Source organism: Melanerpes formicivorus, unplaced genomic scaffold, assembly GCF_026170545.1.
Source record: "Melanerpes formicivorus ecotype bairdi unplaced genomic scaffold, bMelFor1.0.p_v2 SCAF_21, whole genome shotgun sequence".
Lineage (NCBI taxonomy): Eukaryota > Metazoa > Chordata > Aves > Piciformes > Picidae > Melanerpes > Melanerpes formicivorus.
The window spans coordinates 2342322-2464217 of NW_027142373.1; the positions used below are offsets into that span (position 1 = coordinate 2342322).

The 121896-nt window shown below is 49.6% G+C and overlaps 3 protein-coding genes and 1 long non-coding RNA gene across 8 annotated transcripts; 3 read left to right on the plus strand and 1 right to left on the minus strand.

Annotated features, from left to right (window-relative positions):
• The first annotated feature begins 6334 nt into the window (after positions 1-6334).
• LOC137447787 (uncharacterized) lies at positions 6335-16296 on the plus strand. Its single transcript, XR_010988925.1, has 3 exons — positions 6335-6403; positions 12316-12569; positions 16160-16296. It is a non-coding gene; the product is annotated as an uncharacterized lncRNA (long non-coding RNA).
• Positions 16297-35494: 19198 nt separating this feature from the next.
• Positions 35495-58127, plus strand: TOM1L1 (target of myb1 like 1 membrane trafficking protein). Of its 3 annotated transcripts, none has more exons than XM_068151007.1 (15): positions 35495-35705; positions 35888-35972; positions 38464-38542; positions 43557-43706; positions 44263-44382; positions 45783-45890; positions 46527-46643; positions 49598-49731; positions 51268-51328; positions 52664-52781; positions 53570-53666; positions 54116-54176; positions 54992-55079; positions 55475-55547; positions 56967-58127. In XM_068151007.1, the coding sequence occupies exons 2-15, from the start codon at positions 35935-35937 to the stop codon at positions 57028-57030; spliced, it is 1308 nt and encodes a 435-aa protein (XP_068007108.1). In that variant the 5' UTR covers positions 35495-35705; positions 35888-35934; the 3' UTR covers positions 57031-58127. The 3 variants fall into 3 exon arrangements, with proteins under 3 accessions (XP_068007108.1, XP_068007109.1, XP_068007107.1); XM_068151006.1 differs by having other exon boundaries at positions 35558-35709; XM_068151008.1 differs by lacking the exon at positions 35888-35972 and having other exon boundaries at positions 35495-35709.
• An 800-nt stretch (positions 58128-58927) lies between these two features.
• COX11 (cytochrome c oxidase copper chaperone COX11) lies at positions 58928-61343 on the minus strand. Its single transcript, XM_068151009.1, has 4 exons — positions 61026-61343; positions 60790-60945; positions 59868-59993; positions 58928-59299 (listed from the first exon to the last, which is right to left on the minus strand). Exons 1-4 carry the CDS (start codon positions 61341-61343, stop codon positions 59117-59119), a joined length of 783 nt encoding a protein of 260 aa, XP_068007110.1. The 3' UTR covers positions 58928-59116.
• A 5093-nt stretch (positions 61344-66436) lies between these two features.
• On the plus strand, positions 66437-121581 carry STXBP4 (syntaxin binding protein 4). Of its 3 annotated transcripts, none has more exons than XM_068151011.1 (22): positions 66437-66676; positions 70710-70783; positions 71429-71524; positions 72097-72166; positions 72825-72899; positions 74925-75004; positions 76013-76145; positions 76708-76840; positions 78924-79030; positions 79386-79569; positions 80808-80886; positions 83965-84047; positions 84570-84666; positions 86313-86428; positions 87298-87393; positions 87664-87729; positions 93537-93713; positions 95308-95424; positions 96154-96203; positions 98004-98141; positions 110078-110135; positions 119952-121581. In XM_068151011.1, the coding sequence occupies exons 1-22, from the start codon at positions 66609-66611 to the stop codon at positions 120015-120017; spliced, it is 2163 nt and encodes a 720-aa protein (XP_068007112.1). In that variant the 5' UTR covers positions 66437-66608; the 3' UTR covers positions 120018-121581. The 3 variants fall into 3 exon arrangements, with proteins under 3 accessions (XP_068007112.1, XP_068007111.1, XP_068007113.1); XM_068151010.1 differs by having other exon boundaries at positions 98004-98137; XM_068151012.1 differs by lacking the exon at positions 119952-121581 and adding an exon at positions 115620-115738.
• Positions 121582-121896: the final 315 nt, after the last annotated feature.

Below are 121896 nucleotides of genomic sequence, written 5' to 3' on the forward strand. Positions count from 1 at the left end.
TTCCCTTTGATACCCTCCCTGCAAGGCTCACGTTGCTGCCACAGCAGCCTTGGACTCCAGGCTTTAAAAACCCCTTCCAGCCTTTAGCAATCCTCCAGGTCTTTAATGTTCTCAAGGTGTTCATGCTCTGCCCCTTGGCTTGATGCAGGCAATGTGGCACTGAAGTGTCAGCCTCATGGGGTGCACTTTATTTACTGGTTTCAAATGGAAATGAATCCTCTTCCTTGCAAAGTTGAGGGCCAGACCTCAAGCCCTGTGAAACCTGGAGGCACTGAAACTTGAATGAGGTACAGAGTCCTTTGTTTTCAGGAGCCAAGTGAATAGAAATAGAGGCTGAAATCAGAGGGCACAGCCCCATCCTGAAAACCCTACAACTTTTGGCGTGTCCAGGGCATTTGGGCTCAATCTCCAGAGGTCCTTTCCAGCCTCCACCATTCTATGATTCTGTGTCATGCCTGAGCCTCACAAATTGGCTGCTTCCCAGCCCTGTGTTGTTAATGGACCAAGAGAACAATTTCAGCCCAGGATCTGTAAGCCTCTGCCTGGCAGCAGGGGCAGAAGCAGTGCCCAAGCCTGCCCTCGCTTTGCAGACCTTTTAGTAGCACTGATGGCTTTTTTTTCCCCCACCCCCTGGGAAAGAGGCAGATGTTGGATGGCCAGCAGATGGATTTGTGTTCCAGCTGATCAAAACCCTGATTACTGAGCTCACTGTACATGGTTCCCTTATCTGTTGAGAACAATACCTAATTAGTGCCCAATTTGCTCGTGGTAATTGCACCAACAAGATAATTTGGTGTCCCTTCTCTCATACTCTGGGCTCTGATCTTCTCTTCCCCTATTTTTTCCCCTGTCTGATTTTCCTCCTCCAGGCTCAGTTCTGGGTAAACCTTTTCATTATGTTGGGCTTGATTCTCCTCCCCTCTGTTCCCAGGAGCCTGGGATGAGACCCATTTATCCTAACATTTGCACTTAAAAATGAGATGTCTGCATTTGAAAGAGCCAGGATAGAGCAGACTCTTCTATTTTTATAGCCAGTAGAGAGAAATAGAAATGTAAATGTGTGCTGGGTCCCACTGTGTCCAGGGGTGTGCTTCAGACTCCAATGTAGACATTTAGGGAGGTTCAATTGCCAGGCATGGAATTTGGCCAGGGTGAGGAACTGATGGCCATACTCACATTCAGTGTGCCGTGGAGCAGTAAAGAGAACAGCTGACAATGGCTTCCCCTTCTCACTCAACTGCTCCTTGGCTAGGAGCCCAACTTCCCCAAGCAGATGTTGCAGGGCACACTGGAAAGCAAACATCAGCCTGCTCTGAGGCAGGGGCTTGGGCTGCAGGGTGTGCTCCAGCAGCATGGACCAGATAAGGGGTAGATGAAACTGGAGCTGATAGCATCTCAAACACATGGAGAAGAGAAGACTCCAGGGGGCCCTCAGAGCTGCCTTCCAGTACCTGAAGGGATCCTGCAGGAGGGCTGCAGAGAGACTTTTCCTGAGGGTGTCTGGAGACAGGACCAGGAGGAATGGTTTGAAGCTGAGGAGAGCAGGGTTAGACTGGAGCTGAGGAAGAAGTTCTTCAGTAGGAGGGTGGTGAGACTCTGGCACAGGTTGTCCAGGGAGGCTGTGACTGCCTCCTGCCTGGGGCTGCTCAAGACCAGGCTGGATGAGGAGCAGCTGAGTCTAGTTGAGAGGTGTCCCTGCCTGAGGTGAGGAGGTTGGAGGAGATGATCCCTCAGCTCCCTTCCACCCTGAGCCATTCTGTGAAATGCAAGGCTAAAGTTTCTTCAGAGAATGCTTCCTCTTTGTTGTTGTGGATGTCCAAGAGTATTTTGGCATCTCCCATAGGAAACTTCTGTCCATGTTACAGCAGATCCAGTGCCAGTATGGCCCCAGTGAAGCCATCAGAGGAGGATCTGCTTCTCAACCTGGAGACTCTGTACATCTTAGCCTTGCAGGTTGTTGCACTTTCCAGAGGGGGCCTCTTGAAATCAGCTTGAGGTTGCTCTGCATTCCTTGTGGCAGGCTTGGGTATGAACCTTACTTTTTCATTTTCCCTGTCAAGAAAAGCGAGGAAAACAAGGGTGATGGAAAAGCATCCAAGAAAGGCTCCTGGCAGAAAAATCTCAGTGGGGACACTGGAAACCCAAATCCAGCTCTGGCAGCTGTTGCTGGTTGGCATGACCAGATAAGGGATGAGTAATTCCTCCAAGACCAGGAGATAGCATCTGATCATTCTGTGTCTAGGAAGCCTCAGAAATGCTCCTGCCATTCAAATTTTCACAAAGGAAATGTAATTTGTGGTTATTCGTGCACTGCATAGCCAGATGGAGGCACAGCAGGTAGATAAATACTGACATTCTCTTCTCTGAATGCCTTCAAAGGAAAGGTCAGAGGTAAGACAGTGAGCAAAGTGAATGTAGATTAGGCAGAACATCTGCTGAAGGGGGATAGCAGGCAAAACAGTCAAAGCTTTTCAAATAGTTCTGCATTAAAACAAAATGTTGATGGCTATCTGCTTAATTACAGATTCTTTGCCATCCCTGACATCCCTCTGCCAATAGAATGGGATCAGAAAGACAAGAAAAGGCACAATTAACCCCGGGAGATAACTCAAGCCTCTTTCCATAGCTTAACGCCACAACTTTCTTGACAGTGAGGATGGGGAGACACTGGAACAGGCTGCTCAGGGAGCTTGTGGATGCTCTTAAGCCTTTCACATGCTTGAAGGGTTCCTTGTTCAAAGCCTTTCCATCAGCCACCGTCCCCTTTAAAGGTCTTGGGTTTGCTGGAGGTGATGTCCAGCCTCAGGAGCTCAGAGATGCTGTCCCAGGCAGGGCCCTGCCTCCAAAGGGCTGTGGCCAAAGGACTCCAATGCAGGGAGTGGAGAAATGCTAAAATGTGGCTTTAAAACTGGATGCTGCTCTCAGCTTTTATTGGTTCTTTAATCAAAACCTCTCCCAGATAAGGATGTCTTCCAAAACAATCTGTTTCTAGACTATGCCCAGGGAGGGACGCAGCATAGCCATGGCACTTGGGGCCATGGTTTGGTGGCCATGGTGGCGTTGGGTTGATGGTTGGACTGCATGATCTCAGAGGCCTTTTCCAACCCAAACTCTTCTGTGAGTGTGACAACTTAGATTTGGAACCTTGTCAGTACCTTGATGTTTTCAAACCAGTCTTTAGCTGAATAGAAAATTGTTGCCTTCTGATATCACTGTGACACCGCAGCAGCTTGAAAGGGGTTCAGGCTTGCAAGTGGAAAGCAGATTCCTGTCTGAAGACATCAAACCTCGGCACAGCCCTGCTGGCACTGTCAACTGGTGGGAGATTCCAGGTCCTCCCTGGGTGCTGGGGCACCTTGCAGCATTTCCTCTCAGGCAAGCCCATCAGGATGCCTCATGGAAATGGCAAGGCTATAAATAATTCATTCTTGTAACTGGGTCTAAACAGTACAGAAATGTTGTCAGAATTAATTTTCAGCCACTGCCTTTTTTTTTCTTCTTTCTTTCTTTCTTCCCCTTTCTAATTAGTGGAGTACAGATGAGATGCTGCTGCATAATTGATAAAACCTCTGCTTTTAATGGAGGGTCTGTGATCAGGCTTACGTGGTTCCAGCAAACTAATTCAGTGTCGTTGCCTTCTGTGCCACAGCTCAAGGGCTGGAGGGGATGGAGCAGTGGAGTCGTGTTAGTGCTCATTGCTCTTCATCTGAAGACATCAAAGCCCTCTGCAAAGCTGCAGAGCTGATCCTGCTTCCATAGAGGGGGAGCTGGGGGGCTCAGGAAGATTAGAACTCCCCGGGTTTAATCAGGAGATCAGAATGAGTGAGCGGTGTTAACACCCCCAGCCTGAGAGACTTGCAGAGGGCTCTGAGTCCTGCCTTGTGCCACAGAAATTCACAGCTGCCTCCTTTGCTGGCCTGTGGCATGTCCAGGCAGGTGATGTTTGCACAGACACTGATGCTAGTGCCCAGCCCCTCAGAGCTGGCAGACTGACCAACAGCTTCACCTGAGCTGGAGAAGCAATATTGGCTACAGCAGGTGAGCACTGATCCACATCTGCCAAACAGAAAAGCACCTGGGGAACTAGAAAACATCAGAACTGCTCTTTCCCAGGGAAGGATTTCACAATCCACACCAGTTTGGGGTTTTTCTTGGTGTGCCTTGGAACATAAAGATAATCATTCCTTAGTTCGTTCACCACGCTGAAGAGTCAGCGATTGCCCTCCTCAGCTCGAGTGAGCTGTTTGTTCCTTAATGCAGTGGCAATTGTCTCCCAAGCAAATTAAGTCCAGCACTACAGGAAATAAAATATTAATTAGGGAGGTTATTAGACAAATAGATCAAATGATATTGAGGCAGTTTGTTTCCCATGTTCCCACGAGGTACTTGAAACATCATCTTGCCTGGCTTTGGCTGGCACTGGGGACAGCCTTTTGCTGCTCTAGGATAGAATGATTCTGATCCAGTGCTTGGACAAAGCCACACTGAAAGGGAAGAGCATGGCATGGGGAATTGATCCTGAGCAATCTTTGCTCCTGCTGAGTGCAAGTACTGAGGTGGAGCAGGATGGAGCATCAGGGAGAGAAAGGCTGTAGAGACATGGAGATGTGAAGAGAGGGTATAAAGCTGCATTTCAGTCTTGCAGTGTATGCTGGGCTGTGGGTTATGGACCAAAGCTTTTGGTGGTATTAGAATCACAGAGTGTATTGGGCTAGAAGGGACTCTCAAAGGTCATCTTGTCCAACTACCCTGCAGTGAGGAAGTTGTTTACAATGAGGGTAGAGAAATACACCTCCAACACCTCTGAGCAGGCTACAAAGAGCCACATCATGTTTGACCCTGAACGCCTCCACCACATCTCTGGGCAACCTGTGCCAGTATTTCACTAACATTGTTGTAAACAACTTCCTCCTGACGTCCAAATGTCCACTGGCTGTAGGTTGAGTGCATTTAAATCTTTTTGAACCCTGTTTGTGATCTAATCAATTTTGATGTCTTCTGAAGTGGTTGGTGTCATCCAAGCCTGCCAGTGCTGGTTGTAGGAGACTCATTTCCTGAGCTGTTGTGTTGTGTCCTTCTCACCCTGCAGCCTTCCCTGTAAATTGGGCAGAGTCTGGAGAAGAGGAGGCTCTCAGCAGCTCCCTGAGTGGAGATTGCAGTGAGGTGGGGGCTGGTCTCTTCTCCCTAGGATCAGGTGAAAGTGAGGAAATGGCCTGAAATTGTGCCAGGGGAGGGTTAGGTTGAAGATGAGGACAAATTTCTTTGCTGCAAGAGTGATCAGGGATTGGCACAGGCTGCCCAGGGAGGGGGTGGAGTCCCCATCCCTGGAGGTGTTCAGGAAACCTATGGCCATGGTTCAGTGGGTTGGTGGTTGGGCTGGGTGATCTCAGAGGGATTTACCAACCCAACCAGTGCTATGATTCCATAAGGAATAGCTTCCTTTTTGACATATTTAAGGACTTATTTAAAGATGACCAATAAGGAACTTGTAAATCACTCAGGGTAGCACAGAGACAAACCCAGAAAAGCCATCAAACCAACAAGCTGAAGTAAGCCCAGACCTGGCTGTGCTCTCTAATTAGCATTCTATATTCTGTGTTCTCTAATTAGCATTCTGTGTTCATTATTCAATGAAGTAAATAAAAGATGCCTTACTCAGCAAGCCCCCACTGACACAGGGTAATAGAATTAATAGTAGAGAGCTAGTGCTGGGCTCACTGGAGGCTTCTTGCCTCCCCAGGATTTGAGTCTCTTACATCTGAGTCATCCCTTTCATCCCCCCTAATGAGCTGCCTGGCTGCCAGCACAGAGTGGGTTAGAAGCTGTTGTGGCAGGTATCTGCTCAGCATTAACTGTGGATATCCAGAGCCATGCTAGGCAGGATGGGGAACTTCCCTGTTTCAGGAGCTCTTCTGAGGCTGATAACAAAAGAGGCTAATTGAGGCTGAAGTCTGCTGGCTGCTGCTCCACCCAGCCCTGTGTCACAGGGTCCCTTGGTGGGACACAGGAGGCTCCAGCTCTCGCATCTCTGCAGGTATTGCATCAGTGAGGGGCCAGGCACAAGGTCACCTGGAGGGAAGAAAGAGGTCTGGAAACCAGCAAGCAAAGAGTGGGAGGTATAGAGCTCCATGGGGGATGTGGCTTTGCCTTTTCTGCAGTGTGGTCAGCAATCAGGAGCAGGCAGCCTGAGCAGCAGCACTGCTGTCCCTAACCAAAGGGACTGCTAGCTCCTTTCAGCTGCTCCTGTCTGGCAGCAGGGACTGCAGCCTGAGGGAACAGAAAAAGGAAGAGGAAGAGCACCCCTCTGACAACGGAGCTGATGCTGCCTGGCCATCGTCCCCAGACTTTGAAAGGCCAACATCCAAACATTGGCTCCCTAAATGTCATCATTGCAGCATCTCAGGTCAGGCCTCTCTTCCCTCCTTGCCTCAGACCTGATGTTTCCTCTCTTTAATGTGCCATAATTGCATCTTCAATGTGGATCAGTTAGCTCAGAGCAGGGAAACAAATTGCCACCCTTGTCTCCAACTATTCTTTGCAGTTTCTGTTACTCTGCTTTTGTTTTCCTGGTTTCTTGACCAGTGTCACAACCCTGGTTCACATCCCTGCTCCTTTGATGTTCTTTGCCTGAGTGTCTACTTCCTAGTAAACCATCTCTACTCTGGAGGCTTTCCAGACCCATCTGGATGTGTTCCTGGGTGACTGCTCTGGCAGGGGGGTTGGACTGGATGATCTCTAGCGGTCCCTTCCAGCCCCTAACACTCTGCAATCCTGTGAACCGTCAGGCAAGGACTTGTCCTTCCCTTTGCTACCATCCCCTACTTCTCCTTGGTGGGCAGCTCATTACTTTCTGCCCATTAAAAGAGGTTTATCAGGAGCAGAGCTCTCAGAGAAGAGCCCAGATTGGGAGCAGATTGTCTCTCTTTAATTTCTCAGGTTCCTCACTCAAGCACTTCCTTCAAATTACCATCCCCTGCCTGTGCCGCTGGTGTCTGCAGGAGGCAAGTTTATTGTGACAGTAATTCACAGGTCAAAGCTCACTTCATCTGCACTGATGTGACAGCTAATGGCTCCCATTACCCCAGAGAGCCATCACTTATGGAGGAACTTGTTACCCTTCCACTGCAACTATAAATAAACCTAATGAAATTAGCACCCTGCAGAAATGCATCCAGCTGGAGCTGGAGTTAGGCTGCAGCCACTGAAGCAGAGAAACTTACTCAGGGAATTTCAGCTGCATCTGGTGGTCTGACCACTGGAGAGAAGACGCAGAGGCATAGCATAGAACCCTAGAATGGTTTGGGTTAGAAGGGACTTCAGGGATTATCTGCTCCAGCCTTCCAGTTCTGGGCCTCTCAGTTTAGGAAGGATGTTGACTTGCTGGAGCGTGTCCAGAGAAGGGCAATGAAGTTGGTGAGGGGTTTGGAACACAAGCCCTATGAGGAAAGACTGAGGGAGCTGGGATTGCTCAGCCTGGAGAAGAGGAGACTCAGGGGTGACCTCATCGCTCTCTACAACTACCTGAAGGGAGGTTGTAGACAGGCGGATGATGGTCTCTTCTCCCAGGCAGCCAGTACCAGAACAAGAGGCCACAGTCTCAGGCTGTGCCAGGGGAGGTTCAGGTTGGATGTTAGGAAGAAGTTCTCTACAGAAATAGTGATTGCCCATTGGAATGGGCTGCCCAAGGAGGTAGTGGAGTCACCATCATTGGAGGTGTTCAGGAGGAGACTTGATGGGGTGCTTGGTGCCATGGGTTAGCTGTTTGGGTGGGTTGGATTGGTTGATGGGTTGGACGCAATGATCTTGAAGGTCTCTTCCAACCTGGTTTGGTTTACTCTAAATATTCTAAATCCTGCCACAGGCAACTCTCAGCTACACTTGGTGTCACAGTCACTGCTGTCAGGAGCTCCAGGGATGTGTTGAGACCAGTGACCCATTATGGGAATGGGCACTGCCAAAGACATTCCCCCAGGCCTCCCTGATGGATAGTGCACCACAAGGGAATGGCTGGAAGCAGCTTTTAAGGCCCATGAACTGCTTCATGGCTCTGGAATGAGGGCTGGCTGGGGATATCTCCAAATGTCTTCGGCATTCATCACCTTCTCCAGTCCAGGGCAGTTAGCAGCATTCAAATGACTGCTGCGTGTTGGAGGCGTGGAGGAACAACCACATTAGGGAAGGAAAAGAGAGAGAAGCCAGCCAAAGCCAGGCTTAATCTGACAGGTCTGTGTGTAATGAGCTCTTGCTCCTTGAGGGATGAAGGCAGGTGAAGGCCCTGGTGCTAAGGCAAGGCTGCAGTAATCACGAGCAAAAGGTGATTATTAATAATGCTCTGGAGCTGCCTGGGCTTTGCAGGGCTCAGCAGTGAGGGCTGGCAGCCCTTCTGAGGAGGCTGAGGGTTAAATGTTTGTCTTGGGGAAGTTTCCTGAGAGTGGCTGTCTAATGAACACTCTGTGCTGGAGGGGAAAACAAGTGCTGGAGCTTGCAGTACAGCGAGCTCGAATGGATTAGTTAAAAAGCAAACAGTCCCCAGAACAATAGATTGCCAGGGCAGGGCTGTGCCTGCCAAACAACAGCTCTCTGCCAACTTCCCAAATGAAGCACAGCCCAAAACAGGAGGGCAATAACTCACCCTGAAGGAAGAAAGCTATTACAAGGGGGATAAAGCAGCAGCAGCCTCTCACCTGTGACCCTAGATTACAGCTCTGCTTCCCAGTCCTTTGGCTCCTGCAGTCACTCACACCAGCCCTGCATGCTGCAAGATGCTGGTGGCTCAGAGCAGCCTCTTGCTCCTCTGTCTAAAAAATAGAATAGAATTAACCAGGTTGGAAGGGACCTTGGAGATCGAGTCCAACCTATCATCTAACCCTATCTAATCAACTAAACCTTGGCACCAAGCACCCCATCCAGTCTCTTCCTAAACACCTCCAGTGATGGTGACTCCACCACCTCCCTGGGCAGCCCATTCCGATGGCCAATCTCTCTTTCTAGGAAGAACTTCTTCCTAACATCCAGCCTAAACCTCCCCTGGCACAGCTTGAGATGGTGTTCTCTTGTTCTGGTACTGGTTGCCTGAGAGTGCAGATTTGGGGCAAGTGGCTGAGAAAGTGCTGACCTCAGGTCTTGTTTGGCTTCCCTGGAGCCACCAGGAGCAATGGGAACATCCTCCTTGCGCTTCCAGCTTCAGTGCCTTTGCCTCTTGGGGTGGCACAGCTTTGGCACCGTTTGAGGGACATAAGGAAGGCCTGAGCTGTTTTACACCCGGGGACATAAAGCTGTCTGAAGTGAGAGAGAACAGGTGCAAAGGGTGGCTTCTGCAGTCTGCCTTCCTGTCCTGAGTCTGCAAGCAGTGCTGGAGCCAGTGGCAGCAAATTAAGGTGAAGCGGGAGAGGCACTAGCCAAGAGCAGCTTGCTTCAGTCACCCTGCCAAAGGCAGATGTCTCCATTCACTGTGTGACAAAGGAGTGTCCCTGTCCTGCCAAACACCTCAAATCAGACTCATCAGCAAGATGAAATTCGACTTATTACATGCCTGAGTAGCCATTAGGAGAGAGGAGAAGGTGCTGGATGATTGCTGTTTGCAGTGTGTGCTTAGCAAGGGAAAGATGCTGGGCCTTCAATCATGGCAAATAGCTGCATCAGCTGCAGCTCCCCGGGCACCCAGGGCACATCCTCTGACAGCCACCCTCGGAACCAGGGCATCCTGCTCACCAGGCTGCTTTGGGCCATCTGGATTTGCTGAGAAATGGGTTTGTAAGGAGGCAAAACACTAGGGAGGAGAGGGCAGGGTTCAGTTCTCCATGGTGGATAAAACTCATCCACAGGCGTGCAGGAAAGGTCACAGAAGCTGAAGCACTGAGGGTCTGCTGCCCTGTGCTCCATGCAGCCAGGCTTCCTGGTCCTCAGCTGAGGTTTCACAGTCCTTGCTGGACCTACTGAAACAGGTCCTTGTGACAGATGTGTGGGAATAGAGGCTACCTTGGGAGCTGTAGCTAACAATAGCATAGTGGAGTTCAAATGAGCTTAGCCTGCAAGTCTTTCTCCTTCCACCCTTCTTCACTCAGAGCATCTTTCTGCCTCAGTCACAAAGCCACTGCTGGGAGTGCTTCCCTTGTGGCCCTGCTTGAGGAGAGAACTGAGAGGAGGCACCTTACCAGGCAGAGCTGGTCCTTCATTGGGGGGAGGGCACCTAAAATAATCCCTTGAAGACATGTTTCATGCCAAAATCTCATTTGATTCCCCCAGGCTAAGCAGTGTGTTCTGCAACCCAGAGCACAGTGTCAGCTTTCCTTGGGTTTTTTTTTTTTCCTTCCCCTTTTCCCCCCTGCCTCTTGCTGCTGCTTAGCAAGAAATGGTTGAGTTGGTGACTGACCTAAAATTAAGGCTGCCCATCACTCCCTGCAGTGCTCAGGTGCTCTCCCCTGCCTGTGGAAGTGCACCTCAGACGTTAGGTAACTGCTACAAATGAGATGTAAATGGCCCCGGAGAAGCAGCTGTCACCTCGTTTGCTCGGGGATTAATTTATTCCTGACTCATACCCACCACATCTCAGCATGTTCCTGCTGGGGATGCTGGCAGCTTGCTGCTGGCAGGGGGGGCAGCTCCTGGGCAGTAAGTCTTGGGTGATCCCAACCCTCCCCCCTCCTTGGCACAGCTTTCCTTGGCAATGCTCAGCACTCCCCCCGAAGCTCCTCCAGCCTTCTCTACCTGCTGCACACCAATTCCCCATGGGTTGGGAGATGCGTGGGCAGGTGTCTGCTGCCTGACTCCTGGAGCAGTTCTGTCCAGCCCCATGGGCTCTGCCAGGAATTTCTTGGCTTTCAGTGTCCTCTAGTGGTGCCTCATTTCCCAAACTTTCTGCCTGCTGCTGGTTCACTGAGCTCAGCCCAAGCCCCCCCGGCTGTGGGCTTCTCCCACCAGCTGGCCCCGGAGCCAGGCTGGAGCTGGCAGTTGCTGTGTTGGTCCCTGGGGCACGGGTGAGTTTCTCTGCTGGGAAACACTCTCTCCGTAGAGCTGCTTTCCTCCAGCTCTTCCCACTCACCAACCCCTGCTGTTGAGATCCCAGGCTGTGCACTCAGCAAATGGGAAGCTTGTGTGTGTGTGTGTCTCTACTTCTCCTCCAAAGCCTCTTGCTGTAGTGGTGTCCAAGCCATGGGTTGCTAGCTGAGGAGGGATGAGCACCCTCACATCCCATCTTCCTGCCCTTCAGTGGGATCAGGGTTTTGGAGCAGGAGCTTAGATGGGTGCCAGCAGTGGTGTTTAGCTGAGATGGCTCTGGGTTCATTTTGTGCCTCATGAAGGGGCTGCCAGAGCTGCTGCCATCGCCTGGCATCACAGCTGGGCACTCAGCTGAGAGCTGAGCGACTGGGAGGGCGCAGGAGGAGGCCTGGCACTTCAGATGTTGTCAGCATGTAGCCTGCAAAATGCTGCAGGCCATGAGTGGGGAAGGATGCTTGCAGACATAAAATATTCACCAGCCTTTGTCTTTAATAACCCTGATGGCTCCAAGGAGGGAGCAGTGTCTGTGGCAATGGGGCTGAGCTGGGCTTCATCTGCTGAGGATCTGCCTCAGCCCTCACCTGCTCCAGGAGCCCAGCTGAATTTTTGCACAGGCTCAGCCTTTCTGTACTGTTCCAGTTCCTGGATCAGTTTGCCTACAGATGGAGCAGGATGTAGCCAAATGAATCATTTGCAGAGAGCTGTTTATTCAACAAACCTAAGCCCAAACCCCACAGAGGCTTAGGTGCACACTTGAGCATTTCTCAGGGGACTGAGCCTGTTGGATTCCATGTCAATATTTGCTGGAGGCAATGTTAACACGTTTAGGGTTTTCTCCTTGCCTGGTCTCTCATCTATTTACATAATGCTACACCCTCCAATTAATCAGACAGCTGATTCTTTGACAATTCCCTTTCTGTCCCCCCCCCCCCGCCTGGCCCAGCTGTGACTGGGGTTGGTGGCTGTGACAGCTCAGCTGGTTCCTGGCTGGATAAACACCCAAACACCTCCAACAAAAGCAGCTTTCTGGGGGGGAGGGGAGAGGGGGGTTGGGATGGTTTGGCTTGGTTGCTCTTGTTGTAAAAGCTGCCAAGGAAAGGAAGATAAGTCCCTAATTTGCTTTTTTGTTGTACAGAGGATGAGGTGTCCTGTTCCTGGGCTTTAGCTGGCTTCCCCAGCACACAGGCTCTGCACTGGAGATGTTCTCTGCCCACACAGGGGCTGCATCCTACCTTAAGCCTTCACTACAGAGTTTATCCTCTAGCAATAATGAAAAGTGGGCACTGGTTGATATTCTCTGAATTTCCTTTTCTTGAGGACTGGCAAGAAGTGAGACAGAGCTGCTTAAGGATTCAGCCATCAAAGTGCCCACAGTAGGAAAGACCGAAGGAGTTTGGTACCATCTGACTTCCAGTACCTCAGACTGCAGCTTCGTGACTGCTGGGGAGTGATGCATGACAACACCTCCCAGAGGAGGTGTCCTGAACCACTGCCTGAAGTGGCTTGAGGGCCACAGTCAGTGTAGGACCTGGGCTGCCAGCATGGCATGCTCTGAGCTGCTTCCAAGTCAGGTAAGTGAAGTAGGTGGTGGTTAGCCATGGTTAATGCACCTGGGCTCCCTTCACAGCTGATGAAGGCAGGATCCTGCACCCCAGATCCTGGGCAGAGCAGGAGCTTAGTGTAGCTGCTCAGACCCAACCTCTGGGGGGTCCTATCCTTCTTTATAGACTCTGAAGGGGAGCCAAGGGAGCTCAACCCCTCCAGCCCTTGCAAATCCCCACCAGCTCTGCATCCCCTCAGTGCAAGACTTTTTGGGGTCTTTTTGCTGTGTCCTGCTGTAAGTGCAGTCCTGATTGCAATGGGAACAACTCCCTTGGCAGCTGCACCAAGTTCTTACCAGCCTTACCTCCCGGGGTGCAGTGGAGAAGCACAACCACAGCAGAGGAACAGCACAGAGCAGGGTAAGAGCCTGGCCATGCCCTGTGACCCTGCTGTTTGCTCCCTTCCATTGGTGCCTGGGTGTGAATATGAAAGGTTTTTATTATGCCCTTCAGCAAACATTGTTCCTGTCAATATTTATGGGAGTCTCAGCTATGGATTAGCAGCCTCCATTCTTTCTGGAATGCTGTTTTCCCTCCTCACTGAAGAGCCTTCAAAAAGATCTTTAACCTTTGCAAGCATTTTTCTCTACCCTTTTGCCTCCTGTAAGGAGGGGGGGAAGAGCATGTGAGATGTGATTACATCTCTGCCTGTGAAACTCAGCAGCTAAAGCAGCACATGGCTGGTGGGGGCAGATAGATCCTTGGTGTAAAGCTACAGCCTGGAGAAGGCCTCTCAGCAGAATTCTGCCATGGGAGTCCTCAACTGGCCTGCAGAAGCTGTGTCTCACCTAGAAGGTTAGGGTGGATGAAGCACTGGAACAGGCTGCCCAGGGAGGCTGTGGATGCCTCCTCCCTGGAGGTGTTCAAGGCCAGGCTGGATGAGGCCTTGAGTAACCTGGGCTGGTGGGAGGTGTCCCTGCCCATGGCAGGGGGCTGGAACTGGCTGAGCTTCTAGGTCCTTTCCAACCCATTCTATGTATCTATGAATGGCACTGTTGGGTGTCTGACCCACCCCATGGTAGGACAATCCTTAGCAGTGTAAACTCCACACACTAAGGAATCACAGAATGGGCTGGGCTGGAAGGGACCATAGAGATCACTCAGTTCTAACCCTCTGCCGTGGGCAGGGACACCTCCCAGCAGCCCAGGGTGCCCAAGGAAAGTGCTTGTCTGGATGTCTGTGGGAGCTCCTGTCCAGCCTGCCCGGGAGCTAGGGCGCTGCAGGAGCAATCACACTGATTTCCCTCCTGCTTTCACACTAAAGGTTTCTTTCTGCCAGCCGTGCCAGGAGTTGCTTCAGGGGCATCTGGAGAGCTCAGCTCATAAAGGGAATGGGTAATTTGATCTCAGAAAGACAAAACTAGCATAGTGCATGTTAAGTTAAGGGTAAACAAATCTCCTGCTTCAGGGCACAAGATGATCTCTGCTGGGCTCAGGAAGGCTGTTTTTCTCCAACTCAAGCACTGCATGCTTGGCTGGAGCCATTACTAAGAGCTTTATTTATTCCTTTGCTGCCCTCTCAAGCATCACTTTAAGAAGCTGCAGTTTAGGTTCTGCTGGAGGCAGGATGCCAGACATTGGGATAGCTTTGATTAGCATTACTACAGAGTCTGCACTTCGAGCTCCCTGCCCCAACAGACCTGTGGTGCCTGTGGATGCATCATGGAGCTCCTCAGAAGCAGGCTAGGCCCTCCAAATAGGGCACCCAGTAGTGGGGCCCATACCAGGGTGGAGCTGCTACTTCCTTTGCACCTCAAGTCAGTTTGGGGCCCCTCACTCCAAGAAGGACGTTGAGTGGCTGGACCAGGTCCAGAGAAGAGCAACAGAGATGGTGAAAGGTCTGGAGAGAAGCAGCTGAGGGTCCTGGGGGTGCTTAATGTGGAGAAGAGGAGGCTGAGGGGAGACCTCATTGCTCTCTACAACTCCCTGAAAGAAGGCTGGAGCCAGGTGAGGACAGGCTGCTTCTTCCAGGTGACAAGTGATAGGACAAGAGGAAATGTCCTCAAGTTGCACCAGAGGAGCTTTAGGTTGGAGATGAGGAAAAATGTCTTTGCTGCAGGAGTGGTCAGGGATTGGAACAGGTTGCCCAGGGAGGTTGTAGATGTCCCCTCCCTGGAGGCATTCAAGGCCAGGCTGGAGGAGCCCTTGAACAACCTGGGCTGGTGGGAGGTGTCCCTGCCCATGACAGGGGGTTGGAACTGGATGATCTTTGAGGTCCCTTCCAACCCATTTCTACAATTCTATGATTTATTGAGTCCTGTTTTTCCTTACCATGATTTAAAGAAGTTAAGACCCTCCAGGGAAGGAGTTGTAGAGTTCTTGCATTGAAGGAACCCTTTCTTCTCGTGTCCAAGCACCCCCAGTAATAGCTGCTCTTGGTTAGCACTTGCAGAGCTTCATTTCCTGTGGTCTGACTTCTCCTGGGGCTTGCACATCATCAGAAGCATTTCTTCTGTGCTCTGATTTTCCCTTCTTCAGTATCAGCAGCAAGAAAAGTTGGTGTCATTGGGGGGGGGGAGGGGGGGAAGGCATGAAATGGGCTCTGTGGGTAGCCAGATCCAGCATCTTTTGTTTGGGTATTGGCAAGGAGAATCAAATTGAGCTTTGATTTCCAAAAGTTGTTGTCTTGGCTGAGAATTTATCAAACCACAGAAATCTGAGTTGGTTCCTTTGCTCCCCCACTGCTCAGCCAGCTCCTTCCTGCTGCTGCAATCTCTACTCAAAGCTCTCTGTTACCTCCACCAGTACCTGCAGAACCTCCTGGCGCTGCTCACCAGAGCCCTGAGGGCCTTTTGGGGGAGCAGGATCCTCACCCCAGCTCCTCCCTGTGCCAGCAGCTGCCAAGCAAACTTCCCACAGGGAGTTCTGGCAAAATCGGGAGGAATTCTTTGTCAGTGGTGATGAAGTGAAGCAGAACAGGCTCAGAAAGCCTCTTTCCTCTGAGCTCCCTCTTCCTCTGCTGGTTTGGGGCAGAGCAAGCAGAGCTTGGGTGTTCTGGCTGGAGGCATGGAAATTTATTGCATCTGCTGTGCACTGGGAGGGCAATTTTCTGGGAGTCTGCTGCGTGCTGCAGACAGCTCCATCCTGGTTTGGCTCCAAACACACTGAGAGAAACCCACTGTGCTTTGACACTCTGCTTCCTCCTGCATCTCACCATCTAAAAATAATTTAACTTGAAAGGATGTGAATTCTGTTTGTGTATGGAGGAGAAACAACAACAAACAACCAAACCACAACAGAATGGTTTCAACTGCTGTGATATGGGGAAGGAGGGAAACAAAGATGCCAATAGCTCAGAGTGCCAGGCTGCCTCTGTTATCTGTGCATCCAAGAAATGTTCTAAGCAGTGAAATTTAGAGCCCCTTTTCCCCCTACCACTTACACCTAACCAAGTAAAGTCAAAGGCAACAAGGAATCAGTGCCCAACTCCAGCAGCTCCAGAGAACAGAAGAGACTGGCAATTGTCTCAGGGAGGAAATGGCTTTGGATTTCCACTCAGTGACAGAAGATGGTGGAAAGCTTCTGATTTCAAGCCTCTGATCTTCTTTCTTTTCTTTCAGCACTGCAGCAGCTCTTTGGGAAGCAATATCTGCTGGAGCTGGAGCTCACTGTGCTGGAGAAGAGAGCATCTCCCTACTGCCTCTGAACACCTGCGGTACAAATTGGGCTGGCCATGAGGAGCTGCAGAGTGGTATTTTAGCTGCTGTAGGTAAGTGAATTTCCCCTCACAGGTGTTAAGTGTCACTGGCTCATGCATAGAGTCAGGTTCTGCTGGGAGCCACAGAAGCCTGAGCATGGAGGACCTCCAGCACAGACTCAGCAGTGACCAGGGGAACTCAGGACCTATCCCTGTGCCGTCCTGAGCCTCTCAGGGCTCTTACATAGAACAAGGGAATTGTTTAGGTTGGGAAAGCCCTCTGAGAACATCCAGTCCAATCCTCAACCCAACCCCACCATGGCCCCAGGTGCCATGGCCACTAAGGGAGCCCTTAGAGTTGCATTGCAATGCCTGCAGGGGACCTACAGGAAGGCTGGGGAGGGACTGTTCAGAAGGGCTTGGGGTGAAAGGATGAGAAGCAATGGTTTGGAACTGGGGCAGGACAGGTTTAGGCTGGACATCAGGAGGGAGTTCTGCACAGGGAGGGTGGTGAGACACTGGAACAGGCTGCCCAGGGAGGCTGTGGATACCTTCTCCCTGGGGGTGTTCAAGCCCAAGCTAGATGAGGCCTTGAGCAGCCTGGGCTGGTGGGAGGTGTCCCTGCCCGTGGCAGGGGGTGGGAACTGGATGAGATTTTTAAGGTCCCTTCCAACCCAAGCCATTCTCTGAGCCTTTTAATAACCAGGCCAGCCAGAGCTGCCACAGAGAGGCCTCAGGCAGCTGGATTATTTTTCATGTCTGTCTATAAGAATTTAATCAAAAAAAGCCACTGGAACTTATTTCTTTGCTCTGAAGGACTCCAGGCAGGTGCTGTTAGCCCAGCTTTATCTCCAGAAGGTCCTTTCACAGCCTTATAAAGACTGATGAGAAGAGGGAATTTTCCTACTAAAATGAGACCAAATCACCATTTTTCACTCTGCAGAAGCTGTTCATACAAATGGGACCCTGCTACAATGCAAAGAAAAATAGCTTCATGTGGCTGCTTCAGTCACCAGCTCCAAATTGCCTCTGGAAGCTGAAGCCTGAGCCTGCTCTCCAGGTGCTTTCTCGGGCTGAGCTCAGTGTGCCAGACAGAGCAAAGTGATCTTCTCCCTGTGTGGCAGGACTCTGATGGCTGCTGATACAATGAGCAGTCAAGGGCCAGGCTTGCCAAAGCCAGGCACAGCCTTGTAGTTACAGACTGGAGCTCAGTGCAAGAGCTTCTGCCCTCCACCCTCCAGCAGCCCACAGGGTTGGACCTCTGAGAAGGTGACTCCTTGTCAGGGAGGCTCCCATGGGAACCTGCATCCCTAGGGTTTTAGGTAGGGCAGGAATTGCCTTTAATGTTGCTGTACAGAGCAGGGAAATAAAGCTTTTGGATCTGGGAATGTTCACCAGAAAGGCCAAAGCACAGAGTCAGAGCTGCCCCAAAGCCACTCTGCCTGGGGAACAGCCATGCCAAAGGAGTTTTCTGCTCAAAGAAATGAAAACTCCTCACCATGGCAACCCTGGCATCTGTGCTAGCTCTCAGGTAGGGAATTCTCCTTCAAAGCAAGCAGTGTGCTGTAAAATATTTTTCCATGTAGCCACGTGTCAGCTGTGTCCTACAAACTGGGTTGTAGAGACCTTTGAAGCCTGTGAGCATGGGGCTCGGTGCTCCTGGCCTCCATCTGGTGCTTGCAGACAGCAGAGCTGTGGACAGGGTGCTTTGGTCTGTCTCCCTCTTTAGCACCCCGTGTGCTTTGGGGACAGTTGCTCAGCAGTGTCTGCCACCAGCCAGGCAGGGAGCTGGCACCAGGCTGCTGCCCAGACACAGGCATGAAGCTGCCTGAAGCCAGGGAGTCTGCTCTCAGCAGCTCAGAAACTGCCAAGGGGGATCCAGAATGGCAACCAGGACATCCCAGATTAGCATCCAGGACACCCCTGTGACTTTCTTCTCTCTCTCTTAAAGCTCAGAGTTCCTTCATAGCATCACACACACAGAGAGGGTAATGCAGAAACCAATCTTCCTGACCTTTGTCCTCGCTCCTGAGCTATAAGCTTTCTGTGGATGCTGCATCAAGGATGATCTCCAGGTGCAGCTTATTTCCCTGCAGAGCTGCCTGCAGGTGTTTACAGCTGTGCACAGCTACCAGGAGCTTCAGCCCCAAACTCTGCTTTCCAGCTCTCATTATTTGGGTTGGGTTGGTGTTTTTCCCCCAGAGGTGAAGTGAGAATATTTCATATTTGAATGTCTCCTGTTCTTTTTGGTTGAAGATATAAACTGAGGAGAGAAGGGGGCATAAATCCCAGGCTGGTGCCTCATGGTATAAAACCTCCCTCCAGCGATCTTCCAGCCAGCTGCTGCCCAAAAATGCTCAGGGAAGTGTCTTTAAAAGAGGTGAGGAGAGCTGGCTGCTGGTTCTGCTGCTCAGTGTGTGGTGCCTGTTGGTGGGAAGCCATCCCAGACACTCTGGGCACCAGGGAAAGCAGGGCAGAACCGGGACTTTGCTGTCTGCTCTCTGGAGGTGGCTGCCCAGAGGTGGCTCAGTGATGTTGGCATCAATGTGCTACACAAAGTGTCCTGGCAGCAGGAGCAAGAGTGGAGATTCCTTAGCATTGGAGGAACCTGGCAGGGGCTGCTGGGCTCTCCCTCTCACAGGTCAAAGTCACTGCAAATGAGACTTCTGGCATCTGACTCCTCTCCCTCACACTCTTTTGACCTCTCTGCCTCCCTGAGAAGCCACTGCAGCCCTCTGCCTCCTTCCAGGGCTGAAGGCCCTTGCTGCTTTGGTGAAGCCCCTGGGGATCTTCCTTTGAAGCTGCCAAGGGTCAGTTGTATTTTTAATTACTCCTGTGTCAGGTCCTATCTTCCTCAGTGAGCACTTGGAGGCAAACCTGACACCAGCTGCTCCCTCAGCTTGCTCAGTGGAGCATGGCAGAGCTCAGCCCCTCTGCAGGGCAGAGACCTGTGCTACAGACTGACTGCAGGAGCTGGGCATCACCTCCAGGACTCTGGTGCTCCTGGGATGGAGACAGAGGGGGAGTGGTGGCCATGGCAGCTGATGACACTGCTGGGGTCCTCTCTTTTCCTTTGAATGTGAGTAGGAGCAGCCAGGGCTGAAGCACTGACCAGTGCTGACACAGAGAGCCAGGCTGGAGTCCCCATCCCTGCAGGGGTTCCAGAAACCTGTGACCACGGTGGTGTTGTGTTGCTGGTTGGACCGGATGGTCTCAGAGGCCTTTTCCAACCCACACAATTCTGTGGTGGTTCTCATTTTTGGTTGTCTCTCCTCTCCTCTCTGTAGGACTTTGATCTGCCCCTGATTTGACCCAGCAGGAGCATGCACAGCACCTTGTTCTGAAGATGCCCATATGGCAGAGTGAGGGAAGGGAAGCTGCTGCCAACTGCAGATCCAATTATAGCCAAGCAAGGTTGCTCCATTATTGCATTTGAAGCCATAATTAAATTTGCTAACCGTGAAGAGGTGCCAGAGCTGCCATTTCCTTGGGATGGGGACAGCTGCTTAGTGCTAATGCTAACATGGAATTGGAGAGGAAGCATCAAAACTTCCATCACTTTCTGCTGTTTCATTCCTTCATTAAGAAAAATCTTCCAGTTTGCAGCTCCTGCCTTTCGCTTTTGCAGTTCTTGAGGCTTTTCTAAACTCATGGCTGCAGAGAACAGGGCTGGGGAGGAGCAGCTGAGGGAACTGGGGATGCCTAGCCTGGAGAAGAGGAGGCTGAGACCTCATTGCCCACTACAGCTCCTGACAGGAGGTTGGAGTGAGGTGGGGACCAGCCTCTTCTCCCAGGTAACAAGTGAGAGGGCAAGAGGAAATGGCCTTGAGTTGCACCAGGGAAGGGTTAGGTTGAAGATGAGGAACAATTTCTTCACTGCAGGAGTGGTCAGGGATTGGAACAGGCTGCCCAGGGAGGTGGTGGAGTCCCCACCCCTGGAGGTGTCCCAGAAACCTATGGCCATGGCACCATGGTTTGGTGGCCATGGTGGGCTTGGGTCGGAGACTGGACTGGATGGTCTCAGAGGCCTTTTCCAAGCCAAACCATTCTCTGATTCTGTTTTCCTTGTATCAGGCAGTGTGTGTGCCTTAACTACCTGAAGTGGTGACTTCTGTGCTGCATCACCCTCTGCTTTCAGTGCAATGTGAGACAGTTCTATGCCTGCTGGTCCCTTACAGCCTCAGCTCTGTGGTCACCAGGTAGGGCTGGCAAGCTGTGGGAGGTTGAGAACTAACTCAGCACCAAAGTCATTCTTCCTGTGGCTTGGCCAGGGGTGAGACTGGGAGCTGCTGCTGCCATCTGCTAGGGAGCTCCTTTGGCTCCCAGGTGTGCCAGGTGGCACACACACAGCCCCAGGTGACACTCAGGGTGGCATGGAGCAACACTTCCAAGTTCATAGTACGTTCTTCAGCAGCAGGGAGGGCACTGAGCTCCCTGGAGCTTCAGTGAGAAAGGCTGCAGAGAAGACATCAGTGCCTTGTCTGCAGGTTCAGGATTTTCTACTCACCAGACATTTGTGAGCTGAATATTTGTTTTATGAACCTCATGAAGACTGTGCCAGGACCCAGTGCCGTGTCAGTGCTCCTGGGCTCTGTTTTAAGGCAGAGATTTACAGCAGAGATTAGCCTGGGGCTGGGGGGAGTGGCTCTGCTTTGCCTCTGCTGCCTCTCATTTTATTGTGGGCTAGTCAGGGCTTTGTAAATCCCAAGGTCCACAGCTGAGTGGAGCTGAGTTCCTGGGGATGTTTGTGGCTTAGGTGTCTTTTGTGGGATTCCCTGCAGCTGCAGGGAGGTGCCTCAGTGACCTAAAGGATCCTTTCCTGTCACTAAGACAAATGCTGCCCTCTTGAATCTATAATGTTCCAATTTCATACAATGAATCACTGCTACCAGCCTGGCATAATACACCTAAAAAAATTCAAGAGGACAAAAGAACCAAACGAGAAGGCCGAGATCAGATTCCCATGCCCAACTTCTTTCATTTCCAGGCCATGCTGGGGCTTTGCTCCTGCTTTGGTTTCAACACAGATGGGTCTGTGCTTAGAAATGTTCTGCATGGCAGAAGTTCTAAGATGTGATGAGCTCTGTGAAGTTAATAAAGGAGGTCGGAAAGATCCCTGGCTCAGGATGGTGAGGTGCAGCCCAGCCTGAGCTGGTACATGGGGTTTTGCAGCCTGGAGAAGAGAAGGCTCCAGGGGGACCTTAGAGATGACTTCCAGTACCTGAAGGGATCCTGCAGGAAGGCCACAGAGGAACTTTTCCTGCAGTTGGCTGGAGACAGGACAAGGGGGAATGGTTTGAAGCTGAGGCAGAGCAGGGTTAGACTGGAGCTGAGGAAGAAAGTTCTTCAGTAGGAGGGTGATGAGACTCTGGAACAGGTTGTCCAGGGAGGCTGTGGCTGCCTCCTCCCTGGGGCTGTTCAAGACCAGGCTGGAGGAGGCCTTGAGCAGCTGAGTCTAGTTGAGAGATGTCCCTGCTCTGAATAGTAAGGGTTGGAAGAGGCATTCACAGGCTCAGTCCTGGCTATGAGATAGGAAGAAGGCTTGGCCCTTGCTTGCTCAGCCTTTCTTTGAGCTCCTCAAGACAGAGCAGAACATTTGTTGTATATTCTGCCCCACACTGCCTTTGTCTGTAGGAGGGTTAGCATTGGTGGTGTCACTCAAAGTGAACTTTTACTGCCCACTACAACCTATTTCTGTAGCAAAGGTCAGCTTTGTTATCTATCAGGATGCAGCAGCACAGTGCAGTAATGAGTTGCCACAATGAAGTGGCCTTTTTACCTTCTGAATGGGCTTCTAAATCAAGCAGAGGGAGCACTGACTGGAAATCATTGGCTCTGTCTACTTGAAAGGTCATGGTCTGAAATACTGCAAGATAATTTCATCCTGGTTCGTACAGTGAAGCAGTCTCCAGCACAAAACCCACCCCCTACAGCAGTTGTTCTCTACCCTTCCTGGGATTTGAGATGCTAATGTGGAAAAAGAAAGACTACTTAGACCTGTCACAGACCTACATGAATCAAGGAAAGGTAGAAAATGATAATGCTTTGGCTTTTCATTTCTTCTTTTGCTCTGCAGTGACTTTGGCTTAGCAGCAGTGGTTGGATTGTGAGCTCCAGGCAATGGTTGGACTTGCTGAGTTCAAAGATCTCTTCCAACCTCAGCAGCTCTCTGATTCTGTGACCTTCCTCAGAGAAAGCACACACCTTGAAGTCCAGGCAGAGCTCCCCTTCCTTGCCCAACACATCTGAGCTCCTGGACCTGAGGTTTTCACTTGAATGGATTTCTCCTCCTGACACAAATCCTTCTCCACCACACAGCAGAGTGGCTTTGGCTCCTGCTCTGAAGCTGCAAAGCAAAGGACAAACTGATGTCCACAGACCTTTCCCCTGTCCCTATCAAAGCCCCCAGGCAGCTCTGAATTACTCTTGTCCACACTGAATAGGGAGCAGTGGGTTAAAAAAAACAACACCACCAAGCCCACATGCACACCATGAAAACAACCCAGAGGTGCTCCAGAGGCAGGATGAAAGCAAAGGGTCTGTCAGCTGTTAATGGAACACAGAGACTCAGCTAATGAGGCACAGGGAAGTGGCCAGTCTGTTGTACTCAGGACATTATGAGCCACAGAGAAAAAGGGAAAGGCACAAAGAATTTCATCTCTCTTCCTCCTTAAGGATGTTTGGGAGAGCTTTGTGTGGTTGCCACAGGGCATCTCCATGCATGCAGAAGCAGAGAGGCAGAAAAGCTCCTGAGAGGTAGCAGACCTGTGAGGACAGTACAGTTCTTAAGCACAGCTCCACCCAGGTCTGCTTGTGCAATCCTTCTGTAGCTACCTGGGGAGCACTTTCCAAAGGTCAGTAAGCAGCACAGACTCCCAGAGGCAGTTCATGAACTTGGCTCAGCAAACGTGGTTGCATTTCTCTCTGCTGCCCCCCTGGAAGTGCTGCTCAGGCAGTTTAGAGTGATGCTGCACAACAGCTTTGTGCAGGGAGACCCACAAACCTTCCTTGCCTTTCCCTGAGAAGGTTTCAGCTGGTGGCAGGGGCTGCTGCTGCTGCCTGCAGCAATGCAAGGCGGTGCCTGACCACTTTGTGTTGCATGCAGCCCTCTTGTGTTATCTGCAGGCACCCAGGGAGACTGATAGTTCAGTGCATTGTATCTGAAACAATATCAGGAGGGAGAAAACCTCGAGCTGAATGCAATAAAGAGCTAAAGAAACATGCACAAGGTAAACTGCTAGCTGCTAAAAAAGAAAACCAAACCCCAAGCCAAAGGAGCTCAGGGAACTTCTGCACCAGCAGCCTGGAGATGTCTTCCACATTATTGTACTCACTTCAGGATTTAAATTTGGCTTCTGTTCCAGGCAGGCTCCTTAAGGAGTTGTGGCTAATTTTCAATGTATTTAAGAGTGTACACTGAGCCCTCCCCAAAGAGTAATTTCATTAATTGCTGAGGACTGCTGCTGCTTGGACTTCTAATCCCCCTTTTTAATTACAAAGAGTGCTCCAGCCAAGACATCTTCCCTACGTGCAGCACCACAAAAGATTGCCCTCTCTGCCTCTGCTGCTGCTGTTGACACAGTGGTCCTCTGCAAATTCCATGGTATTTCTGGGCAGGGATCTGTTGATATGACACATGATCCCTTTCAGCTTGGTTAAACAGCCAAGTTATTAAACAGTGATTCCTGCTGCTGGAAAAAGCAGCAGCAGCTGCATCCCATGAGACAAAACAGGGGCAAGGGATGTTTAAGGCATTGGCATTGCAGAGCTAATTTAAGGAGGATTTAGCACAATTAGAAAGAGAGTTAATGAGGGATATGTGGATATTGAGTGGCTAATAGCAATCCACTTCCTCCCTCCACTTTTTCATGTCCAATCTAAACCTCCCCTGGCACCATTTAAGGTCTTTTCCTATTGTTCTATCACCTGGTACCAGGGAGAAGAAACCACCTACTTCCACCTTCCTACCTCAAGCTGAAGCAGAGGTCAGAAGGGAAGCTCCTGCCCTGTCTGCAGCCCCCACTGTGACTGCCACAGAGCCATAGGAAGATTCAGAGTCACAGATTGGCTTGGAAGGGACCTTCAGAACTCATCTTGTGCAACCCCCCTGCAGTCAGCAGGGACATTCCCTCAGAGCAGGCTGACCAGGGGCACACCAAGTGAGTCCTCCTCAGGATGGGGACACCAGGTCCTCTTCTTGACTGTCACAGCAGTCACCTGGGCTGCCCTTGCCAGGCTGAGGATGCTGCTGGCCTGGCCCAGCCCTGCTCTGCCAAACCCAAACACAAGAGGTTAATGATTGTGCGAGGGAAGCCACTGCCACCTTCCCAACTGAAGGTTATCAGCTCTGACAGTGTTTGCTGATGGCCACTGAACCATAAGCCATGTTCTGAGAGTGCTTCCCACTTCACTGTCTCACTGCCAAGGCAATTCAGGAGCAGTTTGTGAGGGGAAAAATGTGAGCAGGGCTGAGGAGGACACATGAAATTTTGGGTAGGGGAGGAAAAAATGGTATTGGGTGGTGCTAACTCATCAAAATGGGCCATGAAATAGGCCATAAAAGAGATGAAACAATAAGAGAGGCATCAGGGTGGAAGTAACTCCAGCACCATCCACATCAGTCTGGTCCAGGCTGCTTGCTGGCTCCCAAACCTGCCTGATTTGAAAGCAATCCTTGGCTTTCGTGCTGTGCTGGAAGGCTGCTCACCAAGAGACAGAGGTTCACAAACACTACTGAAGCCCCACACAGCGCCTGTGAGCTGGATCAGGGCAGTTATCTCATCTCCTCAGATGAGAAAATTAGAGCAGAGAGAGGGCAGGGATTTTATTTTATGAGCATTTCTTTTTCTTTTCCTCCCTCAGCCCACAGCAAGCCAGGCTTTAAAGCCAGAAGTGGCATCCCAAGTGTCCTGCCTCCTTCATCCTGGGTTGCTCACTGCACTCTCTCTGATTTAACAGAGCCCTGGTAAGTCATTTTTGTACATTAAATATCATTTCTGATTATGAGTCAGATGTGTCTGCACTTGGGGCTAGTCCCTGTGCATCAGAAGAGCAGAGGGAGGTGCTGATGTCCTGCCCCTCAGCAGAAATGGTTCCCTAGCAGTCAGTGCCTGTTGCTCTTGATGCCAGCAGCATGGAGAAATATTTGGGAAGTCATCAGTAATAGCAAAAGGCTGTAGAGCTTTCCATAATCCCAAGCTCCTGGATGTCCAATGATTTCAGATGGTGCCTCCTCCTGGGGGCAAGCTGTGATTTCTCATAGCAGACACAGCCCAAAGACATTTCCATGCATACAGCAGGGCTTGCTCAGTCTGGAGGGGAGCAGGCTGAGGGCAGACCTCATTGCTCTCTACAGCTCCCTGAAAGGAGGTTGCACTGAGGTGAGGGTTGGTCTCTTCTCCGTAGGATCAGGTACCAGGGGAGGGTTAGGTTGGAGATGAGGACGAATGTCTTTGCTGCAAGAGGGGTCAGGGATTGGCACAGGCTGCCCAGGGAGGTGGTGGAGTCCCCAGCCCTGGAGGTGCTCCAGAAACCTATGGCCATGGCACTTGGGGCCGTGTTTGGGTGGCCATGGTGGGGTTGAGCTGATGGTCTGAGAGGGCTTTTCCAGCCCAAACAATTCTCTGACTGTGAGCATCTGAGCTGCAGCTCCTGTGAGGTGCTAGAGCAGAGCTGCAGGAATATCTGCTGACTTGGCAGGAGCTCACACAGCCCCTGAGTAAAGCACGGAATCACGCACGCGGAGTGAAACGTTCTGAGTTGGGAACGCAGAGAGAGCACTGAAGGACTGTTTGCAGAGGTTTGACTGACAGCAGCATTGTCCTAATGAAAAAGAAACCCCTGATAAGGTCCCTTTTGGAAAGCAAAGGGCTGAGCACTAAAGATTTCCTGGCTAAAAATATCAGAGCGATGTCTATTTACCATCTGTCATTAGAAACACAGAAAGAGCTGCAAGAAATTACAGGGGAGCAAGGACTGACTCGACTGATAACTAAGCATTAAATATTAACAGCACTCCTAAGGCTGAGGGAAATTACACAGGGCTTGCCCAAGCTGTCAGACCAGCATCACCCAGCGAATCAAGAAGTCAAACATCCCTGGGCCAGGCAAAGTGTGGAGCAGCAAAGGTCATTGCTGATTCCTCACAGGGTTTAGCTGTTCCCCTCTGCAGCTGAGCTGGGGTTTGGCAGGGTAGTTTCAGTATGCAGATGTAAAGGTCTTGGTCTGTGTCAAAGAGAGAGGCTTTGAGACACCCCTCCCCCAGCAGCTGCTGATGTGTTCCAGCAGGTGGTTGAGATGCTCCTCGTAGCTGTGTGATGCTGCAGATGAAGGCTACACCACTGGAGAAGGATCAGAGCTTCAGGAGACATGTTTCATAGAACATTAGGGGTTGGAAGGCTCCTCTGGAGGTCATCGAGCTCAACCCCCCTGCACTGGGCTTGCCTTGAGGCATCAGAAATAAAAGGGCTGGAAGAAGAGGAAGGATATGGAACTGTCATGGAAGGACGTGTCAGAGGACATGGGACTGTTAAAGCAGGCCCAGGGGAGGCTGCAAAGATGATCAGAGGGCTGGAGAACCTCTGCTATGGGGACAGGCTGGGAGAGTTGGGGATGTTCAGCCTGGAGAAGGGGAGGCTCCAGGGAGAGCTTAGAGAAGCCTTCCAGTAGCTGAAGGGGCTGCAGAAGAGATGGGGAGGGATTTATGACAAGGACTGAGAGTGACAGGATGAGAGTCAACAGTTTCAAACTGGAAGAAGCTGGCTTTGGGTTGGACATGAGGAAGCAATTCTCCCCCATGAGGGTGGTGAGGAACTGGAGCAGGCTGCCCAGAGAAGTTGTGGAGGCTCCAAACCTGCAAATATTGAAAGGGACACTGGGTGAGGCCTTGAGCAAGCTGGTGTGGTAGATGAAACACTGAGTGCATTCCAGGGCATCTGTGTGTAGCAATGGGAGGATAACTCACCTGGGCTGCCAGGAGCCACCTGGCTTTTCATGGACCTCAAACTAACCTCAGGAGGCTTTGCTCGGCTGCTGCCCAGGTGCAGTGCTGCCAGCTCCTCTGTTTGTGCAGAGGTACAGGATGGAGGCAGTGCTGGAAATTCCTCAAAAGCCTGCTAGGAGAAGGCTGTTAGGAGCTTACAGCAGGTACTTATTTTATGCTTTAAAAATTCAATAGCCTGCAGTTAATCTGCCCTGTGGTAATCCAGGGAGCAGTGCCTGAGCCAGGCACTTAGCTGGGGTAATGGAGTGAGGCTCTTCTGAAAGCAACACTCAGGCTGCTGCTCCAAGATGTAAGAGGCTTAGACTCAATTCCCTAATTTACTGCAGATCTCTTCTGTAACCTTGGGCAAAGTCCTCATATCTAGATGGTTAAAAAAAAAAGGGTTTACAGGCATCAAAAGTTCCAATCCTGGTGATGTTCAGACTTCCTCCATGATCAGGAGGAGGACACAGAGCTGTTGGAGAGAATCCAGAGGAGGTCACAAAGGTGATCCAAGGGCTGGAGCAGCTCTGCTATGAGGACAGGCTGAGGGAGCTGGGGGTGTTCAGCCTGGAGAAGAGAAGGCTCCAGGGGGACCTTAGAGCTGCCTTTCAGTACCTGAAGGGATCCTACAGGAAGGCTGCAGAGGGACTTTTCCTGAGGGTGTCTAGAGACAGGACAAGGGGGAAGGGTTTGAAGCTGAGGCAGAGCAGGGTTAGACTGGAGCTGAGGAAGAAGTTCTTCAGTAGGAGGGTGGTGAGTCTCTGGCACAGGTTGTCCAGGGAGGTTGTGGATGCCTCCTCCTTGGGGCTCTTCACGACCCGGCTGAATGATGCCTTGAGCAGATGAACCTAGCTGAGAGGTGTCCATGGCAGGGAGTTTGGAGGAAATGATCTCTGAGGTCCCTTCCAACCTCAGCCAATGTAGGATTCTATGATGCCATGATGCTAAGGAGAGCAAGGCTCATTAAATGGAATGCAGAATAAAACCCAGAGCAGATGGACACCAAGGAGGCACCCTCAGCACCCTCATGCCTTCTTAGCAAGCCAGTTCCCTGGACAAGTCATCATCCAAACCCTTTCCAGTGAGAATCCTCTGGGACTGCCCACCACAGCAAAGCACCTCCTGTAGAGAGAGGGGAGTGAATTAGGAGCCAAATGCTCAGTTCAGTTGTGACAAAAGCCACTGTGGGCAGGCATGGAAGCACAATTTTCCAGTCTCTGGTCAAGCCACAGCTGAGAGAATATTACAGCCATCAAATGTCTGCAAGCAGGCATCAGAAGAGGGACTCTGGAGAAATTAATGGCTCTAACATTTCATCTTTCTTTTGTTGCTTCATGACCTCAGCAAGGCATTGGAAGGTAAGGGCCCTGAAGAGCACAAAGCCTGCAGTGGCTGGAGCAAGGAGGACCATGTAACGAGCTGTAATTAATAGATGCTGTCATTGCTAATGGCTGGGAGTTGGAGCACTGCAGCTGTGTCTGGTGGGCAGCTTGGAGCTCCTCAGTTAATATTCTGATCTCTGATCCATACAGGCAGAGCTGCCTGGGGGCCATTGCATGCAGATGGGCCAGGCTCTAAAGGTCTGCCCTACAGTGCAGGTTAACCAGTCAGGGCCTGTGTGCTACCAGCCCTGCAGAAGAACCCTGGGTCAGAGCCGTGTGCAAAGTCAGGACAAAATCTGTTGCTCTGGTTGCTTTTTATCCCCAGAAGCCTCCCCATGCTGCAATACCCTGAGTGGTGCTGTGCACACCGCTCCCAGTAAAACAGCTCCACGTCCGCGAGTCCTTAGTTTAATCCTCTCTGAGTTTTTATGCCAAGCACCTGCCTGCTAATTTGCTACAGCCAACCTGAAACATGTCCATTTTTTCCCCATGAATTAATAACTCTGTAATTAAAATCCAGCAGAGAGCTCAGCTGAGACTCCTGCTTAATTAGGACAGGAGATGGCCGTGTGAGCTGCGTGTCGGAGCTGGAAAGGGCTTGGATTTGAATCAGGGCTTGGTGGGGGACATGGATCTTCCATGAGTTCACTGTGAAGCTCTTGGCTATCTGTCCCAGCAGCCAGCAGGTCCATTTGTGGGCACCCAAATGTTGCTGAAATTATTTCATCAGACACAGTGCCTGAAAACGATTCTCTTGAGCTGAGTATCTGTGGAGGAGCTGGCTTTAGCAGTTGCTGTTCTCCAGCCTCTAAGAAAATGGGAAGAGTGCTGAGCTAAGCTTGTGGCTGGAGCTGTCTGGCAGTGGGAGTGTCATGAAGTGAATAATTACCTTCTTGGTAAAGGCCATGCCTGTCACTAATGTGCAAAGCTTGAGGATTTTAGTTTTTTCCAGGACTTTTTCTATGCTGATAATTGCAACAATGTCCAAGTCCTCAAGCCCAAAAGGCAGATCCCATCTTGAGCTGCAGCCAGAGGAGTGTGGCCAGCAGGGCAAGAGAGGGGATTCTGCCCCTTGACTCTGCTCTGCTGAGACCCCACCTCCAATACTGCCTCCAGGTCTGGTGTTCCCAGCAGCAGAAGGATACATATCCCTGAAGCATTCCAGATCAGGTTGTTTGGGGCTCAGAGCAACCTGCTCTGGTTTATTCACAGAATGGGTTGGGTTGGAAGGGACCTACAAGATCATCCAGTTCCAAGCCCCTGGAACACCTCCCACCAGCCCAGGTTGCTCAAGGGCTCATCCAACCTGGTCTCAAACACCTCCAGGGAGGAGGCAGCCACAGTTGAAGATGCTCCCTGCAAGGAGGTTGGGCTAGCTGATCTTTAAAGGTGCCTTCCAGCTCAAACCAGTTTCTGATTCATTCAATGATTCTGCAGTTTTTATCATGAACTCCAATAGCTTCAACGCTAAACTAAAGTTACCCTGCAGCACACAGAGCACGCAGTGTGATGTCCTCTGCTTGGGTAAAGGTCTACATGCAATCCAAATGCCCTGCTGTGTGCCACAGAGGAGAACCTGGCACAGCTCAAAGCATTCCTGTTTTAATTGGACAATTGGGGTTTTACTACCCAAAGGATCCCCTACAAAAGGAACTCTTTCAAATAGCCTCTAAAGAAGAGAGATATTTGGCCAGGTCCTGTATGCTTCACTGGCAGTTTAAATGCAAACCAGCTCTTTGCCATTTGCCTTTGCAGACAAAGATGAGAGACAAGTTCCCAACTTTTCAAGTGCTGCAAACCTGAATTCCTCCCTCCATGCCTTGCTTTCCCTTCTGAGCTTGCTCTCTTGGCAGCAGGATACACACAGCACCCACACCCCAGTCCTGGAGAAGCTCTCTACAATTCTTGTAATTTAAGATTCATGGTGTTTTTTATTTCTTTGTAAGCTCTCCTGTGAGGTTCAGGCAGAGGATTCTACCTTCCAGTGGAGAAAGTGTATTTAATAATTAATCTCATCCAGGGAAATCGAGACAAGACTCACAATAGTCTGCAGCATAATCATAGTTTCATCATTTCTTTATAAATCCAGAAGCCACTGCAGGAAAATGTGCCTCTGGAGAGGAGCTGGGCAAACTGGATGATGAATCTTTGTCTCTGAGAAGGTGAACTTGAGAAAAAGGCTTTGCTAAGCTTCCTAAATAGACCACACTATTTATCTCCAGCCTTCAGCCAGGGGAAAAAGGGAGGATTGTGTCCTGAAAGGAAAGGGAAGAGAGGCAGGAAAGCTTCTGGATTGTCACCACATCATGAGGGCAGGATCCCAGAGGCAGTTAATCACAGAATGGCTCAGGTTGGAAGGGACCTTAGAGATCACCTACTCCAACCTGGCTGCCATGGCGTCTTTAAAAAGAGATGAAGTGTGAATAGCTGTCAAAGCCTTATTTCTGACAGCATTTACACTCAGCCCTGGGTTAAACAAGGCACACATGGGGCTGGTTTCCAATTACCTGCAATGCCCAGGCAGTGTTACTTGAAAAAACATCTTTTTGTTTTGTTGCATGAGTTGGGTTATGTTTGGTTCATAGTTCTGGTTTGTTTCATTTCATGGTTTGGTTCATAGTTTTGGTTTGTTTCATTTCATGGTTTTGGTTTGGTTTGTTTCATAGTTTTGGTTTGTTTCATTTCATGGTTTTGGTTTGGTTTGGTTCATTTCACAGTTTTGGTTTGGTTTGTTTCATTTCATGGTTTTGGTTTGGTTTGTGGTTTGGTTTGGTTTTGTCTTGTGGATTTCTTCGTTTGTTTGTTCCTTGGAATGCTCAGAGGCTTAGAGGAAGGAGAACTCCTGATTTGTTCACCTTCACATGGCAGTTGCAGGGCAGTGACAGTGCTGAGGCTGTGGGGTCCAGGAAATGCAGCACAGAGCTGAGAGTGAGCAAATCTGACTGCCCTGCTGTGTCAGTCTTGACAAATCCCTCTCCCTCTCCCACCATCTGAAAGCTTTGCATTGCATGGAGAGATTTACGTTGAACTCCAGGCGGCAGGGAAGCTTTGCAGTGCTAAAGAGCGGCATGTGAGCAGCCCTGCGTATGCCAGACCCCCACCCTGGCTGCCAGGGCGCTGCCCTGTCCCTAAGCCTCCCTTCACTTGGAGTGGCCACAAGAGGCGAGCCACGGCCGTTCCTTGGCCAAGGTTGCCCTCTGCAGTCCGCAGACTCTCCCTCCCTGCTCCCACTTTGTTCCCTTTCCCACCCAAACACGCTGCTGACACACCAGGGCTTACCTTTTCCTCTAAAATAAAGTAATGATTACTTAAATAGATATCTGGGGGCAGCTCTGCATTATTAGTGAGACCGAGTTCCAAACAGTCATTTAATTTGCCCAAATAGCTCCTGATGAGATTTGCTGCTGCCTGCAGGCAGTGAGCTAATGGAGAGGCTGCAGAAGGGATTGGATTTAGCCCTCAGCTGTTTGCTCAAGTGAAGCTACCAGCACACGCCAGAACCAGCATCTGGTCTAATGAGCTACAGAGAGAATCCTGCTGGTTGCATCTTTGTTGTACTGGATAACAAGGAAGAACTAACAGTGAAATAGGCTCCTGATGAAGCCAGAGAAGAGATGCAGCTCTTGGCAGATGGAGGAGGGAATACTCTGCAGCTCCTCACCTAATCTCTGCTGAAGAATGATCTGTCAGGAAACTCCCTCATTTTTAAACCAAACCTAAACTCATCACTGTGGTTCCTGATCTTCATATAACAACAGCAGGGACAAGTCAGCATCATGAATCAGTTCCTGACTGTGACAGCTCTTTGACTCCTTCACTCAATGTGTGATTCCTTAGAAACAGGACTGAAGGCTACAGAAGGTAAAGGTGTGATTAAAAAATAAAATAATCCTAAATTAATGATTCATAGATTCACAGAATGGGTTGGGTTGGAAGGGACCTCAAAGATCACCCAGTGCCAATCTCCTGCCATGAGCAGGGACACCTCCCACCAGCCCAGGTTGCTCAAGGCCTCATCCAGCCTGGCCTTGAACACCTCCAGGGAAGGGATATCCACAGCCTCCCTGGGCAACCTGTGCCAGTGTCTCTCCACCCTCACTGCCAAGAATTTCTTTCTCATCTCCAATCTCAATCTCCCCTTCTCAAGAACTTTAAACCCAATAAAATTAGGCTGAATAAAAAAGTAATCAAGCCATAGCTCCAGCAATTAGGGATGTGTTTGTACATTGGTAACAGGCACAGCAGCATCCACCACACCTCTGGTACAAATAAACCCCCCACTGGCAAGGCTGTTGAGCTGGGTGTAGCTCATGCCAGCTCAGGAGACAGCCTTAAGCCATGCCACAAAACACTTCTGCTTTGCAAAGAGAAATTATTTAGCCCCTTCCTCCTTTCTTTTTATAACATACTTTGTGTGCTTGCAAAGGACAGAAAATGTCACAGGAATAATTAACTCTAATATCTGCAATAACAGCAGAATTGCAAGGAGTGCAGCAGGACTCTCCTGGGCTCTTTGACCACTGACTCATAAATAGCAGGGACTCTGCTGCAGAGAGGACTCAGGCAGGCTTGTTTCAAGCAGAACTTGAAGCCCATTAGCCCGAGACCAGCAGCTGATTTTCATTATTAACTTTAATCAGTAAATTCCAATGACAAGAAGGCTTCAGCAGACATTTCTCCCTCCCCCCCTCCCAGAGTGGCTCAATAAACCATGCTCTCTGAAACCAGACCTGACTCACCTTGCAGGTTTAACAAGGGCTAAGGCAAAGTGGTCCTTGGTTCAGTTTGAGTGGTTAAGAGCAAATGAAATAAGCAGCAAAGTTTAGAGGATAGAAGTCCAAAATCTGCAACCAGTACTAAATAAACAAACTCCTGTTCTGACAGATGATGGCTGGCTGATAACCAAAGGACACAAGTGGAAAACGGGGATGTGTGCATCAGAAACAGTCTCAGCTGCAGCCTCACCAAGCTGTGTGATGACTTCCACCCATTTACTACAGAAAGAGTAAGATGAAGCCTCAGCTCCTGCACTTCTTGCACATGAGCAAAGTAGTGATAGGACAGGGGCCAACCATTTGAAGCATTTGGTTTGGAGCAGGGTGGATTTAGGTGGGCATCAGGAAAAGTTCTGCACCACAAGGGTGGTGAGAGACTGGAATAGACTGCCCAGGGATGTGGTTGAGGATCCATCCCTGGAGACACTCGAGGTCAGACTGGATGTGTCCCTGGGCAGCTTGCTCTAGCTGGAGGTGTCCCTGCTGAGTGCAGGGGGGTTGGACAAGATGAGCTTTGAGGCTCCCTTCCAACCCCATGCAATCTGTGACGCTTGCAGGTACCAATAAACCTCCTCTCCATCCAGCAGATGGGGCCAAATGCCAGAGGAAGGGAAAGGAACAGCTCCTGGGAGAAACTTCATCAGCAGTGCAAGCAGAGCTTTGCTAATTCCTGACAGTCTAAGGGTGGGCAAAGCATTGACTGGGAGCTGAGGTATTCTAACTCCATAGACTCACTGAGCTGCACCCAAATGCTGGGTAATGAAATTCTGAAATAATTACAAGTCTCAGTCAAGAGAAATGACAGCTGGGAGGTTAATTTTCATCCATGCCACATTCCCAAGGATTGCTCAGGTCTGGGAGACAGTCAGGCTTGTGATGAAGTGACAGGAGGCAAGTCACTGATGGTAATGATAGGAAGAAAGCCCCATCCAAGGGGAGAGGAGCACGTTAGTGGTTCCCTCACCACGCAGAGGAGGACTCTAGGATGAAGGTAACTCTCATGCACTGTTTGCTGGTTGGGATTGGGGGATTTTTGCTGCTCTGAGATCTGTGCATCAGTCCCTGTTGAATCTGGGCCAGAAAAGGGCACATGGGTTTGAGAAAACATAGGTAGGTGTTGCAGGAGCAGGGGATGCTAAAGTGTGGTATGGCATAGGAGAAGTCATCCTCCTCCTTGCCTTGGCAGTCGTCTTTGAAAAGGAATTAATTATGTGTTCTCAATTTAACCAGCAAACACCATCAGGTGTCAGTTTAAGAGGGTGTGTTCAGCTTTGCTGCACCCAAAAAGCTTGATTCTGTAGGCTTGCACCTAAAGATCTTAATAATTGTAAAGCTGCTCCTTTAAAGTCAGTCCTGCTGTAAAAAAAACTCTTCAAAACACCTGGAAAGCCAAAATTGCCATCAGTCTTCTCTGCCACTGAACAGATCTGCAGGGTTTGTGCTGCAGGGCATGTACTTCCCCCCGCCCCCCCCCCTCCCCCCCCCCTTTCTGCTGAATTTCAGGGTAGGTTTCCAAGTCGCAGATGGCAGCAGGCAGGCTGGAGCCCAGCAGTTGGCTTTACCCAGTTTTGGCTGCTAAGCTTGGTTGAGGAGAAGGGCTTGTAGTGATGGGACAAGGGGCAAGGGCTTAGAGCTGGAAGAGGGTAGACTGAGACTGGAGATTAAGGAGAAATTCTTTCCAGTGAGGGCGGAAAGATGCTGGAACAGGTCGCCCAGGGAGGCTGTGGATGACCCTGGAAATGTTCAAGGCCAGGCTGGATGAGGCCTTGAGCAACCTGGGCTGGTGGGAGGTGTCCCTGCCCATGGCAGGGGGTTGGAACTGGATGAGCTTTAAGGTCCCTTCCCTCCCAACCCCTTCTATGATTCAAGGCTGAAAGACCTCTGCCTGCCGTGAGCTGGGGTGGCCCCGTCTCTTGTTAAACACCGGCCTGGGAGCAGGAAAGGCAGGAAGCGGTTAGGGGCTCCGGTGTGGAGTCAGCAGGGTGCTGGGGATCAGGGCGGGGGGTGCGGAGCTGCCGGAGCAGCCCGACCCCGGCCCCACCTCAGCCTCTCGCTCTGCGGGCACGGAACCGCTGCGGCCCGGCCGGTGCCGCGGGGAGCCCCAGCCCGCGGGGGCGGTGCCGCCCGGCCCGGCTCCGGCAGCGCCGAGCCCCACGGCACCTGGAGGCGGCGCCGCCCCGGCCCAGGAAGGGAGCGACCGGCGGGGCGGGAGAGGAGCGGCCGGAGCCGGCGGGGCGGCCCCGCAGAGGCCGCAGGGCTCTGCCGGCAGCGGCCATGGCTTTCGGGAAGGCTCCGAAGGATCCTTTCGCCACCGCCGTGGGCAGCCTGGTGGGTGAGTAACGAGGGGGCGCCGCGTCCCGTCTGCCCCGCCCGGCCCCAGGGGAGCCGCGGGGGCGCCGGTTCCTGCCCCGCTGCCGGACGGTGCCGGCGCTCCTCCCGGCCCGGTGCGGCTCGGCAGAGTTCGGGCGCTCCCAGCCCCGCTGTAGCGGTCGCTCCCCTTCGCCTTTCAGAGCGGGCGACGTTCGGAGCGCTGCAGACGGAGGAGTGGGGACAGTTCATGCACATCTGCGACGTGATCAACGCCACCGAGGAGGGGTGAGCGGGGCCGGGCGCTGCGAGCCGGGCGCGGGGCAGAAGTGTCCCGGTGTCAGGGGAAGGTGCCCCTTTTCCTCCCGTGGGAAATGGGCACGGCCGGGATTCCGCCTGGGCGGCAGCACCGGCGTTGCTGGAGGGCAGGGCACGATCGAGCAGGGGGTGTAGGATGCGTGCGTGAGGTTGCCATAAGCAGGCAGCAGCAGCGAGCAGGTCTCTTCGGTTCCTGGGCAGGACGTTTGTCCTGTCTCGGAGCTTCTTCTGTGGCCATCAGGACTTTAGGGATTAGTCTTATCGTAGAATTGTTCGGGTTGGAAAAGTCCTCTAAGATCATTGAGTGCAAGCAGCAACCCAACCCCACCATGGCCATCAAACTATGTCCCCAGGTGTCATGGCCACATGTTTCTGGAATACCTTCAGGGATGTGGACTCTACCACCTCCCTGGGCAGCCTGTGCCAGTCCCTGACCACTCTTGCAGCAAAGAAAGTTTTCCTGATTTCCAACCTAACCCTCCCCTGGCACAATTTCAGGCATTTCCTCTCCTTCTGTCACCTGATCCTAGAGAGAAGAGACCAACCCGTGCCTCACTACAACCTTGTAGCTCTTCATGTAGTCTCATAGGTCTTCCCAGGCTAGAGAAAGGTGATAACTTGGGGTTCCCACTGGGCTGTCTGTCAGGCTAAATGAGTAGCTTTGTGCTCTGCAAAACCCAGCCTGGAAATAGACCCTGAGCATTTGTTTGTCCCCAGCATTGTTTAAAACTCTTTTAACTGAGTCAGAGCTCCCCACTCTGCAGTTGCTCAGCCAGCCTACAGCAGCAGGAGGTTCTGCTCCATTGTGGGGGGATCCTATCAAGGTCTGTACTCAGGGTCCCCAGGACAGAGCTGGCCCCTTGCACTGAAGGACCACATCCAGCTTTGTTCAGCCACTTGTTCCTTTGAGCTTCCCACCTGCAAAAGGAGGAGAAGGAAATTTGTTCTCATGAGATCTGCTTCAGTGTGACTTGGTGAGGCCTCGCTGCTAGCAGTGAATGTTCTACCACCACCCAGAGAGCTTTCTGCACAAGTATCTTTCTTTTTCCAGATCAGCTTTTCCTTCCTTTCATTTTTTCCAGATCCCATGCTCTCACCTGTGGCTCTTGGAGCTCAGAAGGTCACTCACAGCTCCCTGCTGTGAGCAGGAGCACACTTTGACCCTTGGTGTTAGTTTTTACGTAGTGCTTCTACGCAACAGAGCTTTTTCAGTAAACTATTTCCTCTTGTGCACAGCTTGTGCTTGCAGAGGAACTCCTCCTGACTTCCTCCTAGGCAACTGCTGCTGCTCACAGCCTGTAACAGGATACTAGGAGCAGCAGCACTGCTGTACCTCATTAGGCAAATGGCTATTTTAATGTAATATCCAGCTCCTGACCATAGCATTTCCAGATGCTCCAGTGGGAGAAGCAAGAAGCAGGAGGGGAATGGCAGCAGTACAGCTTTCTGCAAGGGAAAGGTTTCTTCTCTGTTCTCATGCTCCCAGTCCATCACTTAATGCTCCACTGGTATGGACTGGGTGGGACAGAATTAAGACAAACAGAGAAATCTCTTTTTTTTCCAGATAAAATACAACAAGCTTTCAAACAGTGGTGGTAAAACCTCATTTCAGTTCCTTAGCTTTGAAATATTTTCAATGAGGATTCCCTCCCTCCCCTCCTTTTAAAAGATTGGGTTTGTGCCTTTTGCTCCAGCTTGGATTTTAAGGAGACTTTGGAACCACTTGTTTGTGTTGATCCATGAGCACTGAGCTGGCCTTAGCAATTGTAGATATCAATTACAGATATTAATTGGGCAAAGCTGTTTCCCACATGTGATACATGTGATGCCATCTTCCACCCTCCTCCTCCTACAGAGATACTTAAAAGATAAGGGATGTATATATAGACACCAAAATGACTGGGCTAGAAGTGCCACTATCTCTGGGGTGGAATGGGCTGTCCATCCCTACATGGCAATTACTCAGATGAGTTGAAAGCATCCTGCAATTAGAAGATTGGCAGGCAGCCAAGGCACCCCTACTCCTGACAGCACTCCCAGGAGAAGATTTTTGTTGTTGTTGTTGGGTTTTAATTATTTTTAATTGCATCATGGATGAAAAATAGGCAGCAGTCAGCTCTCAATGCAAGTGGCAATTGGCGTGCTCCCTTTCACAGCAATAAAAGCTGGATCAGTGAATTGATTGTGAAGTGATACCCTTTTGGAGGAGGCTGTGCAGAGGAGAGCAGCTTGCTCTTCCTGCACAGGGTCTGCCGTGCCCACCCTGGTTCCCTGCTCTGTTGGCCCTGGCTCAGTGCTGAAGTGGCTCTGCTGAAATCAGTGGGGCAGTTGCTCTGGTTTTCTGTGGGTGTAATTGGAGGGATGGATTTCCTCCCCTATCTCAAGCTCTTGGGTGAAGTTCTGAACCAGAAAACCATCCTGACCTCACTGCCAACTTTTTCTCCTTGGTTTCTTGTCGCAGGCCCAAAGATGCAGTGAAGGCATTGAAGAAAAAGCTCTCCAAAAACTGTAACCATAAGGAGATCAGGCTCACCCTGTCTGTAAGTACAGCTCTGCTGATATTAATTAGGCCCTGGGAAGGCAAACACCTGGAATGATAAGCTGGCATGCAAATTAGCACTGACACAACTCCCTGGGTGTTTTCTGCATCTTGTTTGTCTGCACAGTGCTGCCACAGTGCAGGGCAGATGATCTGCTGGTGTTCCAGGGTCCTGGCTGATGCACATTCCTGCACTTGCTGTTGGGATTTTGGGCTGTTTTTAGGCTTGTGCTCCTTGAAAGTTGTTCTTACTGACTCCAGTGACTGGCCCACTGTGAGGGTCCCGCCTGTGTGGGAAAGATGTGAGGGTTGGGATAGGACCCATACAAGCTGCATTTGACCATTCTGTTACAGAATGGTAGGGTTTGGAAGGGACCTCTGGAGATCACCCAGTCCAACCCCCCTGCCAAGGTAGGGTCACCTCGGGCAGGTCACTCCAGGTGGGTTTGGAATGTCTCCAGAGATGGAGACTCCTTCACCTCTCTGGGCAGCCTGCTCTAGGGCTCTGCCACCCTTCAGTTAAAGAAGTTCTTCTTCATGTTGAGATAAAACTTCTGATGTTCCAGTTTGTGCCATTACCCCTTGTCTTGTCCCTGGGCACCACTGAACAAAGCCTGGTCCCATCCTCCTGACACCCAATCTCGAAGTATTGATCAGCGTTGATGAAATCCCCCTCAGGCTGCTCCTCTCCAGACTAAACATCCCCAATGCTCTCAGTCTTTACTCCTCACAGAGATGTTCCAGTCCCCTCAGCATCTCTGTTGCCCTTTGCTGTATCCTCTCCATCAAGCTGTCTCCTGAGTGTTTTCTTCATCATTTCCTTTCCTGGGGTGCTAGAGGCTTGGCTGCATTGCACTGACTGCTGTTACTCATGGGCTTGGTATTTGTTGTGCAAAATCATTCTCTCTATCAATATGTGCTGAGGAGTGATTAAGGAAGGTAGGTGCTTGATAGTGTCAAATTGTAGGTCACTTAGCAGTTGCCCAAGTGTCTCCTGACAAGCTGGAGGTGCAGATAAATGTGTTCAGCATACCTTCAGCTCGTCCCATTTCCACACTTCTCTCCCGGCTTCCTCCTGCCCTGTCTCGTGAGTCACCTTTCTGTGTGCTCTCTGTGTTTGCATAACAGAATCGCTGGGTTTCCACAGGAATTCAGGCCCTCTAGCAGCCCTGCTGGCTCTCTCCTGCAGCCCTGCTGCACCTGAGTCCTTGTCTGAGTGCCTGGCACAGCCAGGGATAGTTCTGATAAGGCTGTGCTCCCTTCAGCAACCTTTGTCTGGGTAGTCACTCTGCAGCCAGACCCAAGGTGACATTGCAGCTTAGTTCAAGCAGGAGAGGGCTCTTGCCTCAGCTGTGCCCAAGGAAGAGCCCTTGAAGCTGGCTGGATTTGCTCACTGAGGCAGTGTGCAGCAGGTTTCTTTAATTGAAGGGTGCCAGAGCCCTGGAGCAGGCTGCCCAGAGAGGTGGTGGAGTCTCCGTCTCTGGAGATACTCCAAACCCTCCTGGATGTGTTCATGTGTGACCTTCCCTAGGTGACCCTGCCTTGGCAGGGGCGTTGGTCTCAGTGATCTCCTGAGGTCCTTTCCTATCCCTGCCATTCTCTGATTCTGATTTGAAACAGCCTTTGATCCATTTTTGTTTATTCAGCCTTGAAACTCAGGAATTTAATGGAATGAAAGCGCTTAGGGAGCTTGCTCCCAGCGAGTGCACGCAGAGCAGCGTGTGGAAATGGCAGGGCTGCACATGTTAGCCCTGCTTCTGTCTCTGTCTCAACAGTGTCTTTCTCCTGCCACCTCCCAGAAGTTTGTTGACTTCCTTGTTGGAGGCAGGTGAGTGCCAGCTGGGTGCTGTGCCAGCTGTGCTTGGCTTGGTGCACTCAGAGCCGCTGCAGCTCCCTGCTGCTGCCGCAGGCTCACGGAGCCAGTTCTGTGTCAGGCCAAGGGCTTGCAGCAGGGCTCCTTGGGAAAGCCAAGAGATCAGGCTGGCAGTGCTGGTTGTGCCACCAGGAGGAAGATGGTTAGGACTTCCAGGCTGGAATCCAGCCAAGTGGGGCTGTGTTGTTTGACTTTGGAGACGTGAACTCTGAGACGTCTGCGCAGTTGGCTCTCTGGATCTGCCCTGCCTTTGGCTCTCCTCTCTCTGGATCTGCCAAGCATTTACTGCAGTGGCCCGGGTCAGATGCTTCAAAGACCTTAGGAAGCAAACAGCACATGGAGAAGCAGTTTATGGAGTGTGTGTCCCCTGTACCACACACAGGCTCTTACATACAAAGCAGTAGGCAGAATTTAAGACCAAAGAACCAGAAAGTGGTTTGGATTGGAAGGGACCTTAAAGATCATCCAGTTCCAACCCCCTTGCCATGGGCATGGACACCTCCTACTAGACCAGGTTCATCAGGACCCCATCCAACCTGGCTTTGAACACTTCCAGGCCTGGAGCCTCCACAGCTTCTCTGGGTAACCTGTTCCAGTGTCTCACCACCCTCATGGGAAGAATTTCTTCTTGGTGTCTAATCTCAGACCAGCTTCTTCCAGTTTGAAGCCATCATGTGGTGGTTTGAGGCTTAACTGGGACTTAAGAGGTCAGATGGGGGCAAGGCTGACAATCCCTTCCCTGCTCCCCTCTCCTCCTTCCCAATAGAGAGGAAAAAAGAAAGGGAAGGAGCAGATCCACCAACAAATAATTTGGAGTCAGCTTGGAAGGAGAGAAGTAAAGAATTTTCTTTAAACAATATATATATAGGTAACAATAACAGGTAGGGTTCACAAGGGTAAGGAACAAGGATGGATGGGAGAAAAAAATAAGAATACAAAACCAGTCTCTTTGAAGAGGTGTGGAGGTAGCAGGGAGAAGGATCAGGCCTGACCACCTGGCAGTGAAGCAGGGAGCTACCAGCGGTCCTCATCCAAGCAAAGGCAGGGGCCAAGAGCCCTAATGGCTGCAGTATCCTCCTTTTTATAGCCTTGCTGGGCAGGGAGGGGGAGTGGAACAGACTCATTTAGTTTCCCAGGGGGAACCCCCCCTGCAGGGAGGGCAGTGCTCTCACAAGCCCTCCCCCCCCTGCCTGCAGGATGGGTGTTAACCCATCACACATCAGCTCTCAGCAAAGGAGCTCACTCATGAACGATCCAGTTAAAAATAGAGTCCAGTTCTTTTTCTTACACCAGCTTAGTTGCACTCTGAGTGGGCTGCCCTGGTGTTATGGAGTGGAGGACCCAGCCCATGAGTCCAGGACTTTCATTCAGAGGGGAAATGCTCAGCCCCTTAAGCAGGGAATTCATATGAGGGAGCAGCACCCCAAATTTCCCATGCACTGGGCTGCAAATGCTTCTCAGAGACCATCTTTGAAGTCCTGCAGAGGCAAATGGCTTGGCCCATTAGCATGTGTTTCATCTACACTTCCAAATGAAAAGTGATGATTCCAGCCAAGAGTTTTGGTAATTATCTCTCCCTTAGTGGGGTTTCTTTTTTGCACAGCACTCTGCCAGTGGCTCTTTGTTCTGCCCTGGGTTTGCTTCAGCAATAGATTTTTCTTCTGGTCTGAAACCTGTTCTGCCATAAAGTTCTTGATCCTGCTGAAAAATCCCCAGGTCCTGAGGGTAGAAAAGAAGTTTCAGAAATAATTTCAGCCTAGTCAAATAGAGTCTGCTCTGAATAGGAAATGTAACCTACTTCAGCAAGATGCCCGTAGCATCCCTTCAAATATGTGCATTCCTCTGACAGAGTATCCTGTTGCAGGAGTCAAGGCAAGCTGCGACTTGAAACCCACCAAATCTTGCAAGCTCTTGTCAATTTCTCCTCTTGCTTTTCACCTTCCTGTCTGCCCTCTTAAGCTGGGAGGGAAAGTAAAGAAATAGATGAAGAGCAAAAAGCACAAGAGTGAGTGATTGCCTTCACATGGGGAATCATCGACTCAACAGAATGCTCTGGGTTGGAAGGGACCTCCAAAGCTCATCCAGTCCAACCCCCCTGCAGTCAGCAGGGACATCCTCAGCTAGATCACGTTGCACTGTCCAACCTGTCCTTGGATATCTCTAGGGATGGGGCCTCAACCACCTCCCTGGGCAACCTGTTCCACTGTTCCACCACCCATAGTGCTGTGGTTGATTTCCACATCTGAGCCTGGCAAGATGAGTTCCATTCCTGACTCTGCTCATACTCTGACTGACAACATTTTCCTCTCAAGGCTTGCACTGGTCTGCTTTCAGCTGCCTGGGGGGTTGGACTTGATGATCTTTGAGGTCTTTTCCAACCTTATTGATTTTATGATTCTAATAACAGGTTTTGGCCTCTGTCCTGTCAAAGGGGGACTGCATGGAGGTGGCTGATTGCATACAAGGGAGAAGTCTTAACCTCATTATCACTTCCTGCTGTGTGTGACAGGGCAGAGGTGGTGCTTGCAGGGAGCCTGCTCAGAGCACTCCAAGCAGACCTTTGGAAGCAGACTTCTTTCATGAGAAGGAATTTGACAATTGGCATCACTCACTTCTCCTGTTTCAATCGATGTGACCTTTAAAACACTTGGAGCAGTTGTCCTCAGAGCTGTTACCTTCCCTGATTCTCCATTAGTCTCTCCCAGGGCAGATGAGAAGGGATGCAGTCAGTAATCTGATTCTCTTGTGGAGCTCCTCAGGTTCTGGCAGACCGGGGAGCCTAGGTGCCAGGCAGTGAATTCATTCATTGCTGAGTCTCTGCAGGTTGGGTTTTAAGCTATGGACAGATTTCATGCTGCTAAGGTACTCTGTGTCCAGTGACTGCTGTGCCATGGAGACAAGTGATCATACTTCTGGCTGAAACAGCCCAGCTCTGGCTGAGAGCTGGTTTTGTGTTGTCTGTGCTGTTGTTTCCCTGTGCCAAGCTGCTCAGACACTGCAGTGAGGTAGCTGGCAATGTTCTCCTCACATCCACTTGGGCCCCATAACCCCTTGGAATGAATTAAACCAAAGCAGTCAGCCTGGGGGTCGTTGGTTTTTTCCTTCCTGCTATCAGTGTAACGAAAGCATTTTGTGTGTGCAGCTGGTTGAGATGTGCATGGAGAACTGTGGCCCAAGATTCCAGTCTTTGGCTGTGAAGAAAGATTTCTGCAAAGACAAGCTGGTGAAGCTCCTGAATCCAAGATACAATCTGCCCATTGACCTGCAGGAGAAGATCTTGACCTTCATCATGGTAAGTTTAGAGGAAACTGTAAGTGTCTGTGTGTCTGCTGCATGGCAAGCATGTAACCAGAGAATGGTTTGGGTTGGAAAAACCCTCTGAGGTCATCCACTCCAAAGATCAGCCCAACCCCACCATGGCCATTGAACTATGTCCCTGAGTGCCATGGCCACAGATTCCTTGCACCCCTCCAGAGTCAGTGGCCTCACCACCTCCCTGGGTAACCTAAGCTACTGCTGCAGCCCCTTCTGCACAGCTGCACTCATGGGAGCCTCTCCCTGAAGCAGGCTTTGTTCTTGGCTGGAGACAAAGGGAGGGAATTGGGACAGTGTCAACCTCCACCTTTTGTATTCCCTCCCCAGTCTGTATCTGCTCCCTGGTGGCTCCACTTAGCCAGCAGGGTGAGAGGTAACCTTGGAGATTTTGTGGTCCATGCTGCTTCAGACAGAGTGAACTGGAGTGGATGGAGGGAATGAGCTGCCTTGAGGCCCATGTGTTTCAGAAGCACTTGTCTCAGTCACCAACTGTCCATGTGTGACTGTTGCTGTCCCTCCTGTCTCCAAACTAGACGTGGGCCCATGGTTTCCAAGGAATGGTGGATGTCAGCGAAGTCAAAGAGGTTTATCTGGAGCTGCTGAAGAAAGGAGTGGAGTTCCCATCCTCTGACCCCAGCAGGGGGGCAACTAAGGTGGGGATACATGAGGACAGGATGTGTGAATTGTCTGAGCTCTGTGTGTTTAGGTTGAGTGTTTTGATGTGAGTGCTCCAGGGCAGAGTGTGAGCAAGCAGGTGAGCAGGAATCAGTTCCAATTATAACACCTGAGATAACAACAAAGAATCCTGGCCTGTCTCAGAGTTGAATTAACTCACAGGTCAGCCGGGTATGGTCTCAAAAAGGAAACCTCTCTCTTGAGACTCCAAGTATGTAAAGAGTTTGGGCATGCTGCTTGCCTCAGGATGACTGAGAGCTGAGTGCTCCAAACCTGTCAGCCTCTGCAGGCCCCAGTTCCCAGGGGTGAGGTTCTCCTGAAGGCTCACACTGTCCAGAATAGGAGCAGTATCCAGCTTTCAAATGAAACCAAGAGAGGGAAAAATCTCTAAGAGAAGGTGATTGTCTCTCTGTCTCTGCAGCTGCTTGCAGAGCCTGCACACAGTGGATGCTCTTTCAGCATGTGCCACAGGTGGCAATGTGCAGCACCAGGACGTGAAACACACATCTGGCTTGAGCACGGACAGCAGCTGTGTTTGAAACCCATTCTTTCCAGATTATTTTCTTCTGTTAGACTTCTAGAAGTGTGAAAGCCATCCTTCCCTGGGTGGAACCTTGCAATTATGGAATTAGATGCCTATAATCAGTGCAGACAGGGAATGATTCAGATTTATCCTGTGTTTTGATTTGATGATTGGATAGTGGAGTGCACAAGAGCTTTGTGTGTTTAAAGGTTGATTGAGCAAGCTGTGAAGAATGCTCTCAACAGGCAATCTTTTTCCTTAAGCAAGTACAGCAGAGATTATTCTCTCTACCACAAGTATCTGCCAACTCAAATCAGTGGCAAACCTCCGCAGCAGCAGTCCTGAAGACAATTTGTACCTCAGTCTCTAGGAAGTGAAGGACTTGAAGTGTGTAGGCTAGGTTTGGGATTGTCTTTTGTGGCAGACAGTTCAAATGCAGTGTAAGTGAAGCTGTCTGCAGATGAAGTGCTTCAGCTTCTCAGTCCAGAAGGCTTTGGTCATTCCTCTTTGGCAGAGACCCTCCAACCTTTCCACTGCTTTCACATTCTGAGCTATTCCTCACTGTGAAATTGCAGTGGCACTTTGGAAAGGCCTCTGGGCTGTCAGCTGGCTGAAGAGCTCAGCCTTGTTCTTAGCTATTTCCACTTTATTAACCTGCAAACCCATTTAAAAGATGCCTGAATTTCAAGCCTTGTTTCATTACAGAGCAGCCATTGGATTTATTCCTGTGAATAAACCTCACTCATCACCTTCCCCGGAAGCACTGATGCTCAGCTCTCCAGTCTGGCAGAGATGTTTTGCTGCCTGCCTCAGTTCTTCTGTTCAACCCAAGCTCTGCTCTTTTTCTTTCCACAGACTCCAGCTCGGCCTTCTACAAAGCCATCAGCACCTTCTGCCAGTCCTGCCAAACGTTCTTTCCTGCCTCTCCCTGCAGGCCCAACCTTACTGTTGACTCCTGAGCAGGTGCAGTGCCACAGGGTTAGGGGAGGGTGGGTCCTGCTGGAATGTGCTCTTAATGTGGGATTTCAGCACCAACCCCTGGAAGGGACCATCAGGTCAAGTGGCAGAGCTCTGCATTCATGGCTTTTAGATTCCTTCTCCTGGAGATGTGTTCTGTGGTGGTGTGCCACAGCAAAGCAGGCGGGAGTGAGCTCCGTGAATGCCAGGCTGTACCCTGAGCAGAGAGTGAAGTCACTTCCTCAAGCATGAGGCTGTCTGAGGGTGTCTTACCTGGTTGTGAAAGTGGATAAAAGGTACTTCAGAGATAAGTGAGAAAGCCAAAGGTGTGAGGAGATGATCCTAAAACAGGAGGGAAAGGACAGTTCACATCCATTGGGCCTGTGGGGGACTAAAGAGCGTGACAGGAAGAGAGGAGTGAACTGTGAGGAGGATGGGTGGAGCCGTCAGCCTTGCATCTTGGTTTGGCTGCTCGTGTGCAAGCTGAGCTAATTCCTTCATTTTCATGGCATATCACCAGAGCCAAAGAATGCTCTTTAGGCCCTGGGTGTACCTCCTAAGGAAGGAAATCTCTGTGAGAGGTGGGAATGACTCTGCTCACTGCATTCACCTACCCAGAACTGTGTCCTGTTGACCTCACAGATTGGGAAGCTGAACAGTGAGCTGGACATGGCCAGAATGAACGTGAGAGTCATGTCCTCCATCCTGAGAGACAATGCTCCTGGCTCTGAGAACCCAGATGACATGAATCTGCTACAGGTATGTGAGAACTGCTTGGCAGGCTGCGTGGCTCTGCTCACAGCTGATCTGAACACAGGTTGCAGCCTCTCCTTTGAACATTTGGCTTCAAACTGCCAAAGGGAGCCCAACAACAGGCTCCCATTGCTGGCTTTGCTCAGCTTTTGCTTGCTTCCTTCACCTTGCCCTGACATCTCCAGAGTCAGGAAGGGATGAAACAGCTTACCATGCAAATGGGAGCTCTAGGGAATTCCAAGGGCACAGGAATTTGCTAATGGAGCGTTGTCTGTGGAGCACGTTGTGTCAGACAGCCCCGAGAACATTCCAGCTGAGCACAGCTGCCTTGTGGGAGCACAGCTGATCACACAGCCCCTCCCTCACATCCCTCCTGCACTTCCCACTGCTCTCTTGATTGCTGCCAGTACCTCCAAGGCAGACTGAAGGCCAGTGAAGAACGTGAAGCGTTGCTTCTTTGTGAGTGACCTCAGAGAGTGGGAGCTCGCAGTGCTGGAGATGAACACGTGCCCTTAAAGCACAGCCTGCAGGGACTGGATTGCACTGGGCCAGCTGAGTGTGACAGAGAGCATGCAGCTGGCTTCCTTTCTCTGATGTCCCTTCTTCCACTTGCCCCTGCTGCATTTTCTGGTCTAGAAACGAGAAATGCAGGGTTTGGGGTTTCAGTGGATGTCTCTCACAGCTTGTTTCAGCAGTAGACATCTAAGAGCTCATCAGTGACTGTCCTGTGCACAGCACTTCTGTGGTGCTGCTGCCATCAGGGAGGTGGCCAAGGTGTAATCTGGCCTTGATTTCATAAGCCAGTGAAAGACAGCCCAGGCAGGAGAATGCTTGGCCACCTCTGTCCAGCCCACGACAAGGGAAGTGTTGCTGGCTGCAAACCAGAAGTGTGTCCCTCGCTCCCTATCTCCTGCTGCACCTGGGTGCCCACAGTACTCCAGTGGACTGCCCCTGACACTCCCAGTAATAAAACTGTTGGCAGGAGTTTCAGGACAGGGTGTGGAGCTCCCATTTGTGGGAGAGTGGCTGAAAACTCCTTCCTTCCACACTCCCTTTAGTGCTGCTCTTTCTGTTCTTCTCCCCTGTAGGGGTGCAAAGCATGGAGCTGCCTGTTCCTTTAACAGAGCTTAATGCTTCCTTTTGTTTGTGCCTCTTCCTCCTGGAACCCTTGGAAGAGGCTTTTGTTGGCAGAAAACAAAGTCCTTTAAAAAGAGCTGCTTGCCCAGGCTTTGAGACATCAGTTTCAGTCCTGATTATCTGGAGTCTCTCCATAAGAGCAGTAACAGGGTGAATTTTACCAGTGCAAGATGGTTTCAGTTGTGTAGCTTCATTAGTGGCCAAGCTCCTCCCTTTCTCCACCCTGCTTTGGCCAAGGCTTGAGCCAGCAGATCTCACTTGAAATACTCTGCTGACCGGCAACAGTACTTAGGGAACAGCTCAAACTTAGCATCAGCCAAGAAAAGGAACCAGCTTTGTACTGGAGAGTGAACAGGCATCCTTGTTCTCACAGAACCACAGATTGTTGGGCTGGAAAAGCCCTCTGAGATCATCCAGTCTGACCAGGAACCCAACACTACCATGGCCCCAAGTGGCCACACGTTTCTTGAACACCTCCAGGGATGGGAACTCCACCACCTCCCTGGGCAGCAGCAGGAATTTGGGTCCAGATAATCAGTTGATAAAAATGAGCCCAAATTCTCTGCAATCACTGCAGGTTGTCACAGCAGCTGCTGCAGCAGGGAATCCTCCAGCTTCAGAGAGCATGTAGCTGGTTGTGTGCAGGAGCAAATTCTGCCTGAGCCCTGCTCCAGCTGAGGGTCTGCATCTCCTTCTTCTGTGCTGGCTCTGGATCCTCACAGGGCAGCTGAGGTGGCTGGGTGAAGGAGTCAGAGGAAATGCACAGTTTTAAATGCACATCAGGTAGTGAAGTGTGGGGCTGGAGGGAATTTAAATTCAATGACTGACATGAAACTAAGCAGATTTGTGCCTGTTCTGTCCTGGAGTGGGATGATACAGCCCTGAAAGGTGCAGCACTCTCTAACCCTTATACATACCTTGCAAAGGGGTGCAGAATTCCTTCTTCCTTGTTTGTTTACCTGAAATGGAAGCTTTGTGAGGACAAAGCAAATCACCCTGGAAACAATACCAGACCAGTTTCTGAATAGCAATGTGCAAACAGAGTCATCCCCTCCTTTCTTTCCCTTCCCTTAAGCTGAGCCAGCCAGCCTTTGCAAATGCACTCTGGGGGGGGAGAAAAAAATGTTGGCTGAGTTGAAGTTCCTGTTGCTAAAGAATTTGTTTCTTTAAACATGCAAAATCTGCAGTGGAGAGGAATATAAATCAACTCCCTTCCATTCCAGCTGGTAAGGATGCAAAGTTCTGCTCAGTGAACTCTCCCAGCTCTCCTGTCAGCATATCCTGCAGGGCTTGTGTCACTCAGGGCACACTTTGAGGGCATCTAAACTTCCCCCACAGGGAGGAGTGGTTGGAGTTGGAGATGTCACAGAGCACTTGTGTCCTGGAGTCTGCTGTTGTCCTTTCTGCAGGCAGACCCTGAGCAGCACCACATCCGTCTGAGATCTCCTGCTGGGTTTAATCAGCCTCAAACAGGATCAAATCAAATCAAGCTCTGCATCACCCCAGAGGGGGCTTCTTTACTTTGCAAGCTGTAATTTAGACTCTGGAGGCAGAGATGGTTTTTAGCAGTGGAGGTGGCTGAGGGAGGACTGGGCAGGAGTGCAGGCTGTGAGGACAGGAGCTGTGAGCCTGCCTCTCCTGAGATCAAAGCCATGAAAATGATGCCATTTGCAATGTTTGCTATGTGTGTGCTTTGTGGAAGTGGAGGAATGGTCCCTGTGAGCCTGCAGTGCTCCAGTGTCTTACCTCTCTCCAGAATGACAAACTGAGACACCACAGCTAAGGTTGGGTTTGCTTTTTTCCCCTTCCCTTGCCTTGGTCAGAAGCTGTATAAAACCTGTCGGATGATGCAGGAGAGGATCATGGAGCTGCTGGTGTCTGTGGAAAATGAAGATGTGATAGTGGAGTTAATTCAGGTCAATGAAGATCTGAACAATGTTCTCCTGGGACATGAAAGGTGAGTACAAGGCCTCTCTGTTCACACTTGGTACCCCATAGCTTCATGGAATGGCTTAGCTTGGAAGGGACCTTTAGAGACTATCTGCTCCAACCTCCCTGCTGTGGGAGGTCAACTAGGCTCAGCTGCTCAAAGCCTCATCCAGCCTAGCCTTGAGCACCTCCAGGGAGGAGGCAGCCAAAGCCTCCCTGGGCAGCCTGTTCCAGAGTTTCACCACCCTCCTCCTGAAGAACTTCTTCCTCAGATCCAGTCTAACCCTGCTCTCTCCTCAGCTTCAAACCATTCCCCCTTGTCCTGTCTCTAGACACCCTCAGGAAAAGTCCTCTGCAGCCTTCCTTTAGGGACCCTTCAGCTACTGGAAGGCAGCTCTAAGGTCTCCCTGGAGTCTTCTCTTCTCCAGGCTGAACACCCCTAGCTCCCTCAGCCTGTCCTCACAGCAGAGCTGCTCCAGCCCTGGGATAACTTTTGTGGCCTCATCTGGACTCTCTCCAGCAGCTCTGTGTCCTCTTTCTGCTGGGGACACCAGAACTGGAGGCAGTATTGGAGGTGGGGTCTGAGCAGAGTGGATAAAATGTGCTTGGTTGATGCTCCCTGCAGTGCTTTGAAAGTGCCTCTGAGCGCTGGGATGTGTAAAGCACAAACTGCTTCTAGCTGGCTGCATCTGCCTCACACGATGTGTGCTGCCTGCAGACGAGCCCTGCTGCATCCTCTGCTCTGCTGGCTCCTGCGGAGCGCCAGCGCGATCCGGAGCGGTCCCTTTGTGCCCTGCGCTGGCCCCAGGCACGCAGCAGGACCTCCCTCTAGTGGCTCCAGCAGCTTTGGGCTCTGCTGTCCCGCAGGGAAATGCTTCGTGTGCCGCAGCTGGAGAGGCTCTGCTCTGCTCTTCCTGCATGCACTCTGCTCCCCGGGCCTCACCACTATGCTGACCCTGAACTCCGGGGGACCTCAGTGCAGCTGTGCAGACAGGCTCACGACCCTGCCACTTTGGGCTCTTCTGAAATGCTTTGACCTTAGGGATGTTGAACCCCTTTGGACCCCCTGTAGCACTTTTGGGACTCTTAGCAGCTAATGATTGTTGGGGGGGTCGTTTGTGTTTTTGTTTGTTTCCTTATTTTCAGAGAATTATTGGAACTGCCTGAAGTAAGGAGAGGGCTGCACCAGAACAGGCTGGTGGGGGGCAGGGGGGAACCTCTGGGGACAGGGAGTCAGCTGGGAGAGTGTTCTGGTGAGAAGGAGCTAGGTCTGGCACAGTGCTTGTTCATAGTGACCTGTCAGGCATGAACAGAGGCAGATTTAATCAGCTGTGCCTTGGGTTTGGTTTGGAAGAGGGAGATGTGCTGTGTCCAGAAGGGAGCCCAAGAGCAGCACGCTGGTGGCACTGGTGACCAGAGGACACTGCCCTGGAGAGCAGCACCCATGGGGATTGTTTGGCAGCTCTGGAGTCACTCGGTGGCACCTTTTGGTGCTAGCTAGCTGCCTGTTGCCAGCAGTGAGCTCCCAGCAGTGTGACAGTGACCCTCTGCCTGACCTCCCCAGGTTCTCTCGGAACAGAGTTCGCTTCCTGGAGAACCAAAGGATCCAGCAGGAGCGCTCCCAGGTGAGTGGGGAGGGCTGCAGAGGGCAGCTCCAGGGCTGCCAGCCCCACTGCTGCTGTGCTCAGAAGTCAATCCTCCAGCTGAGAGGCACAGGACGCAGCCAACTGGTGCTGCTCTGAGCAATTTTTCTACCTCCTCACCTTGCCAAATTTCCTGTAACTGAAGTAGCAAATGGAGTCGAACCTGGTGGAAGCTTGACCAGGAACAAGGAGAGAGGAGGAGAGATCAACCTATTCAAATGCTGCTTTAGTACCTCTGCAGCTGTTTGCCACCCACAAAATGAGGAACCACAACTCTCTTCCCCTTTGTTCTCTGCTAAGCACTCAATACCAGCACGCTATCAGAGCTCCCTTCCTGATGCCTTTGTCTGAGTCAAAGCTTTCCCTGAACGCTGAATGATGGCTTGTGGCAAACCTTTAACGACTCCCTTTTATTCATTGATCATTATGGTTGTTAATTATATTGCCCAGAGTGGCTCTGCACATGTTCCAGCTTCTGCTAAGCCATAACTGTGTAGTCATCGAGGACTCAGGATGGAAATGGCTGCCTTGGGAATGCTGAAATACAGCTGACAAGGAATAGGGAAAAAAAGTGGAGGATGAGCTGCTTTGCCTTGCAGAGCCACATTCTGCTCCTGGAGGTGGATGGTTCTGCTTGATGGACGCACTGCTGGGTTAGTTGTGGCCCAAACAGTGCAGTCTGTGTTGGTTTTATATTAGGCAGCAGTCTCCAGATTCAAAATCCATCATCATTTCTTTGTTTTTCATCTGCCTACCCAGCCCATCTGACTCAAGCATGTGGTTTTGTTCCAGCCTTGGGCTGGCTGCATTCTCCATTCTGGCACATCCACAGGAGGAACAAAGGGATCCCTTTACTGTGGCTTGGAAACTTGGTTCTGATTTTCAACTTTTCCTAGCCAAAATAAGACTGAAAAAACCCACCACCACCACCACCAACAAAACAGTCTCAGATCTTAGCAACACAGATGAGTATCATGAGGTTAATTAATTGCACAGGACCTATGTCAAACCTGTATCTGAACAAGCCCAGGGCTGCTCTGCAAAACTGAATCTACTTCACTGTTGCTTTCCTTAGCGTTCTGAAATAGCAGCTTGCTGAAGCTGATCTTTCCTGGGAGGCATTTTGTGTTTCATTGGTTGTCTTTCACACAGGAAAAAGCCTCCTCTCATCCCTGCCACTTTGAAATATTGTTATTTTTAGAGTTTATCCTCTGTGAAAAGAGCAATTTGTTTAGAGCTGCACAAGTTCCTGCTGAAACACAGACAAAGCAACACCAAAGAACCCCCCAAACATCTTCATTCCTTTTCACATTTAAGCTGTACAGGAAGCAGCCATCTGCTCCCTCAAGTGATCTGCTTGACCTCTCCATGGAGCCTCCATCACCTGCATCAGCACTGGTGCCAACAGACTCTGCAGTGGCTCCTTCAGGCCTCAGTAAGTGATGGACACACATTTCCTTTGCAGTTTCCTATAGCAAGCCAACAAGAGCTTGGTGGAGCCACCAAGTCCCTTCTAAGAAAGAAAATCAGGATGCTCTTTATTCACAGATGGCAGTTAGCTTGGAAGGGACCCTCAGAGATCATCTTGTCTAGCCCTCTGCAGTCAGCAGGGACACATCCAACTAGAGCAGGCTGCCCAGGGCCACATCAAGTCTGATCTTGCATGTCTCCAGGGATGGGGCCTCAACCACATCCCTGGGCAGCCTGTTCCAGTATTTCACTACTCTCATTGTGCAGAGCTTCCTCCTGATGTCCAACCTAAACCTGCCCTGCTCCAGTTTCAAACCACTGCCCTTTTCCAACCCAAGCCATTCTAGATTGAGCAGTGAGTAATGCTCCTGACTTTGGTGTCCTGAGCTGCTGCTTGCCCTTCCTTGACCCACTGTAGGGCAGTCTGTGTGCTGAGGTCTGGTTGTCTCCCCAGCAACAGAGGGCTGCCAGTCCACGTTAACCTTTTAGAACCACTGAGAGGAGGCTTGAGAGGTTTCTGCCACGTCCAGCACTGCTGCTGCTGCCCTGACATTTGCAGGAGATAAATCTTTTGCATCTAAAACCTTCTCAGAGTTATTAAACCGTTGCCTTCCCTGTGCTAAATAGCAGTTTGTTTCAGCTTCTTGATGTGCCTTCCAAACAAAACTTTCCCCTTCCAGTGTCCCTGGTACAAGTAACTACCATTTGCTTGATGGTGTTTAAGTGGCCATCAATTATCTCTTTGCATTTCAGATGGCACATCTGCACAGCCTGAAGATCAAGCCAGGCACCATCCATCAATGTACCCCCAGCTAGATTCAGCAACTGCTGCCAAAGCTCAGCCATTCATGTGAGTGCTCTCTGATCAAAGAGTGGTAACAGATCTCCAGAGGGGTTAGGACTCTGAGATTCACTTAATGAGTTCCTAGAAGGCTCTGACAACACAGATTTCACTTTTCTTACACATCAACCCACAAGTGAAGGGTGAGCTGTGTGCTAGACAGGGCCTAACTGCTTCCAAACAGTGCAGCCCAGCTTAGCCTTGGGCACAAATTTAGCTCAGAATGTAGCCTGGGTTTCTAAATCACTTTCTGCTTGAGTGGTGCCAGTGCTGCTGTGAAAGGGAGAAACAGAGGAGCTGCAGAGCTCAGGAAAAAGAGGTTAAGAGAGGAGAAGTGTTCTGGTTGTTCCCTGGCCCTCCTGCCCTCACTTAAGACACAAAGTAGAGACAGAGCAGCAAAAACTCATGTGGAGTTTGGGCAGCTTCTCATTTCCCTACCATGCTTTGCTCTCTCCTAGGTTTGCAGCTGAGGCACAGAACAGCAGTGTCAGCACCCCAGCTGGGCACACCTACAGCAATGTGAGTAACCCTCCTGGCCACAACAATCCTCCTTTGCTGGCAGCTGTCAAAATAAGAACTGTTTGGATTTACCCTGGCTCCTGTCCAAATAAGATACAAAGATCTCTTCTGTGGCCCTTGTCCATACATCAGGGGACATTCCCTGTTTGCTGGGCCAGCTTGACTCTTTGGCACCACGGGTACTGGTGTGCCAGCAGATTTTCCTGGGGGCCAGCACAGCCTCAGGGGAGTGTGCAGAAAGTATTTGCTGTGTGATTTCTGTTTGATCTGGTGCTGTGTGAAGGAGGCTGAGATCATCTCCTGCTGCCATTTCCTTGCTCTGCTGTGTTTCCAATCTCAAATAACACAACAAAACAGACAGACCCACCAAAAATCCAAGCCCTTAGCACTTGAGTCCAGTGTAGGAGCAGTGGCTTCTGCTGCAGAAGGAGTGCAAAGAATAGGAAGGGGCTTTGAGGTGATGTTTGGAATGTGAGTGCTGTTCTGTGGCAGGCAGCATGAGATAGGAAAGCTATGCAGCAGCCCCCCCCCCACATTCCCCTTTTCAAGCCACCAGTCAGAGCAGCCCTGGTGGCTGCTGCTGTCTTGGAGTCTGTGCAGTGTGGACAGAATTACCCAGGTGTGCTGTAGGCAACACTGAAAGATTTTCTGAACTTGGTGTGGAGAATGGAAACAAATTAGACTGAGAACTGTGGCCCTTAGAAGCTACTTGCTGTAGTCTGAAGAGTCTGAAGGTCAGTCAGCAGCTCTGTAAGAGGAAGCAGGGCAGTGGGGACAGAGCAATCTGCTTACACTGCTTTTGTTGGTGTCTCTAGCTGGCCACTCTCTTAAGCCCAGTGCCTCTGAATCCAGTCAGCCTCCAGAGTGGACAAAGTGCATCAAGCAATGGAGCATCACCAGCAGGTAATGAATGTTGCACAGCACCTGAGCCACAGAGGTGGAGTTTTCCTGCTAGACCTTCAGGGCTTGTGGCAGTTTTAGGCTGATGCCCAGGAAATCTTCCACACATCTTGAGTAGAAAGTGATTGGATGTAGATAAATTACCAGGATGTAAATAAATTTAGGCATCAACCTAAAACTGCCACAGGGCTTTACACCATGGCTGCTGAAGCCCAGCAGCAACAAACAGTGACTAAACCTCATACTGCTGGTGGGTTCTCCTGGACCTGACTGTCCATTTTAGCATTTAAAGCAACAAGAAGCATGGGGGAGAATCTGGGAGGTTTAAGTAACATGCAGCAGCCTTGCTCCTCATTGATGCTTACATCTGGATTTACCTGCCTGGCTTTATTCTTCAGCTGTGTCCAAGAACAAGTCACAAGCACCTCATTACTACGAGATCATGGAATTTGATCCCTTGGCTCCCACTGAGTAAGTAACTCTGAAACTAGATCACAGACAATTTCCTTAGGTGCAAAACACTATCTGGTTCCAACTGGATGATCTCTAAGCTCCCTCCCAACCAAGGTAAGAAGGTTTCTGAGATGTTAGGAGCAAGTTCTGCTCCATGAGGGTGCTGAAACACTGCAACAGGTTGCCCAAGGAGGTGGTTGTGGCTCCATCCCTGGAGATATTTAAGGTGAGGCTGGACAAGGCTCTGAGCAACCTGCTCTAGTGGAGGAAGTTCCTGCTGTATGCAGAGGGGTTGGACTGGGTGATGTCTGGAGGTCCTTTCCAACCCAAACCATTCTGTGAGCCAATGTATTGTTCTTTCTGAGTGAGAAAACAGCCTCCATGCTCTTCAGGCTGAGTTAGCTGAGCAGTGGGGCTGCTCCTGTGAATGGGTGGCTGCAGTCTGTACATTTACTTCCAATATTTCTGGCATAACCAATTAAAGAATAAACTCCTGTGGAGTGTTCACTAAATGGGCTCTGTAACCATGGTGGAGTGCTGCTGTGCTAGAAATGACCTACTAACATCCTCTCCAGGGCTAGAAGGTGAATAGAACATAGTAAGGCTCCAGGGGGAGGAGGCTGGCTGACACTTCAGCACTGCCAGTTCCACAGCAAGGGAACAAAAACCAATTCCTGTTCACAGCAATCATTAGCTTGAAAACTATTTTTCTGCTGCAATCAAGAAAATCCATTTCAAGTATCAGCTACGAAGGAGAATGGATGCTGGGGCTCTGCAGAGGACCAAGCAGTCAGATAGGACACTAAGAGGAGCCTAAGCAGCTGGCAGAAGTCTCCTTTCTGCCAGGAAATTGCAACAAAATTGGACCAGCTACACAAAAGTCATTTTGAAGGAACCATCAAATTGTGAGCTAGAAAAACCTCAGCCAGGCTGGATCTGTTTGTTTTCAAACTGGGGCAGTGCCTGCAGCCACATCCTGTGCCTGACAGTTGCTTCCCAGCCCCAGATAAGCCTGGGCACCCTGCATTTGGTGCTTCCTCGCCAGGCAAACATTAAGGACTGGGTGGTTCATAGCATCCCAGCATGGTGGGGTTGGAAGGGACCTCTGGAGATCGATCACCCAGTCCAACTCCTCTGCTCCAGCAGGGCACCCACAGCAGCTTGCCCAGGATCACAATGGCCAGGGGGTGCTGGAAGCTCTCCAGAGGAGATTCCACAACCACTCTGGGCAGCCTGCTCCAGGGTTCTGTCACCCTCACAGCAGAGAATTTTCTCCTCCTGTTCAGATGGAACCTCCTGGGTCCCAATTTGTGCCACTTCCCCTGTCCCAGGGCACCACTGAGGAGAGTCTGGCCCCAGCTTGGGCAGGATTCCCTGGGTGCATTTTGTCCATGGAACAGCTGTGATGGAGCAGTTGCCCATTCCCTTCTCTTTCAGAACCATTTATGAGGACATTGATGCTGTGCTGAAGACAGACGTTAAGGGGGGCACAGAATGCTGAGGGTGGAGATGAGGCCCCTCTGATGCTGGTGCCAGGCAGCACTTCTGTGCCCTAGGAGTGGACACCAGAGCAGCGCTTATCTGGACACAACGCTCCAAGCATTGGAATCCTGAGCTGGGTGGAGGTTGAAGCTCCTTGGATCTACACCTTGATAGTTTGTCCTAACTGTTCAGCTCTGCACTCTTGAATGACTCTTTCCAAGGTATTCTGAGGGCCTTTAAAACCTGGTTTCCGGATTCAGCTGCCTGTGGAGCAGTGCTTGGCCCCAAGTACACCAAAAGGTCTCTTGCAGTTGGCAGAACAAAATTTTCCTTTCCAATTGACTCTTCCTTTGTGTCCCTGAGCCCTTTGTGCAGCAAAGCAGTCAGAATGTTGTGTTTACAGAAACTGCAGAATCCAGTTTCTAGTTTGGCCTCCTTGCTGTCTGTGTTCACCCTCCTCCAGAAATGGAGGAGGGGTTTGATGTTTAGGGCTCCTCCAAAACTGAGCTTCTTGCTGTCTGCAGCCAGGCACCGTTACCTTCTGCACTCATGCTTGGATTACAGGTTTGGTTTTCCTCCCAAAGGCCCACAGCAGAGCTGGATTTTAGGTCTTGGTGAGAACCTGAGCTGGGACACAAGGTGCTGTCACCCATGGTTAGCAGAGCAGAAGCAGCTGCTTGGTCCTGTGGTGCTGCTGTTGCTTTTATTTACTCAGTAAATACTGGATGGGGATCAATCATTTCTCTCCATCTTCCTGCCCTGCAGAGGTTGTTATTCTGGTGAAGGAAATCATCATCTACAATGCAGATGAGCAATAGCTGCCTAAGTATTTTAGCTGAGGGGTTTAACCCTGTGAATAAGAGTTTTATCTTCTAATAATTAAAATGCCTTATCTGTCTTCATGCTGGATGTCAGCCCTGCAGTTCAACAGGAACAGTTCTCTGAATTGAGAGCTGAGAGAAACCTTGAGAGCTTGTCCTGTTCACAGCTGAGCAGCTGATGCTGTGTGTGAGGGAACTCTCTACGTCCTGTGAGCTGTTCAAAGGAGAAGTTCTCAGCTGGGGTTGCAATTCTTGTTGCATAAACTTCCCAATAAAAGCAGCACTTCACTCCCTCCCTGAGTTTTTACCTTTGTCCCACGAAACACCCACTGTAGAGTGCTGGAAGCTCTTCAGTGGGGATCCCTGCAGCTGGCACTGATGACAGTCACTGAACTGCTGGACAGGCTTGGTCAGGATGGAGCCCTGCACATGGCTGAGTTCCTCTGGTTTTTGAGGAGACTCCCAGGCTGTTCATCAGCCTGCAGCTCAGAGCAGTTGGGTTTGTGCTGCTTTGCCCTTCCAAGCATTTCACCCCAAAGCCAAGCTGGTGTCTGTGCAGAGCCCTGGGCAGAGGGCCAGAGCAGTCCCTAGCCGTGTGGGTGCTCTCCATTTGAGGGTGGCATTTCTGAGTGGAAAGCAGAGCACAGACCTGCTGTGCTCACACTGAACTGGCTGCTCCTCGCTCCCATGGGAGCAGTCCTGCAGCACTCTGCTCCCAGCAGCTGCTGCTTCAGTGGTGACTGCAGAGCTGCATCCCCCCCTGAGTCACCATCTCCAGTGCCACAGGTGGGCTGCACAGCAGAACACTCTTCACTTTGTTTGGAGGTTGCACCTCCTGAGTATTGATAAAGTCACCTACCTGGGTCTCACTCTTCAGAGCCAGCTTTAGATGCTTAATAAACTGATTTGGTTTTCCCTTCATTTAAATGAAGCTCTGAGTGCATGCCTAGCTTTCAAAACATGCCTCAAGTGTTCAGCTAATGCAGCATCACCTTAGTAAAAGCTAGCTTGACAGAACTCTCTCTTCCATGAACAGCATGTCCCATTCTGTCTGATTATGAAAGAGTAGCCCTAGCAAATAAGATTCCAACTAAGTGAGGGGGGTTCTCCCTTTTTATTATTATTATTAAAAAAATAGAAATCTGTTGTAGCAGCAGCATGGGACCACAGTGCCTTAATGCCATTTCCTATTGCACAGCACTCTTCCAGTCTGTCTTCCTGCTGAAAAATGCTTTCACAGCTGGTAGTCAGGGAGCAGAAAGCAAATGGTGCAGAGATCACCCCTCACTGGTACCCAGGAAGTGGTAACTTCTGTCCTTCCTTGGCTTCAAAAAAGGTGTAGGAGAGGGTGATCAAGTTGACTTTGGCCATTTTAGGGTCCTCTGCAAATTCTGGATCAATGTAGAAGAAGACAGGCATGTCCACCTCCTCCTGAGGATTTAGCCTCTGCTCCTCGAAACAGAAACACTGCAGGGGGAGAGGAAAAAAACAAAGCAATGAGCAGAGGCTGTGGTAGACTCTGCCTACAGGAGAGAGCTGCAGCTCAGCATTGGCTCCCCCTGCCTGCACATCCCTAAACGGTGGAAGGGATCAACCATGGCTGCAATTCTGTTCCTCTTGTGTTACAGGAAAAGAAATCAGCTCTTAGTGAAATGGCCAGGCTGGATCTCAGACTGTCCAGGGATGTGGTTGAGGCCCTGTCCCTGCAGACAGTCGAGATGAGACTTGATGTGTCCCTGGGCAGCCTCCTCTAGCTGGAGGTGTCCTTGCTGAGTGCAGGTGGAAGGACAGGATGAGCTTTGAGGCTCCCTTCCAACCCAGTGCTACCGGTGAAGCTGTCAGCACCTGCCCTCAGTGTCTGTGGCACTGAGCATGGTGTGTTTGGCAGCCAGCTCATGAGGGAGGCCCTGGTGCGGTGCCACTGGGAAGATCAAGCTGCTCTCTTAACTGGCACACAAACAACGCCATCAGGATGGAAATGAGGACAAAGCAAATTCAGGTGAAGGAGAAAGTAATCTCTGCTCTCTTCACTTACCTGGATTTTGTTGAAGTACTGTCCTGCCTCAAAGGGTATCACGTTGTAGGTGGAGATTCCAATTATTGGTTTGTCAGTAGGGTTCTTTGCTTTGTAAAATGCCAGGGCAGTCTCTCCTGGCACCACCTGTGTAAAGTCAATGCATGGGGAGTTTTAACCCACTGCAGCTCTCTAAGACTTCAGCTGCCCTCAGTTCATTTTCCCTTCTGCTGTTCCCACTTGCTTCCCTCACTACTTCACAAACATTTTGCATACAGACAACTGACCCCCATTCAACATTAAACCATCACCAATGTGTGGTGCTGTCTGTGCTTTTAACCTTAACCAGTTTGTCACTGAGCTACACTTGAATTGCACCTCACAAGGGAAGTTCTGCCCTCTATGAGGAGCCCTGAGGAGCCCTCAGCCCTCCCTGCCCCACCAGCAGCAAAAAGAGAACCCTGGGGTGGAAGTGCTAGAGGAGTGAGGGACCTGGGGGTCATTCAGTCTGGTGAAAAGGAAGGGGTTGGTCTCTCCTCCCTAGTATCAGGTTGTAGAAAGAGAGGAAATGGCCTGAAGTTGTGTCAGGGGAGGGTTGGGTTGGAGATGAGGAAAATGTCTTTGCTGCAAGAGTGGTCAGGGATTGGCACAGGCTGCCCAGGGAGGTGGTGGAATCCCCATCCCTGGAGCTGTTCAGAAACCTGCGGCCATGGCACTTGGGAACACGGCAGTGCTGGGTGGATGGTTGGACTGGATGATCTCTGAGGGCATTTCCAACCCAAACAATTCCGTGATTCTCTGCCTAACGTGGCCCTGTTGTGCGCTCTTCAGCCCAAGGGCTACTCGATGGCTCTGCAGGTTCGGGACTCAGGATGACCGAGGCGCAGGGGGCACAAGCTGCAGGGTGCGGGGCGCCGTGCAGGGCACCCCCAGCCTCACTCACGTAGATCTCACTCTGCTGGGGCCTGAAGTTCCACTGGATGCTGGCGTGCACGTCGGCGTTGAACGTGACCTTGATCAGCCGGTCCCGCACGGGCTCCATCCTCTCGATCTGCTCCGACCTGTGGCCCGCGCCGGCGGTGCCGCCCACGCCGGTGGCCTGCCGGGAGGGAGAAGCTGTGAGCGCCCCGCGCCGGCCCCGCCGCCGTCCCGCCGCCGCCCCGCCGCGCTCCCCGGTACCTGGCAGTAGAGGCGGTAGAGCGGCACGGCCGCGTAGGACATGCCCACCATGCCCACGGCGGCGGCGGCGATGTACGCCAGGGTCGAGCGGTTCCGCCGCCGCCATTCCTCCTCCTGCCCGCGGGTGAAGGGGTTGGAGCTCCGCTGCCCGCGGGCTCCCCGCGGGACCGCCGCCCGTCTGCCCGCCCAGAGGCCGTACCGAGCTTTCCCCTCCGGTCGAGGCAGGGCCTTGCCCGGCACCAGCGCCCAGAGCGGCCCCAGCCCCGCGGGGAGCCGCAGCGCCCTGCCGCACGCCCAGCCCCCGCCGCACAGCCCCATGCCCCGCACGGCCCCCCGCGCCGGCCCGGCCGCGGCTCCTCTCGCGAGAGTGGCGGCGAACCGAGTCCCGCCTCTTGCCGCCGGGGGGCGCGGCGCTGTGCCGCCTCGCCGGGGCCCCGCTGCGGGTGGGGACAGCGCCGTGCGCGGAGCCGGGGGAGCGCCGCGGAGGGGAGGGAGCGCAGCCGCCGAGGGGGTTCCTCTCCGTCGCTCACCCCCGGAGCGGCTCTGAGTGCTCGGCGGGGTTGTTCTCGCCGGACCCCGCCGCTTGTCCCTGCCCAGCGAGGCCGCTCGGGCGGTGGTTTGTGTGCCGAGGTAACTGTTGCAGCCCGTGTGCCCGGCGCGATTTTGCACCTCCCCTTCCCCGCCGGATCCCGCAGCGTCCCGCACCGAGCGGGCTCTGGCCGAGCCGGGCCGGCCGGCGCTGTACGGTGGCAGGGGGACAGCGAGGAGCGCAGCAGCGGCGGCTTAACTGAGCGGTTAACCGGCCGTGAGCCGCCCTAACACCGCCGCGGGGTTAATGCGGGGCTGGAGAGCAGCGGCGGGTGGCGGGGCCGAGGCTGAAGTCGCCTTTGTGCCCCCCGCTCCGCCGTGAGCAGCGCTCGGGGCCACCCTGCCCGCTGCGGGACGAGCGCCGTCCTTTGTCTGCCCTCGGGTCCCCCGCGGGCACGCTGCCGCCGCTGTTTGCTGCCGGCGTGGTCTGTTTCAGGTCGGTTTCTTCCCTCTGCGCTGGTTCTTTGTTGTTGTTTAGGCACAAACGTGGCAAGGGGAATGAGCGACAGCCCGAGCTCCGCGACAGTCAGGCCAGGGAAATTGACCAAGCTGCTGCCCAGGGCTGTGCACAGGCTTGGTTGCAGCGGTGCAGCTCTTCAGGCAGCCTGTGCCAGTGCTCCATCACTCTTAAAGAAGTTCCTTCTCAGGTTTAGATGGAGCTTCTCGTGTTCAAGTTTGTGCCCATTGCCTTTGTCCAGTCCCGAGGCACCACTGCACAAAGCCTGGTCCCATGCTCCTGACCCCCGCCCTTGAAGTATTTATAAGCATTGATATGATTCCTCCCATCAGTCTTCTTCAGACTAAAAAGCCCCAGGTCGCTCAGCCTTTCTTCAAAAGAGAGATGTTCCTTTCCCTTAATAATTTTCATAGTCCTTTGCTGTGCCCCCTCCAGCAGTTCCCTGTCCTTCTTGAACTGGGGAGCTCAGAACTGGCCCCAGTACTCATCCAGGTGAGTCCCAAAACTCACTCCCCATACCACTCTGCTTTGGCCAGCCCAAGAAACAAGTGGTGTTCAGCAGTAGGTCATCAACACTGGAATGCCAGCAGAGCCCCACAGGCAGCTGCAGCCCCCAGCCTTGCATTTAACAGCTCCATCACAAGCTGCTGCACGTCCCTGGATGGCAGAGGTAGATGAATTGTTGTCAGTGTTCAAAAATAAACAGCATGCCCATTTCCCAACGTGGTTTCTCCTTTTTTACAGCAATTATTGCCCTGCTTACAGCATTGCCAGCCAGTGCTTCATCTGTCAGAATTCTTCATTTTGAGCTTTATTAAAATAGTGCACCTGAGGAGATGGCCACTAGAGATTCCCTGACAAATACAGATCAAAAGTAAGTATTTTTTCCCCACCACCCCCCTCCCAGGAACACAACATCTCCTGGATTGTAATGTGAAAATTCTGGCAGTTTCTGAGGTAGGATCTTGGTTTGATGAAGTCTTACAGAGAAAAGCAAGGACCTTAGATAGTGAAACAGCCTGAAGTAACATCTTAGAAAAGCTATTCCAGCAGCAGTGAATTTACACAGAAGGGGCAGAAACAGCTCTTGAGCTTGTCATGAAGTTGATCAGCACTTGGTTTGGACGGGGTTTGCAGAGAGAAGACCCCACGTGGAAATTCCTTAATGCATCTGCAGCTTTGAAAAGGGACTGGCAAGGTACCTAGGAAACTATTTCCTTGCACACAGTTAACAAGAGCTTGGATGGAGTTTATAGATGCCCTGGGCTAACACAGCCTGCTCTCCCAAGCCCCTCTCTCCCCACACAGGTGGGAGAGAAAGTAACACACCAAAAATAAACCACTCTGGGTTGAGATAAAGAGTTGAAATAAGGAGTTGTGCTGGCAGTGATCCAATGCACAGTGACCTCAGCCTGTTTACAGGAAGATGAAGCAAAGTGCAGAAGCAGCAACCTCCCTGTACCTCCTGACCCACAGCCCAGCACCCCAAAACTGGAAACAAAGCAGCAACTGGCACAGGAAGCCTCTCATGTTCCAAGCTGAACTTCAAGCCCTATGGTACTTTGCTCCAGCAGCTCATTGTGGAGCTGGTGTGACAGCAGCATGAGATTGAACAGCGGCAGCAGTGGGAAGAGGCTGGAACAGGTTGCCCAAGGAGGCTGTGGATGTCCCCTCCCTGGAGGTGTTCAAGGGCAGGCTAGATGAGGCCTTGAGCACCCTGGGCTGGTAGGAGGTGTTCCTGCCCATGGCAGGGAGTTGGAACTGGGTGACCTTGAAGGTCCTTTCCAACCCAACCCATTCTGTGAATCACTGTGCTCCAGAGGCAGTTCTTCATGTATGAAAGGTTCATCCAGCTGCACCTCATCCATGGCATGATGGAAGACTGTCATTTCCCATACTTATTCATGTTGTTTATTTTTACTCCTGGGAGACAAGAATGTCCTTGGTTAGACTTTTAACTAGGGTTTACTTAAACCATGCCTTTCTGCACAAGGTCTTAGCCTCCAACCCCGGGGGCTTCTCCCCAGTGACAGCACTGCTCCACCTTTGCCCCATGTTTAACAACTGCCATCTACTGCCATATGTTGGCTTTTAATCTTGATGGGCTCATCAACAAAAGGTAGTTTGAATAATTAGTGGCTTGGGGAGGTTGAGAATGGAGTACATGACAAAGCCTTCTCTTGGCTGTGGTCCTTGGTATCATCAGGAATTCTTTCCCTTTTAGGGTGAGCGAACCCGAAAGGCTCCAGCTGGCAGTGGATTTGGTTAGGATTTTGGTAGAAGGCCTTTGTTTAATTAACAACACAAAGATCTTGTGGATTGTGCTTCCAAAGTCTGCACATCCCTTTGTCACCTGCTCAGGTCTCCTGTGGTCCTGCTCAGTTGCTAAAACATTGCAACAATTTCTTTGGGGGGAGTGAGTCATAATGAATAGTGTTGCCAGCACAGAGCAGTTTACCTTGAAGAGGAGTCTTGGTTTGCTGCATTAAATGGCAAATGATGTGCCTTGAAATTTTAGCCTGGCTTAAGGATTTTAGAGAGCCTTGTTTGAGGATTCCTGGATCTTCCTGGAGTAAACTGTCATTTGTGGTCTCCTGAGTAGCTTCTCAAAAGGCAGAGTACTTGCAAGGCAAGCAGTGACACCATTTTTCTGTATGAATCCTTTAGAAAACCCTTTGGAAGCAGCACAGCAGCAGGGCTGGGAGGTGAGGAGGTGCAGGAAGCCTTGGGATGAGTTCAGGCCGCTGAACACTGCACAGTTCCCTTGGAGGAAGGGATGGAGGAACGTGAACGAGTGACGTGTTACTAATAATTGCTCTTGTAAAAAGAGCTTGGATCAGTGAGCTTAATGCTACTTTATATCTGCTTAAATTGTTCAGAAGTTTGGCAGGTGTGGCTTAATAAGGAATAATTGTGGCTGTTTAATATGGCAATGAGTAGCCTTGAGCCATGGTTTTAACTGGAGGTGGTGGTTGTATTGCAGGAAACAAGGCACTGGAAACAGAGTGCTTTGGTCTGGCAAATCTTGCTGAGGCTGATGGCACAATTGGAGCTGCACCACTGTGAGGCTCAGGGACAGCTTTGCTGCAGAAAGGCTGCTGGTATTTTATCTTCTGTAGCCTTGCCCAGCACACATGAATGTGGTGTTTCAAATATCAATGCAGTGACACCAGCAGAGTTGCACTGGCTGAGAGAAGACTGCAAAGGGACAGATTTTCATTATGGAAAGGCTGTAAGCAATCCAGATGATGCCAGTGCAGCTCTTCACATTTCAAGAGCTGGGAAGCCTGCTTTATGTCCCCACTTGCATCACCGATCTGCTCCTTAATCTGTGGGGGGATCACTTTACCCCTCCTCCCCCTCTCATGTCTGCAGACTCTGGGGACTGAGCTCTGTAGATTTGTGGCCTGTAAGCATAAAGTTCCTTTCCTATGAGATAATGAAACCACAGCAACTGCAGCCTGAAGAAGCCAAAGGGTGGCTGAGCTAAGCCCCTGGCTGCTGGCATGCCATGGGAGGGTGTTCTGCTGTGCAGCTCTAGACACTGACAGATGCTGTCTCACCACAGGGTTACTCCCTGCTGGAGAGGATTCACCCTTCTAATTAAACAAAGCCCTGGGTGAGCACTTGAATATTCAGGGCTCCTTGTAAACTGCAGGCTTTGTGAGGTCTTTTAGAGAGAGGGGGAGGAAGAGGAGTGCATCTTCTGATGCCAGCCTGGAGGAAAACAGGCTGAGGTCAGGTGCTCAGAGCTTCTGAAAATCCACCTCTCTCTGCCAGACCTTGCACCAGGAGAGTTCTTTTCCAGCTAGATAATTCAAACAGCTTATTCTCAGTGTAATGATCCCAATGCACCATTTCCCCTTGCTTTCACACACCCCTCATGTGTCAGCTTCCATTTCCAGTCTCTGAGTCCTGTGTTATCCTCTGACTGTTGCCTGTTGAAAGTAAAACCCAAGTTAAAGCCTGCCACAAGCCAGCCTCACCATTGAGAGTGCAAAGTAATAGCATAATGGCATTTGCTCCATTAGTGCTTGCAGGCTGCCTGCTTTGCTGCCTTTCCCTTTTCTGTGTGGATACTCAGCAGCCAGGCTGCTGGGAAGATTGCTGTAGGCAGGTCATGGGCTGCTGCTTTCCACCTTGTTTGGAGGGAGCAGGTGAAGGAATTATTGGCAGAGCAGGAGAAAGCAACTTGCTTGTAATTATTTTGTTTGCCCTCAGCTGCCAGGTAGAGCTTGCATAATCACACCTGTAGTAAATGCAAGTAAATTTCCTCTCCTTTGCCTTGATCAGGCTTTAAGGTTGCTCTAAATTGCCATTTGAAAGAGCAGAAGTCAACATTACCTCTCCAGGTGACTTAGCCGATGTGACGCAGCAGCTTTCCAAGCAGATTAAGCAGGCAGAGGCTCTCCTTTCCAGCTCTGCCTGCCAGCTTTTGTTATTAGTTAGTAGCAGAAGCACAACCTTCAGCCAGCTGCACTGGAGAGCTCCAGCCTGTTTGGGTTGCCTTGCCACTGTCCGTGCTGCTGCCCTGAGGAATGTCCTTGCTGTCACCGGGGGATGAGGCTGAACCCGAGCGCTTCGATGGGCTTTCTCTCCTGTACTGGTAATGCTCAGCCCCAGCTCCTGGGGGTGGCTTTTAGGCTGTGCTTGGGGAAAACAAAGATCCTGTGGGTGTTTCCAGCTTCTGCTCATGAGGAGCCAGGAGTTTCTGATGGGGATTTTTTAAGTGATGTCTGTTTTAAAGAGGGGAAGGTATTGTTCTTCTCTTGATAAACCTGCATAGGCGCTTGCTTGGTGCACAGACAATTGCATTCCACTCTCAGCAGTGCAGAGCAGAAGAGTGTCTGGAGCTGGGTGTTTGATAAGCCTAGATACAAAGATGTAAACCAGAAAGCTGGGGAACATCTTTGTTTCTGCTCTTGAGAAAGTAATAGGCAAAAAAGCACCAAGAAGTATAAAATGTTTCATTTTAATTGCTCAGCAGTGCAGATCAGAAGAGTCTCTGGAGCTGGCTGTCCTATTCTGATAAGTCTAGAAGGTATAAAGCAGAAAGCTGCTAAACTTCTTTGTCTCTGCTCCTAAAAAGTAATAGGGGAAAAAAAAAAAAAGAGGATGATATATTTCATATGAGTTTCTCAGCAGTGCAGATCAGAAGAGTCTCTGGAGCTGGGTGTTCTGATAAGCCTACATTTAAAGATGCAAATCAGAAGTCTGCAGAACTTCTTTGTCTCTGCTCCTAAAAAAGGAATAGGAAAAGGGAAAGGGAAAAAAAAACCCCAAAACTCTGAAATATTTCATTTGACTTTCTCAGCAGTGCAGATCAGGATATCTGGGGCTGGGTGTTCCAGTCTGGATATAAAGATGTAAACCAGAAAGTTGTTGAACTTTTTGTCTCTGCTCCTAAAAAACTAACATAAAAGCAGTATCAAATATCTCACTTCAGTTGCTTTCACTGGAGTGTCTACACCAAATGACAGAGCCTTGGTCCTTCAGCGTTCCAGACTTCAGCTGGACTATTGAGTTGAGTTTTGTTCTAACAAAGCTCAGTTGTGCATTTGGTGGAGTCTTGCTTGCTTATTTAATCTGTTGCTCTCCTCTGTGTGCTGACAGCTTGCTCACAAGGTGTTCTGGTGGGTTTTTTTCCTGCATGGCTTCTCCAGGAATGAACTTTCCAGTCTGATGCTGTAATTTCCATCTCTGCCTGCAAAGACCATTGCCATTATTTTCTGTTGCCACTACTGCTGGGTTTAGAAGCCTGTTCCCTTATTTACCCTCTTGAGCAGATTTCTAATGTCTGGGGGGAAGTATCCCTAACATTTCATGAATATTAAATAATGATAACATGAAATAAATGTTAGCTAGGTGCTAAATCCAGGGGGGGGTTTATAGTGACAGTGTTAAAGCTCAGCTTGTTTTATTGCAACTATGAGAAGTGGCTTGGTTAGAAGATGCATCTCTGAGTTATATGGGAGAGCAACTAACACCAGATGCCAGCAAGATGTAAAATGCTGAACAGATTCAGGGCATTTGAAGATCCTTCTCTTTGCTTTTATGTGATGAAGTAATTTCAGATGACATGTACTGGAGGGATTTAGTCTTCAGAGCATAAACAAACCCCAGTGTGTGCTCCAAGTGCCAGCTCTTTCTCCTTGTAGGTGGCAACACCATGACCATTTCTCTTTTTCAGAGGTCTCTTATTTCTCTCCACTGTGAATTATTGGTTTGTGTATTCCCTCTACCCCCTCTGCCAGCATCCATTTTTTGTTAGCCAGGGTGCTTTTGAAAGTGCTTCCTGTAGATCTTTCCCTACCCAGTGCCCCATGCCAGGATTTGATCATACTTCACCCTCAGTTTACATGGGGCTGCCTAAACAGGTTCTCTGACTTCTGGAGAAGTCTGGACTTTGTGAAGTCCTGAGCTTTGATTTTTTTTTTTAAGACTTGGCAAAAGCAACCTTCTGTGCAAGGTGGAGCTGACACTGGTTCTTGCTTTTTGGTTTTGACGACACCCTGCTCTGTGGAAAGTGCTGAGCCAGGAACAGAGCAGCAGCAGCAAAAGGCGAGACAGAAAACAACAGAGTCGTCGTCTCCTTATTTGAATGCTTGGTGTACTGGTTAGGGTGCTCAGAGACTGGCAGGGATCAGGACAGACCTGCACAGAACATGACTGAAGTGTTGTCCTTCAGCCTCAAAGCACTTTGCATTCATGCAAGCACCAGCTAGCAGGTACCAGCTGGCAGTGCGGAATGCTCTGCTCTGTGGGACAGCAGCAGCTGATAAATAGCAGAGTGAAGGATTTATTCTTCCTTTCAGACTGGGATGAAGTAAAAGCAGTTTGCTTCATTTTAGGCTGAACAGAGCGTGCCCTCTGCTCAGCCACACAGTGGCAAGGTCGTGGTGGTGGCCAAATGCTCTAAGCAAGGCTTCAACATCTCTTTGGAGCCTGGGAAACAAATGCTGCAACAGACAGCACAGTGTAGGCTGCCTGCTTGTTTCAAGAGACGAGCTCCTGGGTCTGCTCTCATGGCCAAGACTTCCCAAAGCAAAGGTTCACAATGCAAATATTTGGGAGCTAGAAGCTGTGGAACCAACTGTTGCTTTTCAGGGCAAGTCCTTATCCCTTCCTTAAAAACTCATCCAGTTTTCTTACACCAAAGCAAATTAATTGCTGATCCTCTCTAGCAGCTGAATCTCTGGTGCTGGAACTGAGGAGCATTTCTGGATGTGTCTCTTCCCTCTGGCACTACAGCTTGGATGACCTGTCCCCTGGCTTTGGCAGAAGTGCCCATTTCAAGCATGGAGTTCAGGCTGTATGCTGGATTTGGGCACGTGGGAGGATTTGGGTCACTGTGTCCTCCACTTTGATCTGCTTTTCCCCACTGCTAATGATTTCTACTTGTTCCATTTCACTTTTACATCATGCTCCAGATAATGCAACTCTAATATAGAACAGGATGTAGGTCAAGGCAGGAAAACCTAAGTGGAGCTTCTGCTGCTTTGGTTTTTTTTTTCCTCTAGAAGGGACCTGAGGAGTCTGCTCCAGAACTGCTGGAAATGATCAAGGAGAATCTGGATTGAGAGGGATTCCTACCCTTTTGCCTTCTCAGAGTTGTGTGCTGGCCATGTGCCTGATGGAGCTGTGAACTGAGGCTTCAGAACTCTTTGTTTTGCTCTGTATTCTGCCTTAATTCTTTTTAGCATCAGGCACCCAGTACCAGAACAAGAGGACACAGTCTCAGGCTGCACCAGGGGAGGTTCAGGTTGGATGTTAGGAAGAAGTTCTATACAGAGAGAGTGATTGCGCTATGGAATGGGCTGCCCGGGGAGGTGGTGGAGTCACCGTCATTGAAGGTGTTCAGAAGGAGACTTGATGGGGTGCTTGGTGCCATGGGTTAGCTGTTTGGGTGGGTTGGATTGGTTGATGGGTTGGACACGATGATCTTGAAGGTCTCTTCCAACCTGGTTTGGTTTATTCTAATAAAGGTTTATTCTAATAAAGCTGCCTTGAACATATTAACCTGGTTGCAGACAATTCCTGGGGCCATGGTGGGAGGGAACCCAGGGGAGCAGTGGGAGAGCTTGGAAAGGAGCCTCTTGGAAACCAGAGAAAGCAAACAATGTTGAGTGAAGAAATGGGAGACTGGGGAGGGGGAAAGATGCTCATCAATAACCAGAAAATTCTCTGTCAGATACCTTACAAACTATTTTTGTGTGGCCTGTCTCAGCAGTGGTTTGGTTTTAATATTCATGACCTGATCTGAGATGTTCTGATGTGTTTTTTTTCCTTGCCTAAATGCTGAGCTGGACCAGGTTGGGGGATTTTGTTTCTATTTCATCATAATCCTTTCACTGGAAACAAAGTGGGATTCAGCCTGAAAGGCTTTGGTGGGGACAGGAAGGGAACCATACATCCTTTATTCTACCTTACTGCCTTATGCTTATTATGAGGACATTGATTATTCCACTGGGGAAGGGGTGGTGAAGAGGGAGCAAAATATTGAGTTGTCAGTGGAGAAAATGGGAGTTGATTTGTATGAGGGTTCAGAGGATGGGGTCTGTAATTTCTGCTGTGTTTACATAGCTCTAGTTCTGTAATTTCTGTAATTAGGGATTTAATGACTTTGTTTTATTCCTCAGGACTATCATGGGCCCTCATGGGATCAATCGAGCTGTCCACCGCATTTCTTTTTCTGATTGTCAGAATGGATTAGGTAAGGAGATGGCTTCTGGTGGTGCTCTTCATGATGCTCTTGTTTCTCTTGATAGCAGAGAGCATTCTCTTGATTTTTCTTGATAGCAGAGGTTCTCCAGCCCTTTGCTATGAGGACAGGCTGAGGGAGCTGGGGGTGTTCAGCCTGGAGAACAGAAGACTCCAGGGGGACCTCAGAGCTGCCTTCCAGTGCCTGAAGGGATCCTACAGGAAGGCTGCAGAGGACTTTCCTGAGAGTATCTAGAGACAGGACAAGGGGAAATGGTTTGAAGCTGAGGAGAGAGCAGGGTTAGGCTGGATCTCAGGAAGAAATTCTTCAGTAGGAGGGTGGTGAGACTCTGGCACAGGCTACCCAGGGAGGTTTTTGGCTGCCTCCTGCCTGGGGGTGTTCAAGGTGAGCAGCTGAGTCTAGCTGAGAGGTGTCCCTGCCTGTGGCAGGAGGTTGGAGTAAATGATCTCTGACGTCCCTTCCAACCTGTGATGATTCAGAGCAATCCAAATCTCACAGAACCTGTTTGGCTCCCCCAGGTCTCAGTGGCATCTGTAGCAGCTGAGTTTTTCTGGTTGTGTGGAGTTATCTGTAGGTCATTAAGCACAGGAGGTGGAATGACCAATTCCTTGCTTCTTTCTTTTGCTGGTTCTGCAGGAGTTAAAATCATTGGAGGCTACCGGGCACAGACAGCAGAAGACTATGGGATTTTCATCAAGAGAATCCTGCCTGGAGGGGTTGCTGCTGTAGACAGTAAGTTGTGTTGTATTTCTGCTCACAAACACACTGCCTGTAAAAAAAACCTCTGCCAAAAGAAGCTTTTGTTGGACTTTGTGGATGAGGCTATTTAAAGTGGGATGGTTTCATCAGGATGTTGTGGCTGACTTGGAGAGAGGCATCAAACTTGGAACCCTTCATGGGGAAAGACATTAACACTCCCAGCTCTGGAAGATGGCACTCTGTGATTGTAGGGTGAGTGATGTATCAGACCTGAACACAGCAGTACCTGGCATCTTAGCTGTGTGTGAAGAGGAAAAATCAGCTGAAAGGTAGTTCCACAGCTCTGGAAGAGGCACTCCAGTGCCACAAACCTTTGTAACTAACACAGATAGCTAAAGACCAGCTCTGTTCCGTGGCTGTTCTATAGCTGATTGATAGTTATTGGCCTTTTCACAATAACATGCCTTAATTAGGATCAGCTGCTGAAAGCTCTGAAGTTGTTGCACTCAGCCATGTAAAACAGGAAGGGAAAGCCCTGCTCTGTTGCTGTGAGGTGCTCACCATTTCCCTCTGGCTTTGTTCCTTCCTGGTGATTTTATTACAAGGCCGTTTGCTGGCTGGGGACCTGATTTTGGATGTCAATGGAGAAAACTTGGTTGGAGTCACCAATGAGAGGTATGTTTGTACTGACTGCTGAGAGTTCATTAGAGGGCATCTAGAGACAGGACAAGGGGGAATGGTTTGAAGCTGAGGCAGAGCAGGGTTAGGCTGGAGCTGAGGAAGAAGTTCTTCAGTACAAGGGTGGTGAGACTCTGGAACAGTTTGCCCAGGAAGGATATTAAAGGGACATTTTGTGGACATTATTGATCACTGACTGAAAAAACACAGCTCCACTGAGATATCCTTGATTAATTTCTCCTATCAAGTACCCTGGAGAAGTGGCAGGATTTGATGTGGGTTTGTAATGACAGAGCCAGCTCAGCTCTTCATGAGGTAGATCAGAGAATGTAGGGGCAAATAGCAGTAGGGAAGGGGAGAAGGGGAAGGAAAGCAGAGGAGGGGGATGGTGGGGGAGAGGGGGAAGGAAAGCAAAGTGGGGAAGGGCAGTCCCAGTTTATTCCCATCAGCAGGCACAGACACACCACTGCCTGTCTTGCACTGAGCTCTCCAGAGCTTTGTTGGGGTTATGCTGCTGGCAGTTTCTCTGTCTGGCAAGCAAAATGATTACTTATGTGGAGCAAGTGTCCACTTCCCTGCTCTTCCTGCACTGCTCACACTGTGCTTCTTGCCAGCACCCTGGAACATTTCTCTGGCTGCTTTTCCCCCCTCCTAGGGCCGTCGACATCCTGCGCACGGCGTCGGCATCCAACCACATGTCTCTGCTGGTTGCTAGAGATGAAGAAGCAAAGTAAGAGAAAAGGAAACCACTGGGTTAAGCTCATAGGTGCTAAGGGCAGGGCTGTCTTTCAGGTGGGGTGGGTGGGCTTGCAGGTTCTTGCAGGTCAGTTTCCATCACAGCGTTGCACCGCACCTGAGTGGTGTTTGACATCAATTCCTCCTGAGAGGATTTGCATCAATGAAAGTTGGAAGTTTCATGGAGAGCACTGAAATGTTCTGTTGCATTAAAAACTGTTTGCTGTGATCATTTTTAAGTGCTTGCCACATTTTTAAAATGATTGAAGCTAAACCCCAAGGAATTCATTAGAGCTATGAGCACCCCAGAGCTGTTTCCTTTAAGCTGGGTCTTGCCTTCTGCAAGCAGGCAGCTCTGGAGATGGTTTTCCCCTCAGAAGTTTTGCTTTTCAGTCTTTAATGAGCTCTGAATGAGTTTGGCTAAGCAGGTTGAACTGTTCACTGCAGCAGGAGGTCCAAACCAGGACCATTATAAGGAGTGCTCTGTTCAATATTGTTTTCCAAGGTAAGCTGCTTAAGCATATAAACCAACATGGGCAGGGAATCATCAGAGCTGCTGGGATCCAGGGCTGGAGCCCTTCCTGACTTCAAATCTCATGAGGAAGTGGCTGTGATGTAACCATATTTAATAATCATTGCAGGAGTAGCTGCTGGGATTTGCCTTTCCTGGGATGTTCCACTGCCAGAGTAATCTCTGCATAAAGGAATTTTCTCTCAATTTCTTTAGCCTTTTGTCCAATTTAAGCTTCCCCTTTCTGCTGCTGTATTTTCTCTGTCTCCCAGACATGTAAATCTCTCTGTAGCCTCTGAGCTCTCCTGTTTTTTTTTTCAGGCTGCCCAGATATCTGTGAGGTCCACTCTTAATCTGCTTTTATCTAAAGCATACTGACCCAGTTCCTCTAACCTCCCACAACAATTAAAACCCATCAGGGTGGCCTGGGCAGGATTTGCCACTACCTGCAGTTAATATCCTGGGCCCTGTACCTTCCTGCTTTGATTTGCACTCAGCTGGGGTTCAGTCTGGTTCCTGGGCCTGCCATTAGCTCCATAAGTGTCTTTTTTAACCATCATGCCTCCAACAGATCCCAACCACCCTCTGCAGTCTCTGGAATTACTTAGGAATTACCTCACCTCCAATCAACTAATTTCTCTTCTCTCTCTAATTCTGCAATGTCAATTTGCAGATGTTTGTGGCTTACCTCATTCTAGATTATGTCTTTTAATCTGTGGCACTGAAGTAAATCAGAGCTCTCATTTTAATTTATTTTTTGTTTTAATGAGGCTGCATTCAGCATTAGATTAATCAAGAGGGTTTGGATTCTCCTTGTTGCATGCAGACAGGATGTAAACCTCTGCCCCTTTCCAGCCTGCTTGTTACAGGATGTTTGGCTTCTGCAGAGAACTTTTTGCCTTTGTGGAGTATTAATTATTTATTTTCCCATTATTAATTATTTATTATTGTTAATTCTCACCAAGAATTGCCCTGGATTCCATCAGGTGGGGCTTTTAAAAGGAGGTTCCCTAGTGGAACCAGTAAGTACAGCCCAAGCAGATACAACATTTAATGCACAGAGATCCCTACCTCAGGTGGAGGAGGCTAAGGAGAAGTTAAGGATTTGCATCTGTTTGCCTCATTCTTGAATAACTAATGAATATTTCTTCTCCCCTCATTATTGTTTTGTCTTTGAGGTGCCACATCTTTGTTTCTCAGTCTCTTCTGGGTTCTTGCTCAGTGTTGGAGAACTAATGGAGAGTTAGGGGTGTTCAGCCTGGAGAAGGAAAGGCACCGGGGAGACCTTAAAGCAGCCTTCCAGTATTTGAAAGAGGCTACAGGAGAGCTGGGAAGGGACTTTTGATCTTTTTCTTGCCTCTCCCCAGCATTTGACAGGGCTTTCCTCTTTCAGCTGAGCTTCGTTCTCTGAGAGAGGGCAACTCTTCAGTGGGAACAGCAGCAGGTTTCAAAGGGTGCACTTAAACTGACACCAAATCCTGACAAAAGGGAATCTTTTTATTGCCACAGGAAAGAATTCCATGACCTGATGGATAAGTATGGCTCTCACAGTGACACCAACTCTGCAAGGAGTTCTCCAACACCAGCTGGTGAGAGGTTGCTTCCTAGGCTGATATTATCCCATGGGACAGCAGTCTGGAGGAGCAGGAGATTCACTTAAAAATCCTTTCTTTTGGGGGGGAATATATTGGATTAAGGGACTGGGAGTCAGGCAAACCCCAGGTTTACTTAGGCTTTACCATTTCAGTTGTGGTTAACTCTGTCATTTGAGGGGGGTTTGTGTCAGTTTCCCCAACTCTTAAATCATTTCTAGCAATTTTAATTCATGGATAATGGGCAAAGTCTTTGCTCCCTGCTGATAGAATTGTACCGCAACACTTCAAAGTGCTAATAAAAGTTTGAGCTGGAATACTGCAGATCCTGGTCCTTGTGGAATCCCTGGGCAGCCTCAGCTGGCTGCAGGTGTCCCTGCTCTCAGATTCACAGATTGATTGCATCAGGCTGGGAGGGAGCCTCAAAGCTCATCTTGTCCAACCCCCCTGCACTCAGCAGGGACACCTCCAGCCAGAGCAGGCTGCCCAGGGCCACATCAAGTCTATCTCCACCACATCCCTGGGCAGCCTGCTCCAGTCTCTCCCCACCCTCACTGTGCAGACCTTTCTCCTGATGTCCAAGCTACATCTGCCCTGCTCCAGTTCCAAACCTGCTGACTGCAGAAGGTTTGGACAAGATGAGGTTTGGGGGTCCCTTCCAACCAGATGCAACCTGTGCAGCTGCCAATTATTGCCTGCATTTGGATGCATTGTGTAGTGTGGTGGTTATGCTGCTGGCAAATCAGTGAGGGTCTTTATGGGTTTTTTTTAACCTGCTTTGAAATAAAAATTGTCATCCCTGGCTTTGTTTCAAATTCCTGGACCCCTGGGTGGCTCCCAGCTCTTGGCTCTTCAGACTTCAGTTGTCTTCTGCTTGCCTGGTTGCTTATGGCTTGTTTGCTGTCTAACATGCAAACAGTCTTCCTGAATGTACTTGCACAAGCTGGAAGTTGGTGCTTTCTCCCAAATGTGTGTTTTATTGCTTGGTTTTGTTGTTTCTTTCAGCAAAGTCTCTAGACAGCCCTTCTTCTGGCTCATCCTCGAGGTCACAGAGTCCTCAGCTGCATCCAAAGGACAATGTCACCACCAGCAGCAGCAGAAATAATTCCATCCCAGCACCGTCCCCAAAGCTTGCAAGGTAAATTCCAAAGCTGACTGTAACTCTCTCCCATGAGCTCTAGAAAATGCTGGGCAGGTAAATTTGGGGTTGGGCACTAAATAGTCATCATTTTAATCCAGTGTTTGAATCCTGTGGCTTTTCATGCCTTTGATATTGGAAACTTTCAGCCTCAGTAAGTCACTCTTCTCCTTTATTGATTGCTTAGGTGGTAGAAGTAGATGAATCAGGTAGATTTTTTTGATCTTGGTGTCTCCCTAATGAATTAATGCTTCTGGTTTATGGGCACTAGGGACTCAGAGAAGCACTGGATGCATGGGCCAGAGAGGAGCTTTGAGCCCTGCAAAATAATAAACCAATTTATCCATTCTCTCTGAGGTGGCTATAAGGAGCACCTAAATGTCTGATTTTGTAGGAACTAAGCAGGGAGTTGTCGAACACTGAGACCAAATGCCCACTGGGTTTGTTTGCTGTGGTCATACAGAGTGGTGAAATCAATCAGATAAAGGTATTCTGTGACTTGAGTCCTTACTGACTGTCCAGCTGTGAAGTGATTCTGCCTTGCTTTGCTTTCCCTTTGCAGGGACAGTGCCTTTCAGATCATCTCTGTCTGCAAGGGAACAAACCTGGGTTTGAGCATTGTAGGAGGGATTAACAGAAATGAAGGGCCCTTGGTGTATATCCAAGAAGTCATCCCTGGTGGGGATTGTCACAAGGTAAAGACCTTTATTCCTTTCCTCCCCCTTTGCTATTTTTGCCTCCTTTTAGTCCCTGCTTCAGCATTTGGGGTGTAGCTGCATTTTGAATATGGAACTTGTCTCTCCTTGCTGTCTCTTCACACAGCATGATCTCATTGCACCATGGCATGGCTACCTGGTAAGGAAAGTCATCCATGAGTTCATGTGAGGTAAATGAGGATCTTATTCCCCCATTTCCATAGAGAAAGTAAGGAATCAGCTTCTCTAGGAGGCTGCTTGATGCAAGGGGAATCAGCTACAGACTGCATCTCTTGGAGGATTATTTTTTTTCCTTGGGCATTAAAAACATTCATTTTCCCCTTAGAGATCATTTGTAGGCAAAGCAGGAGAAATGCATTTGGAGAGTGCAGACTGCTAAATGCCTGGATCAGTGCTGGCTGCTGTTTTCATGTCTGACAACTGCAGTGTGTAACTCAGGAGGCTTTGTCACTTGTAAGAAGTAAATAAAGAGCAGAGCTGTCTGCTCCCAGTGCACAGAGCTGCTTAGCTCTGGGATCCAAGGGTTAGTTTGATGTGTAGACACCCAGGCTGTGCCTCTTGCTAAGCAAGAAGCTACAAATCAATTTCACAGGCAATGAGGTTTGCCCCAAAGCAGTCTGCAACCACTTGTGACTGATTCTTGGTAGGTGAAGGTTAGTCCTAAAATGGCAAGATGGGAGGCAAACCTGCAGGGTTTCCCAGGGCTGCTTTGGTTGATTAAACTGTAATAAGTCTTGGGGTTCCCCCCTCCTATTTTGTTGTGGCCTCTAAAACATTTTTCTCAGTATAAAAATAATATAGTTTAAGATAACATCATTTAATATAGTAGAATTTGATATAGAATAGAATTAACCAGGTTGGAAGAGATCTTTGAGATCATCAAGTCCAACCTACCATCCAACAACATCTAATCAACTAAACCATGGCACCAAGCACCCCATCCAGTCTCCTCCTAAACACCTCCAGTGATGGGGACTCCACCACCTCCCTGGGTAGCCCATTCCAATGGCCAATCTCTCTTTCTGTGAAGAATATCTTCCTAATATCCAGCCTAAACCTCCCCTGGTGCAGCTTGAGACTGTGTTCTCTTGTTCTGGTGCTGGCCACCCAGGAGAAGAGACCGACTCCCACCTGACTACAAATGTTATAAAGCCTATCACATGTAATCAACAGACTGAGACATCAATTTGAAATAGGTTCTGATACTGGCAGTAGTCAAAGAGGATTCCCCAATCTTGGTTATTGATCCTGCTGGAGAAACCTCAGTTCCAAGCATATTTGAAACCTCAGCCAGCTGAGGGCAGCATTGGAATCGTTATCTTTTAACAGGCTGCCTGCAAGGGAGGGAAAAGATCTGCAACTTCATTCTTTGAGCAGGAAATAAACTTGGAAAACTTTAATCCAAAAAACTGTAGTCCAAAAACCTTTTTCTGTAGTCCAAGGAGCCTACAGGAAGGCTGCAGAGAGACTTTTCCTGTGGGTGTCTAGAGACAGGACAAGGGGGAAAGGTTCAAAGCTGAGGCAGAGCAGGGTTAGACTGGAGGTGAGGAAGAAGTTCTTCAGTAGGAGGGTGATGAGACTCTGGAACAGGCTGCCCAGAGAGGCTGCGGCTGCCTCCTCCCTGGGGGTGTCCAAGGTCAGGTTGGATGAGGTCTTGATCAGCTGAGTGTCATTGAGAGGTGTCCCTGCCCATGGTGGGGAGCTTGTAGCAGATGATCCCTGAGGTCCCTTCGAATCTGAGCCATTCTGTGACTCTATTTAATCTCTGTGCTTTGGGGTTTTTAACAGAATTCTGTATCTGGGTCCTATTTCTTCTTTACACAACATCAGAGACCTGTTTTGTCTGACAGGACTTTTAGGCTGCCTGCTGTCATGGTGATGAAATGATCTGCTCTTTATTTCTGGAAGGCTGTCAGGCAAAATGTAGAGGTGTTCTTGATATTCCCTCTCCAAAGAGATCCAGAGGAACACATGGAAGTGCTGTGATGATGCAGCTTTTTCTGTGGTGCTGGCAATTCATCTGATCTGTATGGCCTTGGCTTTTTTTCATTTGTTGTGTTAGGATGGAAGACTGAAGCCTGGAGATCAACTTGTATCCATAAACAAAGAGTCACTGATTGGAGTCTCCTATGAAGAGGCAAAAAGTATCATCAACAGGACAAAGATGAGGTATCTGCTACTGGCAAACAGCAAACCCTCCCAGATGCTTTATTGTGGGATAGTTATGATCAGATTAGTGTGAAATGTCCTTGTCCTGCGCTTGGGGGACATTAATTGGCTACAGAGATGAGCAGAGGGTTGGAGCACCTCTGCTGTGAGGACAGGCTGGGAGAGTTGGGGCTGTTCAGCCTGGAGAAGAGAAGGCTCCAGGGAGACCTCAGAGCCTTCACAATTCTTATTCACAAATCATTCAGCAAGGTCACAGACAATGTTTGGAAAAGTGGCATTTTTGCAAGGGGGATGTAGGATGTCATGAACAGCACAGTGTGCAGTGTGCTCAAAATCCTTCCTTTCCTAATTATAGGTTGGAAAGTTTCTGGGAGATAGCTTTCATCAGGCAAAAAGTCATTCCCAGTTATCCAGAGAACCTGCAGAGTCCTTCTAGCCTCTTAACATCTCCTGTAGCATTGGGAGAGCAGCAGGCTACAGCACTTGGTTCTCTTCCATCTCCTCATGGCAAGCTTGTTTCAACCTTCACTCCAAATGCTGTGAGTATTTTACACCCCTTAGTTTGTCTAGCAGTAGAGTAAACCACACTGATGGGGAAAAGAAGAGTAATAACTGACTTGTGGTAAGAAAGCAAATCAAATCAGCTGGAGCTGGGGTCTCAGGTACCAAGCTCTCCTTGCTGGTTCCCTAGGGAGTAGCATTTCAGAACTAGACATCTCTAGCTCTAGATCTCAGAGATAAAGTCCTCTCTGATGACTCTGTATGAGATTGTATTGCACTTAGGGGCTGGAGCAGCTTTGCTGTGAGGACAGGCTGAGGGAGCTGGGGGTGTTCAGCCTGGAGAAGAGAAGGCTCCAGGGAGACCTTAGAGTAGCCTCCAGTACCTGAAGGGATCCTGCAGGAAGGCTGCAGAGGGACTTTTCATTAGGGTGTCCAGAGACAGGCTAAGGGAGAATGGTTTGAAGCTGAGGGGGAGCAGGGTTAGACTGGAACTGAGGAAGTTCTTCAGTAGGAGGGTGGTGAGACTCTGGAACAGCACCCATTCCCTAGCGGTGTTCAGGACCAGGCTGGATGAGGCCTTGAGCAACTGAGTCTAGTTGAGAGGTGTCCCTGCCCATGTTGGGGAGGTTGGAGCAGGTGGTCTCTGAGGTCCCTTCCAACCTGAGCCATTCTGTGATTCTATGATGAGATTTTTGCTTGAAAATTAGAGTTCTGGAAGAATTCTTTCAGCTAAGCAGCAACTGATGCAATTCATACAGCTCCCTGTTGGTGTTAAGAGGTAATGTTGCCTGTGAGAAGGAAGATTCTGAACCTCCTCTAAGATTTCATTTTTAAAAAGACATTTCCAGTTTTGTCACCTTTTTAAAACCAAACAAACTCTGGGTGTTGAACAAGGAAGATTAAAATGCTCCATGGCAAACACCAAGTCAAAGCAGATTGTTCTCAATTGTCCTTGGGTTTGTCCTTAAAATCCTTGCTCATTTTGCTTTCCTGTTAGAGATAGGAACATGGAAACAGGTTGCCTAGAGAGACTCTGCTGTCTCAATCTGTGCATATATTCAAAGCCTAAGGCCCTGATCTAGGTTTTCCAGATGGATTTCCTTCTCACCACCACCTCCCCCCATGCCTTGTAACTCCTCCTAGGGTTCTTTTGATCTGCCCAGCTCTATTTCTCCCCTTGGTCTTCCTCCCTCTCCCTCTCTTTTAAATTAATTTCTAGTTAGTTTGTGCTGTGCTTTGGAAATGGAATTCCCTCACTTTTGGTTGTCTTTCACAGATGGAAACTGGAGTCAAGATGGGAGAGCAATCTCCACTTCCTTCTCAAGACAGCAGCCCCGCTGATGTGTCTGCCACTGGTAAATGTTGATTTAATTCCCTTTCCACCCTTTATTCAGTAGCTGTCACACAGAAATTAGTGCACAGGGAGCTCAAGACTCTCAAAAAAAAGAGTAGTATTGCACTACTCAATAAAGGGCTGAGATCAATGAGTTGTTTAGTACTTTCTGTCAAATATAACTTACAATGCCTTGAACCAACAGCTGAAAGCAAATGAAAAGAGTGATCGCAATACTTGCTGTGCAGCAGCAATGATAAGAGGCTCAGGAGCAGCCAGATAATGAAGACTCACATATAGATCAAGATTAGGTTGCCATGGGAACTGTGCTTTCTGGACTGGATGAAACCATGCAGCGCTCTTGCACAGCTCTTTAACAAGCAGAATGCTTAGTGTGCATTTATAGCTGAGGGTCAGTGCCAGCAGTCTCCTTGATCATAGCTCTAAATGGGTGTCTTGCAAACAGCACTAGGGACAAACAGAGCTTGTGGAGCTGCAGATATTCATGCAGAGAATGGTTTGGGTTGGAAGGGACCTTAAAGGTCATCCAGGTCCAGCCCCGCTGCCATGGGCAAGGATGCCTCCCAGCAGCCCAGGTTGCTCAAGGTCTCATCCAACCTGGCCTTAAACACCTCCAGGAAGGAAGCATCCACAGCCTCCCTGGGCAACCTGTTCCAGTGTCTCCACACTCTCATTGGGAAGGATTTCTTCATATTATGTTTCTAATACATCTTCTGTATTATAGGACTGAGAGCCCTGGGGCTGTTTAGTCTGGGAAAGAGAGGACCTCATTAACATCTATAAGTATCTGAAGGGTGGCTGTCAAGAAGAAGGGGCCAGGCTCTTTTCACTGTGATAGGACAGAGGGTAGTGGACACAAGAAGTTCCACCTTAACATGAGGAAAAACTTGGAAGGTGCTGGAGCTCTGGAGCAGGCTGCCCAGAGAGGTTGTGGAGCTTCCTTCTCTGGAGACTTTCCAGATCCATCTGGATGTGTTCCTGTGTGACCTGCCCTGGGTGATGCTGCTCTGGCAGGGGAGCTGAACTTGATGATCCCCAGAGGTTCTGTCCAACCCCTCCCATTCTATAGTTCTAGGATACTCAGAAATAAGACTCTTGGTTAATAGAGTGCCGCAAACAGGAGTTTCATTTCTGCCTGAAGAGATGAAGAAGGCCCCAGCTGATTAACAGACCTGATAGCAGAGCTGCTGGAGTGGAAAGCAGGAGCACTTGCAGCTCCAGTTGGTGCTGGGTTTTGTCATGTTTTCATTTTAGCCTTCTTTAATCACAGGTCCTGAGCCAAAGCTGCCACTTCTCATGTGTTGCCTGTTTTCAAGGATAACCTTTCAAAGATAACCTTGGAAAGTTAAAGTAGATCTCAGATTGTTAATTTTTCTTTCCCCCCCGCCCCCCTCCCCAATGCTGTAGGAAAAAATCAGCATAATTTGGAGAACTTCTTGCACAAACTCATCCACAAGGCTGCTTCCTTCCAAGCTGAAGGGGCAGTGTGCCAATTCAGCTGAGCTGCCTGCAGAATCTAATATAGCATGTGAGAGGTGTTAGTGTCAGAGATTTTCAAGATGTTTTGGTTTATGCTTTTGGCATATACAGAGAATGTAAATGACTTGGAGCTTGGAAACGGATATGCTGTGAAAGAATTCGGTGTGATCCCTTCTGTTCCTTCAGGGACAGTCTCAAACTGCAAGAGCCTCCACTTTCCAAGTGCTGGGTTTAGTTCCAGTACCTCTCCAGCCCATTAATGAAAGACTGAATGAAGCTAAAGATTTATAAATGATGAATGTAGACAACTCATCCGTTTTCTTCTGCAAAAGAGGAGTCACTGAGGAGCCTCTTCTGTTTGCATACATCACAAATGCAGAGGAATTGGTAGTTAACTGCTCCTTTTGTCTCCAGCCTGTGATCAAAGGCTTTCAGAGGATGCTGCTTCTTGTCTTGTAGCCACAAGTGTCTGAAACATGACAAAGCTGGGATTGAATTTCCTGAGTTTCATAGAATCCTAGAACGATTTGGGTTGGAAGGGATCTTGAAGAGCATCCTGCCCTAGGCAGGGACACCTCCCACCAGCCCAGGTTGCTCAAGGCCTCATCCAGCCTGGCCTTGACACCTCCACAAAGGGGACGTCCACAGCCTCTCTGGGCAACTTGTGCCAGTGTCTCCCCACCCTCACTGTCAAGAATTTCTTTGTAATCTCCAGTCTCCATCTGCCCTCTTCCAGCTTCAATCCATTCCCTCCCATCCTGTCACCACAAGCCCTTGCAAAAAGTCCCTCTGCTTTTTACAAGGAACATTTGAGTCTCAAACAATCACAAGGCTCCAGGAGCTGAGGATTTTAAAGGAAGAACAATGCTGTAAAAGAAGTTTGTGCCCCACTCACCCCACAGACACTAAACCACTGAAACAGCCTCCCTGGGCAATCTGTGCCAGTCTCTCCTTGCCCCCACTGTAAGGAATTTCTTTCTCATAGTTGTTGGAAAACAGTTCCTCCCCAGGGTACTGAGGAGCCTGCTGGACTCCAGGCTAAGCCAGCTCCACACAGCCCTTAGCTGGCAGCAGGTCATCCCCCCCTCTCCCCCTGGTGTTTCCTAGATCACCAGCCAGGCTTTGGGGAGCTGTTTGATGAGGGTGTGTGTTGAAGGCCTTTCTCTGAATGCACAAGAGTTTCCCCTTCTGTTTCCAGAGTAACTGTGCCTCTCAGAGAGGAGAAAATACCACCCGGCTAAGCCATATGCTTGATGGATTGCTCAAAGTTATTCCTGGGTTCTCTTCTGCTAATTTGCTGCTTGTCACTTTTTGATGTGGAGGGGGGAAAAAAAAAAGGAAAAAAGAGAGAAAACAACCAAAAACCCAAGAGTTAAAGTGATTGATAGCCATAATCTTTGTTTGGTACAATTATGTCCTTTAAAAGGGGGAGAAAAAAAGAAAAGAAGTCAATCTCAGCATGAAGATGCATCTGTGACAAGTGGGGATTTAGCTGGCATCCATTTGAGGAGCAGAGCTTCAGAGCAGAGTTTTTCAAAGCAGTAGTTAAAATGTGACTTAAATGGGATCTTTGTTTTTTTTCCCCCACTCTGCTTCTTAGTTATTGCCCCCAGCCAGAATGATGATTATGAGCTGCAAGGGAGGAACTCCACTCTTCATCTCAAGGCAGAAAAGCTGGAGAGGGTAAATGCTTCTTCTAATCATCAGAGTTTTCCTTTCTCCTCCTCCTCCTCCTCCTGGGTGCATGTAAAACATCTGGAGAATATTGCTAGGCTGAGAAACTTTAAGGTGTAAATGATAGCCCCCAATTTTCTCTTTGGGTAGCTCTTTCAGGTTGCAGACCCAATAGTGCATTGTATAGATTGGGCAAATTGCTGGGTTTTGTTCATCTAATTACTGATTGACTCTTCTGGGGATCTGAGCATCCCTCAGGAGTTTTCAGGCAGTTATTAAGGACAAAGGGTTTTGCTTATTACACTCATCTGTATTCAAGGTTAAATAATATCTGAACAGCTCTCAATTAGAAGGAGAAGTCACTGAGTGTCTCTGGAATAAAAGCGTTGTCAGTGAGAGGGTACTGTGATACAAAGGCTCTTTGAAGTAGAGCTCTTTAATTACTCCCCTCTGTCCCTGCACTCATTATCCCTAGTCCTTTCTCTTTATTTTTTTTTTTTCCCCCCTCCAAAATCAGTTTTCTCCTTCCAGGCATTGAATTATCTTGGGATTCAGCCCACAAATGAACAGCAGCAAGCCCTAAGGCAGCGACTTCAGAACGAGTCTAAAGGAGCAGTGTCTTTTGGAGGTAATAATTTGTTAATTACCAGGGAAAAGAATGAGTTGTAGGAATATGGAAATGATGGATAATAACCATTAATATGTTTGCTGTCAGTCCTGGGTTGCTGCTGCAAATAAAAGGATGCTTTGAGGCAAGAACCTTTATTCCACTGTATAAAAAGAGGCTTGGAGTTTTGAAATGAAGAACTTGGAAAAGAAATCACAAACTTAACCTCATTAAGAGCCTTTTTGTGCTCACAAAATTCCTACTTTTTTTTTCTTTGCCTTGACAGTAGGATCCTGTTTTGCTCCCAAAATGACTTGGGAGAGTTAGAGAGGCTGCTTGAAGCAGCTCTTTGACTCGTTTGGTTTGGGCCAAGCACGAACATCCCAAACAGAATTACTTCTCCTCTTTGTTACAATAAGAGATTTCAATAAGATCTTCTTCAGGCTTCCAAAATCACCCACCGAGGTCACCTTGTTGTGGCCTTCCAATAGCTGGTGAGGGAGCTTTTAGGGTGTCACATAGTGATAGGACTAGGGGGGTATGGGTCCAAGGTAGAGGAGAGATTGAGATTGGATGTTAGACAGAAGTTCTTCACCATGAGGGTGGTGAGACACTGGCAGAGGTTGCCCAGGGAGGTGGTGGAAGCCTCATCCCTGGACCAGGCTGGATGTGGCTCTGGGCAACCTGATGTAGTGGCAGGGGGGTTGGAACTCAATGATCCTTGGGGTCCCTTCCAATCCTGACAGTTCTGTGATTCCATGTGGAACGAGATTTGCATGGAGCTCATCATGGTGATTCTCCCTGCTAAACCTAATCCTGCTGGCAATGAGTTGTTCCTCTTGGCTTTGACAAGCCTCGTAGGTGACACCTAACCATTTAGGAGTATTTCTCAGAAACTGTGAGACACAGGACAGTTCTGCTGCTCAGACTGAGGGAAACTTCACTTCTCCTAAAGCTTATGAAAACCAGTCTCGAGCACAAGCATATGAGGAAGAGTTTCTTGTACTCCCCCATCAAATCCCAGTGGATTTTCAGGGACTTTAGCAAGAGAGATGCTGAATCTTCCAGTAGATTGGATGTGGAAACAAACTGACCTTTATATTTCCACCTTTTTTGTGTCTTAGTGTAGCAGATAAATTTTTTTTTTAACACATGCAGAACTCGAGCCATGGGGATTCAGAATGCTCTGAGGTTTGTATTTAAACCTTCCCACAGAATCAGTTTTTCCAGGTCTCTGTCAAGGGTTTAATACAAAAAGGGGCTGTGAGGAGGTTGGGATTTTCTCTTTTCTGCAGGCTGTGTCCCCCCAAGTAAGGCCAGGGCTTTGTGGAGGGCAGGTGGATAAGGATGTGCAGGTTTCCTTCTGGGAATGGTTTGAAGCTGAGGGAGACCAGGGATAGGCTGGATTTTAGGAAGAAGCTCTTTGTTATGAAGGTTCTGGAGCAGGCTCCCCAGGGAGGCTGTGGAATCTCCTCTGGCGACTTTCCAGACCCATCTGGATGTGTTCCTGTGTGACTTGCCCTGGGTGATGGCTGCTCTGGCAGGGGAGTTGACCTTGATGATCCCCAGAGGTCCTGTCCAACCCTTCCCACTCTATAGCTCTATGATACTCAGTAATAATAAGACTCTTGGTCCCTTCCAACCTCTGCCCTTCTGTGATTCTCTAGATTTCGTTGAAGTTTCAAGGAATCTGTTCTCTATGCAACTGAATGCAGCAGAAGACCGCCAAAAGTCATTTGGGGCCAATGAAACTGGCAGCCTGCTGGACTCCCAGGTGAAATGTGTGAGTGTGGACAGCCTGCAGCCTCTGGGAGGAGGTTATTGCAGGGTTTGGTGTATGTAAGATTGCTCCAGGTTTCGGGCAGATGCTCAGAGCAGCTTCTTATTGTGGCAACCTATTTTCTGGGAAGCTTTTTAAAGCAACCTGCTTTGCAGAGAGCAGTTCCTGCAGTGGTGCTGGGCTCTGTCTGTAGCTGTGGCCAGCAGTGAGCACTGAGCTTTCTTCATGGCAAACAGCTTGCTGCTGCCTGCGTGAGGAGTGAGCAGCTGGGCTCAAAATGACTTTGTTCTGCAGCTGGCTTTAAGAAATAGTGAAGGATAGCAAAATAAAAGAATGGATTCGTGTACTGAAGAAAACAGGGGCTGTTAGTGTTGTGTTCTTGGTATACTGAAAGATAAATACATCTATTAAGTGCTAATTAAAATAGGAATGAAACTATTAATCCTTTTGATGATCTTGGAGGTCTTTTCCAGTCAATAATGCCATGAAAAATAATCATTCCATTAAAGAGAAGTTGGTCAGAATTGCCTTCAGTGTTTCTGCTGTGGTCGGAATTGCCTTAACTGTTTTTAAGGCCAGGCTGGATGTGGCTCTGAGCAACCTGATCTAGTGTGAGGTGTCCCTGCCCACAGCAGGGGGGTTTGGAGCTGAATGATCCTTGAGGTCTCTTCCAACCCTGACCATTTTATGATTCTGTATTGCTTCCATGGTCAGAATTGCCTTAAATATTTCTGCTGTTTTCAGAGCTTTCAGTTGTTTCCCAATGAAGGCTATCCTCTCTTTTTTTTTAATTGCCAAGACCATTCAGAATAAGATGTTAAAGATGATGGGGAGGGACAGTGAGCCGAGGGTTCTAACCTCCCACATCTCAGTCCCCACAGTCTGCCACCTGTGAGTCTTTGGAGGAAGAAATGGAAAAGCTTAAGAAAGAAAGAAGTGAAACCTTAAAAGAGATCAGCAAATTAAAGGTAATATTTATTATTATTATTAGCTTTAAATTATCCAAGAGACTTAATTTCTTTTTCTGAGTGTGGAAAGTGATTGATTGGTTGGGTGGTTGAGTGGTTTTAATTGACTTTTGTGTGCAGTTTGGGGTGAATAAATCAAAAGGCAGAGCAAACAGCCCTTATTGTGTTTGGGGGTTAGGGGGGTGGGGGTATGTGTGTGTAAAACCTCTTTCCAGACCCATTTGTTAATCATTTCTTTTTGTTTGCTTGGGTTTTTATTTTTTCCAACAGGAAAAATTGTCTGAATCTGTGAATTTACAGCAACAGTTAACAGAGGAGCTGCAAATGGTCAAGCAAGTATGTTGAAGGGGCTTAAAAATAGGATTTTCCTCCTTTTTGACTGTTATTTGGTGGGAGAAGGAGCACTTCTGTCTCTCTTGGTGCTCCTGTAGACAACATTGCCACACTGATTTCAGCACAAGGTGGTTGTGTTGGGATTCTTTTGGGTTCTTTTGCTGCTGAAAAGCTTTTGATTAGAATTGGAGAACACTGGTCTGTAAACGTTTTGGAGGAGCAGTACTTCTCTGCTGTTGAATTGAGCTGAGAACCACAAGAGAACCTGCAGTAGGTAAGCTGGATACTAATCCAGTAGCATCTTTCTGGCCCTGAATGTTCTTGAAGTGATTCTGCTATTCTTAGGCAGCAGGGTGGTCCTCATCTGCAGGTCCCCAGGGTTAGCTGCTTGAGTGTGAAGTATGAAGGAATAGACTCCTAGAATGAGATGCACTTGACAACCCTGCTTGCTAGTTACCAGCAAAATAAAGCTACTGAGTGTTCTGTGAGGGATGTCCTCTGTTTCTGTCTCCTTCCCTACCTATAATTGTGACAGAAGAAATCAGGGTTCCTTAGGGCATTTGGCCTTCTTGTGTCCCTTACTTATTGATGGGAAATTTCCTTTCAGTCTCATGCTTTTTACAGCCCCACCTCAACCCCTCAGGCTTGCCTGTTTCTGCTCAACACCATCCCCTCAGCTCTTTTCTTCTCAGGAGCTGGCCACCTTCCTCCTCCCCGGCACATGTTCCTTGTGAGTTTCTCTTGGCTGGCTGCTCCATCAGATGGCACAGTGCAAGCTACACTTCAGAATTCTTTCCATGTTAAGATGAGGTTTTATGGGCTTGCTCAGATACCTGCAGTGGTGCAGCACCTTCATTATCACCTTCCATGCCTTGAACATAAGAGAACCTCAAAGGGACCTACATGAAAGCAGGGAAGATACTTTATTGGAAGAGCTTGCTGTGATAGGGTGAAAGGGAAGGGATTGAAGCTGGAAAAGGGCAGATGGAGACTGGAAGAAATTCTTGACAGTGAGGGTGGGGAGACACTGGAACAGGCTGCCCAGGGAGAATGAGACCTTGAGCAGCCTGGGCTGGTGGGAGGTGTCCCTGCCCATGGCAGGGGGATTGGAACCGAAGGAGCTTTAGGGTTCCTCCCATGAATCCTATGAATCTGTGAACTGCTTGAAAGCTTTCCCCATGACTATTGTGGTGTTGCCCTGTGGGGCAGTAGGGAAATCAACTGGATTTGTCTTGGTTTGGGATAAGATGGAACTGAAGTGTGTTCCAGTAGTGCACCTCACGTTCCATTCCCTGCTGGCTGCTCAGGCTGAGCAGATGTCGACTCTGTCGGGACAGACTGAAGCTGAAAGCACAAAGCCCAGGATGCAAACAGGGTGGGCGTCAGGTCCTCAGCAGTGGAGGCTTGAATGCTCACGGCTGCTTTTACCGGGAAGGTGGGCTTGGAGCAGGAGGTGGTGCTGCTCTGGGGGCGGAAATGTCCCTTTCCTACCACACGAGGTCCTCGTGCTTTTATTTTTCCCCCTCCAGCCCTGTCCTGTGCTGCTGAAGGTCAGCTTTGCAGGACGAACCTCCAGGGCATAAATATTCTCATTTCCGAGGAAGTAACTGCAGTTGAAAAGGCTCCACATAGTGAAATGAAAGAGAAATACTAAATTCTGTGTAATTACAGCACTGGCTGACCTATTTTAGGAGGCACAAGCCAGCTTTTAATGGAAATTTGAGTTCTGTTCCTACTTGGTGCATTTTCAAGTGTTTGATGTTATCATTGAGTCACAGAATGGCTCAGTTGGAAAGGATCTCAGAGATCATCTGCTCCAACCTCTCCACCAAGACCAGGGACACCTCTCAGCTGCTCAAGACCTCATCCAGCCTGGCCTTGAACACCGCCAGGGAGGAGGCAGTTACAGCCGCCCTGGGCAGCCTGTGCCAGAGTTTCACCACCCTCCTACTGAAGAACTTCTTCCTCAGCTCCAGTCTAACCCTGCTCTGCTTCAGCTGCAATCCATTTCCCCTTGTCCTGTCTCTGGACACCCTCAGGAAAAGTCTCTTTGCAGCCTTCCTGTAGGATCCCTTCAGGTACTGGAAAGCAGCTCAGATAAAACATTCTCCTGATGCTGGAATTCACCCAGGGAACAGCAACTGGCTTCAAAAGCAACTTCTGCCTTGGACTCATGTGAGGATCTCTTTCTCTTCTCCAGTCTGTAGTGTCCTGTTGGTTGTAGTGGCTTTGTACCAGATGAGGACAGAGGCTCCCATCAGATGTTTCAACAGATCATAGAACCATAGAATCATTTTGGTTGGAAAAGCCCTCTGAGACCATCCACTCCAACCATCAACCCAACACCATCATGGCCCCAAGTGCCATGGCCACAGGTTTCTGGAGCACCTCCAGCTGCAGATTCCATTTCTTTGCACCTTCTTTCATACAAGTAGTTGAATGAGATAGGAGGAAATGTTGAAGCAGGCTGTTGCCCAACTGTTCTTCTCTGCTGGAGGCCCCTCACCTGCAGCATGGAGAGAGACCCTTCCCCAGTGCAAGCTGTGGAATGAGGAAACCTAGTGGTGGTGTTTTCCCTTTATGCCTCCTGCTCCAGCCAGCAGCTCTGGTTGGTTCAGTGGCAGTGTGGGCAATCATTTAGTTGTCAGGCAGGAACCCATTGTTCCTTAATTACTCCTTTAGGTCCTTGGCTGTTGAAATCTGGTCACACTTAGGCTGCCAGGAGAGCAGAATTAATATTCAACAATTGGGCTCATGAAAAAGCAAAAGGGGGGAGGGAAGGCAGTTGTGGATTAGAGGAGATTAATCCTTTATCTGAAGGAGGTCTGAAGCCTTCCCTTTTCACCACAGCAATTTTCCCAGGACTTTGCTGTTGTCACTTTAATTCCTCTGTGCCTCTTTAAGGCACCACTCTTTGTCAAAGTCTCCCTTACATTAGTCATGCTTAACATCAGCTTCATACTTTTCTCTCCAAGAGTCTCTTCCCCACCTCCAGCTTGTTCCTGAAGGATACCTTTGCTACTGAAGGCTACCAAATTGTGTTCTGCAGCAGCAGTGCTTAGCTTTCCTTGCTGCTGGCAAGGTGTTTCTTACAGAGGCAAGGAAATGCCCTCTACACAAACAGTAATTTTGACCTCTCCTTCTGTAGATCCCTCACCTCTGAGAAGTGCCTGTGTTGTCTGATTTGTTATCCAGGCAAAAGAACTACTCCAAGGAGCCTGCAGGAGGTGTTCTGGTGGTCTTCCAGTCAGTAACAGCCCCTTGGACTGCTTAGAGTTGTGCAAACCATAGAATTGTTTGGGTTGGAAAAGCCCTCTGAGATCACCCAGTCCAACCACCAACCCACCACCATCATGGCCACAGGTGTCTGGAACACCCTCAGGAATGGGGACTCCACCACCTCCCTGGGTAGCCTGTGCCAATCCCTGACCACTCTTGCAGCAAGGAAATTTTTCCTCCTCTCCAACCTAACCCTCCCCTGGCACAATTTCAGGCCATTTCCTCTCCTTCTATCAGGGAGAAGAGACCAACCCCCACCTGACTGCAGCCTCCTCTTAAGGAGCTGTAGAGCGCAAGGAGGTCTCCCTTCAGCCTCCTCTTCTCCAGACGGGATCCTGCTCGGTAACAGAAAGCCAAGCAGCAGGCAGCTGGGAGGAGCCTGTGTTTCCAGGTCAAGCTGACCATCATCACCTAGATCAGGAGCCTCTACTGCTTTGTTTTCCAAAAGAAAAAGAAAGAAAACACCTAATAAACCTGATAATTAGACTTGCTGCCACATGAGAGGTTATTTCAATGTGTCTCCTAGCAGTTGAGTTCCTCTAACAGAAACCTCCAACCTGTAGAGCACCTTGTCCTCCTAATGATCTTGCTCTTTGCTCCATGTGTGATTACTTCTTCTAAGGCTTCATTTTCTGGGAGACCAGAATGTCCCTGGCACTCTTCCAAGCGGGGATGGGATTGCAAAACCATTGTCAATAGGAGGAAGATGATGTCCTCTATATGTGTGTCACTGAGATTAGCTTACTTATGGCTTGAAACGAGTGTTTATTGTTAAGACTGTGAGCATGCAGGTTAAAAGCCAGCTGAAACTGAGCCTGAGAGATCATTTTACAGAAATGAAAAACATCATCATGAAGAACTGTAGGAAAACCTGACTCGACTGCACAGAACAAATGCTCCTAAGTTAGCAAGGAAACCAACTCAGTCTGCCATGGGTGAGCTTCACTGAGCTCTGGAGGTGTCCCTGCTGGGACCCCTCCTCAGTGTCAGATGACATCTCCTCCACAGAAAGAGGAATCATAGAATCACAGAATGCTCTGGGTTGGAAGGGACCTCCAAAGCTCATCCACTCCAACCCCACTGCAGTCAGCAGGGAAATCCTCAACCAGATCAGGTTGCCCAGAGCCCTGTCCTGCCTCACCTTGAATATCTCCAGGGATGTGACCCTAACCGTCTCCCTGTGCAACCTGTTCCAGTGTTCTACCACCCTCATGGTGTAGAACTTGTTTGGCCACTTAGGTTTTTCAGAGACAGGGATTTCAAGCCCAGTTTCTAGATGATTGCCTCTTTGCTATGGATTCATGGTGTGAATCCTCCTCTGCCCTCCCTCTTTCTCCTCTAGCTCCATTCCCAACCAGGATATCATTACAATAAGAAGGCTCCGAATGGGATTTGAACAAAAGTATCCTTAGCTGAGGGCTTTTTACAAAGAGTTTCTAGCTCTGTGAATTTTTACATTGAAGGCTTTATGCTTCAAGGACTCAAAGTTGGTGACTTTCTCCCCAGATTAATCAGAAGCTAAGGGGAAATGCTGATGGGTTCCTGGGTTTGGTGGCAGCAATCTTGTGTGGCTACACTTTTGATGAGCAGGCAGGTTGGTTGGTTGGTTGTTTCCCCTAGATCTGCTGTCCAGACCTTACTTGGACTCCCTCAATGTGCTAATCAAGGTTAACTTGAGTTAATAGGAGCAAAAGGAACAAAGCAGTGTCCTCAGAGTCAGATTTTATGACATTTGGGGATGACTTTAGCTGAATTAAAAGCTAAAACGTTTCCAATTTTCTGCTTTCCATACATTATTTATATCTAAGTTTTATGTAACCTGCTTCTGTGGTACTAGAGCAGAAAAAGCAGGAATGAGGCAGGAAAATAAAGCCCAGCACTTGTGCTGAGAACAGAGTGGATGCTTGCATTAGGAACCCATCCATGTGCTGTACGAACGCTGGGCTGAGTGTGAATTCAGGCAATAATAACAACAGCAGCAAAAAACCATCTCATTAAAGTGCTTGCTTTTACTGTGGGGCAGCTTAACAGCACCAGGTGCGCTTCCTTGGAGCCTTTCAGTCCATGAGATTTACAGAAATCATAGGAGTTGTGAGGTAGTTTGTTAGGAGAGTTCTCTTTCTGTTTTGCCTTTGGACATCGTGCACTTAACCATCAGCAGCTGAACCATGGAGTGACAGAATGGTTTGGTTGGAGGGGAACCTGAGCTCATCTAGTTCCTGGGCACCTTCCACCAGCTCAGGTTGCTCAACCTGGCCTTGAACAAGGAGGAGGCATCCACAGCCTCCCTGGGCAACCTGTTCTGGTGTCTCCCTGCCCTCACTGCCAAGACTTTCTTCCTCATCTCCAGTCTCAATCTGCTCTCTTCCAGCTTCAATCCCTTGCCCCTGTCCTGTCACTAGAAGGGGGAATTTACATTTGTTTGTGATTAGTGCAAGGCAGCCCTCATGCCACCTGCAGTGCTTTGGAGCTAAACCTGTGCTTTTGCTTACTGGAGCTGCAACTCTCCCCTCGAATTCTGTCGTCTCCAGGAAGCCAAGGCAGCCGTGGAGGAGACAAGAGCCCTGAGGAGCAGGATTCACCTTGCAGAAGCTGCTCAGAGGCAGGCTCGGGGCATGGAGCTGGACTACGAAGAAGTGATTGGGCTGCTGGAGGCTGAAATTGTGGAGCTGAAGGCTCAGCTCTCCGAGCACAGTGGCCAGAATAAAGTAAGCAGAGCGGTCGCCTGCCGGAGTTTCCATGGCTCCCTCCCTGCTCTCATCTCTCTTGCCTTTCATTTTTCTTTTCATCTGCTTTTCTAAAGTAGGTCACTGTTTGTCTTGTATTATTCAGTAACTGGAATGATGTGTGGGGGAAGGGGGAGGGGGGGGGAAGGTGAAGTGTGTGTGAATCTTCCTTTATCCAGAGAGCTTGGTGCTGGAAAAAACATGATCTGGAGGCATATGTGGGTCATGAGCCAAAGGGGCAACATCTCCAGGGTTAAAGCATGGAGCAGTGGCTGGAGAGACTCTGGGGGGTTGTGGAGGGTGTGTGTGCTTTTGTGTTTTAGTCACAATGGCCTTCAGCTTTGTTTGGTGGGCAAATAATCACAGAATGGTTTAGGTTGGAAGTGAGCTTAAAGCTCATCCACTTCCACCCCCACAGCCATAGGCAGGGGACACCTTCCACCAACTCAGGTTGCTCAGGGCCTCATCCAGCCTGGTCTTGAACATCCTCCAGAGAGGAGGCATCCACAGCCCCCCTAGGCAACCTGTTCTTGTGTCTCAGACTCATACTGTAAAGAATTTCTCCCTAATCTCTAGTCTAAATCTCTTCTCTTCCAACTCCAAGCCGTTGCCTCTCATCCTATCACTCAAGCCCTTGATAAAAGTGCCCCCCTGGCTCTCCTGGAGCCCCCTTCAGGTTCTGAAGGCTGTTCTAATGTCTTTTTCTCTTCTCGAGGCTGAACAGCCCCAAGTCTCTTTGCCTTGAGCCTCCAGCCCTTGCTCCAGTGGGGGGCACAATCTCTGTAGCTGTTTGCAGAGTACAAAGGGATGCACACCACCGATCAATACAAGCACAGGAGAGAAGCCCTAGGGGGTCATTTCCTCCACAGTGCACCATAATTACTGTGTTGGCCAAAGGATGGAGAGATTCAAAGGACTGGACTCGGTTTGTTCACATCCTGGCTATTATTTATGGCACCCTGCTGACAGATGCTGTCACTGCCAGGCTGTGGTTTTGATTCATTCATGAATCAGTTCAGACTGCCTTCAGTTTCCACCCTCTCACTGTTGTTAGCTTCCAGTTTACCTTCACCTTGACATTGTTTGCCCAAATCTGTTGCAGGCTGGGAGTGAATTCCTAGCAGATGAAGCACACCTGCCTCAGGAGCAGCTGTGCTTTCCAGAGCTGTAGGAAAGAGGGTGGCAAACTTTTGCAGGATTACAGAATGGTAGGGGCTGGGAGGGACCTCCAGAGATCATCCACTCCAACCCCCCTGCCAGGGCAGGTCACACAGGAACACGTCCAAGTGGGTTTGGAAAGTCTCCAGAGAAGGAGAGTCCACAACCTCTCTGGGCAGCCTGCTCCAGGGCTCTGTCACCTTCACAGGGACAAAGTTTTCCCTTCTGTTCCCCTGGCACCTCCTCTGCTCCAGCTTGCCCCCAGTGCCCCTCGTGCTGTTCTTGGACATCCCTGAGCAGAGCCTGGCTCCGTCCTCCCCACGCTGCCCTTCTCACATCCATTTCAGTTCACGCCCTGTACCTCTGTGAGCCATGTGAGCAAATGATTCTGATAAAAGCTTTAAAACATCTTGCCCAGGACACCATCCAGGACCTGAGAAAGAGAGTGACAGTGCTGGACTGCCAGCTGCGGAAGTCAGACTCAGCCAGGAAGACCTTTGAGGTGGCTACTGAGAAGCTGCTGCAGTTTGTAGAGGTGACTTTGCCTTTCATTCCTAGCAATATGTTTTGTCTGGAGAAGTTGATGATGATGTTGCTTCTGAGGCAAAAAACAAGTGGTTGAGACACCATCCCTGGGGACATTCGAGATCAGCCTTGCTGTGTCCCTAGGCAGCCTGCTCCAGCTGGAGGTGTCCCTGCTGAGTGCTGGGGGTTGGACAAGATGAGCTTTGAGGCTCCCTTCCAGCCCCATGCAAGCTGTAAACTGACCATGGACTAGCTTGCAAAGATCATTTCACTGTTGGAAATGGAGGTGGTGTGTATCTGCAGAGGTCCACGGAGAAATGCTCTTTCCCTTTGACCTTACTACAAAAAATGAAGCCCAGCAGAGCATTTTTTCCACCTATTTTTTTTCCCAAACTCCTGTCAATTTCCATTAAATTCCCCGGGGGGGGGGGGGGGGGGAAGGAGCAGAAAAAGTACTATTTTGGGAGGAAATTTGCCACCTGAGATGTTAGGAAACAAAAAGTGAGTGATGTCATTAACGGTGACTCAACTGCCAAGGGTTATAACCTTTGTGGTTTTCACTTTCACATCTCTAGCCGGGAGGGACTAGAATCTATTTACCAATCAAATCCCCCCCCACACACACACACCCCCAGACAGAACAACCAAATGCTTGGATTTAAATCCAGTTAAACCCCAGCATTATGGCTTTTGACTGTGGTGATTTATGAGCTGCTAACTTCTTGACTCTGGCCAACAGGTTGTGCATGAAGTGCTTGCAGATACCTCTGCTTCCTCAACTCTTTTAAGGTAATGAATAGACATTAGACTGGAAATGGCAATGTTCTTTCCTTACAAGTTCTGCTGTAGTTTCAAAGCCTCCAGAAACTGTCTTGTAGCTATTTTTTTTTTCCCCCCCCTGGTTTGGGGTTTTTTTTATCTTCCCCCTTTTTTTGTGCTTCTGGGTTTTCATTTCATTGGAAGGGAGGGAATGGCATGAATTATAAACCAGGCTTTCAGGATACAGCTCCATTAAACCCCTCCAGAATTACATTAAAGCAGTTAGTAATTACATAGCTATGGTTGTCTGGATGTTTCTATTAAGTAATTATAATGTGCTGAGGATTAGTTAAAATTGCAGGGAACCTTAACAGCAGGTTAGAAGTTATTGGGTTGGGTTGTTTTTTTACTTTTTAGATTATGCCAAGGCATTTTGCATCATCATCAGTCCAGTGGAATAGAAAGAAATTGGTCAGAGATATATATACCCACTTGACTTGTAGTACTTCTCGTGTTTAAATACTCAGGAGGATTCCTAGAGGGCTCAGGTTGGAAGGGACCTCCGAGTTCATCTGCTCCAACCTCCCCACCATGCCCAGGGACACCTCTCAGCTAGACTCAGCTTCTCAAGGCCTCATCCAACCTGACCTTGAACACCCCCAGCCTTCCTGGGCAGCCTATTCTAGAGTCTCACCACTCTCCTGCTGAAGAACTTCTTTCTCAGCTCCATCCTGACCCTGCTCTGCCTCAGTTTCAAACCATTCCCCCTTGTCCTGTCTCCAGACACCCTGAGGAAAAGTCCCTTTGCAGTCTTCCTGTAGGATCCCTTCAGGTACTGGAAGGCAGCTCTGAGGTCCCCCTGGAGTCAGGATTGGAGGTGGGGTCTCAGCAGAGCAGAGCCAAGGGGCAGAATCCCCTCTCTTGCCCTGCTGCCCACACTCCTCTGGCTGCAGCCCAGCACGCAGCTGCCTGCTGGGCTGCATGAGGGCACTGCTGGCTCCTGGGGAGCATTCAGCAAGGTTCAGAGCAGCCTTTGGTCCTTCAGAATATCAGCATGGTTGTGCCTCTCGATCCCGGATAGCATTGCATGAAGATTCATGGAATAATGAAGTCGTTTGGTCTGTGTCCTGCCACATTCAATGAAGCTCTCAGGCAAATCCAGTGAAGTTAGCTGGACCCTGAGCTCTCAGAACCCTGTAGGATCAGATCAGCAGCTGTTCTGTAGCTTTGTGTGTTCTCATGGGCTAAGCACCATCATTTAAATGCAGTTCCCACTGGCACTGCACAGGTGTGATGCTGCATGGCTTGGGCTGCTGCATGGTCTGTGAAGTCTGGGGACTCCACATCAGTAAAACATAAAGCTGAGGTGAGAAACTGACTCACCAACAGTGCTGAAGATGAGAATTGGGTCCCTTGCAGTGTCCCTTCCTATAAGTAATTTTCATATTGGCTTTTAAGTGAGTCACCTTCCTGCCACCCACTGAATTCTTGACACTAGGATTGGAGACCTGAAAGTTGTTTGACCTGAACTTCCTTCAGGCCTTGGCTGTACAGGCAGGACTGCTGCTGAGGAAACTCAACAGTGTGAAACTGTTGGGGCCATACAGTGAGACCAAAACTGGGCTGGAAAACACAGGTTTAGTTTGTTAAAAGCAACCATTTCTTTGGTAGACTTACAAATCAGACTGCAGCTGTAGATGTGGGAGGTGGTTTCGCACCATGCTTGGCAAAGTCAGGGAATGGTTGGACTCAATGATCTTAAAGGGCTTTTCTAAGTTCAAGGATTCAGAGATTCCATGGAATAACCTCTTCTGCTTTTCCTTTCCTCAGTGACAGGAGAACCACACTGCCTGCTAAAGCCCTGCTGGCACGGCTGGGCAGGGTTGGACCTCCTCTCACAGCAGCTCTTGCGGCAGAAGCCAGAGACCTTGCCAAGTCCGTCCGTGCCGTCGTGGAAGTAGACTGTGAGTGAGTTGCATCTTGCTGTGCCTGTCTGCACACACAGCAACGCTTCTGCCTTCCATCCCAGCTAATTAGCATCTTGCTTCCTAATTGTTTGGCTAGTCACCATAGGGGAGGCATTAGGAGGGTTATTCCAAATGTGGCTAAAGGATCCTGAGCAGAGGTTCTGTTTGGATTGGGTTGGTGAGGGGTCCAGAGTCCAATGTCTTTCAGGATGGTGAAAGCCTACAAATCCAGGGCAAGGGCTGCTGCTGCTGCTAAGGGCAAACCCTAACCCTTACCTACATTCACCCTTCCCATGGTGAGAACCTTCTCCCACAACCGGATTCTTTTCATCTGGTGCTTTGGCCACTCCCCTGCAAACCACACCGACCTACATCCCTCTTCCAGGGTGAGAAGGATGCTTCAGAAGGAGCAGAGCTCTCCAGACTCTGACAAAACCAGAGCAGGATTGTTTAGGATTTTTAAATGTGAGTTTTGAAGCCCTTGAGGAACCAAATCCTCCTGAGCTTTTCAGTCTGTCCTCAGTTCGTTGGCAAAGGAGGGAGATGTTTTTATTTCAACTTGGATGTGAAGTGCAGGATAAATCATTCATAGCCCCAGAGAAGAGTGCAGGTTCAGTGTCACTCCAGTTCAGCACACTATAATTAGCAGATAAAGTTATTCCAGTGGACATTATTTATTTATTAATATTTTTTTTTCTGGAAAACTTAAAGCAGAAAATGAACACCAAAAAGTGGGGAATGTGAGGATAACCAGAGTCCTGTAAAGCCAGCAGCATTTCCTGCCTGGGATGCTCTGTGTTCATCCCAGAATGTCTCCAAGGTGTTGTTCTGCTGAATTTACATGAGCTTGTATCAAAGTGTCTGAAGGAAGATTTCATTGCTGTAGGGAAGGAATGCAGCCTGCAGTTTGCTGGGGAGGGAACTTGGATGTATGTCCTCAGGTCCTTCACACAAACCTGCTCCCACTGCTGACAATTATCCCAGCTCAGCAGCAGAGGCTGTGGGAACCTGCATGCAGGTGGCAGCAGGAGAGACAGCTGTGGCTTGGGGGCAGTGCTGGTGCAGACCAGCAGAATGGTTGTGTGTGTTGATGGGATTCACAAATGGTACTGGGTTGGAAGGGACCCCCAAAGCTCACCTTGTCCAACCCCCCTGCAGGCAGCAGGGACATCTCCAGCTAGAGCAGGCTGCCCAGAGACACAGCAAGGCTGATCTTGAATGTCCCCAGGGACATTTAACCACATCCCTGGGCAACCTGTTCCTGGATTGGAAGGGACCTTAAAGCTCATCCATCTCCAACCCCCTGCCATGGGCAGAGACACCTCCCACCAGCCCAGGTTGCTCAAGGCCTCATCCAGCCTGGCCTGGAACACCTCCAGGGAGGGGACAACCACAACCTGCCTGGGCAACCTGTTCCAGTGTCTCCCCACCCTCAATGGAAAGAATTTCTCCCTAATCTGCCCTCCTCAAGCTTCATTCTATGCAACAATGCTTCCATTTATGCAGTAGTTATTTATTCCATCACTCTGGGGACAGGAGAGCAAAATAAGAAGATTAAAAAAAAAAATCTGTTCAGAAGTGTCTAGAATGTTGGAATTGGAGTTGTTGGTGGAAGGGAAAAGAGTTAGCAGTGGCCAGGAGAGATGAAAATTGGTTATCCACCAGGAAGGATGGCCGAGTTCTGTCACATTGAGCTGTTTCTGTCACACCAGACAGGAAATCATGCAAGGAAAACTTTGTGTTCTAAACCTGGCTGAGTCCAGCCCTCTGCTTGAGTCAGGCAGAACAGGTCAGCTACATGTTAGAAAGCTCTGGAGCCCCAGCAGGGATCCATTTGATGAACCTGAGAGTTAAAAATAGGTCTGCAGAGCAGGATTTAAAGAGCGAATGTCATCCTTCTGAGTTGATTCTGATTTGGAGAGCATTACAGATAGATTTGGGCTCTGGTGAGCTTGTGTGTGAGATTAAAGCTTTAAACCTCACTGCTTTCTCTCTCTCTCTTGGGGGAAAAAAGCCAGCAGTGCAGGCAGAGTAACCATTAGATAGCATTGGGCCTGCAGTCCTCTGGGTTCTCACCCAGGTGTTCCCCATGTGCTCTTCAGCTGTCTTGCAGAGGGGCTCTGGGCTGTGTAGCATTTCATAAATACCCTGCAGCAGAGACACAAGCCTGGGAGACAGCCCAGTGCAGGCTGCAGGCTTCCCTTCCTTCTGGAGCTTTGTCACACCTTGATCCCTTGGTAGTGAATTCTTAGAGAACTGGAGATCACAGAATGCTCTGGGTTGGAAGGGAACTCCAAAGCTCATCCAGTCCAAGCCCCCTGCAGTCAGCAGGGACGTCCTCAACCAAATCAGGTTGCCCAGAGCCCTGTCCTGCCTCACCTTGAATATCTCCAGGGATGGGGCCCTTGCCATCTCCCTGGGCAGCCTGTTCCAGTGTTCTACCACCCTCATGGTGCAGAACTTGTTTGGTCACTTAGGTTTTTCAGAGTCAGGGATTTCAAGCCCAGTTTCTAAATGATTTCCCCTTTGCTACGGATTCATGGTGTGAATTCTCCTCTGCCCTCCCTGTTTCTCCTCTAGCTCCATTCCCAACCAGGATAACCATATTTTTGAGATTGCTGAGTGGATGAAAATGCACAGCTGGGCAACCATCATGGTGTAGTTTAACTCTGAAGAGGACTTCCCTCTCATTATTTGCTCTGTTTCCATTGGAATGTGCTGCCCAGGGAGGTGGTGGAGTCACCATCCCTGGAGGTGTTCAAGAGGGGATTGGATGTGGCACTTGGTGCCATGGTCTAGTTATGAGGTCTGTGGTGACAGGTTGGACTTGATGATCTTTGAGGTCTCTTCCAACCTTGGTGATTCTGTGGTTCTGTGAGAACATCCTTCCAGAGTGAACTTCTTACCTTGCTAGAGATCATCCCTGACAGCCAGGTCAAAGTGACATCTTCGTGAATCAGCCACCCAAAGTGTCCTGTTCCTCCCCAGCAGCATGACCCTGCCTGAGGGAAGGGGTTGAAGGAAGCTGAGTGAGAATCCCTGAGCACAGGTTGCTGTGTGGTGATGCTGCAGATCACTCTGCAGCTTTGCAGGCTGTGACAGCTGTGTGAAGCCAGCTTGGGGATTCTCCAAGTGAGTCTCAGCACTGATTCTCAGCACAGCATAAAGCAACTCATTTCCCAGGGCTTACCACTGCAGGATCCTCGAGATGCAAATAAGGAAATAATAAACAGAATAATCAAGCCCATCCCTTGAAAGATTCCCTCCTCTATCTTCTGGAAAGCTATTTTTAGGAGCTCAGTCCTGAGAGGCCTTTCTGCTTTGTTGAACACAAGCATCTCCTGAAGACATAAAATCACTTTTCATCATCCCAGGGATAATAAAGCCTCAACGAAAGAGCTGCAGCCTTTAAGAGTAGTTGAACTGCAGCCTTTAAAAGTAGTTGCTGGCTGCACTTAGCTGACCATATGGTGCAAATCATGCTCCAAAGCATTTTCCCCCCTTTCCTATTACAAAATTAGAACAGAAATTCACTTGGTAATGGCCAAAATCTGATTAACCCCGGGACAGACTTAGCTCTTCATAAAAGAGAAGGCAGAAATGGGCACTGCCATAATGCAGCTTGCAAGCATCTTGACTGCTAATTTCCTTACTCTGATATTTCTGTACTCCCCCCCCCCAAAGATACAACCTTGCTCTAGTTGCTGTAATCCCACTCATCAGTGCCCATTGAAGTGCCCTGCAGCCTGCTGCCCTGCTCAGCCGGAGCTCCAGCAGCACTTCTTGAACTGCTTTCGCCTATCTTGTTCCTTTAATGTGTCCTTAGCCTGGGCTCTGACCTGTGGCAGTCATGCTGAAGATCACTGAAGTGATCTCCATGTTAACAGAGCTTCCAAAAATCCTTCTCACCTTACTGATAGAGATCTTGCCAGGCACTGCTCATTTGCTTATGAAGATCCTGCAGGCAGAGGTTGAGCTGCTCAGGGGTTCATTCATTTTCTTGCTGTGCTCGCTGTGGAAAGGTGGCAGTGGAAACTGCTGGTGGTCAGCACCCAGCAGTGCTGCTTCTCACGATGCTTAAGCTGCTTTTGACTTGTAAACCACATAGAAAAGCCTCATGTCTCAGGCAATAAAGCTGAAATATGCAATCTATCCACCAATCTGCCCTTCTGAAGCTCCAATCCATTCCCTCTCATCTATCACTACAAGCCCTTGGCAAACGTCCCTCCCCAGCTTTCATGCAGGCCCCCTTCAGGTCCTAGAAGGTCTCTCCAGAGCCTTCACAGCCTTACAAAGTTCTAATCCTGTTTTTCAAAGGCACCTCAAGCAATTGGCTGTTTACAAATGGGGTTTAGATCCCAAATGATCCCTGAACTCCCCTCCCTTGGACCAAACCCACAGTCCGCTGAATGCCAGGTGAGGGATGGCCTTGCTTTCACCCACCAGGTATTGCTATGGGACTCCACTTGTTTAATCTGATGCCTGAAAATCAGAACCTGACAGTTACTAGGTGCAAGCAGAGGAGCTAGATAAAAAAGTGACATTAATAAGGCTGCAATAATCAAACCAAAATGACCTTGAAAGCATCAGCTATGGCCCAAGCTGCCAGCTGATGTGCTGGTGAGTGACCATGGATGCTGCTCCCAAAGCTCCACAGCAAGGAGAAGACACTTCAGTACCTGAAGACAGCTCTTGAACGTGACCTAGATTTCAGAGCTCTGTTGTTGCTGCTAGAAAAGCAATTTCTTCCCTCTCCATTCACTTACCTGTAATGAGAAAATGTGAGTCAGCTTCTGAATAGGCACTGTCTGTACTGACTTCCAAATCAAAACATTTTAATCATGGCAAACAAGTCAGTGATATGATGATACCTCCAAATGCAGATGAGCTCCCAAGATTAGTGCAGCCTCGTTAGGTTAATTTCCAGCCCAAGACTTCATTAAAGGGCAGAACCTTTTGGAGTCCCTGGGCTGCTCTGGTTCATGCTGTGACCCCAGGATGAACAAATTAATTGACTCTGTGCCTCTTCCCGTGCAGGTTGTACTTGCTCTTGGTAACCATGGAGATTGAAGGCAAAACTCTCCAGAATCAGCAATTTCCCTGGATGGGAAACACTTCCTAAATTGTGTCCCTCTGCTGATTTCTGTTGAGATAATGCTTAGGGGTTTTGGTGTGTTCATTCTTAATTACAGTGTGATGTTGTGACATAAAGGGGGAGGAAAAATCCTTCCCCGTGTTGTAGCATGGAGATGCAGATGGCTCACAGAAATACACAGGGGAGGCAGGAATTGAACTCTGAGGTCTCAGTTCCAGAGCAGTGTCTCAGGCTCAAGGCCGTCAGCTGTCTTTGGATTTGCAAGCTCAGTTCAGACATTGTCAGGTGGGCAGAGGTGGGCAACCTTTACAAGGGTTTGTAGTGATAGGATGAGAGGAAATGGATTGAAGTCATCCTGAGGTCTTGGGTGACAGATTGGAAGAGACCTCAAAGATCATCAAGTCCAAACTTACTGATTCTATGAAGCTTGAGGAAGGGAGATTGAAACTGGAGATGAGGAAGAAATTCTTTCCAGTGAGGGTGGGGAGACACTGGAGTGGGTTGCCCAGGGAGGCTGTGTTCAAGGCCAGGTTGGATGAAGCCTTGAGCAACCTGGGCTGGTGGGAGGTGTCCCTGCCCATAGCAGGGGGTTGGAACTGGATGAGCTTTAAGGTCCCTTCCAACTCAAACCATTCTATTAACCTATGAACCCCCAGCCCCTCTGTGGGTACTTGTCTGCACACCAGCCAGGGAGCCTCCGTCTCACCATTTTGGGTACCACAAAATCAAGCACCCAGCCCAGTATGGAGCTGAGCCAAAGGAGCTGGGTGCCCCTTTGTGCAGTTCATGCTGAGCTGATCTTCTGTGGCTACACAACTTTGAGCCTCCAGAGAGAGCTGGATGGGGGCAGGGGGGATGCTCAGACCTTAGTTTGGAATGTCAGTGCTTGCTAAAGCTCTCAGTGCTCATCTTGTCTCACAGTGCTGGTTCTGTTTCTCTGTCAGCTCCTTCAGCTGTCACACATTTTCACTTCTTTTCAGTAGGTAGGAGTGAGAAGCTGAGGGCTAGCCGAGTTCCTCAGGCATATATGATGCACAAGTGGCATCACTGAACTGGGGAGAGGCACAGAGGAAGCTGATTGCCAAGGTGGATGGAGGAAGCTTTTCAAAAGCCAATTGTGAGGAGAGTTTGCAGGAGGAAAACAGAATTGCTGGGTGCAGGACTGAATGAGGCACCAAGTGTGTGTGAGTCTCACACCAGCTCTGGTACCCCTTGCCAGAAAGGATGTGGATCATGAGCTAGGAGTTAAGGATGGAGATGCTGCCTTGCAGCAGTGGTTCTGTTGGAATCCTCTGCAGCTCAGGTAAACATGGGACATGGTTTAATGGCCATGAGGCTGCAGAGTTGATGGTTGGACCCTATGATCCTAAAGGTCTTTTCCAACCAGAGCCATTCCATGATTCTGTGGAAACAAAATGTGCTAATAGAGGCAGGTGGTGGATTTTCCTCCCTTCTAACAAACAACAACCTGTGTCTGTGCTGCTCTCCAAGAACCTTCCCCTTGCTTCTCACAATGTGCTGGCTCTAAAGTCACAGCCTCCTGTAAACAAACCCGTCCTTAGGTTTAGCTGTCGCTACAGTGGGCTTTGGAACAGGCTGAAAGGAGCTCTTGTGGCAATGAGTTTTGGCAATTCCTGCTTCAAAAGAACCAAAGCTTCCCTTTGGCCTGTGCTGGGTGTGAGGGGAGCTCAGCAGAGAGCAGCTCTGTGTCCCTCAGCTGGAGGTGGTTCACCACCAGCCCCCTGCGCAGTTTGATTTCATTGGCAGTGCAGAGAGGACCTTGCTTAGCAAGAAAGGCCTCTCCTGTAACACTGCTGCTTTTGGCACCTCAGACAATTTCTGCCCAGTTCTAATTCTGGAGAGTCATTTTAATTCCTCCCCAATGAATGCTTGCTAATTGAACTTATATTTAACAATGGCATGCGTCAGCGAGCGGCGTGGGCTGACAGTGATGGAGGTGGGTGGATAGCACAATAGGTGGTGACAAGAGAAGTTGATCCACTAAGGAAAGGAGGAGATGGATGGATTCCGGAGCAGAGGCATCAGGGGAGCATGAGAGCAGGGCAACTGAGGGGAAAAAGGATCTAGTTTAGAGCTGGGACACACAGTGAAGGATTCCAGGCTGGTCCCAGTTGCCTGGCCCCAGTGGGGAACGCCCTGTGAGCAGAGCATTGTAACTCTGGAGTAAGAATCTGCTATCCCAGGTTCTCCTTCATCAGCTGGAAGTGGATTGTACCAGTTCAGGACTAGAATGTTCTCAAGAGAGTGCTTGTTTCTAGGAATGGAACTTCTTTTGTTTTTTTTCCCCCAGCCTACATGCTTTTGAGCAGAATTCCTCACGTATCCTGGGATGGCCTAGGCTGGAAGAGACCTCAGAGATCATCTAATCCACCTCCCCCCTCCCCGCCACCAGCCATTCCTCTGAAGTTTATAATAAAGAACAGGTTTCCTGTCTAACCTTCAGCTCTGCCAGATTTCTAGGTATGAGGTGGAAGCCTCATAAAGTAATCATTGTTGGTAGGATTTGAATTCCTTCCAGGTCAGCGTTTCAAGGAATGCAGCCTTAGCTTTCTGTGTGCTGGAAGATGTTCCCAGCTCCCATCAGCAGCTGCTGCAGCTGCTCAGATGCTAGCCTGTGACAAGAGCTCCTGGCAGCAACCTTCTGTAGTATCTCGGGGCTAGGAGGAGAGACTTACCCAAAACCTGATGGGTTTGTGTTGGTTGCTGGTGGCTGATTTACCTGCCTTACACTTTACCTTCTCTACCTTTTCTCCCAGCAGCCTGTCCCCCCTCCAGGGTACCTTCAAACAGCTGCTGTCTGGTGAGGCAGGTAGCTGGGAGCTGACTTGGCTGTGCTCTTTCCAAACTGAGATGTTTCACAGCAGTGCTATTGTGAGGTGTGTGCTGCAGGCTCCTGTGCCCTCTGCCATCTCTCTCTCATCTCTCTGTAACCGGTGGGCCACGTTTGATTGCCATCAGCTAAGCAGGAGGAAGGATTTTTATTGCCCTTGTTAAGTGTGTTGTGCTCATTTTGTGCTGCCACTGCTAACCTCCTGCCTGGATGAAAATGAGCATCAGCTAGGCTGCTTCCTTCCTGTTTTAATCACAGTCCAGATTGCTTGGATCCTGCAGGACCCAAAGCTTTAGTTGAGAGGAGAATGTTAATCTTCATTTAAAAAAACCTGAAAAACATAACCAACAACTGTGACTTGGGGGGTTGTTGTATTTCCAATATTCAGCTTCTGAAAAGGGCCATTGCTCAAAGCAGGAAGCTGATCCTTCATCCTTCCTGGAGACACAGAGCAGCAGCCTCCTTGCTGGGACAACTGCAGCACTCTGTCAGGTCTGAAGAGCTTCGGTGCACACACTGGGCAGGATGTGTTGTGAAGCAGAGTGTTAGGGGTTGGAAGGGACCTCCAGAGATCATCCAGTCCGAGCCCCCTGCCAGGGCAGAATCACACAGGGCAGGGCACACAGGGACACATCCAGGTGGGTTTGGAAAGTCTCTGGAGAAGGAGACTCCACAACCTCTCTGGGTAGCCTGCTCCAGGGCTCTGTCACCCTCACACCTCTGTCCCTGCCCATGGCAGGGGGGGTGGAACTGGATGATCTTTGTGGCCCCTTCCCACCCAACCCATTCTACCATTCTGTGATCCACACTTTATGAAGGATCAGGACAATTCTACCTGCCCTGGGGTTTGATTTCCTCTCTGCTGTTAATTCACAGCAGTGGTTATCACAGCAGGCATCTTGCAGCCACCAGGGACAGTGCCTTGCTGCTCCACACCAGCTCCAGCAGCCCTGCTACCTGTACAGCAGCTGCTGGGTCACTTGGGGGGTGGGGATTGCATAGCCTGACAGAGATCCCCTTTGCATTAACCCTAATTCAGTGCAGACACTCAGCACAAATCAGTAGTGGGTTTCCAGGAGTTTCTTTACCTTGCCTAAGATAAATAATCACAACTGTTTGGCTAGCCAGGAGCTCTGTCTTTGCTGCTGAAAGGAAATGATTTTAGGATCTTGTAGATCTGGCTTTCTTTGTTGTTGTATTTTTTTAAGGTGCTAGATGCAGACAGCTGCAGCCAAGATCTATTATTTATGAAGTTTCATCAAAGGCTGTAGCAGTTCACAGAAGAAATGATAAATATGTAGAAATCCTAAGACTGCTGGAGTTCATATAGGCTAAATCCTGTCTCTTCCAGACCTGCTTTCTGACTTTTACTGCAGGTGAGAGCTCAGCAGCCTCTCAAAGCAAGTCCTAGGACAGGCAACAAATCTGACCCTGGAGGGTGTGAAAAAACAAAGCACTAGGAAGTAGATCAACTTATGAATGATTCATGGAGAAAAGGAGCTTGGAGGAAGGGAAGATGATGTCTAGGGAAATGCAATGCAAAACATGACAGCCTCCTGGCTGCCATGGGAGATGCCAAGAGACAGAAGTACAAATCCAGCACTGAAGGAAAGGAGTAAAGGGAACAGCAGCAAAAAACAAGTGGAGAGGGAGTGAAAATGTGGAAGAGAGAGGCATTGAATCCCTACAGAGGTAGGTGGGACTTTGAAGCAGGTAAAGAGTGGCTAGGATATTCAGTGCAATGCACACAAAGCCAAGAAGCAAAGGGAGCTGTGGAAGGATCTCCAGAGGCTCTCTGGGAGGTGACAAAGGTAGTCAGTAGACTTTTTTTTGAAGCTTAGTCATGCCTGGGCAAGCAAAGAAAAGAGAGCATCAGTTCTCAGTCCTGCCTCTGTGCTCTCCTCCAGTCAGGAGGGGAACAAAATGCATTCATTTTAGTGCAATTCCTGGTGAGCAAAGTGGAACTCTCCCTGATGGATGAGATGGGCGAGGCAGGGGATCCCTGTGAGCACAGGGCAGATGCTGAGGGCTTTGCTCACAGCTGAGCACTACCTTGGCCACTGGGTTGGGATACGCAGGTCACACCCAGGCCAGGGCAGATGGAAGCTGTTGGAGGATGAATCCTATTGCCATTCCCATCATCAGAAAATACCTACATGGAATCAAGGTCCCATCTTTTCTGGGAGAAGAAGGGAGGACTTGTGAGCGTGCCTAGCATCTTTATTACCTCAAACATCCTTTCCTTCCTTCCTGGGAGTCAGAGCCTGAAAACCATTATAGAGAAGCTACCTTTCATTTACAAACCACCTGGAATTTTAAAACTACCTTGCCTTTAAAAGCTGCTTTGTGTTTGATACCTCCCTTGCACTTAAGCTGTGGGTTATTCTCTCTGAGGCTGTAGGTGGCATGTTTTGAGGAACAGATTGTCTAGAGCTGTGTGCAACAGAAAATGGAAGGAGCCTGAGCTAAGTGCCTAATAGAGGGTAAAAATGAAAGGGGAAAAAAAAAAACCTGAATCCAACATGCTTTTTGCTTTGCAAGCTGCACTAAGCTGTAATGGTGCAGGTCTACAATCAGCAGCTCCCAGGATCCTGAATTCTGGAGTTTTGGTAGCCTTACTAGGTGCCTACAGGTACAGTTGCTTCCCTGTGCTTCACTGTGCCAAGCCATGATGCAGTTGCTGTTGTGAACTCTCTTCACCTCTCAGAACTGCAGGCAGCCTTTTCATGCTTTTTAAGAAGTAAGGCCCACACTAGAGACAAAGGTGTGATGAGGGGAGGAAAGGAAAGGAGCCTTTGGAGAAGGAAACTCCAGGAAAACAGCAGTGTGCACCAAGGACATGCCTGGGGCTGAGGCAGCTCTGGGAGCCCATCCCCTGTGTGCAGCCCAGCACCCACCCCAGAGCAAGGGCTGAAACCTAAAGCAGCCTCACAGATGGCTCTGATGAGCTGGGCCTGGAGATCCACAGTGCCCTGAACAAAAGCAGTTGAACTCCTCAGGCACTGCAGCACAATGGAGCTTTGGTTTACTTCTAGTCTCCAAAAAGGGAGGAGCTCAGGACCTTGCCCCTTCCTCTGGGTAGCTCACAACAGTGTGTCACATTCTGGACACCAGGAGCCCTTTAGCCCTTTGACCATCCTTCTTTCTCCAGCATTTAGAATCATCAAGGTTGGAAAAGCCTTCTAAGATCATCAAGCCCAACCTCCTATCCATCACCTCCATGTCCCAACGTGCCATGTCCCACCAGTTCAGGTTGCTCAAGACCTCATCCAGCATCCACAACCTCCCTGGGCAACCTGTTCTAGTGTCTCCTCACCCTCACTGCCAATTTCTTCCTAATCTCCAGTCTCAATCTGCTCTCCTCAAGTTTCAATCCACTGTCCCTCATCCTATCCCTACAAACCCTTGGTCAAAAATCCCTTCTTGGCTTTTTATAGAATAGAATAGACCAGGTTGGAAGAGACCTTCAAGATCATCGCGTCCAACCTATCATCCAACACCACCTAATCAACTAACCCATGTAACCAAGCACCCTGTCAAGTCTCCTCCTTTTGTAGGCAGAGGACTTCATCCTGCCCAGGCTTCTGCCTCATGTATATGCTGACATCTGTATGCAGTAGTTGTAAGAGCAGAGCTCACTTTGGGGTCACTTCACATAGGTGTAAATCACAATCAAGAGCTGAGAGAGAGTTCCCTGCTGCTCTCTGCCTACCCAGCCCCATCAGCCTCCAGAGAACCAATGCTAGGAGGAAAAGTATCCCCCTGTGGTTTCTAGCTTGGGAGCACAACAAATAGTTCTAAGATCCTGTTCTTTGCATTGCCTGTTACAAACTCAGGAAGAGTTAATTTTGAGTCCTTTTAATTAATTAATCAAAAATGAAGCTTTTGAGCTGTAGTCTATGTAGGGCATGGTCTGAGATTGCAGCACTCCAACTGCCACGATCTTCTCTTGAGCTTTGGAGACACATCTCACTTCTCCCTTTCATCTTAGGTCTGCCTTATGGATGGGAAGAAGCTTACACAGCAGATGGGATCAAGTACTTTATCAAGTGAGTAGCTGTGGGGGGAAATGGGTGAGAGAGAAAAGAAAAGCACATTGGACAAGGGGGAATGGTTTGGAGCTGAGGTACAGCAGGGTGAGACTGGAGCTGAGGAAGAAGTGCTTCAGTCTGAGGGTGGTGAGACTCTGGGACAGGTTGCCCAGGGAGACTGTGGCTGCTTCCTCCCTGGGTGTGTTCAAGGCCAGGTTGGATGAGGCCTCGAGCAACCTGGGCTGGTGGGAGGTGTCAGGGTTGGAACTGGATGAGCTTCAGTGTCCTCTCCAGCCCAACCCATTCTGTGATTGTCTGGATCTGTGAAAGTTTCTTTTCTCCCAAAGCAACCCCCTGTAAAAGTGACCTGCAGAGCACTGGGGAGCCAGGAGAAGCAGGGACACTTTCCTTTCCTTTTCTTTGTCAGTCACACTGCTCTGTTGTCCTGGGCTCACCCCATGCTGCCTCCAGCTAACCTGTGCTTTCCTGCAGAGGTTTCCAAAGCCACAGAGGATGATGCTGCATTCCAGCTCTAATCAAAGGGCAGCTTTTGCTTTCAGACAGAAGTAGGTTACTCCATGGGATTTAGACTCAAAAAAAAAAAAATAGTAGGAAAATAACTTAGGAAATGAAAGTGAATTAAAGGCCAATTTCAGAGCAATGGAAATAAATCCAAGAGCAACTATTAAAACAGAGAGCACTGCTCCCTTGCTCTCCATCTGTTGCTACAGAGAGGCTTTAAAGGACAGCTGGAAAGTTGAGGTGGGTCCTGGATGCTGTCCTGGGTAGGGCACTTGCAGTGCTCCAGGTTTAGAACCATTTAGCTGGGGACTGAGCTTGAAGGTGGCATTAGCTGGCCATAAGAGCAAACAAAATCTAGCAGCAGATCAGAAGAAACCTCACATGCTTGGAACATTCCTCCCCTCCTTTTTCCTTTCTGCTCTGTGCTTCCCATCCAAGGCCCTCTCCTGCTGACTCAGCAGAAAGCCAGGTTTGCTGAGCACACCCCAGAAATGCCTTTGATGCTGGGCTGTTGCAGATGTGGCTGTAAGGTGCAGGCAGCCACAGCAGGCTCTCAGCTGGCCTGGGTGGTTTGCAGAAAGCATCACAGCATCATGGAGTGGCTCAGGGTGGAAGGGACCTCAGAGATCATCTACTTCAACCCCCCTGCCACGGGCAGGGATGCTTCTCAACTAGATCTGGCCTTAAACACCTGCAGGGAGGGGAGCATCAGTTGTTTTACAAGCTCCCCCCAGCTGCTGCCATGACATCTGAATGGAGGAGTTCCCAGGAGGAGGCTTTGCCAGGAATTTTTGCATATCTGATTGTTGGTTGGTAGTGACTCATGAGTGTTCTTCCCTGCTCTTAAACTGCTCCTGGCATTCCAGGTGACAGTGCCTCAGCTTTTCCATTCTTGTTGCCTTCTGCCTGTAAAGTTCTGCCTGCCAGTCTTTACCTGGCAAGGGAGGAAGATCTCCCCATTGTGATTGCAGAGGAGGGTGGGAACTCCCCCTCTGTGACCACTGCCTGCAAACTTCTGTCCTTCACAGAGCCTCCACACCGAGGTGGTGTGAGAAGCAAATTGGAATGGGGCAAACTGAGCAGTGCAGTAAGACATCTTGGCCATCAGTTTTAACTGTTTCCTTCTTTTGCTTTCATCACTGCTCCCCAAAGCCCCTGCAGAGGCCAAGCCAGGCTCTCTGCATCATGGACAACTCATGCTTCTTACTGTATTTGGGGATGTCTTTGGAGTCAGTCTGGGAAAGGTAACTACACAGAGGTAGGGCTGTCTGAGTCCCTTCTTTCTGACACTAAATGCTGGAGATCTCAAGATGAAAATTCTCCCCAAGATTGAAAATAGCCTTTCCTGGGAGGAACTTAGCTTGAGGAGCATCCTCTCAGCAGGGTTCAGTCTAATTGTTTCAGTGGGGGTTAGCAGAATGGTTGACGCTTCACAGCCCTGCTACAGATGCTGTCACCTCCTTGTTCTCTTTGGCTGGGAATGTCAAATCCCCTCATTCTGAGGGGCTTAAGAATATTTCAGCACCAGCCCATTCCCACCTATGCCAACAGATTAAAAATCAAGTGTTAGAATTCCCAAGTGTGGCCACAATTACCCTGAGCTCCTGTCTGAGTTGCTGCCTCACTCTGCAGCCAGGCTGGGAGGCTGCACAGAAGCTGCAGTGGCTCTGTTTGAATCCCCAGGACTGAGGACAATCAAATAGGCTTTTAATTAGTGGCTGCCTTCAGTTCCAACATGCTTTATTGGGCCATCAAGTAGGTGAGTCCATAAATCTATATGTTATAAATCTCAGTGCAGTAAACACCCCAGAATGGAATCTTAATAGCGCAGGAGCTTGAGACAGCTTGCTCTGAGATTTCCATAAATATCTCTGAAGGGGGTGTAGCAATCTGAAGTGCATGAGAAATCAGAGTTTAAAAGAAGCAAACCAGCTGGCTTGTGTTACACACTGCACTGAAACCCACTTCTGTGAATAACTGACAGGAATCAAAGATGCACAGGGGCTGGAGGAGAGCTCTCGGTACCTGCCGGGGAAACGGAGTCCTCACCTTCAGGCAGGATTGGAAGTCACCTCTTTGAGGCAGGAAGTCATTTCAGCCTCTCAGGAACTGGTCTTTTATCAGCCAGGTGGCTAAGATCAGTCACAAAGTCCAGGCAAGTGTGAGCAAAAGCCACCTGTGTGCCACAAACTCAGGGGATGCTGTGCTGGGCAGTAAGGTCATGTGGAGAGGTCTACCCCCAGGCAGCAAGGAGAGCCTCTGTGAGCTGCACCTCAGTGTGCCCTGGAGAAAAAGCCACTTCCAGCCTCTCTGAGCTGCACCACAGTGTGCCCTGGAGAAAAAGCCACTTCCAGCCTCTCTGAGCTGCACCTCAGTGTGCCCTGGAGAAAAAGCCACTTCCAGCCTCTCTGAGCTGCACCTCAGTGTGCCCTGGAGAAAAAGCCACTTCCAGCCTCTCTGAGCTGCACCTCAGTGTGCCCTGGAGAAAAAGCCACTTCCAGCCTCTCTAAGCTGCACCTCAGTGTGCCCTGGAGAAAAAGCCACTTCCAGCCTCTCTGAGCTGCACCTCAGTGTGCCCTGGAGAAAAAGCTACTTCCAGCCTCTCACTCTCATGATAGAAATTAACAGCAGAAGGACAACAGTTACAGGAGGAGACTGAAAGCTGGAGATGAGCTTTGCTGCTGCTAGGACTCTGCTGGAGAGCAAAGGTTGGATTTGGCCCCAGGTGTGATTCGAGACACCCTGGTGTGCTTCAGAGAGCAAGCACTGTTCTGTTTGGCATGGAGCAATGCCATCAGTCAGTCATGCACAAAACCAGAGCCATGCCCCAGCCATTAATGTGCAGTGGGAATGCATCACTGGTGGCCTCCTTCCTCTCCAGCTTAGCTTTGGTGCTTCTCTCACTCTTTGTATGGGTCAGGTTGGTTAAGAGCTGAGGTTTGGACCTCATTTGCTCCAGGTGATAATGGAATGTAGCCTGCTGCCTTTTCACACTTCATTGCAGTTCCCACACCTTCCAGTGAAATCATAGACAGGTCTTGGTTGGAAGAGATGGGTGGAGGTCACCTCCTTTAACCATCTGTTGAGAGCTAAGTTATTCAGAGCCTTGTCAAACCAAGTCCTGAGCATCTGCAGGGTCCCTTCCAACCCCTCATGTTCTGTGATCCTGCAAAGCCAGAACAGTGCAGCAGTGCAGTCACAAAGGCTGTCCTAGCACTGAGCAGCTTTGGTGAATTAGTAACTTCTGGGTTTGATTTTTCAAGCAGGAGAAGGAGTCTGCTGAGAGCTGCCTTCCCAGTGCAGCAGCATCCTGTGTGCTGTTTTTACACTGGTGCTGCAGAATCCCACAGGAACAGGCTCCAATCCCATAGCTGGGACACTGATTTATTATTTTTTTTTATCCCCCCCCCCTCCATTCTAGTTAATCTCTTCCATCCTCCCACTGAGTTCACCTTTAACATATGGCAGCTCTGTCTCATGAGGCTGGCACCTAAAATTAGGTAGGGCCTTGCTATGCTCCCTCCCACTGCCACCCACCTCTTGCATATGCATGCAGTTGGTGAGGACCAGCTGTGGCTTTGGCCCCTCCAAGCACTGCTTGCCAGGATCCAACTATCCCATATTAGCTGTTCTTTCCCTTAGGAACGTTTAGCTTCACTTACATTTGCCTGAAGGGCAACTAAAAAGTTCCCACATATTTTAAACATCCCCTTAGGTATCTTAGGGTCAATGTAGTGATAGGGTGGGAGAGGATGGATTGAAGCTGGAGGAGGGCAAATGGAGACTGGAGATGAGGAAGAACTTCTTGAGAGTGAGGATGGGGAGACACTGGAACAGGTTGCCCAGGGAGGTCATTGATGCCCCTTGCCATTGCCCCCTGGATCGGGTTGCCTGGGGAGGTCATGGATGCCCTTCACCATTGCCCCACCATCCTATCACTGGAGGCCCTTCCTCAGCATTCCTGTAGGCTCCTACTTAACACAAACCAAATCCTGTCCCTCCTGGTGAAGGCAGCTCCAGTGCTCTGTGCTTCAGAGTGACAAAGCAGGCAGTTCTACATGAAACCTCTGACTTTTAGACAAACTGCTAACAGAGAACCCCAAATGCAGAAGTGTTTCTTAGATACACTGCTGAAGGCTACCCCTAAACCCAGGACTGCTGTTTCCCCTTCTTTATTCACAGAGTGGGTTGGGTTGGAAAGGACCTCAAAGCTCATCCAGTTCCAACCCCCTGCCATGGGCAGGGACACCTCCCACTAGAGCAGGTTGCTCACAGCTTCATCCCACCTGGCCTTGAACTCCTCCAGATATTTGGGGTTATTGCTGACATTTGGGTTTATTGCTGGTGTTTGGGGTTATTGCTGATACTTGGATTCATTGAGGATGTTTGGGTTTATTGATGATATTTGGGTTTATTGCTGATACTTAAGGTTACTACAGATGTTTGGGTTTATTGTTGATATTTGGATTCATTGATGATGTTTGGGTTTACTGATGGTATTTGGGTTTATTGCTGCTACTTGAGGTTACTGCAGACATTTGGATTCATTGCTGGGGTTTGGGTTTATTGCTGATACTTGGATTCATTGATGATATTTGGCTTTATTGCTGGTGTTTGGGTTTACTGCAGAGCTTTGGGTTTGTTGCTGATGTTCAGGGTTACTGCAGGAATTTGGCTTTATTGCTGATCTTTGTGTTCACTGCAGCTCTCTGGCTTGTAGGGAATTCAGCTCCTCTGTCTTCCACTCAAATCATCTTGCATGACTGTAGGGAAAACAATCTCAGATGTAGAAGTGGGAACCTTGGCAGTGGGTTTTATGATAACATGAGCTTGTAATACAAGAATGTTAAGACCTTAAGCTGCTTTTGCTTGGGCACTTGGGTGTTTGGTTTTGGGCTTTTTTGTTTTCCTTTTCCTGAGAGGTTGTTTGGTTTTTAATATCAAGACCCAAATGCAGAAACATTCTTCCACCTTCCACAGATCCTGCACACTCTGCCCAGGTTCTGCTCTGTCACATCAGGCTGATGGTGAAGCTTCTCCTGGGAGAAAAATACATGAAGCTGAAAGAATGTTTTTTGCTCTAGACCTCCAAATCCCTCTCAAACCAGTGAGCTGCTTTGCGTTACCTCTGCTGGGGCATTTCCCTCTTGCACCCACGTGAGCACAGCTCTTAATTCTCACCTGTCTAGTTGCCAGGCAGGAGTAGGGCTGGAAATGAGATGTTTAGACCCCTACTAAATCCTCCTTTGTGAGGGCAGGATTTGGCACGTGTAGAGTAAGTCACTCTGCACCTCCTGTCCTCCTGAAGCTGGATGGGGGCTGGGCAGAGCCAGCAGTAGCAGAGCAGCACTCAGCAGGGTGGCTTTAAATTGAAGTAGAATAGGTTTAGATTAGACCTTAGGAAGCAGCTCTTCACTGCAAGGGTGACAAGACTCTGGCACAGGTTGCCCAGGGAGGCTGTGGATGCTCCCTCCCTGGAGGTGTTCAAGGCCAGGCTGGATGAGGCCTTGAGCAACCTGGTTTAGTTGAGAGACATCCTTGGATCTCTGAGGTCTCTTCCAGCCTGAGCCATTCTATGATTTCCCTGCATGCTGCAGCAGCAGCCCAGGCAGGAGCCCTTCCTCCAGCCCCAGTTCATTTTAGCACAGGTGTAGCTCAGACACAAGCCTTGAGCAGCTCCTGATGCATCTGTAAGTAAACTGCCCCAGCACTTGGGTGATGCTCACTTAGAGTCACAGCAGTAGGAGTGACTGCAGAGACTTTGGGGAGGGGGGGAGAGAGGTTTCAGGTAGTGCTTGAAAACTGTGAGGAGTTTGCAGATTGCATCACCCAAACCTTTGGGCTGACTCAGCCTTGGCTCAGTTCCTGCTGTTATGGTTGGGTTGGGTTTGGAGGGGGCCATTTGTTTACTGCTCACAGTTCCTCATGATGCAGCACACTGTGGCTACAAAAAGCTTCCTCCCAGTGACTGCTGGCTCCTGACACTGCTCAGGATTGAATCAGTTTCATCAAGGAATATAGCAAGGGTGTCTGCTGGAGTGTCGCTTTCTGTCCCTCAAGCTTTCATTCATACTCAAGCAAAAGCTGTGACCCCTTAGGGCAATACAAAAACATTCATGTGGCCCTTAGGGCACTGTTCCAGGAGGTGACAAATGCTCTTGATCCCACTGCAGCCAATAAAGGTTTAAGGTCGCTGCCATCTTCCAGGACCTGCCCAGCATCTCCTGGGGTACTGTTAGGTGTCAGATGTTCCCAGATTCACAGACTCCATCAGGTTGGAAAGGAACCCCAAAGCTCATCTTGTCCAGCCCCCTGCACTCAAGCAGGGACATATCCAGCTAGAGCAGGCTGCCCAGAGCCACATCCAGCCTGAGCTTGAATGTCTCCAGACTGGAGATGGGGCCTCAACCACCTCCCTGAGCAGCCTGTTCCATTGTCTCCCCACCCTCACTGTGCAGAACTTCTTCCTGATGTCCAACCTAAACCTGCCCTGCTCCAGTTTCAGACTATTGAAGGAGACAGAAGAAGCTGCTGACATATTTCCAGATCAGATGGCTCTGTTTCCTAACAATAAATCTGGCTCCTCTCTAAGAGTAGGGACTTGTTTGGAAACCTCAAAATCTTCCAATCTTGTTAATTGCTCTGAAAATGTGAAATTAATCTTTTGAGCAGGGATCTGGGGGTGTTCACTCTGGAGAAGAGGAGGCTGAGGGGAGATCTCATTGCCCTCCACAGCTCCCTGAAAGCAGACTGCAGTGAGGTTGGGGTTGGTCTCTTCTCCCTAGTATCAGGTGATAAAAGGAGAGGAAATGGCCTGAAATTGTGCCAGGGGAGGGTTAGGTTGGAGATAAGGAAAATGTCTTTGCTGCAAGAGTGGTCAGGGATTGGCACAGGCTGCCCAGGGAGGTGGTGGAGTCCCCAGCCCTGGAGGTGTTCCAGAAACCTGTGACCATGGCACTTGGGGCCATGGTTTGATGGCCATGGTGGTGTTGGGTTGGTGGTTGGACTGGAGGATCTCAGAGGGCTTTTCCAAGCCAAACAATTCTGTGATCAGCAAAAAAGACTTTCATATTTCAAATTTCCAACTCTCCCTTTGGTGTTCACACCAAAGTTTCAGTAATGAACCCAGAACCCAGGGGCAGATCTGAATTCCCTCTCACTTTTCTTGCTGGCCCCAGCACACAAACCAGAGAGGATGCAGTCCTAATGCAAGAATGTTCTGCAAACCACTAAATCTGGGATTATCTCTTGGGACTGATTATGTCAAAGCTCTTTAGCCACAGCACTTTTGGAGAGCTAAAAATAAATAGCCGAGGGGAGGGGAGGGGGGAGGGGGCTATGCATTTATTCTGCACCTAAATAATCTGTGTGTATTGTGTGTGTCTGCCTGCACCCTGAGCTGGGCTATCTGGACTTAGTGTTTATTTATAAGAGCTCTTTTCCTAGTAAGGATTTTGGCAGAGGGTTTAAAACAAACTCCCCCAGTAGGAGGGTTCATGAGATAGTCTGGTGCAAGTTACCAAGACGTGAGTTCAGCTCAGAAGTGTTTGCAGCATGAGTTAAGAGCTCTGCTTTGAAGAAGAGAGTAAGAAAATGAGCATTTCACCTTCACAAAACCTTTCTGCTGTTCTCTAGGATGTTCAGGACCCCTCAAAGCCTGCTAGTTCCAAGCCTGGATGTGCTCAAAGCCAGGTTGGATGGGGTCTTGAGGAACAGGGTCTAGTAGGAGGTGTCCATCCCCATGGCAGGGGGTTGGAACTGGATGAGCTTTAAGGTCCCTTCCAACCCAAACCATTCTGAGAGACAAGAGCAAAATCTGGCCTCCTATATACTGGAAATGGCTGCAGACCAGTCCTGGCCTCTCTTACCAGTGACTAAACAATACCAGCCCCAGGGAGCTGTCATCCTGCTTTCAGGCTGCAGGTAGCCTGTGTGAGAGAGGCTGGGAGAGGAGCTGCTGCTCTCCCAGGGTGCCTCTTCCATGCACAGGATTCCTCAGCTACTTGTCATGAACTTAGATTACAAAATCCATCTTCACACTGCCTTGACTGCAAAAACTGTGAATTTATTAGCAAGATTTGTTGGGGTTTTTTGAAGTGAAAAGAAGCTATTTCCTGTAGCAAGAACACATTATTCCAGAAGGCAGAAGAGGCTGTGTCTTGCCCACACACAGTATGGTCCCATGCATGCTACCAGTCAGAAGGTGTATGCTGTTCTCACCCCCAAACTGGGAGGCTGTTCCATTTCTCTGGCCTTACCAGCCTTGAGCAGCTTCTTTCCATTCATCTAGAAGCTTGAGCAGCTTGGACTGTGTGCAAGTGCAAGGTTTCAGCCCCAAAAGGTCCTTCTGACTCCCTCTATTCCATGGGTAAAGGCTGTGGAAGCAGGACTGGGTCCAGAGGACATGTGAAGAACATCCTTGTTTGGATTTGCTCTGTCAAGAAAGGCTGAGAGCCCTGGAGCTGTTTGGTCTGGACAGGAGAAGGCTGAGAGGGGACCTGATCAATATCTATCAGTATCTGAGGAGTGGGTGTCAGGATGAAGGTGCCAGGCTCTGTTTGGTGGTGCCCAATGATAGGACAAGGAACAAGGGGTACAAGCTGGAACCCAGGAGGTTCCACCTCAACACAAGGAGAAACTTCTTTGGTGTGAGTGTGACAGAGCCCTGGAGCAGGCTGCCCAGAGAGGTTATGGAGTCTCCTTCTCTGGAGATGTTCAAAACCCACCTGGATGTGTTCCGTGTGCTCTGCCCTGGGTGATCCTGCTCTGACAGGGCACTTGCACTGGATCTCCAGAGGTCCCTTCCAACCCATACCACTCTGTGACTCCTCAGCCTTTGTCTGCCAGAAGAGGAATGCCCCAGTGATGCTGGAGCATCAGTTCATGTCCTGCCAGAGTGCATTCCCCTGGGGTGATGCCACAGTTGGTCAGCCTTCTCTGGCCAGGAAGCCTCAGCCTTTGGCTGCTGTGCTGGCAATGTTCATACTATTGCTGGAGTTCTCTAAGGCTTTGCTGGGCTGCTCACTGTTGCTGGGTTAATTCTCTACAGCCCTGTGAAGGACTAGGAAGTGTCACCAGCCTCTTCCAACAGCACTGTCCCCAGTGGCTAGGGAAATGGGACCTCCAGCCCCACTCCAGCACCCACAAGGCCCCTTTTGGTTGGTGACAGTCTGCTGGCTGGCAAGAAACAGAGAGCTCTGCACCTGGAAGTGTTGTCTGATTGCTGCAGCCCCAGAACACACCTGGAATGTCTTGGTTGGAGGCTGCTGAAGCTCCTTTGGGTTGCTAAAAGCATTTCTTATGTCTTTTCAGCCACGTGACACAGACAACCTCCTGGATTCATCCTGTCAGCAGCGCCCTGAGCTTCCTCTGCTCTGAGGAGGAAGAGGATGCAACCAGAGAGCTTCCTGGGCCCAAGAGCTGAGGAGCTGTGCTGGCAGGGAGTAGTCTGTGTAGTTCCCATTCCTTAGGACACACTTTTGCATCTAGCCACTTCCTAGTTTCATGTGACAGCACCTGGAGGCGTTTCTCCCCTTCCAGCCAGAAGAACTTCTGCCGGTTAGGGGCTGGGTTTGTTGCTGCCTGCTACAAAAGAGGCAGGAGCTGCAGAAGCCTCCCTTCAGTCCTGGACCTGTCCTAGTTTGGTCTGCAGAGATCAGTCTTTTCCAGCCTTTTCATGGCTTCCCTGTTGGCATAGCATCCCTGGCCTGGAGTGGAGCTTTGACCAGCATGAGAGTTAAGAGGGAACCCTGGGTGGGAATTCCAGGGGGTAGTGGTTCACAGCATCACAGACTGAAGGATGCAGGGTGAGGTGCTTGGGGCTTACCCAGTGCTGCTGGGGGTGAGGGAGGGGTCTTGAACTGCTGAAGAGGGTTTTTGCTTCATACTTTTATGGCAGAAATTTGCAAATAAGTTTGGCTAATCAGAAACTTAGCAACTTATTACAAGACTTGGAGCCCTGATGACATTTAGAAGAAACACTTCTGGTGTTTGGTGGCTGAGCTGCAGAACACTGAGCCTTTGATAAGCTGTCAAGTGAAAAGAAACAGTTTTGGTAGAGGGACACCATCCTCTGTCAACAATCTGAGGCAAGAATGAGAATTCTTCTACTTTTGTGCTCTGCTAAACTGATAGAGAGATGCATCAAATCCTTCAGGGGAAGCTGTGAAGTTTCAAGTACAATGAAACCTGTGAAACCACCTCCAGGATCAGCAGAAATCAGTCACCTCCTCAAAGCTGGTCTTTAAGTAGAACAAAATAATTTTGTAGGCAATGGGTGGTGATTTAAAGAGGAGAGAGAAAGTGCTGGGGGGGTGTTGGTGCAAGCTGGCCGGCAGGGTTCCCTGTCCCCCAGCAGCAGGGGGGGGTTGTCAGTCTCAGTATTCACAGCACAAGGCATGCTCTCAGCTTTGTCCAACACAGAATCACACAATAGGTTTGGTTGGAAAGGACCTCAAAGCTCATCCAGTTCCATCCCCCTGCCCTAGGCAGGGACACCTCCCTCAAGGTCTCATCCAGCCTCGAATAGCAGTGCAGCAAAACCTGGGGAGCCTTGGTTCACTTCTGTCCTCCTGGGCCTCGTGGATTGTCCATACCTCCAGCTCCAGGGAGCATCAACCTGAACTTCAGCTGCTGCAGAGGAGTCACAGCCACACCAGCTCAAACAGACACCTGCCAGCCTGCCCAAGATGTTTAGCAGCTTAAAGATACTCGTGGAGTTAATGGGAATTAGGCACCTAACCTCCTTAGATGCTGCTATAAATGCTGCTGGGCATGGTTAGGTACCTAAATACCTTGGTAAATCTCTGCCCTTACTGCTTGCAGTGACAGCAAGACCAAAAATCAAACCCTGCTGGAGGGAGCCTAACCTTTGTCCTCTGTAACCAGCTTTGCCTTTCCCTGGGTAATGCTTTCATGGAACACTAAAATGATCTCCCTTCTCCCAGCTTGTCCCTGCACCTTTCTTGGTATCTTGATTCCAGCCAAAGCCTGATGCCTCCCTGATCCCTTCCAACCCCAGTGGCCTGAGCAAACCAGGAGCACTGAGCTCTGCAGGGCTGGTGCAGCTCCCAGTCCCCAGGCTGAAATGCAGTTTCTCATATCCAGGCTGTGCTACTGGGGACCTAACTGCTGGGCACTGTAATTAGTCACCGTGGGGGCTCCTTGGTTCAAGTCAAAGCCAGCACTGCATAATTGATGGCCTGGGATGAGCAGGAGCAGAGGACCACTGCCTGTCACTCAGCTCCTCTCAACCCTG

What these genes read in the sequence shown, in the direction of transcription:
- TOM1L1 (XM_068151006.1), top strand. Translation starts at nt 35,652, where the DNA reads ATGGCTTTCGGGAAGGCTCCGAAGGATCCTTTCGCCACCGCCGTGGGC. An exon ending in AGATCAGGCTCACCCTGTCT is followed by an intron (nt 38,543 to 43,556) that starts GTAAGTACAGCT and finishes TTGTGTGTGCAG; the next exon opens with CTGGTTGAGATGTGCATGGA. An exon ending in CTGGGCACACCTACAGCAAT is followed by an intron (nt 54,177 to 54,991) that starts GTGAGTAACCCT and finishes TGGTGTCTCTAG; the next exon opens with CTGGCCACTCTCTTAAGCCC.
- COX11 (XM_068151009.1), bottom strand. Translation starts at nt 61,343, where the DNA reads ATGGGGCTGTGCGGCGGGGGCTGGGCGTGCGGCAGGGCGCTGCGGCTC. An exon ending in TCTACCGCCTCTACTGCCAG is followed by an intron (nt 60,946 to 61,025) that starts GTACCGGGGAGC and finishes CCCTCCCGGCAG; the next exon opens with GCCACCGGCGTGGGCGGCAC. An exon ending in CCCAGCAGAGTGAGATCTAC is followed by an intron (nt 59,994 to 60,789) that starts GTGAGTGAGGCT and finishes GACTTTACACAG; the next exon opens with GTGGTGCCAGGAGAGACTGC.
- STXBP4 (XM_068151010.1), top strand. Translation starts at nt 66,609, where the DNA reads ATGTCCTTGCTGTCACCGGGGGATGAGGCTGAACCCGAGCGCTTCGAT. An exon ending in GCTAGAGATGAAGAAGCAAA is followed by an intron (nt 72,900 to 74,924) that starts GTAAGAGAAAAG and finishes TTATTGCCACAG; the next exon opens with GAAAGAATTCCATGACCTGA. An exon ending in GAGTTCTCCAACACCAGCTG is followed by an intron (nt 75,005 to 76,012) that starts GTGAGAGGTTGC and finishes TGTTTCTTTCAG; the next exon opens with CAAAGTCTCTAGACAGCCCT.